The sequence below is a fragment of the Martes martes genome (genome assembly GCF_963455335.1).
Source record: "Martes martes genome assembly, chromosome: 16".
In the NCBI taxonomy this organism is placed as follows: Eukaryota; Metazoa; Chordata; class Mammalia; order Carnivora; family Mustelidae; genus Martes; species Martes martes.
The window spans coordinates 41558673-41695183 of NC_137904.1; the positions used below are offsets into that span (position 1 = coordinate 41558673).

Here is a 136511-nt window from a genome sequence, read left to right on the forward strand (position 1 = left end):
AGCAGAGCCACATGAGGGTATGGCCAAAAAATGAGGTCCAGAGAAGTTAGGCGATTTGCCTGGGATTACAGTCTGTTTGTATAAGGACAGAGACTCAAACTCAGAGCTTTTTGGACTTGAAGCTCAGCATGGTTTTCACTGCACCCCCATTCAGTTACCTGGTATCTGTCCCAGTGAATATGGTCTGGTTAAACCAAATCAGGATAAACCGAAAATAAATGTCTACAGTTGAGACAGTTAGCTATAGTTCAGCTGTGGCAGCTAAGCTAGCTATGAAATGCGTTCGGGCTCACTTGGTGGATGCAGTGTCAGTGTGGGAGTGTGGGAGGTTGGGCAAAGCGGGGACCCAAGCTCGGGAATCCCTTGCATAGGCACTGCCCTCACTGTCCTGGATATTCTCCTTCCCCGTGCTTGTTGGAGGTGGGGGAGGGGGATGGGTGGAGAGAGGTGGGTCTGCCTCACCTCGGCAGAAACCCAGCTTCTCCTGGCCATGGAGAGGTCCAGGAGCTGTGTCTGCCTTCAGGAAGAACGTGGAGAAGCGCTGGTTGCTGGAGAACATGGATGGGGCCTTCTTGGTGCTGGACGAGATTGTGGATGGCGGGTGAGGAGCCGGCGGGGAGAAGAGGGGCAGCTCCGGGACACTCACGGCGGGAGGTGCCTTTGAGGGTCATCAGCTCTAGATGATACCAAGCACATTGTTGGCTCTCTGGCCAACCCCTCCCACCTTTCTCCCACCCCGCTCATGAGGATGGAGGTTGATTTCAGCATGAGCCAAAATCAAGCAAACCAGAAAGTAATCTCAGGTCAAATGATGGCTAGTGGCTGAACAGGCAGGGTTTGGGGAATGGTTTGATCTCCGGTGCCCGGGAGAAAGGGGCAGCACAGGCCCCTGCCCCTTCCTGGGAGATCTCCATTCAGCTCCCTACTATATATATATATATATATATATATATATATATATATACACACACACACACACACACACACACACACACCCTACCCCTCCATCCCTAATTAGATCAGCCAGATGCATGACCTTTCACACGCACACACACACACACACGCACACACACACACGCACACACACACCCCTACCCCTCCATCCCTAATTAGATCAGCCAGATGCATGACCTTTCCTTATCTTTCCAGTGGGGTTAAGGGGACCACCTCAGCAGGTGTGGGGATGAAATGAGGCAAGGCAGGTGAAGCTCACAGCTCTTCTCCAATGATTCAAGTGACCTGTCTAAGGTCTCGTCTGCCAGGGGGCCGAGATCGAACACCAGGTGCATGGTTCCAGAAATTGTGCTCTTTCCACGACACTGTACACTCTGGGAGATGGGGCACCGCGTGCTCCTTCCCTCCTCCCCCTCTCCTCCCTCTCTTCTCTCTCCTTCCCTCCCCCCTCCCTCTTCCTTCCCACCCCCACTGCCTGTTGTGGCAAGGCTTTGTGCTAACTGCCTGAACCCCAAAGCCAGTGGGGTAAGACCAGCCTTGGTGGGACCCGAAGCGTATACAATTTTGTGGAACCTCATTAAGGAATGCGTGCGTACACACACACACACACACACACTATTATAAATACAAAATGAAGGCCTTGGAGGAGCCTGTACAAGGGTAGATGTAAGCTTTATGTGCCTCCAGGTCTCTGCCCCCGGGGGAGCTCAGTTTCCCTCTAAGGAAAATGGTGGCAGTGTCGGTTGAGACAGTGTCTGGACGGGAGCCCTGGCTTGGGATGTTCCTGTCTTTATGGACGAAGGCTCTCTGGTGAAGGGGTGCTGGGTGCCCCAGTGATGGAGCCTGGAAGAGGCTCTCAAGAGAGACCTGGTCACTCCCCTGGGACTGGCATGAAAGCAAAACTCGGTGTCTGCCCTAGAGGAGCCTCCTGGGGTGAAGAGGACCATCCAGTCAATCCCCCCCACCCTGGTCCCACCCGCAGTGACCAGCCCTCACACCCGCACCCCTGCTCATACCCACAGAAGCTCCCCTGCACCCCCACTGTGTGGTGAAAGACTGTGGGACAGCCAAGAAAAGCCTTGATCCTTGGGTCTATCAAAAGGGAAGATAGATTCTGATTTTAAGTGTCCTCTTCTCCTGTGCGGCGTGACCCCGTGGCATAGAATACTAGTGAAACCAGATGGGGTCCCCACGGGCCCTCCCTTCCTTTGCCACATCAGCATCCATCCCCAGATCCAGAAGGTGAAGGGCACTTTCAAGAACTCAGAGCGTTTCAGTCTCTGCTTTTGACACTCTGATCATTCTAGACTGGATTAACTCCACCCCATTTCAAAGCTTTTGACCAGGGACACCCCATTTCAAAGCTTTGTGACCATCAGGTTTGAGACCTAGAGGAATCAAAGCTGAGGAATGTCAGTGGGAAGGAACCTGGAAGGGGCAGCTGCAGGATAGAAAGGGAGGGAAGGGGGCCCGGCAGGGAGGGGCCTCAGAGCGGGGAGTCATGTCATTGATTGTCCTCCTGGTTTCTGTTTCATCCTGTAGCGTGATTCTGGAGAGCGACCCCCAGCAAGTGATCCAGAAAGTGAATTTTAGGGTAAGAGTCTTTAGGCGGGTCCCTGACTCCCGTGTCACTGGGCTGCCCTTTCCACCCTCCCTGCCTCCCGTCCTCCCCGTGCAGGCGATGCCAGGGCCAGGAGACTAGGAACCCGAGCTCCTCTAGCAGAAGCAAGTGCTGGGTCGATGCACCTGCGGGGGTGGCAGTTAGGAAAAGAGATCTTGTGACCTCTCTCCCCCTGTAGAATCACCAAGTGCCTCACCGTCCTCCCCAGGGGGAAGTACAGAGTGGGGAAAGAGAGAAATTCTCCAGGAGACATCAGGTCGCTGCCTTGGCCTTGAGTTTGGAGAGTGGGGGTACAGAGAGACCCTCTCTGCCTAGTTTGGGTTCTCATGTCTCGATGAAACCTTTTCTCCCATCTTTGTTCCCCTTCGTGCCTTTGTTCTCTGGGCTCCCAGAGAAGGGCCCCAGGGGCCTGGCTTCCAAGTGGCCAGCTGCAAGGCTCCCTCCCACTCAGCAGTCAGGTGTATTCGGGGTTCCCCCCCACCACTGCATCCCCTCACTCCCCCCTCAAAAGCCCCTTTCCTTCACCTTGCTTGCTTCGCCCGAACCCCTCCTCTGGCCTGACCGCCCTTGGACACTGCTTCCCTGCAGGCAGATGACAGCAGCCTGAGCGAACAGAGTGTGGCCCAGGTAAGGCCCCCTGCATCTGCCTTGGCCAGAAGTGGGCTAGAGGGAGGAGAGCAGAGCCTCCCAGAGGGACCAAGGGGAGCCGTCGAGGCTGAGAAGTCAGGGGTGCAGGAGGGAAGGGATGGGACAGCGACAGGCCATCTCCTGGAGAGTCATGGCACAGACTGGGTATTCGTAAGTGCTCGGTGCCTCACCAGCAGCCTGCCTCATCTCCTGGCTTGGCATAGTTGGATTGAAACCCCGGGGTGAGCTGCCACCCTGATGACTGGTGTCCCTTGTCCCCCAAAACATTCTGGGGAATGAGGCACCTGATGCTCCCCCAAACCCAGAAAGGGTACCAAATAGTTTTTCTCTAACCTCTCACCCCATGCTGCTTAGGGTTCCTGCTGGAGTTGTTAAGGGACCCCCTAACTGTCTCCACTCACCACTTGCCCCCTTGCCCCTGAATGACCTGGCTGTGGGGAAGCCCATCCCTGCCAGTCTCCTGCATGGTCCAGTCTGGGAGGCATGTGCAGCAGGGGTGGAGCTGGGGGCGGGGCAGGTTCCTGGACCTGTGGCCTGACTGGTTCCCCAGCTGTGCAAACTTCCTGCTTGTTAGGCCCACTGCTTGACCTCCATTCTGTCTGCCCACAGGTCTCTCTGCCCAGACTAATCCTGCTTTAATGGACCTTCCCGCCTCAGTGCACTAACTCCCTCCTGCTGTGACAGCTAAGGCAGGGGACGGGACCCAAGCCATCCCGCGTGGAGCCCCAGGTGTGGTGCCCACTTCCTTTCCTGCCCTTGCTGCTCACCCCGCTTCTCCCTCCTCCCAGTTCCCCCCCACCCTGTACCTCCTCAGACCTTGCTGGGGTGAAGGCAGCCATGTGGCAGTTTTCAGGTCAGAGAGAGGCTGGAGAACAATGAGCAGAACAGTTAGGAACACAGGTGCTGGTATGAGATGTCCCAGGATGTCTGTTCCACCCTACCGCCTGCAAGCTGTGTGACCTACAGCAAGTTACTCAACCTCTCTGGGCCTCGCATGAAGGGCAGGACACTCTTCACAGCATTACTAGGAGAATTAGGAGAGCTAATGCAGGGAAAGCTTTAGGCCAGCTCCTATTTTTTCCAAAGAGGGAATGAATTCTTGAGGAAGAACCAAGGAAGTTGTAGGTAGTGAACGGGAGATGAAAGGAAGGGAAAGTTAGGTTTCTGGCTGGGAAAAGCTGGAGAAACCCAGGGCCAGGCAGCCCTTGAGAGAGGAGGGAGACTGTGAATGAGTGAGAACTGTAATAGTGTGGGCTGGGACTTTGGGAGGGGAATGAGGCCTGATGGCCAGAGAGATGATCTGAGGGACAGACCTGGGGTCCCCACCATGTGGGTATTATGTGTGCACAGTTGTATGGATTTGTCTAAGTCCTCAGCAGAACTGGAGAATGAACGCATCTGAAAGCAGGTATCCTGTGGCAGCACTGGGCCAGCCCCCCTTGGTCAGCTGTGCCACATAAGCAGTGGGCTGGGGTGGGGTGTTGAGGACACGCTGTCAGCCCCGGCCACAGCTAGGGGGGTGCCGAGGTGGCTGGGCACAGGCAGTGACCGGCCTGGGCCTAGTCTCTGCCTAGACGTGGCACTGTGGGCGGACGCTCCAGTGGCACGGCCTGGCAGAGACCAGGCTTGCGGCCACACCCCTGGCTGCCGACGGGGGAACTGTGGCCGGTGGGGCAGGCTCGGGCCTGAGCTGGGAGCTGGCTGCAGCCAGTTTGGACTGCTGTTTTGCGGGCCGGCCCCACTCAAGCCAAGCACAGATGAGCTGCTGCCACCTAGTGACGGAACGTTGCAGGGACACTTAGAGAAGGGCTTGTAGACCTCCCCCTCACTACCGTGTTAGGGCAATTGATATTCACCCCCCCCCCCCGCCCCCGCCCCCAGTTTCTTTCTCTCAACCTTATTCCCTATCCCCCAGGTTCTTCAGTCTGCCAAGGAACAAATTAAATGGTCATTACTGAAATGAAGACTGTGCATTCAGGTCTCCCTGCCCCCAGAGCATTTCCCTAATCCTGGCAAAAGTTCAAAGACCCCAGGGAACAGGAGAGACCCTTCTGTATCCCTAAGCCCTCCCAGAACTGACTCCTGAGGTCTCTGGCCAGGGACTCTGAGATGCAAAGATTGGGCTTCAGCACTGACTCACCCCTTCTCACTGCCCTGGCCTGCCCCTTGGGCCATGAGAACCAGCTGAGCTGCCTTAACTCAGACCTTAGGCATCCCTGGCCCCAGAACCCTAATAAACCTGCTTTGTCTCCTGCCAATGGTCTCCTTCTCTGCTGGGAAGTGTTGTGTAAGTTCTGATAAGGGCTCCCGCACTGTCCACAGCTCATCTTCGGAAGGCCCAGGACCGAGGTGTCCAGGGCTAACCCTGCGGTCGCGTGATGGGGGAGGGGATCAAGAGAAGGGGACGATTTATCATCGTGAGGGGGGTGTGATACTGATACCACGGGGCCCCCTACGTGATGGGAAGGGCTAGGTATGATTGCGGGACATGGTAAAAAAGTAATAATGGCTGAAATGGCGCGCATTCGGGGAAAAGGAGACAAAAGAGTGTATTCCTAAGCGGCAGCGGCACAGACCTCCGGGGAAAAGAGAGGAAAAGATGGTACACACATGGTGACCCTACTGGGAATTCTTTGAGTCACTTTTTCCATTCCCAGCTTCCAAAACGGAAGGGCGGAAGGCTTCCTCTGGACAAACTGAGGAACAGCACGCCCGTTTTTCTTGGCATGGCCGGCGCCGCGGAATTCCTCTGCTAGCAGACGTCCTGGGCACCAGAGCCCTGCGAGCTTGCCATGGTTGGGCCCGATGCTGGCGGCGAGGAAGCATGGGCCAGCCCCACCGTGCATGTGTGTCCAGAGCACCCAGTGTGTTCCAGAGGGTGTGGGTGAAGAGTGGAGGTCTGCAGGGAGGGGAGAGAAGGGCAGGGGATGCCCGGGGCGAACGGGAAGGATGGAGCGACTTCCTCGGCGACGTAACTCCCCTTCTTTCTCCCTGTCCCAGAACCTCCCGTTTCTCCCTTTCTTTCCCCGACGCGTCCCCGCGACCCTGTACAGGAGTCCCCTAGAATGTGTAACGGTGGGTCCCGGAACAGCTCGTTTCCCTCGATACCCTTCCACGCTCCGCCCCGCTCCCGCCCCTCTCTGGCACAATTTTCCGCGGGGAGTCCCGCCCCAGGACCGCATCCGCGATCCTACAGCGCCACCTGGAGGGAAAGGAGGGAAACGCGCCCCCTCCGCGTCCTGCTCCCCTGACTAACTCCGCCTCCAGGGCGGAACCAAACCCTGTTCCCAAGATCCTCCCAGGCCCCCCGACGCTAATAACAGGGCGTTGCCCTAGCAACCAACACGCTTGACCCGCCTGCGAGTTCTGCGCCAGCGTGGACTGACGAGTTTCTGCCAGCTGCTACAGTAAGAGAGCAGCGAGCCTTGGATTTTAATGGACGCTGTCCCTGCGGGTTATCACGTCCTACATTATAAACTCTCTAAGATTGGTTATTTATAATGGGTATGACTACTGTAATTAGAGAAAATGATAAAGATATAGTTATGTAAACAAATGCATTGTAGGCGCTGCGTACATAACCCTTTCCAGTAAATAATGCAACAAGGCAACTCCGACAGAGACAAAAAGAATATGCAATTAACTGCTATAGAGTTCGGGGCCAGTGTAGCGACGGGAAACGAGAAGTTCTCCAGGAATACTTTGGCAAATATGCGGCTTCATCTAGTGCCCGGCACCATCCACTGCTTCTAAACGGACCGCAAGGTCGGAAGGGGCAAATTCGCTTCCTAGCAACCCGGTCGCGCCTGCGGAGGCCCTGCAATTCCAGTTATGCAGGGACTGGAACGGGAAGGCCCGACGCTGCACACAAACTGGTTCCCTGAATTCCTGCGGACCAGGCGATGCTATCCCTATTTTACCGAGGTTGCGCACCAAGGCTGTGAAAGTTAAACTGTGTGCAGCAGTTCCCGCAAAGCGCCCTGGGGAAGGAGAACTGCTGGGGAGAGGTGGCTTTCCTGCACCCCCTCTCCTAGGGCCGGGCAGGGACTGTACTGGGTTAAGAGGAACGAACGGAGAGGGCATTGCAACGCCGAGAGGCGACTGGAAAGGTGTCTGCTAAAGGACTACCGGGAAGGGGATCGCAGCAAAGCAGCCGACCCAGGCCCGCAGCGAGGGGAGGATAGCGCGGAGAGGGCACTGGAAGCCGAGGAATGGAGGGCTCTGGTTCTTCCCGGGGATCCCAAGTTTGCTGGCCCTGCTCTCTGCGGGCCGAGGCGGAGACTCCGCTGAGCCTCCGGGCCCCTCAGCGCCCGCAGCCCCGCGGAGCCGCGGGAAAGGCGGGCCTGGCCGTCTGCCTAGAGCTCTGCCCGCTGGCACCGGCTTTCCCGCAGACGGCCTCATTAGCGCGGCCCCAGGCCGGAGCCGGCGGGCGCAGAGCGGAGCACGCAGCACCCGGCAGGCGGGGGCGCCGTCTGCCCGGGACCGGGTTTCGGGAAGGGCAGTCGGCGGTTTCGGGGAGGGGGGGGCGGCGCGGGGAGCGGCCGCCGAGGCCTTGCCTTCCCGTCTGTTCTCATCCCCAGGGGCCCTCCTGCTCTTTCTACATTCTCCTCCCCCTCGCCCTCGTGGGCGACCCAGCGCGTCTCCAGTATCCATAGACAAGGGGACTTCAGGGCGCCTGCTCTTCTCCTACAGAATGGGCACCAGGGCAAGTCAGAAACCGAGACCCCAGGGGCTTAGGTCCAGGCAGAGGGCGCACACAGAAGCACTGGCTCCGGGACTCTGTTTGCCTCATCTAGACCGGACTAGGGACACCAAGTTAGCGCCGCCAGGCCCTCGGACCCCATTTAAACCACTCAGAGCCGGTCGCTCCCTCTCGCGCCCCGCGCGCCCCCTGCTTCCCGGCCATTGGCTGGCAGGAAGGCAGAGCTGGTCGGATTGGCTTGCATCCAGACAGAGATGGATGGCTCCCCACTGGCTGGACCGTGTCTTTGCTGGGAGGCACAGGTTGGCTAAGGCAGAGCCAGCCAGGCCTGGGGCTGGGGCGGGGGATGAGCCGGAGCCCTGCCTTAAGCACAAATTTTCTGTGCCCTAAAATCTACAGAGAAAAAAAAAAAAAAAACTTAGTAAATTCCCAGTAAATACCCTTTAACTCCAGAACCTCATGTAGGCAAAGTTGGAAAATTTACCCAAAACAGGTCTGGCACAACCCTACAGGTCTCCCTTTCCCTCTAAACTGGGTCTCTTTCATTTAACAATATTCGTGGATTATACTCATTCATTCATTCATTCATTCAAGTATTTGAGTGTTTGCCATGAGCCAGGAACTAGGGAAAGAAGAGAGACTTTGTTGCAAGTAATTGACTTGGCAGTGAGGTAGAAGTGGAGGGCTGAAAGGAGAAAATCTTTTGGGGAGATATTTCTAGGTGGAAATACATTGTAAAAGCAAATTATGTTTTGTTTTTTAAATGTGGGCTCCATGCCCAGTGTGGAGCTCAACGTGGGGCTTGAACTCACAACCCTGAGATCAAGACCTGAGCTGAAATCAGAGGTCAAGGGCTTAACCACCTGAGCCACCCAGGCACCCCTAAAACCCAACACTGTTCTATATCTCTATCTGAGCAGTGGCAAAAATTCAAAGATTATACTTAAGATGTGTGATCTTTCCTGTAGGCAATTCATACTTCACTAAAAAGGAAAAAGGGCGCCTGGGTGGCTCAGTGGGTTGAGCTTCTGCCTTTGGCTCAGGTCTTGATGTCAGGATCCTGGGATCAAGTCCTGCATCAGGCTCTTTGCTTGGCAGGGAGCCTGCTTCCTCCTCGCTCTCTCTTCTGCCTGCCTCTCTGCCTACTTGTGATCTCTCTCTGTCAAATAAATAAATAAAATCTTAAAAAAGAAAGAAATGAATTGAATGGCTGCCAAATTTTACTCTATCATTGACATTTGTATGGTCCTTACCTGTTTCCTAATCTCTTCTTCATCTCTGCCAACTAAAACTGGAAAACATCTTCGATGAGGATCCAAAGAAATGAGAGCCATTGTGAAGCCCACGTAGATTTTACCCGGCCCAGGTAGATGAGTGCCATCCTTTAGAGTGGATCCTTTGGTAAGGAAAGCAGTATTGATAAATAATAATAATAATAATAATAATAATAGTGCTAGTAAAATTCACTTTCGTTGGGAGTGAATTCCTCTATTTATTTACTTTTTAAGATTTTTATTTATCAGACAGAGAGAGACAGCACAAGCAGGGGGAGCAGCAGAGAGAGAGAGGGAGAAGCAGGCTCCTTGCTGAGGGATCCATGATGCGGGGCTCTATCCCAGGACCCTGGAATCAAGACCTGAGCCAAAGGCAGACAGCTTCATTGACTGAGGCACCCAGGCGCCCTGGAGTGAATTCTTTTAACAGACATTTATTAACTGTCTGTTCTGAGCCAATCACCTTGCTGAGAGTGGTGGGAGCATTTAAGATGAATTGGAAGACACAGTTTCTAATTTGACTGGGAACAAAGTCGCGTATGCAGAAATTATAAATATCTGACAGAAGAGATTGTGTGTCACATAGTAAAGGAAAGAAAGAAGGGAGCAACTGTATCAGCACAGCAAAAGGTAGAGAATCTCTGTTCAAGAAACCGCAGGTGGGCAAATGTAGCTGGAATGGAGGCTGTGTGTCTCTGTGGGGGAGGCTGGGGTGTGTTGAGACAGGAGGCTTCTCCCGAGACAGGTTGTTCCTGGATGGGGGTGAATGTTGAGTGCCTTGCTGGGGACTAACAGTCATGAACAGAGCGTACTACTCTGTACACCTTAAAATCATAACTGTCCTCCAAACAACCTAATGAGGTAGATGTTGTTAGCCTTGTTTGTACAACTCAGGGGACCTGTGGGTTTGGATCATTTGCCTCGTGGCACAGAGGTGAGGTTTAAGTGCATGCTGGTCTGATTCCATGGCCCGTTGCTTTCCGCCCCAACCGCAGAGCTAAGGAGTTTGGCTTATATTCTGGAGGCTTTAGGGAGCCACTGAAGACTTTTGAGCAGTTAGGGGATACTGACTCTGTATTTTGAGCAAGGAACTCTGCCAGCAATGTGGGATGTGGATGGAAGAGGGGAAGAAGAACGTGGGGTCAGTGTATGACCCACACAAGGCAATCCCTTTCATTACACTCCTTACCCTCTCTCTAAGATGGTGCCACCCAGCCTGATTGAGGATCGTGTCACCAAATAACCTGCAAAACTCAAGTTCCATTTAGCGCTTGAGTTCGTGCTTTTGAATCAATTCAGGTTATTCCAGGCAGTCAGTCCAAGGAGGGCTTCCAAAGGGAGCACTTTGGTAGGGACAATGACTTGGATATTAGGTCTTTTAAAAAATCCATTAAAAAATAATAAATTTACATTGTAGCTTATATATTTGGTACCCTCTTATCACCCTCACCTACCTCCAGTCTGAAAACACACACACAGAGCCACAATTCCTCTTTATCCAGACACCTGATTTTTAAGGCATTGAAAATATATATATATATATATATAAATATATATATATATATTTAAGATTTTATTTATTTGACACAGAGAGATCACAAGTAGGCAGAGAGGCAGGCAGAGAGAGAGGAGGAAGCAGGCTCCCTGCCGAGCAGAGAGCCCGATGCGGGGCTGGATCCCAGGACCCTGAGATCATGACCTGAGCCGAAGGCAGAGGTTTCAACTCACTGAGCCACCCAGGCGCCCCAAAAATATATATCTTTTTGAAAAGATTTTATTTATCTACTTATTTGAGAGAGAGAGCACAAGAGTGAGAAAGCACACAAGCAGGGGGAGGCAAAGGGGCAGAGGGAGAGGGAGAAGCAGACTCCCCACTGAGCAGGGAGCCCGACTTGGGGCTGGATCCCAGGACCCCGGGATCATGACCTGAGCTGGAGGTAGATACCTAACGGACTGAGCCACCCAGGTGCCCCTAAAAATATATATCTTATCCTCCTGCTGCAATGAATCCTCATTCAGGAAAACTTGAATAGAAGGAAACTCTGCAAATCATGGAGGCCATGCCCCTACCCCCAGGCAACAGCTCCTTAGTGACTGACCGGGGTTCCCGAGGTGGGTGTGTTGGGACATATGGGATAGATATGTGGAGACAAGGCTTCACTGACAGAAATGACTGGAAGGCACTGGCCTCAGCTGCTCTGGGTGAGAGACCATTCCTTTTGCCCCAGAGGGCCCAGCCCTGTGTTCAAAAGGTTGGACGGCTCCAGGAACATGCCCTCCTAAGAGATGGCTGGGAAAAGTCCAGAATGCAGAACTTGGTTATGGGGAAGCAGATGAGATTTTTAAAACTTCTGAGACCCAAAATTTTCTCCGCCTTCTCTGGATGGCAGCAAGAAGCATCGCCTCTCCCATGTCTGACCACAAGATGGTGCTGTAGGACAAGCCCCACTTCCAGCCTCCCTTGCAGGGCTGGGATCAGGCTAGGGCCGTGGAAAGCCTACAGGGACCAGATCTAGGGGGCTTCTCTACTACCTGCTGGCAGCGGTTACCCCACAGTGCTGAGCACTGAGCACTGATCCCTTCCTAGAGATCTCTAGATGAGCAAACAGTATCTTGCGGGTCGGGGGCATCCCCTCAGAGGGGATGGAAAGGATGGAAAGGATGTCTTGGTGGAAAGGATGGCGTGACGGACCTAGCAATCAGTGACAATTGTGCTGAGAAAAGAGGGCCCCCAAGAAATACACTGTCAAGAAGACCAGATATCCCTTTATCCCTTTCAACACTTGAGACTTGACCCCACTCCCCAGGGCAGCTGAAGGCCAGAGACGAGGGCTGAGAGGCTCGGGGCACAGAACACAGTTTATACTCGGAGGTAGAAAAAGGAAGTTGGGTGGTTGTGGGAGAGCAAGCTAGAGACCTCAGTGGAGGGAAGTGAAGCTCCACGGATGACTTTGTTGATGTCACAGAGCTAACAAGTGACCCCGGGGTCAGGAATGAGGGTTTCCTGAAATCCACTCACCTCCCTCTGCCCCACTGCCCCCTGCCTTCTGCAGAACACCAGAAGCTAACATTTACAAACAGAATTCCGTGACAAGGACTGCCTTCCTGGGCAATGGAAAAAGATAGGGCTCCTGACTCAGAATCCCAATTCACATTTTTCTTTGCACGTTTCTGATCAGATTTATTGAGGTGTGATTTCACACATTATAATTAATCCATTTCAAGACTACATTAAAAAAATTTTTTTTTCTCAAATGTAAGCCCCAATGTGGGGCTTAAACTCATGACCCTAAGATCAAAACCTGAGCTAAAATCAGAAGTCAGGGGCTTGGGGTGCCTGGCTATCTCAGTTGGTAGAACATGTGACTCTTGATCTCCGGGTTGTGAGTTCAAGCCCCATGTTGGGCTTAGGGATTGCTTAACTAATAAAATCCTTAGAAAAGAAAAAAGTTGGGGGCTTAACCAACTGAGCCACCCAGGCACCCCTTAAAACTACATTTTATTTTATTTTTTTTAATATTTTATTTATTTATTTATTTAACAGACGGAGATCACAAGTAGTCAGAGAAGCAGGCAGAGAGAAAGGAGGAAGCAGGCTCCCTGCTGAGCAGAGAGCCCGATGCGGGGCTCGATCCCAGGACCCTGAGATCATGACCTGAGCCGAAAGCAGAGGCTTTAAACCACTGAGCCACCCAGGTGCCCCTTAAAACTACATTTTAATTGACAATGGTATATAGGTAGTTTGTATGGTTTCTAGATACACCAGCTCCAATAGTGACTTCCAAATAATGAAATTAAGGAATGAGCACCACCAGCGGCATTTATTTTCAAACAGTGAAAGGAGAATATACATATGAAAGACAAAACAGTTTCTTGCATAGACTTCTTTTAACCAGACTTACAGAAAGAACCGCATTTGCAGGGCACCTGGGTGGCTCAGTGGGTTAAGCCTCTGCCTTTGGCTGGGTCATGATCTCAGGGTCCTGGGATCGAGCCCCTCATCGGGCTCTCTGCTCAGCAGGAAGCCTGCTTCCCCCTCCCTCTCTCCGCCTGCTGCTCTGCCTACTTGTGATCTCTCTCTCTGTGTCAAATAAATAAATAAAATCTTTTAAAAAAATAATAAAAGAGCCACATTTGCCATATTCTGTAAATGAATTCTGTCTCCTCCACACACGTAATTTTATTTGCACTCACTGACCAGTGAGGCAAGCAGGGACTGCCATCCCCACATGATGGGGAAACAGAAGTTACTCTGGACCTGGGAGCAGAGACAATGAGGTTTGAACCCAGGTGTGGGCTTCGCTTTGAAGAAAGTTCTCTCTTCTGTTAGGACATTGTCTGGGACCCAGTGGGCCTGCCCCTTCCTAGGCGTTCCCTGTGGACCCAGAATGTTTGCAGAAACCAACAAGGTGGAACACGGTGCCTGCCAAAGTGGCTGGGGTTGGGCTAATGGGTGGGTAGGTGGGTGTGTGAGTGGAGGAGGGAGATGGAGAATCGGACACCCTTCCCTAGGGCCCACTAGAAACTTTGGGGGCAATACTGAAATGAATCAGAGAAGGTAAGAATCCTGGGAAACCTCTCGGAATACTGTGCCCCACCCCACCCTCACTCTCTAGCCCCATCCCCCAACAAGGATTAGGACGCTGGAACAAGTGTTTACAAAGCATGCCAGGGTGTGAGTCCAGGCACAGAATGAATTTCCGGGGAGATGTGAGATTAGTGAGATTAGTGAGATTAGTATCATTCCCTGCCAAAAAAACCAAAAAAAAAAAAAAAAAACCAAAAAAAAAAAAAAAAGTGTGGGCTTCTAGCTCTGTACCTCTTTTGTTCTGAGGGGGTGCATTTGGGGTCTCCTTTAAGTTCTACCTGAAGACATTGGGGGAGCTAAGGTGAGGCAGGTAGGCAAGAGACAAAGAGGCTCGTGCGGAGGCAAAGCAGGGGAGAGAACAAGGCTTGGGAGGGCTCCTGCTTACCCCACTGTGGGGCACCCCCTCCAAGATAGGGCCCTCCTGGGGAGGCTAAACTTAAAGTTTGGATACTGGGCAGCAGCAGGAAGGAGGGAATTGGGGTGTCCCAGGGCAGATCAGCTCAAGGGGTCTGTTTGCGGAGTCACAGGCCCAGAGGCTGCCGTGTGCAAGCAGCTTGGGGCTCTAGGTCACTGGAGAAATAAGGAGCTTCCCTGAAGGCAGTCTTTCTCCTCCTTCTCTTCCTGACTCACCTCTTCCTTCCACTCTCCTTAAACCTGCTGAATCCCTTAGGCAGCTGGGATCAACATAAGCTAGAGGCTGATCCGTGTACAAGGGAAATAGGGGAGCCTGGAAACAGCAGAACCTGGGAGAGGTATCCGTGTACAGGGCAAATGAGGGGAGCCTGAAAACAGCTGAATCTGGGGAGATGGAACTGCCTAGTGAGAGAGCAAGGGGGTTCTGGAAACTGCCGAACCCGGGGAGGCCAATTTGTATACCGGGGAAACATGGGGGAACCTGGAAACAGCAGGGTCTGGGGAGACAGTTCGTGTACAGGGGGGCAGAGAGTGAGAAGCCTGAAAACTGTTGAGGCTGGGGAGGTAGATTCGTGTGCAGCGGGAGCAAGGGGAGACTGGAAACCGCACAATCTGGGGAGGTGTGCGGTGTACAGGAGAGGCTGGGCAGCCTGAAAACAGGGGCTCTCAGGGGATGAATTTGTGTGGGATTGCAGTGGGGGGACAGGGGAGCCTGGGGAATCTGATGAGGCAGGCGGGGCAGGGAGACAGCCAAGCCCAGGAGTGGAGTCAGAGCGGTGGCTAAGAGGAATGGGGGCGCGATGAAACCCCTTCCTCAGAGGTTGGAGTTGGACTTCGAAGCCCCTTCTTCTAGACAAGGCAGGGTAAGCGAACAGATCTCCAATGGCGACCGAAGATTTAATGGAACCCCATTCCAAGGAGGTTTGAGTTAGACTCCTTGGCAGCCTCTTCCAGGCAGGACTGAGGAAGGGAGTAGATCCCTAATGGAGATCCAGGATTTCACGTGGCAAGAAGAGAAGTATCTTTGTGGACAGTTGCTATCCTGGTCCTAAAATGAGCAAAGGCTGGAATTCCCTAGGGGAGCTGGGGAGTTGGAGGGAGGGGACATAAAGAGGTTGAAGAAGCAGCACCCTCCCCCCGGCCTTCTCTCCCACCCCTCACGGCCAGGGACAGGCCTCTTTCTCCCTTTCCACCAACCAGCCTGACCTCTCCCCCCCAGCGGTTCACTTCTGAGTGACAGACAGACAAAGACAGAGCTGCAGACAATCGACTGAGGGAGGCCCCACAAAAGCTCCTTCCCCACCCCACCACCCCTGAGAGAGGCCTTAGGCTGGCCGGGGCCAACGGGAGCTGTCACTCCAGTGGGGCTGCCTCCAGGTGACAGGTCTTCTGGAGACAGAGTGACGACGGGCTTAGAAAGGCCTGAGATTTTTGGGATTCTGCCTGTGCCTCTTGGAAACCAGTTTCCCAGACAGTTGCTTCTGAGAGAGGAAAGGGAGGGGCACCAGGGACCACCATGGCAGAGAGCAAAAGTGAGGTCCCACGATGAGCTGAGTATGGGGTCTCGAGCCAGTTAGGGTCCCTCTTGAGTCTCCAGTTTCTCATCCGTAAAATGAAGGATTGGTTTGGATCTGGAAAGGCCCTTGAGCTCTAACATGAGGCTTCTTAGTAGACTCGGGAGAAAGAGCCCAGAGTGTAGCATCTCTTCTCATTGGTTGATACAGCCTGGGACTTTGCAGGCAAACACTAGGAGGGGGCTGCCATCTTGGATGTAGTGGGACTGTTTAAGTAAGCTTTCTCTGGTGCCAAGGAGAACTTTTCTACTTCTCATCACTCCAGGGGTGGGGGTGCGGGTGGGTCCCTCACTTGAAAGAAAATTATTTTATTTTATATTTTTAAAGATTTTTATTTATTTATTTGATAGACAGAGAGAGATCACAAGTAGGCAGAGAGGCAGGCAGAGAGAGAGGGGGAAGCAGGCTCCCTGCTGAGCAGAGAGCCTGATGCGGCCTCAATCCCAGGACCCTGGGATCATGACCTGAGCCGAAGGCAGAGGCTTAACCCACTGAGCCACCCAGGTGCCCACAAAATTATTTTTTGCTCCAACCACCTTGGACTTCCAGGTTATGAATTAGCCTGGAAAGTGGAATGCACAACCACAGTCTCATATCCCCTCTTCCACATGTTTTGCTCTGCTTCCAGGCTGGCCTCACCCCTAGCTCCTCCGTCCTCTTTTGGCCTGCAGCCTCTGTTATCACCCTGTTCCTCCTGAAGCCAGAGATGTTTGGAAAGGGGTGTTTGGGTCTCCTAATGAAGCCTCCGAGGCTGAAGGAAAGGTTTCTCCTCTTGCAGGAGAAAGACCTCAAGGTACCCCAAAGCCCTGAGGCCTTCCAACTGCCTCTTGCCCACCACCAAACCTGGAGAGGAGACAGAATGCTTGGCTTGTGAGACTGTCTGCTGGGAGTGCACGAGAAGTCACCTATAAACCTCAGCCTGGGAGACTGAGAAGTGTATTGTGTTTGTGATGGCCATGAGGTCAAAGTCATCGTGGGCCAAACTCGAGCCAGGCTGCCCCATTTGATTACCAGAATCTGTGTGTCTGCACCCCTCCCTTAGTCTGAGAAAACACAGGTCTGGCACAAGAAGCAGAGCTTGGAGGAAGGTTCTGATGGCTCCAGGAGCTCACCTCACCTCCAGGCTGTGCAGAAGAAATTTCTAGCATGTTCAGAATCAGAATGGAAGAGCTCTGCCCAGGTGGAGGGGGATCTAGGGTTGCCTGCCTTACCTCTCTTGGGGACCTCAGGTGACCCGCCCCAACATAACCAAGAAGGGGGAATGGGGGGGCGGGAGTCTCCAGGGGACAGTACTGGGAGCTGGACCGCGGGGTGTGGGGGCGATGGGGGGAGTCCAGGGCCGCCAGAGATGGCTTCAGGTGCACAGAACCTCCGGGACACCGGAGCGCAGGCATCTCTGCCGGTGGGCGGTGGGGGCCAGAGGGGTAGTGCGCGGGGCCCGGGACGGTGGGCTCGGCCTGGCCACCGGAAAGGGGGAGGGGAGGGGAGGGGATCTGATTAGAAGCCTGGCCGTATGGCGAACGCTACGGAGATGGAGGTAATCACTGAGCGGGCGAGACAGCGTGCTCGGCGACAGCAGGCGGCCCGGCCGTAGCCATGACAACCGCGGCCTCCGGGGCGCGCGGCTCGGCGCAGCTCCGCGTCCGCGGCGGAACATCTGCTTTGCGCGGGGCTGCTGGGAGCCGGGGGGCGCGGGCGCGGCTGCTCCCCCCACCCCGCAAAAGAGAAACAAATTAGGCCAACTGTCCAATGAGGGGCCGCAAATGTATTTATTAATGCGAGGGAAAGGTTGTTCCGGAGCGCAGTTTGATTAATGTTTGAGTCTTCAGGTTGTCAGTCTGGTTTTGTCTCCCGCAAAAGGGGAAGGGGAGGGGTGGGGTGGGGGGCTGGAAGGGGAGTGGGGAGGAGAGAGACAACAAAGCGGGAGGGGATGTTAATAGCCAAATAGGCTCTTTTTCATGTTTCCCTCAGCCTGCCACCCTTGATGGATGGCTCAGACAGAGACCGGAGCGCATCGGGGAGACGCGAGCCCCTCCAGAGAGCTGGGGGAATGGAGGAGAGGGGGGTGGCTGGAGCCTGGCTGGGGTCTGCGGGAAGGGAGCTCCCTGAGGGCTGCAGGGAAAGGAATGGCCCCGGGAAACAGGCAGCTCCCCAGGAAACCGGAGGAAAATTGCACAAACTGTTTACAAGGCTCCCCAGTTTGCCACCGCTGGGCCTGGGGGGACAGCACCGGAAGTCGGAGGGTGAGGGTCTGGATCCCCTCTGGTTGACAGGGAGGGGCGAGAGGCCCTCACCCGTGGGTTTAAGGACAGGGGAAGGGAGGTGGGCAAAAAACGATGGGTTCCAATTGTCCCCCTTTCTGTCCTCCACTCTTCCCTTTGCTGTCACCCCTCTGCCACATTTCCCATCTTCACTTTTTGCTCCCCTTCCCTTCCTTCTCTTTGTCTCTTCTTCCATTGTTTCTTTCCTCCATCTTCCCCTCCTCTCTTGGTGACATCAGCTGGCTGTGCTAGGGTCTGTCTTGCTGAGATGTCTTCTGTGAACACGGGCTGAACACAGAATGCTTCCTGTCTTCTGTCTTCTTTTTTGGTATCATGGGGAACTGAGGCCCCTATTGGAACCCCAGACTTGACCTCCATAGGGAAAAAACACAACTCTACCCTTTATCTGCCATCCTCACCAAGTGCCCCTAAGCCCCAGCTCACTAGGAATTGGGAGAAGTGGTGGAGGCTGAAAATTACAGATTTCTGGCCAGGCCTGGGATTCAGAAACACAGGAGAGGGTCTATAAACTTAGACTGCTCTTCCTCATTACTCACCCTTGCCAAAACACAAAGTAAAAAGAAGAAAGTAGCCCTTTAAAGACCAGGCAAAATTCTAATGTTACTCTGCAGCTCATTTTATCTTCTCACACATAAAAGGATTGAATTCATATTTCCAAACAGCTTTGCGAGACTAAAGTCATTAAACACTGGAAAAGCTGCTTCAACAGATCAGAACCCTACTTTCCTTGGAAATTTTTCATTTATTATCATCAACATCATAATTATTATTATTTAAATTCTTGGGGATGGGAGGATTGTCCTCTTCATGGCCATCACACGGTGCTTAAGAGCAGGGGCTCTGGAATTAGACCATTTGGGTTGAATCCTGGTTTTTCTACTCACTAGCTGGATGATCATGGGCAAATTCCTTAGCTTTCCTCAGCCTCAGTTTCCTTACCAGTAAAATAAGGATTATAATTGTTCCTAGATCACTGGAAGGAACAAATGATATCATCCATACAAAGTGTATAGTGTTCTGTCTAAAGACTACGCGCTCGATACATGTTGTCTGTTATTATTTCTTGGTAATATACCCTTTTCAAACAAATCCCATGGTCACCAGCCCTGAACATGTATCGTGCTCCAACCATAGAGACGGCATTCCCTTAAATACAAGATGGGAAGAGAAATGAACATGATATCTGCTCCTGAAAGGTTTATAGTCTTTCACAAGTAGGCAGAGAAGCAGGCAGAGAGAGGAGGAAGCAGGCTCCATGCTGAGCAGAGAGCCCAATGCAGGGCTCGATCCCAGGACCCTGGGATCATGACCTGAGCCAAAGGTAGAGGCTTTAACCCACGAGCCACCCAGGCGCCCCTATAGTCTTTCTTATGAGAAAGAATAGACGCATGGACATTGGAAATTATCAAAGGAGTTATGTGCCAAGTACAAAATAAGTAATGGAGACATCAAATGCTTTCAACACTCAGCTAGAAGGGAGCGGCTGCAGGACTTGAAGCTAGCTGTCTCCCCAAAAGGAGCCATGGGGACCAGATCTCTCAGGAATTGAGGGATGGAGTGGGGTGGGTGGGGGAAGGGTTAGAACAAGAGCAAAGACCAAGAAGATGGCTTACTCATGGATGGGTGAGTTTGGCTGGATCTAAAATGGAAATTTAAAGAGAGTACTGAATACAGACATGGAGAGAGTAGATAGATAGATATAGATTTTTTTAAAGATTTTATTTATTTATTTATTTGACAGAGGTCACGAGTAGGCAGAAAGGCAGGCAGAGAGGTGGGGGAAAGCAGGCTCCCTGCTGAGCAGAGAGCCCAATGCAGGGCTTGATCCCAGGACCCTGAGACTGTGACCTGAGCCGAAGGCAGAAGCTTAACCCACTGAGTCACCCAGGTGCCCTGATATAGATGTTTTTTAAGGGAAACAAACCAGCGGTAGTACACAGAATGAATTGACAGGAAAGAGACTGGAGACCAGCGGGACAGTAAAGTAGGACCTGGACCAGTGTGAGAAGCATGAAAAGGTTTGGTGACTCACAGGTGTCGGGAAGACAGGGAGAAAGGGGAGCAATTAAACCTTGAGCTCCAAGGTAAGGCTTGGAACCTGGGGAGAGGGACGAGAGCTACAGAAATGTTGTCTGGTCATCACTAGCCTGAGTTCTGGTGGGAGTCTGAGTTGAGCAAATCACTGTGCCGCCTATTGCCATGTCCTTGTTGGTGGGCTTTCTTGCTCACTGTGCATCCATTATGGAGTGAGCATGGCCGGAAGTCAACGTTATCCGTCCTCCGTCAGCCTGACACGTGTTATGAGTTGTTGGGAATCGAGTGCCCCGTACATCTTTGTTCGCCCACCCCTCTCCCTCATGACTGATCTTAGAGGGGAAGGGCTCATTCCCTGGCAAGTAAAAATAGCCCTTTTGGGAGGGGAGGGCTAAACCTGGGGCTTAGCTCCAACAGCCCAATACCTCAACAAATGAACCGAGAAGGGTGTGCCTATCATACAGGCCTTGTTCTCCAGAAGCTGAAACTCTCGGACAGTGAGCAGTTTGGCTATCATGGAATGAGGCAAATTTAGAAGCAAATGTCCTGGGTGCCTGGGTGGCTCAGTGGGTTAAGCCTCTGCCTTCAGCTCAGGTCATGATCTCAGGGTCCTGGGATCAAGTCCCGCATCAGGCTCTCTGCTCAGCAGGGAGCCTGCTTCCTCTTCTCTCTCTCTCTGCCTGCCTCTCTGCCTACTTGTGATCTCTGTCTGTCAAATAAATAAAATCTTAAAAACAAAGAAAAAAGAGGCAAATTCCCTAGGAGTCCTAGCTCTCCTTGAGCAGATTCCCTCCACAGTGATCTCATCAGATGGTAACACTTGTTCTAGAGGTTTCCATGGCTCCAAAACATTGGCAAAGCCTTCATGGGAAGTACCTTTAAAGTCTGTGGCACATTTTGTTTTGCCGTCCTCAGGGGTTACCGGATCTTCGTCCCTGGAAGGTGGGATGGTTTCACTGTTTTTCGTGGGTTGGTGTTTTTCAAAAAAGTTTCCAAACTGCTTTTAGCAAAGTGCTGAAATAAAGCCATAGCCTCCCACGAAAGAGCTTGACTACTGAATGCCATGCATGGTTCTGGATCAGAGCCTGGACTGGGGGGAATAGCTATAAAGGACCTTTCTGGGAAAGCTGATGGAGTTTGAATAGGGACCACGAGTTACATAGCGGTCTTGCAGCAATGTTCAATTTCAGGATTTTGTTCATCATCCCGAGGTTGTTTGTGTAAGAGAGTGCCTTTGTTTCCCAGAACGGAATACTAAAGGGACACTCTGTCTCCAGCTTTCAAAGAGTTCAGGGAAAAAATACATATGTAAACATGTGGACAGAGAAGGATCAAGCGAATGGAGTTAAATGTAAACAGTGGTGAATCTGGGTGAAGGGCAGACGGGAGCTCTTCGTACTGCTTTCTGATCATCTTCTGTGGTAGAAATTTACCAAAAGAGAAAGTTCTTAAAAAACCAAAAATGCATGGGGCACCTGGGTGGCTAAGTGGGTTGAAGCCTCTGCCTTGGGCTAAAGTCATGGTCCCAGGGTCCTGGGATGGAGCCCCGCATCAGGCTCTCTGCTCAGCAGGGAGTCTACTTCCCCCTCTCTCTCTGCCTGCCTCTCTGCCTACTTGTGATCTCTGTCTGCCAAATAAATAAATAAACTCTTAAAAAAAAAAAAATGCGGGATGCCCGGGTGGCTCAGTGGGTTAAGCCGCTGCCTTTGGCTCTGGTCGCGATCCCAGGGTCCTGGGATCGAGTCCCCCATGGGGCTCCTTGCACAGCAGGGAGCCTGTTTCTCTCTCTGCCTCTGCCTGCAGCTCTGCCTGCTTGTGCTCTTTCTCTGACAAATAAATAAATAAAATCTTTAAAAAAAAACAAAAGCAAAACTCAAAAATGCAGCTAGGGCCTCCATTTGAAGAAGAGAGACTCATTTTGACCTCAGTTGTTTCAAAACAGTCCTCTCAGGAGACACCGTACTCTTCTACACTTGATGGATGGTTCGATGAGGGTGTCAGACCTGGGGAGGCTAGAGAGCTGGTTAGGGTTTGGGTGACGGGCTCAGGATCCAAGACCTTGGTAGGAGGGGAACATTGGCCCAAATAGAACATGGTGAAACACGGTAAGGTTCCATCAGTGTTAGTTAACTTGAGTTGAGTGAGATGAAATTTAAAAGGGTCAAGTGATATGTTTGATATTTATCACTAAGAGCATGAACTCAGGAGGAATGGGAACTCATACTCCTAGACAAGTAATTTGGTTGACCGAAACCTCAATATGCCAGTAAGATACAGAGGCTACTGTGGTCTGTGGTTGCCATAGAAAAGTGATACATTCTGAGCTGCGTTAATACAGATAATTAATAATTAATAGAGATAATACAGTCTGTATTATCTGTACAATAATAACTGTATACAGATAATACAATCTCTGGAACAGGGGAGGTGAGACTCTTTCCTCTGTCCTTTGCCCTTTGGACTTAATCTAAAGCATGCATTTTAGACCTGGGGCAGTATTTTCAAAGAAAGACCTTGCTCATGAAAAGAGGCACAAAGAAAGATATTAGTGAGATTTCGAAATGAGAGCATTTGAGGAATGGCTGAAGGAATGAAGGACGGTTCAATTTCTCCAGGACTCCTCCTGGCTGCCTTCTAGACACTGGATTCGCATCTGAAACTGGGGAGAAGATTTGCACATTCTCCGTCACTTCACAAGGTGAAAATAGGACGGAAGGTTGGAAATTACAGGGTGACAATATGAGAAATAATTTTCTAAATATTAAACCAGTCTGAAAATAGAAAGGGGATACCTAGTGGGATAGTGAGTTCCCTGTCACTGGAAGTATTCAAAGAAGGTATTTGCTAGGCTACTGTAATAAGAATTCTTTTTTTTTTTTTTAAGATTTTATTTATTTGAGAGAGAGAGTGAGAGAGAGAATGAGAGGGGAGAAGGTCAGAGGGAGAAGCAGACTCGCCATGGAGCTGGGAGCCTGATGTGAGACTCGATCCCAGGACTCCGGGATCATGACCCGAGCCGAGGCAATTGTTTAACCAACTGAGCCACCCAGGAGGCCCTGTAATAAAGATTCTTGCAGCAGGAAGGACCCTGGGTTGAAGAGATGTCTCTGGTCCCTTGAACTCTGAAATTCTGGGCAATCATGTGTCTGCTTGGAAAAAACAACAACCCACCAGCCTCATTACTCTGTGGTCCTTATTGTGTCACGTTTACTGCAACTGCCCACAAACCCACTGCTTTCATAAGGCTTCGGAAGCCTGAACAAGGAGCCTCCTTTTGAGTGTTCTCTGCCTCTCTGCCCTGCCTCTTTTCCAATCTCCCATTTGCCTCTTGATTGCCTCTGTCCAGAACTCTCCATATCTACTTCCACAATGGGGCTCCCCTTGAGAGAGTTCTGACGGTGAAAATTCTAGGATACGTACCAGACTCCCTATGCAGACTCAAGAGCGCACATTTGGCAATTCCTCCAGAGCACAATTCCTGCATTTGAGGAATGTAGTTGGGATCCCGGCACTCCCTGCTGAAGGCAGAAAGCAGGGATGGAGGTGTGTGGGTTCTAAACCCCAACTGAAACCAACCTCCGAGGAAGGACTTCAAATCTAGAAAACCAAAGGAAGGTAGAAAACAGAGAGAAGAAATAGGCTCCCCTTCTCTTCCCCCCAATTCTTTTCTGTTTTAATCAAAGGAAGAATGATTAGTCAGCCGAGGACGGACGGGGGAAGAAAGCAGATGAGTTTTATCTGGCTGGGGTCTGCCTGAGCCGCAGCCATGTGACTACCTGGCTGACCTGGGGTCTCCATCATGTCCCTGCCTGTCCACAAGACGGATCAGGCTGCCCTTCTCTCCAACCACCCCACCCCCGTCATTCCAGGGGAGGAGTGCTAGGATAATTATAGCCTACTTGTTTCTCTCCTTCTCTCCTACTCCTTGGGGTCCTAAAAAAAATTTCTTTAACTTTCTCAGGGGACTGAGGAACTTCTCTCACACAAACTAGAATCTGGAAATTTCCCTCCAGCAGAAATAGGGAGGTTCGATTCTCCAAAATCATCCCTAATTTCCATCCCCTGTTAACTGGGGGTTAGTTAGTTAGTTAGTTAGTTAGCCTGGCAGGTTAGTGCTCTGCCCTTCATCTCGGCAACACAGAGCCTTGCCCCATACACTCAGGCCCTCTCTAGCACCCGAAGGCTGCTCCCCGCCCCGCGATCTCCCGCAAGATGCAAAATCTCTCAGAGCGTCGATGAGCCCCCTGGTAAAATGGGGAGAATTATACCTACTTCACAGAATTTTTCTAAGGTTTAACGAAACAGAAGACATAAAGCTCTTAGCCAGCAACTGGCAAAGGACAGGCTCAAAACACAGAAGCCATTATTCCTGGGGCTCACATTCGTCTGTACTTTGTGGACAAAACACAAGGAGCTGATAAAGGTTAGGGAGACACCACAGGGAGGAGACTTAGAGAAGACAGGTTGAAGGCGTGAGTTCAGTTAAATGCAGGAGGGACACATGGGGAGCCCAGGGGGAGCTCAGTCGGCTGAGCGTCCAACTCCTGATCTTGGCTCAGGTCATGATCTCAGGGTCGTGAAATTGAGCCCCACTTGGGGCTCCGCGCTGGGCATGGAGCCTGCTTAACATTCTCCCTCTCTCCTCTCTCCCTTTGCCCCTCCCCCTTCTTCCCTCAAACAAACAAACTAACAAACAAATGCAGGAGGGATGCAGAGAAGGAGAAAGAAGACTAGAAGAAGAAAGGGAACAGGTAGGCTCTCTGGAGAATGGCCTGCAGAGGACAGAAAGTTGGAACGGACGGAACAAGACAGAGCAGGGGAAAGGGACAGACAGACAGCAGATGGGAAAGGAAGGTGGAATGACAAAGATGGGGGGGGGAGTGGAGAGAAACCCCAGCTGGTGTGAGACAGACAAGAGGTGCTGGAGAAGATAGACAGAAGGAAAGGAGCCCACTGAGGAGGGGGCGGTGGTCAAAAGGAAAGAGGGAAGCAGGGGCAGGACAGACAGACCGAGAGCGAGTGGGGAAGAGCATGAGATGGACAGACAGATGGCAGGGACAAGAGGGTGCCCCGGGTTGCCTGCATTCTGCTGTGTTTACCAGCTAATTGAGTTAAATTGTTGTCAGAGATGTAATTAAAGGGTAGAGAGAGCTCTCTGGCAGGCCCGAAACAGATGGAGGGGGCTTTAATTGGTAATTAAATTCTTCCCTGGCAGCTGAGGAAGGAGCTTGTGCTTCAGCCTCACAAGGCCACGGGTGGCCTTCCCCCCTCTCTTGGCCCCTCTCAGGGGCTCTTTGGGGAGGGGGCTGGGCTCCGCACACCAGCAGCCGGGCAGGCTGGGTAACTGCTGGAGAATCCCAAAGCAGCCTTCCCCCCTCCCCCCAGCCCGCCCCGCTGGCTCAGCTCCCTGGGGCTCACCCAGGCAAGCCCACCCCAGGCCTGCCCCTTCCCGACCTCTCCGCTCCCACCCACCCAGCTAGCATTGACCAGTGGATTCCTTCGTGGCCCTTCGCGCGTCACCTGGGATCCCAGGAAAGAATAATGGGCTCACGGGTCGGCTCGCGAAGGGTTAGCTGGTTCCGTCGGGGGGCCCCGGGCAGACCCATCTGTTGGCATGGCTCCCGTGAGCCTCTCAGCATCTGCCCCCCTCCCCGCTGCCCTCCCTGCCAGGAGCCACTGTGCTAGAGATGCCATTCTGCCTGGCACATCAGAGTCTGGCGCTGACTCGGCACCCGTCCTCGCTTCCCCCCACCCCTGCCCCCCTCCCCTACCCCGCTGCTCCCCAGCAGCGAATGAGACAGGATGGGATCAGCAGCCTTCATGGGCAGGTTGTTTCGACTCTCTGAGATGTGAGCATTTACACTAATCAGCTTTCAACTCCAAATCTCAGTCTGACCCGCGTTTCATTGGAGAAGGACCCTGGGGACAGCAGATTGCCCCGAACCCCGGATATTCTCGAATTGTTCCGCTTCAGAAAGAGATAAGTACCAAGACAGCCAAGAGGCCAGGCTTTTAAAAAGAAAGCTGAAAGGGAAGATGGAAGATCGGCAGAAAGCAAATCCAAGACAGACATTGTGGGGAGTTACTGTAAAACGCATGGCTGCCCGTGAGGCCAGAATCCGGGGCCGTTCTGAGAAGAGCCAGCTCCGCGCTGGAGGCCTTAGGAAGGGTCCTGGGGAATCGTTCTCTTATTATAGCTCAGCTGATCAGACAAAAGTTCTTTGTCTTGCTGTGGGCTCTGTGGGGCCCAGAGAGTCATGGAGGAGCTTAGAGGGGCTTCTGAGAACAGAAAGGTTCAGGAGGCACAAAGCCCCGCTGTGTGGATTTTCACTCGGTCCTTGGAGGCCCGCTCCGCTCTTCTTAATTCAGGCCCACATAGGCTGTTCTCTGGGCCAGGAACTGTGATCCCTGCCCTCCTGTCCTCCGTCCCTGGACTATCCTGAGGCCAGGGTCCTGCCCTCCTCTCTTCAGGACGCTAACCCTCACCCCACGGCCCCTGTGCCAGGATCCCCACGTGGCTAGCTCAATTCCGATGCCCTCCCAAGGCTGAAACGCAAAGGCCAAGGACCACGGCTGCTTCACTCACCCCGGTCTCCCCAACGCCGAATGGAGGACCTGGCACTTAGCAGGTGCTGAGTTCATTTTTGTAAGCTTAAAGAATAAGCCCAGAACAGTCAGCATGGAGGCAAGCTCTGAAAGCTGTCGGTAAAATTATGCAGGTGCGAGGGTTACGGATGCAGCAAGGATTGAGGTTAGCTGCAGGGAAGAACTTAAAAAAAAAAAAAAAAGTCTTTCTATATTTGCTAAGAGAGAATGAGGAAATCTCTTTTAGAAATAGAAAGAAGAAAAAAAAAAGAAAGAAAGAAATAGAAAGAAGAAAGAAAAAAAGAGAGAAGACAAAGTCAGGGGCACCTGGCTGGCTTAGTGGGTGGAGCCTGCATTTAACTTGACGTTGGGGGTTTGAGCCCCATGTTGGGCATGGAGATTAAATAGTAAAATAAATTAAATAGTAAAATAGATTGTAAAATAAATTAAAAAGAGGAAAATAGTAAAATAAAATTTAAAATAGTAAAATTTATTTATTTAGTTATTTAAGATTTTATTTATTTATTTGACAGACAGAGATCACAAGTAGGCAGAGAGGCAGGCAGAGAGAGGGGGAAGCAGGCTGCCCACTGAGCAGAGAGCCTGATGCGGGGCTTGATCCCAGGACCCTGGGATCATGCCCCCAGCCGAAGGCAAAGGCTTTAACTCACTGAGCCACACAGGCACCCCAGTAAAATAAATTAAAAAAAAATTTTTTTTTTTAAGAAAGGAGACAAAGTTGAGTTGATGGCTCCATTTCCACTGCAGGCAGCCAGGAGAGTTAATTTCATGGCTCCCAAGAGCCAGAACCCCTCCCCCAGCGGAGATTTTTAAATCGGTAAATTTAGGGGCAGGGGCAAGAAATTGTATTTTTTAAAAATCTTCCTAGTAATTCTAAAGATTGGCAGATTTAGAAACCACTAGATTAAGCGCCAGGCTTCTCTCAGCTACAAATATTTGTTTTTCTTTCCTTTTGCTTGCTGGTCCCCCCACCCCGCCCCCGCAAGAATGAATCAGCCCTACTGATTCTAATAAACCTGGAAGAGAGCCAGCCTTGGGAATACTGACTCCTGTATCTCACAGAACCTGGACAAACATAGGAGCGAAACATACTTTGCTGAGTGGGTTCTTTCAACCCAAGCCGAATGAGGTTATGATCCCCGGTGACCACCCTCTACTTTCCCTGTTGAAAAGACCAAACTGAAAATGGATATGATTTTAACCCTGGTTTAGCAGCCCTATCCCACAAAACGTTACTGAAATACAAAAAATGTCAAAGTCAGGGGGTGCCTGGCTGGCTCAGTCTGATGAACACATGACTCTTGATCTCGGGGTTGTGAGTTCACCGAGCCCCACGTTGGGTGTAGAGATTAAACAAATAAACAAATTAATTAATTAAAAAAATTGTCAGGGCATCTGGGTGACTCAGTCGGATGGGTGTCCGACTCTTGATCTCAGCTCGGGTCTGGATCTCAAGGTCATGATCTCTGGAGTCATAGGATCAAGCCCCATGTTGGGCTCCGCCGCTAGACAAGGGAGTCTGCTTGAGGGTTCTCTCTCTCCCTCTCGGGCCACCCCTCCCCTCTCCCCTTCTCCCTCTCTCTCTGGAAGATAAATAAGTCAATCTTTGAAAAAATATATTTAAGGGGCGCCTGGGTGGCTCAGTGGGTTAAGCCTCTGCCTTCGGCTCCAGCCATGATCTCAGGGTCCTGGGATCGAGTCCCGCATCAGGCTCTCTGCTTGGCAGGGAGCCTGCTTCCTCCTCTCTCTCTCTCTGCCTACTTGTGATCTCTCTCTGTCAAATAAATAAATAAAATCTTTAAAAAAGAAAAAATATATTTAAAACGAAATAAAACTTGTCAAAGTTTGGGGCGCCTAGGTGGCTCAGTCAGTTGAGCGTTTGCCTTCTGCTCAGGTCATAGTCTCAGGGTCTAGGGATCGAGCCCCGCATCGAGCCCCATGCTCAGGGGGAGTCTGCTTCTCCCTCTGCCTGCCACTCTCCCTGCTTGTGCGCTCTCTCTCTCTCTCTCAAGTAAATAAATAAAATCTTAAAAAAAAAATGGTCAAGGCCAGGGACCGCTGGAGTTGAGGGCTGAGCCCTGCATTTGATTTCCGGTGTCTGCCTCTCCTGTTGGGAATCTGCCCCACTACAGATGGATGAAGTCCACTGGGCTTCCCCCACATGGCTCCCCACATGGGCAGCTCTCTCTCTGCCCAAGTCACATCCCTTCCCCCAGGAGATCGGGGTGGGGGTGGGTGGGGGGGTGGGGGTGGGCAGTTGTGGCTGGGGAAGCCAGGAAAGGAAATCAGTGGCATTCCCCATTCCTCCACTCCCACCCTCCCCCACATGCAACCTCAGCCCTCTCCTGCCTCCTAGTGGGGAGACGTCCTGGGGTCAGAATATCCCTAAGGGCCTTGCCTTCAGAGGTCCCCAGGCCTCGGGGGCCCTTAGGGTCAAGGAACTCCCCCGGCCCCGGCCCCTCAAAGAGGACTTGCAGCAAGACAAGGCCGAATTCAGTGGTAAAGCCCGAGTCTTTATTGTTCTGCATTTCCCTTCTGTCTCCTCTTGTGGCCTGTTATTGAGAGCAGCAGAATTTAGAGCTGGAATAAATCTCAGCCTCTCTGCCTGCTTGTGATCTCTCTGTCAAATAAATACATAAAATCGGGGTGCCTGGGTGGCTCAGTGGGTTAAAGCCTCTGCCTTCAGCTCCAGTCATGATCCCAGGGTCCTGGGATCGAGCCCTGCATTGGGCTCTCTGCTCAGCAGGGAGCCTGCTTCCCTTCCTCTCTCTCTGCCTGCCTCTCTGCCTACTTGTGATCTCTGTCTGTCAAATAAATAAGTAAAAAAATCTTAAAAAAAAGAAAAAACATAAAATCTTAGAAAAAAAAAGTGCGGAGTCTGTTTGTCCCTCCCCTGCCACCCTGCCGCCACGTGTGTGTTCGCTCTCTCCCAAATAGATAAATAAATAAATAATCTGAAGTAAAAGGCAACTAAGGCCCAGAAAGCTAAAAAAATGGCTGAAGGTCCCACAACTAACCAGGACTAGACTCCTCCTGACCCCTGACCTCTAGATGCCACACTATGACTCCTGGTCGGTCTGGACGAGGCAGCTGGGGGCAGGGGGGAAACCAGAAATCATCACAGAGAGAGCCAAGGTCACGGCTCTGGGGATGGGTTGGCCACGGATAATGTTCAAATAAAGGGTCAAAGGGTCTTGCGGCCATTCCTTGCTGGGCACCCACTTCTCATGGGAGAAAACAACGACCCAAATTATAAGACTTCAGACTCAAACTCAAAGAGCCATCTTTTCTTTCTTTCTTTCTTTCTTTTTTTTTTTTAAGATTTTATTTATTTATTTGACAGAGAGAGAGAGAGAGATCACAAGCAGGCAGAGCAGCAGGCAGAGAGAGAGGGGGAAGCAGGCTCCCTGCTGAGCAGAGAGCATGATGCAGGGCTGGATCCCAGGACTCTGAGATCATCCTGAGTGGAAGGCAGAAGCTTAACCCACTAAGCCGTCCCACCTCTTTGGTGCCCCCAAAGCCGTCTTTTCAACCACCCTCATTCACATCGTCAGGGAGCGATGGCTCCCCATTCCCGGCTAGGATCTCAGGAGGCACCCTCTGCTGCCCCCACCACCACCCCCCGCCCCAAGTCTATCTCCCAGACCTGCTGGAAGACGGGGTGTGTGTGTGTGTGTGTGTGGTGGGGAGTGGGGGGATGCACTCTCCCTTGTGGGCGGGGGAGGGCAGGAAGGAGCTGGGAAAGAACAAGCCCTTTCAGAAGATTGCAAGAACGATGACTTCAGTGGTTGTTCTATTTTCTACCTGGGTAAGAAGCAAGGAGAGAATGAGGCAGGTGCCAAGTAAACTTTACTCAAGTAAAGCTTGATCTTCTAGAACCCAGGATCCTGGCTCTGGCTCTGCCACTGACTGGGTGGGCCTCTTCTCCTCCCTAGGCATCAGTTTCCCCATCTGTACAGTGAAAGTGAGAATTGATGCTTTCCAGCATCTCTTCCTTTTTTTAAAAAGTCCATAGATCACTAAGGGGGAATGTGTAGGTCACCGTCCAACAATGTTTCCCCCCAACACCTGCATCCCACTCTTTCCTGCTTCAGAAGGACCCTTTCCTTGTCCTTCTGAAGATGCTCCCCACTCTAGAGACAACACCCTCCCTCTGATTTCTCTGCACATGGAGAGGAGACATGAAGTCTCCCAGGACTGCTTTGGGGCTGCCCCGGGCCAGGCAGCTGGTCTCTTGTTTCCTAGCGATTCTTTGTGTCTGCGTTTCTTCCCAAGGAGCTGGGGTCACAGTGCCAGGGAGAAGGAATGAGCGTGGGGTGGGGAGGTCATCTTTTTTTCCCCTAGCCTCTGCCCATCTCTCCCTGCCCAGTCTCTCTCCAGGGAGGTGGCAGCCTAATCCCGTGGCCCCCAGACTGTCCCACAGTTTCTCACTCCACTGTCTTCCCCTCCCCAGAAGGAAAATGGGTCACGCTCAGCAAAGGGCCGTTATTGCCAACCTGGCCCGGCTGCTGCCTGATAGAGCCCAGGCCTCCCCCGCCAGATCTCATTAAGGGGTCGCCACTTATGCTTCCCAGCCGCCCCCCATCCATCTTTGGCTACGGATGACAGACTGGGCCCGGGGGCTGATGTCCGGCAGGTGACAGGGTTAATGGCAGAAGGGGGCAGAGGGCAGAGGCCAGCCGACTCACAGTGGCAGGAGGGCAGCCTGGGGAGGCCCTGGGTCCATTCCAGCTGGGCAGCCCCTCAAATTACAGCACCTGGGGGAGGGATGAGTCCTGGACCCATCCATCCCCGGGGAAGCAAGGTGGGCAGTATCGGTCATCTTGGGAGCAGATGGTAGGAGGAGAGAATGTTAGCCTGGGAAAAAGAGGAGTGAAGAAGCCTGGGGCGGCGGGTGGAGGGACAGGGCTGGAAAGAGAAGGAAAAAAAATCCCCATAGGATAAAGTAAATAGTCTATAAAAAGTCACTATGTATGTGGGCTCAGTGAAAACAATGACCTCTGGGATCCCTGGGTGCTCTTCGGCAAGAAACCCCATCTTGCTGATGTGTATGAAGCCAGGTGAGTGTTTTGGACCCGGTGCCCATTTTGTCTTCCCTCCCAGCTGCCTGTTACAGTAGCCCAACACTGCGGTTAGGAGCAAGGTTCCAGAGTTAAACAATGTGGGTCCAAATCCTATTCCGGTCCTCCCTCCCTGTGTGAGCCCAGGTAAGTTACTCAACCTCTCTGAGCCTGATTTTCTCCCTCTGTGCAATATTACTCTAGAACCACTGGCTCACAGGAGGAGGCAATTACATGATGCTGTGCCTGCGGTAAAGGCTAGGTTCTCCTGGGAGGAGTAGGGCCTGGGTGCTCCTGGGAGAAGCAGCCTCTTTGCACTATTGCATTAACTTTGCGGCTTCCCATCCAACCCCAGGCTTTTCCCAGGCCTTCTGCCTCAGGACCTCCCCTCGTTTGACCTCCAGCATGTTCATGATCACCCCCAGCCTGCTCTCCTCATTCCCAGAAAGCTGCTGAATGCTGCTGCTATGGGGGCAACCGCCCCCCTCACCGCTCCCAGATAGGAGGCCCCACAATAGCAAGGGTTTGTCCCTCTGGGCCTTTGAAGCCTGCAAAAGGGAGGGGTTGCCCTGTGCTCCTGACCTGGGGGACCACGCTCAGCCCCCCACCTCCCACCGTGGGAGGAGAGCAAGAAACAATGGGCAGTGGAGGGCTGGTTCCAACGCTGGCCAGCTGGCAGTCAGGCGAGGGGGTGGGGCAGAGGTGGGAGCATGCCCTCCCCAAAGCCGGCAGAAAGTCCTTCAAGAGATCTGACAGTGGCTGGGGTCTCCCCTCGGGGCCCCGGATATTGAGGGTATCCTCTGGAGAGGAAGAGAGGGGTCACTGCAATGTCCCCTCCTGGACAGAAGTTGTCCAGAGCCCTCCCAGAGGGATTGCAGGGAGCCCCTCCTCAGTTCCAAGGACCCCCCTCAAAGTGTACCCCAGTCTCACGGTGGGTAAAGGAGCCAAGGAGCACTGTTCTGCCCTCCTTCCAGAGCCTGGATGGAGTGGCTCCCCCGGGTGCTGATCGCCTCCATTAGGTCCTCAATCTTGCAAGGATAATGCATGGCCCAGGCTGGGCTAGGGGAGGAGGCCCCACCGGCAGGGCGCCGGGAGGCAGGACGCAGGAGCCTGAGCAGAATACCAAGCAGCCAGCCTGGGCCTGTGTCTGCCCCTGGTGGCCAGCAAACCCGGGCCGGGCCAGGAAAGACATGGCGGGGGTGGTGCCCCCCCCCCGCCCCCTCTGTGTCCTCTTGCCAACTCCACCACCTCCCTACCGTGGTTGAATTCCCAGAGCCTGTCTCTGGGGGATCTCGCCTCCCAAGGCCGTCGTCCCTGTGTGGTGCCAGGGTCCTGGGTGGCAGGAAGTCTTCATCTGACCCACCCAACTGGACCCGAGTCCTGCTCGGCTCACAGCCTCTGAGGATGACCTAGCAAGACCAAGAGAAAAAACCCCCTTCGTGGGGGTGGGAAGACTCAGAACATAAGAATGTTCTCCCTTTCATTATCTATCCACAATTGTCAAATGAAACCAACCCTGATGCGTTCTTTCAAAGTGAGTCTTGCTATGATGTGGCCATGCTCGTTGTTAAATTCAGTCCCCTTTGGGACGTTGCTGTCTTTGGCAGCTCTTCTTCTTCTTCTTCTTTTTTTTTTTTGCAAAGTTTACTGAGCGATAGTACAGAGCTCCCGAAGAGGGAGGGGACCCGAGAGGTTGCCCTGGCTTCTCAGTTCACCCCAGCCCAACCTCTTCTTTTGCCTTCCACTGGGAAAGCCCTTTATACTGCTATGTGCCTGAGAGCACTGTGTGGATGACAGAGCCCTTGCTCTCCTGGGGACACATCTGGCTGCCCTTCCCCTCAACCCCACCAGGCCAAGTAGGAGCGCAGGGGTTACTGACCCTGGAAGGCAGTGTAGCCTAACGGTTGTGGGTTGTGGATTCAGATGAATCCAGGTCGTAAACCGCATCCCTGCTTCCCAGCTGTGTGGCCTCTGGCAGGCTTCTGCATTTCCAGGAGCCTGAGTTTCCTTATCTACCAAGTGGGGATTAAACTAGTATTATCATACACATAGGTTAGGAGAACTTGTTAAAAGGAGAGAAGTGTTGAGTACAATGCCTGGCATACCATAAATACTTAAAAATGACAAAGGGGAAAAGAAATCTTAAGAATCTCTATTTTGGGGGTGCCTGGGTGGCTCAGTTGTTAAGTGTCTGCCTTCAGCTCGGGTGGTGATCCCAGGGTCCCGGGACCGGGATCGAGCCCCTCAACATGCTCCGTGCTCAGCAGGAGGCCTGCTTCTCCCTCTGCCACTCCCTCTGCTTGTGTTCCCTCTCTCACTGTCTCTCTGTCAAATACATAAACAAAATATTTTAAAAATAAATAAAAGAATCTCTATTTTGTAGGAGAAGAAGAGGAGGTCCCGGAAGGTAAGAGGTTGGGCCGGGTCATGGAACTAGAGGATATTCCAGCGCTTTCTTGACCCCCACACCCTACAGGCATCGCCCTACCCCACCCCCACTGTTCCTTCTCACTCTCCAGCCTCATCTCCCAGCCTCACCCCCCAGAGCTGGGGTAGCAGCCAGGGTTCCAGCCTTTGAGCTCTCCGGGCAGGTGAACGGCTGGTTCCTCCTTCCTGTGGGGACTGAGTGGAGATGTTTGCAGTTATGGGAGCAGCAGTCAGAATGAATCAGGATTCAAAGTTCATAATTCACCAGTGATCAGATGTAAGGGAGGTGCCTGGACAGTTATGTTAATAACTGTGCCGTTAAAAACTCGTAAGTGATGTTCTCATAAAGCCTGTGTTGTTTGGGGTGGTTGGCTTTGTTTATTTATTTATTTTTCCCTTCAGGAGCAAACTGGGCCACAGAGGAAGAACATTAAATTATCTCTTGAAATGATTCCGGTAATAAGTCAGGCAGGTTAGGAGAGCTCCCGCCAGACCTCCCTCAACCTTTCTGAACCCCTTTCACTTGGCCTTGTTTTATAGGAGGCCAACGACTCCCTTCTGGGTTAGCCGTGTCCCTTGTTTAGAGCTGCTGTCTATATGGGCAAAATGCGAGGTTTTTCATCAGCCAAGCAAGTAAGAGGGATCATATATTATTCCTTGCAAGAAATCAGAACATGCCGTGTGACATGGAAAAGAGAGGGGACTTGTAGGGACAAAGGCTTTGAATATTTGACATAAGTACTGTTCTGGAAATCAGGCCCACAGAGACCCGACGATCCCAACATCGATAATAATCACAGCTAAGGTTTATATTGCGTGAACACCGGGCCAGGTCCCCTTCGAGCCCCTTTTGTGTGTGAACATACTGGATCTTCCTCAGAACCTGGGCAGTGGCTACTAGCTTTATGCCCACTGAAGGGAGGAGGAAAAGGGGGTGTCCCTGCCGGTAGGTGGTGAAGCCAGGGTCCAGTCCCAGCCATTCCGACTTTCCTGCCTATGTTCCCACCTGCTACACTGCCTCGAATATTCTTCGCTGGGGGTGGTGCCTTCCCCATCTTGAACTCTTTGAGATGGGGAGACCCTGACCTGAGCTAAGGAGATGACAGCTGGAGCCTGGTTCTCCCTCCTGCCTGAGACAGTCCAGCTTTGGTATCCTGGGTACCTGCCAGGAGCCAGGTGCTCTGCTCAGAAACCTGTTCCCTGTTCCGTGCGTGATCGCACTTGCTGCGCTCCCCACCCGTGAGGCTAGTGCTATCTTCTGTCATTCCCACTCTGCAGATGAGCACAGCAAGGCCCAGAGGTATCTAGCAAGCAAGGACCCGAGTCTCACAACCAGGGCTGACTCGGCCTGCCCTGCCGCCCGCGAGCGGCTTCTCCCACTTCCCACGCCAGGATTTCTAGGATTCTAATACTCTGGGACCAGGTCTGAGAAAGCCCCGTTGTCAGGAGTTTAGCCCATTTCCAAGATGCTCAGATGTCCAGGGGGGTCCCAGGCCAGGCGACCCAGCCCAGCCAGAGACAGGACAGACAGGAAGGCGTAGGGAGTCTTTCAATTTTACATTAAAAGAGAAGATCCCCACCCCCTCCCCTCCCTCTTCTCCCCCTCCCCCTGCTTCAGTAACCTTCCAATCACATCAGAGACCTGAGAAGGAGCCTGACCTCTGTCCTCGGGGGAGGTCAGCCGGGGTGACCCTGCTTGTGTGCAAGGTCCCGTGGGAGAGGCCCAGCTGCAGGCCCCCGAGGGCTGGAAGCGCACCCGGAAACGGGCTCGGGGTCACCGAGGGCGGCCGGTCGGAGGGAGGGGCGTCCCTGGTCCTTTGTGAGCTGATGGGCAGGGGGAGATTAGTTCCACAGGCAGCCCCTGTGTCTCCAGAGAAAGGAGCTATTGTGGAGCGACTCAAAATACAGGGCACAGCCCCTCCCACCTCCCCTTTTATCGCCATGGAGATGGGGGGTGTTAAGAGAGCAAAAGACGGAGGGAAAATGCAAGGCAGGTGAAGCCGGGGGAGGAGTGAGCCAGAGGGGGTGGCCGTGGAAGGCAGCCAGAGCGCAGGGGACAGCTCTGTGCCTTTTTCACCCGGAGGGGCTCTCAGGTTCACATCTCTCCTCTCCACATCCTGCCCGAGGGCTACTAGCGCAAAGAAGGCCTGGCCCACTACCCGGCAGCTGGCCCTACGACCTTGGGGGGTGAGGGGTCTGACCATCTGGGAGTAAATTGCAAGATGGCCACATGGAAGGCAGCTGGTGAACAGCTGCTAGGCCTTGTCCTGCTTCTGGACGTACCGAAGGCCCCAAACCATTGAATCTCAGCGTCATGGACCCCGTGTCCCAGCCTCTGCAGTAACCCCGCCAGATACCAATCCAGTGTCCGCCCAAGGTCCTCAGTGGCGGTGACTTTCTCGCCAGGGCCCTGTGGGCACCTCTGGTTGTCAGAAAGGGCTTCCTTGCGTTAGGTAGAAACCTGTCTTCCTCTTAGCTCCACACACAGGCCTAGGTCTGCTCTCCGGGACGGCACCACAAAATAAGGTAGGCTTTTAGTAAATCCTGGGGAAAGAGAAGATAACAATCGGACACTTCTGGACTTGAGATATTTGGGAAAAGCTGCTGAGAAGGTAACTTTGTTGGAAACACAGTCCATAGTTTAAAAACTGTTCCAAGCTAAGGGGAACCGCTGGCAGGGAGGCGAATCCGGCCGTTGCACACTGGGTGGGCAGAAGACAGGGCATCTCAAGATGTCAAGGTCCTGGGCGTCGCCCTGATGCCAACACAGAAGGTCAGGGACAGGGCCTTCGGCGCGTTTCAGCAAACTAGGCATTTGGTGAATACCCAGCCCAACGGACAGAGATGAGGGCCAGAGTCAGAGCCTGGTCTTCGGCTGTTTGGCTCCACTCCAAGCTGGAGAAACCCCCTCCATCCAACAGGACCTTCTTAAGAAGAGAGGTCGTGTGCTCTTATCAACTACACAGAAAGGAAGAGGCCTCCCTGCTTGGGGCCAGCAGCCCCCAGGCAGAAAGAGTTGTGGTCCCAGAGTTTGGAGAGACCCAAGGATTCAGGACTGAACGGGGTCTTCCAATGAGCAGCCTGCACTCTGGGGAGCCCACCCCTGGAATGCCTCAGGTCCGCTTCTGGCCCCCCAACAAGGCTCTTCTTACCAAAGTGGGTCGGCCCCGAGGCTTCCCGGGACAGGGAAGGCAAAAGAGGGACAGGAGGCGACCTGCACCGTGGAGGGAGAACCTGGGCCTGTTTCATTACCTTTTCCTTCCTCCCCCGACCGCACTGCCTGGGAAGGCCTCGGGAACGGGCTGCACAGGTAGACACTGAGAACAGGGACGGGTCAAGCACACCAGGCACCAGAGAAAAGCTGAGGCCTGGGGTCACCCTAACAAAGGCCACAGCCCGTGCTCAGGAGCGGTTGTTTCAAAATACCGGGCTTCAGCAGATGCTGAAGACGGCCTTGCCGCTGCCCGGGAGAGAACAAGACTAGCCCGTGGCTGCCCGTTTGAACGGTGCCAGAGCCTCAGCTGTCAGGCAAGGCAGGCGTACCTGCTGTCGTCTCCTCCCTTCAGCACCGGGGCTCCTGCCCAAATGCTCCTGTCCAGATTGTATTTATGACTGTTTTAAGAAGGAGTGACAGAGCCTTTTAATATCCCTGACAGCCTGGGATGTTTTAATAGATGGCGGAGCTGGGCCGCAGGAGTTAAGGAAAAGGGGCCGAGTCGCTGGGCGAGCTGTCAGGCCTGGTTTCGATGACAGACCCACTGATCCACTCTCCGACAGAATAAAATACGGGGCCGCGTCTCTCCTCGGCCCCGTCAGGCTGACAGACAGTCTGTCACCGTTGTATGTCATCTTTCACCTCCTAATCACTCAGGGTTAGGGGGCCTGCATTTAACGGGGAGGCCCTGCAGGATTTCCACCCAGCCTGCCTCGGGAGCATTGGGCCTCTGCTGCAGCAGCCCCCGAGTTCCAGCTGGCCTTCTCCAATGATCTCCATTTCAAGCGCAACTTTCTTACTTACCGAGTTCCACCCCACTTGTTGCTGTTTCTTGGAGGTGATTATAGGTCTTATGGAATGGCTCAGTCATCACCTGTGAAAACAGATGGGCTGGGAGGTGGAGATGGTTCCACAACAGTGTGGAAGTATTGGGGATGCCTTGGGGGCTCAGTCGGTGGAGCGTCGGCTTTTGGCTCGGGTCGTGATCCTGGGGTCCTGGGATCGAGCCCTGCATTGGGCTCCTTGCTCAGTGCGGAGCCTGGTTCTCCCTCTGCCTGCCTCTCCCCCTGCTTGTGGGCTCTCTCTGACAAATAAATAAATAAGATCTTTAAAAAAACAAAAAAACAATGTGGAAGTATCTAGTGCCAATGAATTGTACACTCAAAAAGGGTTAATGTAGGGGCGCCTGGGTGGCTCAGTCATTAAGCGTCTGCCTTTGGCTCAGGTCATGATCCCAGGGTCCTGGGATCGAGCCCCACATCAGGCTCCCTGCTCAGTGGAGAGTCTGCTTCTCCCTCTGCCACTCACCCTGCTTGTGCTCTCTTTCAATCTCTCTCTCACTGTGTCTCTCTCTCTGTCAAATAAATAAGTAAAATCTTAAAAAATAAAGGTTAATGTGGTAAACTGGTAAACGGAGTGTTAGGAGCTGGGTCATGTTATCTAAACACACACACATACACACACACAGACAGAGTAAGAAACAAAGAGATTCTGTGGATTTCTGGGCCCTTCTAATTTGGGTGTCTCCCCGTGTGTGCCTATAACCTGTATAACCTGTTGTCAGACTATTCCCAGGTTCCCATGAAAACACTCTGCCCCCACCTCCTGCTTCTTGACCTCTTTCCCCATTCCCTGAGCTAATCAGCCTCAAGGTCAGTTTTGGAGTCGAACATCTAGAGGTTCCTTATACAGGTGTTTCTGGGACAGGATTTGGAGATGGAAATGTTTGTGGCTAAAGCCTCTTTGGTCCTATCAGTGAGGCTTAAGGGATGCTCTCGCCTTTTTGGGGGGTGGGGGTGGGGGAAGAAGGGCAGGAAATCCCAAGGTCACGACATGCTCTTTCTGGAGTGGCTGAAAAAACCCCAAAGAGACCACGCGGTCCTCCTCCCCACACATTAAGTTTATCTGCCCCCCCCAACCCCAGCCATTGGGGCTTCCTCCTTCTTCCGGACCCCACTGACAATGCCAACCGCGCCGATGGTTAAGGGGCCGCACTCATGCCCCTCCGTCCCAGTCCCTAGAGCCTCCGGAGCAGACCAGAGCCTCCCTCCACCCTCCCCCGGCCCAGGGCTCTGCGTTCGAGTCCTCTGCCAGGAGAGAGTTAAGGGCTTGGGTTTAATTTGCCCGTTAATCACAGTTAAAAGAAGTAATGAGCGTCTCCCCAAAGCCTGGGTGTTTCTCTGCAGATTAAGCAGCAATTTGCATACCCCTTTATTCATTCCCACCTTCCCCTGTGGGCGCCTTGTCCTTTCCGACACAGCCAAGCGCAGCCCGCAGCGGGAGCGCTTTGACAAATGGCTTTGCCGCACGTGGTCTGGGTGAGCGGGAGGGAGGGGCAGGCTGGGAGGAAGAGGGCAGCTCCCGACAGTAATGGATAGCTGGGCCGTTAAATAGTGCAGAACTTTTTATTAGACACACAGGAGAAGTTTAAATATTCAAACTGGTTTTCTTTGAAGCCTGGGGAATGAGAGGAGGGTGGCAGGCAGGAGAAGTAAGAGTTTACTCAGGGCTAATATACAGGGGTGTGGGGGGCGGGCTGCTCATCAGCTGAGAGGAAGGGCACCTGGAGGACAGGCGGGTGTGCGGTCAGCTGGCACCCCGGCTTCCACAGTCCTGCAGCGGGCCTGACACCCTCCTGACACCCTCCTTACACCCTCCTGCTGGGCTCCCGGATCTGCCAGGCAGGACAGCCGCAGGGGGCCTGATCCCGCAGTGGGCAGAGCAGCTTGCTCCAAGCCCGAGCCCGGCCTCTGAGCAGCCTTCAGTAGTGGGAGCTGACCTTGGCTTCAGAGCAGACCGGGGCCTGGGAAGCAACGGTGTCTGTAGGAGGATGGGTCCACAGCCCTCTGACTAAGCAGGGAGAGAGGAGGGAGGGAGACCAGGAGAAGCTCAGGGCAGCTGCTCTCCCTGGAAAGTGTGTAAGAGGGATTTAGGTTTGACCGCCAGCCCATTTTAAAAGCCTTCTTAAACCTAATTTTCTTCCCAACTTCTAGTGCTTTGTAGGACTCTTCCTTTTTGCTAACCCGTGAGCCCCAGGACCATAATATTTTAGAGGTCAAAGTCGTTTTAGAGATCACCGAGGCAATTGAAGTTCAGAGAAGTTAATTTTGGGATTCCAGAGGGGACACAGAAGTGAGCAAGTCCTGGTCCCTATCCTTAGGCAGCTCAGTCTGGAGCACAGCTGCAGGACCACACTGTGACCCGGTGACAGGGGAAGGGCGTCTCCGCACGGCCTCAGGGATGCTAAGGAGCGGGTCCTTCTGTTGAGGCCTGGAAATGACCACAGAGATGTATTGGGGCCTTATCTGAGCAGGGGCAGGAAGGCTAAGAGGGAACCAAGAAGAGGACTGGGGACCCATGTGGGTTTGGTGTCATGGGTGGATGCCCAGGCTGGAAAGGAAGGAGATCTGGTTACGGAGGGCTGGCCTCCTACTCCAGGAGCTTAGGGAGCTAAGGGGGCAGGGGAATGAATGATGAGGAGAACAAAGCAAGGGCTGGGAGCCTGCCGGTGGATAGAGGTAGGAGATATCAGAGAGGCATGAAGAGTGGAATGGAGAAGACAATGCATTTGGTTCGGGACATCTGGCACACACAGAGCCAGGACCCAAACACAAGTTTCTGACTTCAGTCCCGGTGATTTCCAGTCCATCCCCTCATAACAGCTAACATCGGGATCTGACTGGGCCGGGGGCATCTGGGTGCTGTACACAATGGCCGCGGCTCCCCACCCCGAGCCTCGTAGCATCTCTGTCCTCATCTTACAGGTGAAGGAAATGAGGCACGGAGAGGTCCAGGGACTTGGCCAAGATCACATGGTGGCAAGAACAGAGTCAGGACGTGACCCAGGCCATCCAGATCTTTGCCGACTTCCTTCCTAACCTACTACCATGACCAATTTTTTTTTTTTAAAGATTTTATTTATTTATTTGACAGAGATCACAAGTAGGCAGAGAGGCAGGCAGAGAGAGAGGAGGAAACAGGCTCCCTGCTGAGCAGAGAGCCTGATGTGGGGCTTGATCCCAGGACCCTGGGATCATGACCTAAGCCCAAGGCAGAGGCTTAACCCACTGAGCCACCCAGGCGCCCCCATGATCAGATTTTGTATGTGTGTGTAAAGGAGTGCAGAGAGAATGGGCAGCAATTAAAAGAAATAAAGAAATAAGGATTAGTGATAGGGCAAGCAGTGCTGATGAGGAGGCAGGGAAGAGGCACAGGACCTGTGTTTCTTGCAGGGAAACCGAAGAAGCAATGTCTGGGAATTAATGAGGGAGAGAGAATGGGGAGTGGGGAGGTGCACGCAGGGGAGCGGGCAGGACTCCGTGGGCTTGGCCACAATTAGCTACCACTCCTAGGGGCCTGGGATGTGTTCTCCTTTGGTCCCCAGCTCTAGACTAGATCTCCGAAGCAGGTAATTCTTTCAGTGGGTGAGGTCTCCCGTCTGGATGACACAGATAATTCCTGCTCACACCAGCCAGAGGAAACTAGTTCTAGAATCATAGGACCCCCCCATCTCCTCAGCAAGCCCTCAGTGGGTGGCCAGAAGCCAGAGGGACAGTTGTCAGCACTCCATGTAGCTCATGGTCATGGCCAGCCATCAGGGGCTGTGGAGCCAAGGGATCCTGCTTTTGTTGATGACAAGAAGAGCCACACTTTGAGAGGCCATGGGGGTCTGCATGGGAAGAAAGCCTTCACGTGAGCAGAGAGATGGTGAGGGCGCTTGGGCAGCTGGAGTTAGCAGCAGGGCGGGGGAGGGTCTGGAAAAACAGACTCAGCCTCTTTGTCTGAACCAGGGTGACCGGTCAGGTGAGTGGTGAGAGCCTGAAATCTTCTTCTCTGGAGAAAGGTGGCCTAAAAGTGAACGTGAGAGTCGGGTGCGCTCTTGGCAAAACAAGCCACATCGAACCAAGGGTGAATCTCGGCCCACCTCCTCCCACTGTTCCAGAACACTATTCTGCACCCCCAGAAACCTGATGGCTCAGGACTTGGTCTTCAAGCTTCACAAAGAGCCTCTCGCCATTCCCTTCCAGGAAGGCAAGTCAGACCGGGATGAAGGGTCCTTAACCACTGCTTCCCAAACCCAAACTAAGAGCTCCCGTTTGTCCAGGAGCACTGACTCTGGGCTGGGCACCATCCCGAGACCTCTGTGTTCGTTCATCCTCACAACGGATTCTGTCAGGCCATCCAGAGAACGGCAAGCAGGACCCCAACTGCAGTCAGAGCGACACGAGGGGAAATCTGGGAGCCCATCTGTGAGACACAGTGCTGTCCTCCCACGGGGTCCAAGTGACAGGGTTGGCGGGGGAGGGATCTTCAGCGTCTCGGCATGGTCGAGAGAGTGGGCCCCGGGAAGTGAAGGCCAGGCCAAAGGCAACTGCAGCTCAAGGTTCTGAACAATGAGCCTCGCGTTACGGGTTGAGGCTTTTAGGAAACAATGGTCATCAGGGTAGGGTAGGCCTTCGTTTTACCACGTAAGCAGTGGACCAGGCCTAATCCCTCGGAGAGACAACAGTCCCCTAACCACAGCATGTAGCAAGGTGCCCCAAACCTGAGAAAACCCTCTGAACCCACAGCCCCTCCTGCGAAGACGGCCAAACCTTGGTCTGTAGGACTTCCAGCCCTCACCCCGGGCAGAGCAGAGCGGGCAGGAGAGAAGCTCCTCTGGAGGGGCAGGAGTGGGAACTTTGAGGCCTGAACTCAGCCGGCCGTGGTCACACAGTCTACAGGGCTTCTCCCCCGGCTCGGCACCTGGAAGCATCTGCCTGTGTAGCAACTGGCGACTGGACGGGGACCTGGAGCGGGTGAGGGTAGCCAGCCTCGGTGAGCTGACGGCTGCTGCGAGAGGCGGGCCAGGAGGCCAGTGGGGCCATCAGCTGAGCAGGTGGGGCGAGAGGCAGCAGCCGTCCTCTCACAGAGACAGGGACTAAGAGACTCGGATGGCTCCCAAGGCCACGCCGCTTCAAAGCAATGGAGGGCCGGCCGCAGCCCACCCGGTCCCCTTTATGTTCTCTGATGCTAAGGACAGTTTTACCTCGACATTCTGTACCCATGTTTCTCCTTTTCTAATTCCTAGACTAATTTCAGCCCCCAATACCTCCAAAAGGAGGTGAACAGGCAAAGATTGGGGGGAAGCGATGGGCTGACATTAATTGATAGGAGCGGCTCCGAGCAGTTCATGCTGCCTTATCTCTCTCTCCTCCGGATAGCGTGTGTCCGCCGGAGTCCGCGGGGTCGGTGATTAATAGGGGCGATCACTCACTGTCCGGGACGGCTGAAAGGCAGCAGGGAGGGGGCGGCCCTCCCCAGAACTGAGATAACAAGCAGCAGGAATAATGAGTGGTGTCACTCCACTTTTCATTTTGATGGAAAGTCATTACGGGAGTCAACGCCAGCGACAAAGAACCATGAATCAACTGCTCTGCTATGAAATTAAAATCGAATTGCCGGCCACCCCCAGCCCCTACCTTCCTGGGAAATGGGGATGGGTAGGTGGCTTGGGAGAGGGGTGCTGTCCTGGGCGGGGCTCTGCCCAATCACCACGCAGGCAGTTATGGGTAGCGAGTAGACAGGCGGCTGGTGAAGGTGACAACTCCTGTCTCCACCTTGTTTATCAGACCCTTCCTCCCCAAACCACATTTTCCCTCTGCCTGGAGGTAAGCTGTGATTAAAAGGAAAATACAGCTTTGCAGGCTCCAACAAGGCTGCCACTTGACGGGTCCCCTTGGGCTTCTGGCCTGAGTGGGGCTGTCTCACCTGGCCATGGAGAGAAAGGGGCCCAGCCGTCTCAGCTACCCCAGCCCCCCCTTGCTGAGCCACTTTAGATACTCAACTGGGGCCCTTCCTGTCACCAGAAGGCAAGGGGGACGTCCTGACCCTGGGGCTCCATAGGAAAAGCCAATGGCCTTGGGAGCCCACTGGATCACGGACCCCTAGCAAACAGGTGCACAGCCCTGACTCAAGGCCCCGAGCAGCAGAAACTGTCAGCAGTGAAGCAAGAGTCTCTTCCTTTTTTATTGAGTCCAACTAGATGATGAGCGGGCCCAAAACTATGGTTCCAGGCTGACGGGCCATAGGGCCCATCAAGACAGCTCCTTGCCAGACAGTGCAGTGGGTGTCAAGGTCACCATCTAGGGATGGCTCCCTCCTGTGGCTTCCTGGCCTCCAGTCGCCTGGTCTCTGGCCAGGAAGGGCCCTGCCCCATCGGCCCTGGCTTCCCACCCTCCTTCCTGAAGGCTGGGAAGATGGGCCAGTAGAAACGTCGAGAATGTCACAGAGAGGTTCCCATCAGGTTCACGGGGCGCCCATTGTACCTCTTGGAAATGTCAGCTTCAATCTGAAAGACAAGGGACACCCCATGGGCAGGATGCAAAGGCAAACGTGCCTCCTTCTGTAGAGATGGGGTGGGGGGGGTCCTCCCCCTCGGCAGGTTTAGCCTCCCCATCTCACCAGCTTCTGCAGCTCCCTGGTCTTCTCCAGCAGCAGGTCTAGCTTGGGCTCCAGGGCCGCCTGCTCCTGAAGTGCTTCCTGCTGCTTCTGCACCATCAGCTCCTTCTTCAAAGCCAGCAGCTGGGACTGCTTCAGCTTCTGCTGCAGAAACTCAGTCACACGGTCCACATACCTGCGCAGGGCACCCAGGTAAATGCATGGTGCAGTGGATGAACCTGGGCAGCCCCACTCAGCTGCTGGGAAAGGGGAGGCTGAGGAAACCAGATCCTAACAGGCCTCTCAGCCACCACGCCCTTCGCTCCCTCTCTGCAAGGCATGTGGCCCCTAGGTCCCCTGTCCTATTTGGGAAGCAGAGCCTGCCCGCACACCTCAGACCACCTCGTCCTGCCCCAAGAGGACCCTTGATCCCAACTGTGACAGAGATGCTAGGGGAGGCAGAGAAGAGCTCTGAGGGGTTGTGGAGAAGCGGAACACAAGGAGTCAGGGCTGCTCAAGATGGCGGCACCCCACCTCATGCTCCCAAACAGCCCCACATCAACAGGAAAGCCAGACCTTGGTGAAGCCAGGATCATAAACAGATGCTGCATTCGAAGACTGGTGAGCCGGCCAATCAGATCCTGCAGCGCCGACACCATGGTGAGCATCTTCTCTTTGGTCTGGCCCTGCAAGATGGCGGGAGCCAGCTGGAACTGGCTCATGGACAAGATGTCCGCCTCCTCACTCATCTCCACGGCTCTCTGGGACAAGAAGATCTCGAGCTGAGGGCAGAAGAGGATCTGGTTGAAACCCAAGAAGAGAATTCAGAGCATGAGCCCTCAGACTGCTCCAAATATAAGAATGAGATGGGAGGGTTGGATGCCGGGTGATGAGAGATTATTTCCTCTGAATACTTTTACTGCTAGAGATTTACCAACTACAACATGAGAACCCGAGGCAGCCTCCACTGCCACTCTTCTGTCCCTTCCCGCTATCTCAGCCCCCCACGTCCAGCCCTGATTGATACCTCTCCTTCCCCTCTGCGTGCGGCTCAGATAAACTAAGAGCACAGAAACTTGATGGGTTCTCTCTGCCCCAGTGAAGGTGTTTTCTCTCTGTGAGAGGAATGATTCAGTGAACAGGAACCCATGTCTGAGCTGGATTCCTGGATTAAGAAAAGGCTAGAAGAATCTGGGAACCAGCCACACATCTTGTCACTCTTATTCTACCAGAGAAACGTGATCCCTTTGTCCTCCTCTGCTCTGGAGGCTAAGAGGGGCTTCCCTGGACAGAGAGAGAAGGAACAGGTGAGGACTATGAATTCTACTCCATGAGATCCTCACCAACCAGCAGGGCCCTGGGAAGGGAATAGACGGAGATGAACACAAACGGGAAGGGTTCTCCCAGAGGATGAAGGTACCTCCATGAGCTCATCAATGAACTGATTGCGGGTCTCAGGGTATTCAAGAAGTGTTAGGGCATCTGGGCCCCTAGCAACACCTTCTGGAGCTGCCAGGAAGAGAGACGGAGATGTGATAAAGTTGCTGGGGACCAGAAAAAAAAAGAACCTCAAGTTTGAGAGGTTCTGATGGGTTCCTCTGGACACAAACTCAATGCACTAAAGCTACCTGCTGTCTCATCCCAGAGGGCCAGGGCGGAAGGGTTACCCTCTCCCATAGGTCCAGCCTGAATCAGACAATAGGACCAAAGGCCAGTCTGGGAGGACCACTGAGCTGGCGTCAAGGCCTGGAGGGGTCCCCTCTGCTCCAGGAGGCCACGAAGTTTCATCCTGCACCGCCCTCTAGTGGCTCAGATCGCTGCTACAGCCTCTTTGCTGTTGGGCAGGGGAGTCAGGTCAGACCTCCAAGGCCACTGGCCCTCCTGGAACCTCCCACCAGAAAAGATGACCCGTTTTCGCTATCTCAAAAGTTGTGAGCTTCTAGACTTGACTTTAAGAACTTCTCTCCATCCCCCTACTCTCACACCATCATCATGATTTTGAGAAAACAGCTGGATGTGTGGGCAGCCCAATCTTGGCAATGCATTGTTTATTTCTGGAGACACGGGGACCTCTGAGCACCCGCTTGGGCCAGGACTGCAGGGACGTGCGCTTACCCTGGGTTCCAGCTTCCAGCACCGTGATCTGCAAAGTGGCGTCATCTCCCCAGTCTATCCCATCACCCCCAGCTTCCTGCGTGGAAAGCAAAGAACCCCAGCAGAGTTGTAAAAATCTGCCCCATCAAAGGCAGCCAGAATAAACCAAAGCCCTAGGTAAGTTCAATGCCTGCACATTTCAACCGTGTGATGGACGTGCTGCCCTGAGGTTGGCGGCAAAGATGGCAGCAGGGACCATGTGTGCTGCTACTCTCATCCCTGCTTGGAGGGTAACCACCGGCCTTTCCCCTCAACACCTTGCCCCTAGATACCAGGAGAAAAGGGGTCAAACCTCTGATTCGTCCCTGTGGGAGCTCTGTCTCCCCTTGGACTTCACCTCGTCTGAGGGCTATGGACTTTGAGTCACATCTTTAAAGACAGACACCACTTCTCTCACCCCCAAAGCAGAGATCACAGAAAGTCCTCAGAGAGGAAGGCGTCCTAACCTTTGAGTCTGATTCCAGGGAGATGCCCCAGTCAATTCCAGCAGCCTGGGCAGAGATGCCAGAGTCGGTCCCTTCAGAAGCCACCTCTACTCCAAAGTCACCCCAGTCGATCTAGAAGGGAAAAAAAGTGTTAGTTCCCAGAAAGTGGGTGAAAGAAAAGGGGCGTGCCTCCCCAGAGGCCTCAGCCGCCCCTCTAGGGGGCACCAGCACACTGTTTCAGGGGCACCCCAAAGGACAGCCTATCTTCAGAGAGTTCACAGAACTGCAGGATTCCTAGTTCCAAGCCAAGCTCTTCCATACTCTGGGCTCCAGAAGGCTGGAAAAAAGGAGAACCCTCTGGGCCCTTCTAGCTCTGGGCTCTCTCACCAGAATCCCTCTTTCTTCCTTCTGGGGCTCTGCACTCAGGCGGAGGGGGAGCGGGGTGCGGGGGCCAAGGCAGTGGCTCTTGCCAGACTTGTCTTACCGCGTCTTCTTCTACCGGCTCAGGTGGCTCCTCGAGGTGCGGCCGCTCGACCACGGAGGGCTCGGTCCCTGTCCTCCACTCGTACACCGTGGAGTTCCCCCGCCTCTGCACGTAGCGCAGCATGGGCAACACCTGCTCCTCGGGGCTGCAACGGAGCGGCCGACTGAGCCTCCCACCGGGCCCGTGGGAAGCCCATGCCAGGCTCCCCTCCAGACAGATGCCCGAGGCTCCCGCAGGTGCACACGTGTGAACTCAAACTCAAATGGGATGTGGGAAAAACACAATCATAGAAGACAGAACAGCCAAGGAACACAGGTCAGCTGTCCCCTCCCCACTGGAGAGACACTGAGGTCCCTTACCTTTCACACACAAAGCCCACACAGGCCTGGTACAGGTCTATGGCTTCGCCCAGGGCCTGAGCCCCTGCCCCGATCTCGGCCAGCTGACTCGGCAGCTCCTTCACCAGGGCCAGCAGTTCTCTTCGGACATTGTCTCCCTGGCAAGGGGGAAAAGAGGAGGTCTGAGACGAGACAAGTGGGAGGCAGAGAAACTGGGCTTGGGGCCCCCCATGAGGCTCACCGTGACACCATACTGCTTGCACGAGTGGTAGAACTGCTCCCGCATCTCGGCTGCCCCCGCCTGGCCCTCCTCCTCCTTGCGGCTGTACTCTTGCTGCAGCTGCTGGCACCTGGCGATCTGCTTCTTCAGCGAGGGGATCTCATAGCTGACATTCCGAACGAGGAGGCTGGAGAGTTCCACTGAGGAGGGCCCAGGAAACTCACCCCAGACACCCAGGCCTCGAGGCAAGCATGCCCCTGGGACACGCTTGGCCTCCCAGCTCCTCCCCTCCAAGCCAGGGCACCTCACACAGTCATTTAACCTCTCTGATCCAGTCCTCCTCTCTAACATTGGGGTAAAAATATTTATCATGAGGATTAAGAGAGAGAATGCACATAAAACATGAGTAGAATTCCTTGCATTTAGTAGATGCTCGGTGAGTATGAACTATATTATTAGGACTTTTAGGAAACATACCCCAAAATACAATGCACCCTGTAATTACTCTCTTGGGCACCCGATGTGGACACCGGGTGACCCACGCCTCTTCTGCAGACAGAATCAGTCACGAAGAGGTTGGTGGGGGAGGACCAAAACACATGCCTACTGCCTGCCTGGTCTTCCTCCTCCTCCCAACACCCTCTGGGGAATTTCTTTGCCAACCTGGCAAACATTTATACCCCAGTCTCTTTCCCCACATGGACTGTGCTTCCTGGAAGCCTAGCGTCTCAGAACTTGGGGAGTGGGCTGCCCCACGGATGCCGGGCCTCCCAGGCTGGGCAATTTTACCTAGGTAGGTGTTGTCCTTCTCATACAGGGCTACGATCTCCTGCCAATCCTGGGTAAGGACAGAAACAGAAGTGAGCTGGAGTAGCGCTCAGCAACCACATCTCAGCTCAAGCCACAAACAGGGGAAGCTCCCCCAGCCTTCACATCACATGAGACCCAGAGCCCTTGTCCTCCTCCATCGCACTGGCTGGACCACCCATGTCATTTTAAGAATGTGGCACAAATGAGCGCTCCCAGAAGTAGCAGGCCTGAAAATGTAAACCCAGGGGTAGGGTCTATTTTTGCTCTAAACTTTGGGGATGGCGAGAAAGCTCAGGAAATAGTCTACGGAAGCCTCTGCGGTGGACCCTTAATGAGACCAGAGGCTCAGACCCTGGAGACAGGATATTTCCAGGTGTAACTCACGAGCTTGACCCACACTTGCCTTCATTCGCTGTGAAGAGTACCGGCCAAAAATATTTTTTGTGGAAGCTTCAGTGCCTTTGAGAAGGTCTACGATCCTCAGGCAGTGAAAGTAGTGAATGTCTGGAAAGGAAGGAAGAGCAAAGAATTTGGGAATTATAGTATCTTCCCCACCTACCTTGGGCACATGGCTGACTGGTGAATAGAGAATTTTAGCATGTACAGCTCTCCCCTTCAGCATGCTGTGCTGGGAGAAGCCAGCATCTGTACCCTCAAGAGAAATCTCTAGGGGTCAGCCCTACGGCTAAACAACAAGGGAGCAGCTCGGCTGATATACGGCGCTTCAGGGAAAAGGGGGCTCCAGCAGAGTGGCCCAGGGGCACTCACAGGATCCAGAGAGCAGCTGGGCGATCTCCTCGCTCTCTGGCATGTCCTGGATGGCAGCGTTGATCTTCTCTCGGATGCTCAACACCAGGTTCTGCCATTTCAGACTGCAGTGCCTTCTATCGACCAGCCAGTCTATGTGAGAAACCCCCAAATCACAGCATTTCCATTCACACAGCCGGAAGTCCATCACTAACTCAAGGGAAATGGGCTAAGACACTGGCTGAAAGCTGTACGCCTATTGGTTAAGGTGTGGGGATTGTGGGAATAAAGAGGGGCTCAAAGGGACCGCTGGGGTTAAATGGACTCCGTCACAGTGTGACTTTTACAGAGCAACTGCTTCCGTGCAGGGATAAAGAAAAACTTTAAATTTGGTCCTGACATCAAAGCGCCACTTTTGACCACTCTAAATTCTTCATAATATTTTTGCTTCCACGGGTAATTATATCTTTCGTACTGACAGGGGATGCTTTTCAACTTCTACTTCCTCGGGGCTGGGATTAACCATGACAATGGAAAATACAAGATGATTATGCCAAGTATCAGATGAATGAACAACGGCAAAGCCCCTAATACCCACAGCGCCCTAAGGACGAGATACCACTGGTCGACTCTCAACAGTGAAGTACCACCTACCACGAGAATACCAGCGCGACTGACCTCCTGGTCTCTGGGCCCAGATCTGTGTTTGTAGCAGAGGGTGTGGGCAGATGAGAGCCATGCACATTTCCTCAGTAGGAAGGAGCTAAGAGCTAGGCTTTGTGTTCAGATGGTCCTGCCTTCTAATTATCAATTTTTAAAAAAGATTTATTTGTGGGGTGGGGGGGCAGAGGGAGAGAACTTCAAGCAGACTCCCCACTGAGCACAGAGCCCATCATGGGGCTCAATCCCACAACCCTGAGATCATGACCCCGGCCCAAATCAAGAGTTGGACCTTTAACCAACTGGGCCACCCAGGTGCCCCTAATTAACAACTTTCTTAGGCAAGTTTCTCAGCCATACTGTGCATCAGTTTCCCCACATATAAAATGGGGAAAATAAGATACTGAATACAAGAGGGAATGAAGGTAAAACAAGGAGCACTGTGTCTGGCACATGGCAAGGATTCCATAAATACCAGTAAAAATCTTCGTTTTTACAATGTCGAGTGCCCAAAACAACACCTGGGAGAGCAAACACTAACAAATGGTATGGTCCTTTCCATAACAAATGATCAGCTCATACACCAGGAGTGCGCCTGTGCTGAAGAACTGGGACAAATCCAAAATGACATTGAAGCACCATTTAGTGGCCACTGCACAGGACTGGCTACATGGCCCACGGTGGTGAATTCAGAACCTTGTCCTTGTTTGACCTGCCAACTGGTCAAACACAGGGATCCCACCGTAGTTATCGGTTACACTCCCTCTGCTGTATTCCTTTAAAAATCTTCAGAAAGAAAAGTTCTGTACATGTCCCAGAACTAAAAGGGGATGAGGTAGTCAAACAGATGTCATCTTAATGACCAAACTGGCATCAAACTGATCAGTGCAATGAGTATTTTAAAATCCACAAGTTGTCCACTTGCCCTGGAAGGGTCATGATGAAGAGGTCCTTGCCTGGCTCTGAACTGAGGAGGTATTTAGATCAGATACAGACAGCAGGGAGATGGCCTGGCCACTCATTCCCAACTGGGCCTATGTCCCTCTTCCTCCTAAAATCAAAGGAAGATGGAAGGTTTTCAAAAGAAAGGAGAGGAAGTTTTTTTTTCATACAAAAAGCGTAGAAACTGGAACCTGACTCAAGCTCCAATTTCCTATCTGCCACGTAGTAGCTGCCCATCTTTAAAATAAGCCATTACTCTGCACCTGAATGATTTGACAACACGTGCCACGACTGTTATACAGTCGAGGACGCAGGTCAAGTACAGACTCTATGTATGGTTCCTTCCTGCTCCTTCAAGCGTGGCAGGTAACCACGGCTGGGAGCATAGGTCACGGCGAATGGTCAGCACCTCAACAGGGGCCTTGGGGTGTCAGGGCTCCCAGCTGTTGGTGACAGAGGGCAAAGGGCAGGTCCTCCCCCACAGCTGGGAGAGCGGGGCGTCCCCTCCTACCGAGCAGCTTGCTGGTCTGGATGTCGATGGGGACGTGCTGATGGTCCTGGAGGGAAACACGGCGGGGAACGGGGCGTGAGCGCGGGAAGGGGGTGTGCCACCCGCGCGCTCATTTCAGGGGCCCAACCGCCACCCTGTGGGGCCAGAATGATGGGCCGGAGAGATGGTCGCGCCCGGGAGGGAGGCCGGGGATGCGGGCCAATAGCCGACGGGCTGAATCAGTCCAGGGACCCCTGACCAGTCCCCCATTTCCCCCAGCTCCTGGCCCCACACCTGCATCTTTCCTCCACTTCCGCTTCCGGCCGGCGACTCAGGCCCGCCCCACCTACAACCAATCCGGCGCTGGTCTGGTTGAGCCTCAGTTTAGGCACGAACCGGCCTCCTCCGGCCACGTCGCCACCTTTCTCCGAGCCAATCGGGATGCGCGCTCCACCCCTGGCCCCACCCCTGGGCTCCGAATGGCTGAGCCCGGGAGGGGCGGGAGAATGGGAGACAGCCAATGGGAGACGCGAGGCGGGCTCAGGGCCGAAGAGGGGCGGGGACGCAGAGAAAAGGCTGCAGGGGCGGCGAGGTGGCGGCTGGCGGCGCCCGAGAGCTGGTCCCTGTCGCTTCCGGCCAGGTGGGCGCGGAGCCTTCGGTACAGGGATTACCCGTCCCGCAGAAGGGTCCTAGCGCCGACTCTGGCCACCTGGAGGCCGTTGGAAATGCCTCCTTCTGGCCTTGCCTCACTTTACCGTCTGTCGTAGTTTGTAGGTCTCTTGTGGGACTTGTCACACTTTGCCTTCCCGTTCAGTTTATCTGATAGACGTGTATTGAGCACTGCCTCACTTTACCGTCTGTCGTAGTTTGTAGGTCTCTTGTGGGACTTGTCACACTTTGCCTTCCCGTTCAGTTTATCTGATAGACGTGTATTGAGCACTTGCTCCATGGTGGGTGATTAGGGAAGGAGAAGGAGGCATCCCAAAGATAACCCCTAAATTGAGCCTCAAAGGAAGAGCTGCAGAAAAAGGGGTATGCGGGGAAGGGTGTCCCAGGTGGAGGAAACTGCACAAAGCTTTGGAGGCCACAAACAGCAAGAAGGGTGCAAGGAACAGGCAGCCAGGACTGGAAAGTAATTGGTGGGGCCCTGCGCAAAATGAAAGTGCAGGGCCCTTTTTAAATTTTTTATTATTTATTTTTTAAAATTTTTAAAAAAATTTTTTTAAAGATTTTTATTTATTTATTTGACAGACAGAGATCACAAGTAGGCAGAGAGGCAGGCAGAGAGAGGAGAGGAAGCAGGCCCCCAGCTGAGCAGAGAGCCCGATGCGGGGCTCGATCCCAGGACCCAGGGATCATGACCTGAGCCAAAGGCAGAGGCTTTAACCCACTGAGCCACCCATGTGCCCCATAGGGCCCTTTTTAAAAAAAAATGGAAGAATTTCAAGAGGGCACTTGCACAAGTCTCACACTGCTGATGCCAGCGGCGGTGACAGCTAGCCAGCTTATGTGCAGTAAAGGTTTGAGGCAAGGAATGGCCAGTGGGGAGACTGTAAAGGTGAAAAAGTGCTATCATAGGGAGGAGCCTCATTAAGTAACGTGGACTTCACTCCTGCAGACGGAGAGGAAGGAGGTTTGCAGGGCTTGAAACAGGGAGGGCCCTATTCCGACTGACTGCAAGGAGAGTGGATTCATGGGTGATAAGACTGGAGACGGGAAGACTGTCAGGAGGTTATTATGCAGAGGTTAGGGCTCGACCTGGGACAAGACCTGAGGAAGAGGGGAAGGCTAGACTTGATTTTAGAGGGAAACTGACAGAACTTGGCCATCAAATGGCCATGTGGATGGGGGAGATAGACAGCAGTGATGAAACGTAGGTGGTTGGATTGGGAGGGCCACCGCCTGCGACAGGGATGCAGGCATTGGGAGGAGGGCATCTTGGCTTTGAACTCACGTGCTGGGAGGCCCCCACGTGAAAAGTAGGCAGGAGACACTTGGGTCTATAGCTTTGGAGTTCAGGGGAGCGCTGGGGCTAGGGATACAGCTTTGGAGAGCCACAGGCTGACAGATCTGTAATCCGAGCAGTAGCTGAAGCTTCAGGAGGATGTGAGACTGGGCAAGAAATGGCTAGAGGGGGGAGACTGGGTGGGCCAAGGAGACCCAGGGCTGAGTGTGCCATTTGGGGCCCCTCCCTTTCCAGGATATTAGCTCCTCCCTGAGGCCCCACCTGGTTTTTTCTAAAGGACCACACCCCCACCCTAGCCCCCCTCCCCCCCTCACCCCCCACCCTCCGCCCGGGGCCCCAGCACAGCACTTGGGACCCAGTAACTTTATTATTGAGCTGCATGGTGTGGTACAGCAGTGAGAAGACCTAGATTTCTGCCCAGTGTGATCTTGGACTATTTCCATAACCTCTCTGCCAGCCAGTTTCCTCAATGTGGAGATAGCATCCATCCCAATTATCTTTGTATTTCTGTGTATAGGCTTAAATAAATAAACTAGATGTATGTAACTCTTTACAGTTTGCAACATGCTTTAATATATCTCTCATTCTTTGTAGACTCGTGTGTGTGTGTGAGAGAGAGAGAGAGAAACATTAGTCATCATTATTATAAAATGGGTTGAAAGATTTCCCTGGAAATGGCTCATAGGGCAGAACCAGGGGCCTCTTCAGGGCTCTCTCAGGGGAATTTGGCTCCCATCTCAGAGGCCTGACTCAGGCTGAAAGAATTTCTGGGGCTCCCCTGCGATTAAACGCACACTTGCTGGGCTCCAGCTCTGTGTTTCTGGCTCCCTGGGACATCCCAAGAAGCATGGCCCTGCCCCACCCTCAAGGTGCATCCTTCCTCCTTGAACCAACTGGTGGGGCAGGGCAGGGCAGGGTGAGTTGGTGGAGGCAGGGACCACCAGTACGTCACCCCACCCACAGTGCTCCGGGGGGTGACTCATGTGGAACAGAAGGAGGTTTGACAAGCGCTGTGCCTTGCTGCTGACCTCAGCTCAGGGTGGATGCCCCAGACAGCATACACTGTGGACTCTGGGCAGCAATCTGCAGTGTTTGTCCTTTTCCAAGGCCAGAGGGAACCTCAGGGGGCCTATGGGCAAAGAAGCACGTAAGTGGTCTGCTCTCCAGGGTGTCCGGTCCTTGGGACTGCCAGCTGTTGGAAGGTGGTGTGTGGGGTGCTTCTGCCTATGAGTCTCACAATTCTCTGTGGATTTAGCAGATGAGACACTGGGGAAAGGGCAGTACGTTGAGGGAAGTGCAGAAGGACACAGCAGGCCTGCCCAGGGGTGCATGTGGGCTGCCTGACTGTCCTTTGTTGTTGTTGTTGTTGTTAGCTTCCTTGGGAAGTGACAACCGTGTGCCACATGCCTTACAAGCCTTATCTCATTTGATCCTTCCAACAACCGTATAATGTGGATACTACTGTGAGCCAGAATTTAATTTTTTTATTTTTTTTAAGATTTTATTTATTTATTTGATAGAGAGAGATCACAAGTAGGCAGAGAGGCAGGCAGAGAGAGAGGGGGAAGCAGACTCCCGAAGCGGGGCTCGATCCCAGGACCCTGAGATCACGACCTGAGCTGAAGGCAGAGGCTTAACCCACTGAGCCACCCAGGCGCCCCATGTGAGCCAGAATTTAAAAGGTAAGGGAGCCAAAGCTAAGTTCAGTGACTTGCCCAAGGTCATACAGCTGGCATTTGGTGGGGCTGGGATTCAAACCCAGGCCTGTTTCGCTTCCCAGCCTGCCTCGTTGTTCTCTGTGGGATGTGGCTTCTCCCTCAGCCCTACCCACCCCCTTCACTGGGCTCAGCCACCTCAGCACTCAGTGTTGGGTCTCTCCTCCTTCACCTTCAGCCTGATTCCCACTTTCTCCCGTCGTTGTGCCAGATACTTGGATCTCCCCACCCCCAACCACAGTCCCTGTTCGTTCCAAAGTTCTTTCTCACCAACCCTCACTCTGGGCAAAAACACCCATTACTTATCGTCCTACAATAGCCATAAAAAGGCTTACTTACCCTTGACATTCAAATAATCCATTTCTTTTATCCAACATCAGTTATTACTTTATGGTCTGTGTTTCCGTGTGTTTGCTCACAACCATACTGACTGGGGTGTGTACGTGTATGTGTGTGTGTGTGTGGTGCATCTGCCTGCTGGGCTGAGACCCTGGAAACTCAGCAGCCTCAGCTGGGCTTCTTGGTGTTTGTAGTGTGGTTTCCGGGTGGTTTTTCTTCACTCTGTCTCCGTGTCTAGTCTGTGAGGACCTTGCAGGCAGGGAGCACCGGTGTGCGCATGCCCACAACGCCAGCACCTGTAGTGTCGGGTGACACTGAACGCCAGGTGCTTTAATGGGTCCTCGTGAAGGAAGGAATAAGAGGTGTGGCGTGTGCAGGCAGGCAGTTAGTAATGAGTGGGACCCTCGGGGTCACTCGGTCTGGGGGGAGGGCTGCACCTTCCCCAGCTCTTTTCTGCATCCCTTCTTCGACAGCTCAGGACCCAGAACCAGCCCCCATGAACTGCTCGAAACTGTAATCCAATGGGGCCCTGGGTTTCCGTGCCACAGTAGGGCACCAAGGCCCTCCGGGCTCCCGAGGTGTATTTTACTTGCTTCACTCAATGAGGACAACTTTCTGAAGATAGGCACGTTGCATGCTTGTACGTGAAATATCATGCTTGAGCCTGGTTTTAGGGAGGTGCATTTGTTTTATTTATTTATTTTTAAAGATTTTATCTATTTAGTTTAGAGAGAGCATGTGCACGTGAGGGCACGCCGGGGGAAGGGGAGGGCAGGAGGAGAGGGAAGGAGAGAGAATCTCAAGCAGACCCTGCGCAGAGCGTGGAGTCCAACACGGCGCCCGATCCCACGACTCCGAGACCACGACCTGAGCTGAAATCAGAAGTCGGCAGCTCAACTGACAGAGCCACCCAGGCGCCCCAAAGGAGGTGCATTTAAACGTTAACAAAATTATAAAGCAATAAAGCGGCCTGCTTAAAAGACATTCACAGTTTATAGCCTTATCTCACACTGCGCTCCCAACACCGCTCTTCCCAAGAAATAAATCTGCCGAGGGCCAAGGTTGGGCGGGACTTCCTAGGCTGGTCGCTCTCAGCGGGGGTGGGCCCGAGCCTCCACATCCCACACCTGTTTCCGGTGACCTTCTCCAGTGGCAGGCCACAGGTGGGTATCCACCGAGTCCTGCCCACTACAGTTCGCACTGGGATGCCTTCTCCACGGTAGGGGTCGGAGAACAGGATTCTGGCTCCTCTGGGTCCCGGGCAGCAGAAAGGCCTAGATTTGGGGGTGAAGGGGAAAGGGAATGACTGCCTCTAGTAGGAGCCCTTCTAGTACACATGGAATTGGGGCTATGACCCTTGTTTACTGCACCCCAGGTTGGGGCCCATCCCACCATCCCTCCAGTCTCACAGGGAGTGTGAGATAAGGCTAAACTGTGAATAAGGCTGGGATGAATGTTTAACCTCTTCTGGTGTCTTCTAACTGGGCATCTGCTCTCAAAGAGATGCGGCTTTCAGAGAAAGTGGCAGATCTAGAAATCTGTGGGCACCTTCCTGGGACAACCACGTATACTTATTTATTTATTTTAAGATTTTTTTTTTTTTTAAATAATCTTCACATCCAGTGTGGGACTCCAGCCCACAACCCCGAGATGAAGAGTTGCATGTTCCACCGACTGAGCCAGCGAGGAGCTCCAGCTGTGCACGCTTCATACTGGAGGCAGGAGAACCTTGCAAAATCATATCCGCAATTCACATAAATCCCCGAGAAGATGAGCATGAGCAGCAAGCCTGCCGTAGCTGAAATCACAAGTAAAATAAATGGGTTTTCTCTCACCTGACCTCCAGGAAGTTTGGTGGGAAGAGTGGGACATGGGCAACAGGCTAGATTAAGAATTTCTTAGTGTATGGGGCGCCTGGGTAGCTCAGTGGGTTAAGCCTTTGCCTTCAGCTCAGGTCATGATCTCAGGGTCCTGGGATCAACCTCTGCATTGGGCTCTCTGCTCAGCAGGGAGCCTGCTTCTCCCTCTCTCTCTCTGCCTGCTGCTCCGCCTGCTTGTGATCTTGCTCTCTCTGTCAAATAAATAAATAAAATCTTTATTAAAAAAACTCTTTAAAAAAAGAATTTCTTAGGGTAAAGACAGGACTTCTGGGGTGCCTGGGTGGCTCAGTGGGTTAAAGCCTCTGCCTTCGGCTCGGGTCATGATCCCAGGGTCCTGGGATCCAGCCCCGCATTGGGCTCTCTGCTCGGCTGGGAGCCTGCTTCCTCCTCTCCCTCTCTCTCTGCCTGCCTCTCTGCCTACTTGTGATCTCTGCCTCTCAAAGAAATAAATAAAATCTTTAACAACAACAACAACAAAAAAGACAGGACTTCTGTTTCTCATTTGTGTTGTGTTGTAAAGCTTGAATCAAATCCCTGTTACATCAGTGGTAGATAATTCTTGGCTCAAGGAGCTAAAATTCTCTAACAGAGCCAAATATATGACTAGATCATTACAATACTATATATGTATATATGTGTGCACATACACATATATAATCAATTCTGGTGAGTATCATGTTAATTAGAAGCATATGAGCAAATTCTGTAGGACCAAAACAATTTCTGGTGGCATAGGAGGCATTGTAATCAATTTGGGTCTTGAGGGATGAATAGGAGTTTGTCTTGGTTTACCCAGGAGGCTGTTGCTGACCAAGGGAGCAGCATGCACTCCTCATCTTACCCTCCTGGGCAGGTTCTGCGCCCAGGAAGGTAGGCAGAGAAAAGGACTAATGAGAGTATTCATGGAGCGGTGGGAGAGGCCCATCCTAAGAGGGCCAGGCCCCAGAGGTTCCGCTGTGGGCCATGGGGGAGGGTGCCTTGAAGGACTGTCCACTCGAGGCAGGGGGGCTGTTTTGGAAGGAGGGGAATACGAACTCACAAGGCCATGAAAAGCTGAACCGAGTAGAAGCAGGGTTGGAAATGATAGGGCAGGTTTGCTAGTTGGTTAGTTTGGGAGTTGATTGCTGGGAGGAGGAGCCCAAGGAAACGGAGAATCGTCTGCCTTTCCTCTACCCAGTGACCCGCTCAGAGCCTGGCATATACCTACTCAGTCCTTGGAGGAAGGTAGCTGCGCAGGTGGATTGAGCATCGAAGCTGGGCAGCCCCAGGACAGGCAGCTACAGGGCCCCTGATCGTGCAGCAGATTTTCCCAGTCTCCAGGGGTGTAGGCACAGAGTGAGCTGCAAAGGCAGCCCGGGCCGGTGGTCAGTGATCAGGAGGGTGTGTGCACACACTCTGCATTCTTACCTTACCCTCTCTCACCACCTCACAAATACAAATGCCCCCTTACCCCTCTGCCCATGTTCGAGGGTGGTTGGGTCTGAAGAGGCTGGCAAGGCAGGGCCAGTGACCCACCTCACCCCCCCTCTTGATAAGGGGCACTTCAGGTCAGGAGGGAACCGCAGCCCCCCACCCTGTGCCCGCCTGAGGAGCATTGAGCTTTGGGGTGGAGCGGACAGCCTGGGAACCGGTCTGCCAACCAGTTTAACCAGGGACTGGTTTCGACTCGGGAGTTCAAAGGAGCTGGGGTGTACCCGGTCCCGCCTGGCCAAAGGGAACAGCGGCGCTTAACCCTTTCCCGGTTGTGCCTGGGGCAACATCCAGGCACAGTCCGTGCTGGAGAGGGTCTGAGCTTCTTGGAGACATGAAAGGGGTGAGGGTGACCTTGGCTATGGTTGGGGGGGCGTGCAGCCAGGCCCACGAGAATGGGGAAACAGGAGAGAGAGGCTCCCTTGTTTCTCCTGCCCCAGACTTCCCTTGGGGTTTCCTTTTCCCGTCGAGGTGATCCCTGGAGGACCCTGGCTTCTGGGTGGGTGCAGGGGCACTGGGATTGGATTTCTGGGGTAATGAATATTCATCAGCCAGATCCGGCCTCTGCTTCTGTTTACTTAGCCGGGAGGGGCTGGGTTTCAGGTTCACCTTGACTCCCGGAGCCGCAGTGGGGCAGGTACCCGCCGCTGCACCTGTTTCTCTGGCACCTGACGCACAGCTGCTCCCATCCAGATCTCCTCTCCGGAGCCTTGCCTGGCGTGGAACCCTGGGGGCACCCCTACCTCTCCCAGCCTCCCGCCCGGGCAGCTGCCACACTCAGCTGCTTCTCTAAGGAAGGTCTCACCTCCAGCCCGGAGCAGTCAGGATTACAGGTACAGGCAGAGGGAGAGCGGGTGGGGAAACCAAGGCACAGAGCACAGTCAGGGCACCCAGTTCTGCCTCCGTGGCTGACAAGCCTAACTGGGAAGGAAAACCCAGGCAGGCCGGCTCCCATCTCTCCCTAGGTGGGCAGGCAGAAGTCAGACTCATCCCACTGGCTCTTGGAGTCATTCCAGGCCTCCAGCAGAGCTCTTTCTGGGAAAGTTTTAGTCCCGAGCAGTTCTCCGTTAACGCTTGCTAAGCAGGAGCCCAGCCCCCAGCCTGGAGGATGTTTCTGGCTATCTGGTGGGGATCTCCCTGTTCCCCTCCAGGGTACCCCAGTCTTATCCAGAATGGAGAAGTGCCATCAGGGCCCCTGTGGAGGGATATGGGGGGGGGTTCTGGGTGTGGTCTTAAAGCCCCGAGTGCCTCCTCAACTCCCCTCCACCCCTCCACCTCCCACAGTCAATGGTTAACTTGTTCCAGCTCAGAGGGGGCCTGGGCCAGTCTGAGCAAGGTCCTTAGAGCAGTTCACAGAACTCAGTCAGGGCGGTGGGGCCTGTCCTAGGCTGGCCACATGCATGCCAGGGGGCTGGCAGTCCTAGGGGAGGGGGGCAGGCTGTCCCGCAGGCGGTCTGTGGGCTCTGAAGCCTTGTAAATGGCAGAAGTGTAGCCAGCACCCTCTGGGCTGATTTCTATCATCCCCTGGATTGCAGGGCCCCAGGGCAAGGGCCCAGCCCTCAGCTTGGTCAGCTAAGGGCCCTGCACGCAGGCTGATTGCGGGGGCCACCACATGTCACTAAATGCTGGATCCGCTTGAGATCCCAAGTACACCTCCAGCCCCCAGCCCCCTCCGGCCTTCTGTGAATCAGCACAGCCATGCAGCAGTAGCTGTATTGCTCTTTCTAACTTTCCACAGCTTTTGATATCACAGCACTTTTTTGATGTAAAGCAAATCAGATGTTATACTGCTTTGGGGTGGCTCACTACTGAAAAGGGTCTTATGGTTTGGTTATTTTGTAAAACAAAGAATGGTTCTCCAATTGATCTGTTCTGTTCAGGCTTCCATTGTCAGTCCTGCTGAAAAGGGGCAGATACTCTTTTCCGGTGCTTGTCTGTCCTCTCGGGCAGAAGGGACCGCAAACGGCATCTTAGACCAGAGATCAAGGCCAACAGATGCCTTTGTGCCGTGGTGGAAACCCCAGGGCAGGGTCTGAGGGCTATTCCAGTTTCTCCAAGGTTTATTGCTAAGTTCCCGGTGATCTGTCACTTGCTTCATTCCAACGAGAGAGAGTTAAGCCCCATGGGAGCTGATTGGCAGGAACTGCTAGAGCAGGTGTGTTTTAGCCGCAGGGGCAGAAGCGCTGCCCCCCAAGGGGGTGGGCAGTCAGAGGGTTACTGTCTGGCTCACCAGCTGGATCCTCCACTCCCTGAGTTCCTCCCATCCAACCTGGGATGGGCGGTGGTGGGGTCACGAGCCCTGCCCCAGACCAGGCAGCAACTGAGGCACCCACAGGCCAAGCAAGTGCCCCCCCCCCCCGAGCTCCTTCCAGAAACCCATTCTGGAACACCAAGTTCTGTGCAAGGTTGTGCTAAGCCCAGGTGGGGCAAGCTGCCAAAGCAAACCTCTCAGGCCGTCCCCTTCATGCGCTCGCCTCCCCAAGGTGCCCTGGAAGTGTTTACCCAGCCACTCTCACCCCCCTCCTTCACTTTCTAAGTGGGAGCTGCACAAGATCTCCCCTGGGCTTCTCCGGCTACTTGAACTCAGCCAGAGGGACAGAGCAATGTAGGATCTGCTTCCCAGATGAAGAGGCAGGAAGGAGTCCATCAGGCATGCGCCCTGGGCATGGGGCTGAGTATATGGGAGGAAAGGGGACAACAGCAACAAGGGGCCCACAGAGGCAGACATTCAACCCATTCCAAGCCTAGGTCAGCATCTTGTTTCCATTTTCCCCCAAATTTGATTTGCTCTCCCTCTTAAAAAAAGAAAAGAAAAGAAAAGAAAAGAAAAGAAAAGAAAAGAAAAACAAAACAAAACAAAAACCACGCTTATTATGGAATATCTAGAAATCAGAAATAAACCGGGAGAAAACATCCTCTATTCCTTCTTCATAAAGAAGACCACTGTTCATCATTTGTCATATTTCTTTCTGGTCTTCTCAGAAAATGTAGTTAAGAACATCAGTTTCTAAAAGGAGGTAATCTATTCATCTGTGCTCGGCCCACCTGACTATCTAGCTTTCTGGAGTATGGTGGCTACTGCTCCACCCCAGGACCCTTCTCAGCTGCATGCAGGATCCTGAGAACCAGCCCACCACCCTCTCCAGGCCCAGAGATGCCTCGATTTCTCATCCCTCTGCCTGCCCTTCCTCTGTTCGGAGCTCCTCCAATCTGCTGTCTCCTTCCTCCGTCTTAAACGACCCCCCTGGCAATCATGTCCAGGCAGCCTTGTCTCCCAGAACTCCCACTAACTCAGACAGCAACTTTGTGGAAATGAGTAAAAGATGAGGCCATCTCCGTGTCAGGCCTCTTCACGGCAGGGCACATGGCTTGTCAGTGGAGAAGCCTGGATGTCAGCCCCCAAGCCCCATCCCTGCTGGGTTCCTTGTGAAGAGTCAGCCTGTGATAAGTATATCTCACGGGCACCTTGTGACCCCAAAAACCTCCCTCCAATTTTCAGCTCTTCTGCAGACTCCTGTGCTCATGGAAGCTAGGTGGGGAAAGGAGCTGTCCCTCAGTGATTATTACCGTTACCATGTATTATTTTGCAGAGCACGCCTCCCTCAGAGGGCGGGGATTCACATTAGAGCTAAAGGTTAGCACTGGAAGGGACAGGTGAGGACCCTGAGGTCCAGAGAAGCACCTTGCCAGAGGTCACAAGGCTGGTGCAGTCCCAGGACTCCCCTCCCCACCCCCAACCCTGCCCTGAGGCTCCTCCCACTTAGAAAAAAAAAACTGACAAGACTCCACTCCCGTCAGTCCCCACTAGGAAGTCCAAATTACTCTCCAAATCATAAATCCTATTTATTTTGTAATGAATTCTAAGCAGAATGCACAGGGTGTTTCAGTCCATCCAATGTCAGCCTCCCATTCCCCAGATCGCTCTTTCTTCTCGTATTGTAGTGCTTATCTGAACCCTGGGATCGTTGGGCCCCACCTTCAATCCTTTCAGACCTGGACTCTTTTTTTTTTTTTTTAAAGATTTTATTTATTTATTTGACAGACAAAGATCACAAGTAGGCAGAGAGAGGAGGAAGCAGTCTCCCTGCTGAGCAGAGAGCCTGATGCGGGGCTCGATCCCAGGACTCTGGGATCATGACCCGAGCGGGAGGCAGAGGCTTTAACCCACTGAGCCACCCAGGTGCCCCTCCGTCAGGCCTGGACTCTTAAAACAGCCCATGATTAGGAGCTAGAGACAGTTGTTCTAAGGCACCTCCCTTCTCCCCACTGACCCCTTTCACTGTCCCATCGTGTTCCTGCAGAAAGCCCCACCCTCGGCTCCGGGGACGGCCATGACCGAAGTCGGCTGGTGGAAGCTGACCTTCCTCCGGAAAAAGAAATCTGCTCCGAAGGTGCTGTATGAGATCCCCGACACCTATGCTCCAACGGAGGGCAGCGCCGAGCCCCCTCGGCCTGAGGGGGGGGACCCCAATGTCAACTATAACACCCGCCTGGAGAAGATCGTGGACAAGAACACAAAGGGCAAGCACGTCAAAGTCTCCAATTCAGGCCGCTTCAAGGAGAAGAAGAAAGTTCGGGCCACGTTGGCAGAGAACCCCAACCTCTTTGATGACAGGGATGGCAAAGGACAGTGAAGGAGGCCAAGGAAGACCCTAATACCTCCCTACTCCTGCCGTCAGCCGGACCTGCGACAGGAGCTGGCCACGCTGGCCTCCTTGGCCACAGCTGACTCCGTGGGGCCCTTGATGCCTGCTGGCAGGCAGGGTCTGGTTTTAGGTTTGTATTTATGTGCCCCAGCTTTCTGGAAGGTCTGGGTTCTCCCAGGGTCGTCCCACGTCCCCAGCACATACAAAGGCACTCCAGTCTAAGGATGAGAAGTCCCACGCAGAAGGACAGCCCTCCTCAGAGCCGTGGCAGTGCCGGCAGGGAGGTGGGCATGGCCAGGGGTGGAGAGAGGGGGCGGACAGACTTCACCTCCTCCGGTGGCACAGGGTCAAGGGTGAGTTTCGATTGCTGCTCCCTCTACTTTCTCTACCCACAGCTGTTCCCTGGACCAATTCTAAGCGTGACTTTTCCAGAAGCCACATGATGGGGTGGTTTCCTGGAGCTGGAGGAGGGGGAGACCCTGAACTTGAGCTTACCTCCTCCCACATGAGGGAAACTTCCTGGAACTTTGCCCCTAGGTGTGCAAGGAGAGGAGGACACTGGCACTCTCCGGGGGCTGGGTGTGTGTGTGTGCTGCAGAAGACCAGGTGAGGGACCCCACAGGTTCCTGCACACATCCTCAAAGGGACAGTGCACTGGCTCATGGGTCCAAATTCAGGGAGTGGCTAGGGAGGCTCTGACGGGACCTAAAAGCAGCCAGCTCTCTTTTCCCCTCCTACTGGTATTTAAGAAGGACGAGCCCCAGAGATGAGTCCTGGAGCCTTGAATTTTGTTTAAAAAAACAATTGTAGGTTTCTGTCTTTGTAATAAACAATGCTGCAAAAGCAGAGAACCTATTTATGCTTTGTCTTACATTTCCTGAGGACTGTTTCTCATGCCTTTACTCCCTGCATTTGAGTGAAGTGCTTAGCGTTCCTTTCAAGCGTCAGGAAGGGTCTCCAGGGGGCGCCTGGCTGGATCAGTCGACAGAGCACGTGACTCTTGGTCTGGGGGTTTTAAGTTCGAGCCCCATGTTGGGTCTATAGAATACTTAAAAATAAGATCTTTTTTTTATAAAGATAAAGGGGTCCTCAGTATGAAAATATAGCAAAGGTAGGGGCTAGTTTCAGCTAAGTGGTCAACAGAGAGAACATCAGGGACTCCACGAGAGTAGAGGAGACTTTGGTGACTAACCCCACAGTTGCGGGGGTTTGGTTTAGGGTCAGGACTCAAATTCTCGTTCCACCGATTAGTCACTGGGCATTTGGGGAATACTTTTTTTTTTTTTTTTAAGATTTTATTTATTTGTCAGAGAGAGTGAGCACAGGCAGACAGAGAGGCAGGCAGAGGCAGAGGGAGAAGGAGGCTCCCTGCTGAGCAAGGAGCCCGATGTGGGACTCGATCCCAGGACTCTGGGATCATGACCTGAGCTAAAGGCAGCTGCTCAACCAACTGCGCCACCCAGGCGTCCCTGGGGAATACTTTTTAAAAAATGCTCTCTAAACCTCAGGTTCCTCTCCTGTAATCATATCTTTTTTGGGGGAATGGTCAATATTAAATGCCCCGTAAGTAGTCCTATGCTCAGTGCTCAGTTAATATGGGTGTGCTCCCCCTTCCTTTATTAAGGAGCTCCACCATAGCCCACAGCTTCTGGTTAAGGAAGAGGAAAGAGTGTGCTCCCTGTGCTGTTAGATCCAGATCTTTCTCAGGCCCCAGGAGCTGGGAGCTAGAAAAAATTGGACACATCTCTGGAGTTCTTGGTGGGAACAGGGAGAAACCAAGGTGGCCACTAAACAATGTGGTCATGCAGCTTCCAGGTCAGTTTCTTGCAGGCTGTCGGGCCACTCCACCCCAGGGAGTGTTGCTCAGGAAATTTATTACCAAAACAAACAGAACCATACAAGGGGGCCTTTGTTGGGTGGCCTCACCCAGGCTAGGGGGAACTGTAAGGATGAGTGAGGGACACCAGGAGCTGGAGGGAGGGAAGGTGGGCTGGTTCAGGTAAGCTGCCGTTCCCCAGGCCTCTTTCCCTATCCCTCCCATCTCGTAGAACTTTTAGGGTCCTTCCAATTACCCAGTCCGTGAAGTGTCCCATGGAGGACCCAACTTCCCCCTATTCCAGTCCCGTCCATGGCGAATAGCCAGTGTTTACTAAGAGTTTATAGTGGACCAGGCCCTGCGGCAAGTACTCTGTGAGGTTCTCGGTCAGTCCCCTCATCACCTTGAGACAGGTGCTGTCATCCCCATTTTCCAGCTGAGTTAGTTGAGGCGGAGAAGTGAAGGCACTTGCTTGCCATGGTGGAGCAAGCAAGTCCGAGCTGGTGTGTGCCCATGACTGCGGCCCACGGCCCCCCCCCACACTTGATCTGCCTCTGCTCGGGGGATGGGAAACTGAGGTTCAGAGCAAAGAAAGGAGTCCAGTCACCTTCCGAAGAAGGGGAGGTAGGGTGGCAGAGGGTAATGGCCTGGGGCTTAGAATCCTGATTCTGGGACCAGAGGGGGAAAGCTAACCAGCTCAGAGGCTGAGTGTTCTCTGAGACACCAGACCACTTCAGCCCATCCTGAGATTCCTTGGGGGGGGGGGTGCTGGGGATGAGCCCCCCGGCCCAGCTTCTATCCAATACTGGCACCACACAGCCACCATTACCAGGTGCGTGAGATCCAGCCTCTCAGTGATGTCCGCAGGAACCTTCCATGGAAACCCCAGTTGCCCCTAAGCTGGGGGGCAGGGGGTGAGTATGTACTAAAAGCCAAAGGGAAATCTGGCTGGCCAGGGAGTCAGAGGGAGGCAGCTGCAAACTTCCACAAGGCCAGAGGAGGAGGAACCGAGAGTGCAAATATGGGCAGGAGCTGTGAGAGGCTATGGGTTATCGACCACAGTTTCACTGGGACACGACCCAATGCGGGGAAGGGGGAGGCAGGAAGGGCCGGCTCCAACTGGCCTGCACTGCCTGGGAGGGGTCAACCCTGGGCGGTGGGCTCCCCCTGCTGGCCATCCAACCACTATGGAGAGGAGGAGCTGAGGGGGGAGGGGGGCCCTTAAGCCCCCAACTCCCTCCCTAGGCTGGTGGGGGATGCGAGGATGCGGCTGGGCCAGGTTGAACATTAATATCACACACGGCTGACGAAGTTTTATTACAGACTTGGCACAGTGATTGTCAAAGAACAGGAGAGGAACAGCTGAACCCAGGCTCAGATAGGGGGTGGGGGATACAGAGCTCCTACTAATGGGACAAGGCAGAGAAGGGCACCCCAGCACCATCTCCTTTGGTGGCCATAGGGTTAGCGTCGTGCCTTCCCGCACTCAGGGGGATCAACCCCCGACAGGGGCCCCCTGGGAGAAGCCCATGAACGGAAGACACGGAAGCAGCACACACGCCCACACAGAGGAATGAAACAGTTTACAGAGCTGGCAAGTTCCATGCCAACGCGCAAAATAACAGTTCTCAGATTCTGGCTTAGTCACAGCAAACATTTACCCAGCCTGGCTCCCCTCCACAGCCTGGAGGCCATTCGTTCAAGTTGTCCTTGGTCACCATCTTGTGCTCAAGAAGTGTGCAAACACAGTTCAGCGCGGGCCTCAGTCCAGGCCTGATGAGGAATCCCATGGTGAGGGTGGGAGGTCATTTGTTTGTGGAGGTGGGGGACATTGCAACCGGTCACCTGTGGGAGGGCTTATTAAATGCAGGACGGGATTCATGGGTGGGCTGAGGGTGGGCTCCTAAGTGGTGGTGCTGCTGGTCTGTGGACCACACGGAGTAGCGAGGATCTAAACTCGGGGGTCTCAACTTTTGGCTGCACAGAAGTCCCTGGGGAGCTTTTACGTTCCCCAAAATTCAGACCTCACTCAGATCAGTGAAACTGATGAGGGAGCGGGAGGCTGGCTGAGGACAAAGCAAAAGCTGGCACCTTGCACCCCCTCTCCATACGCTCCCCTCGGTGATGTGTGTGGCATTCCTCAGGTACCCCTGACTGCCAAAACAAATAGTTAACTTGCTGAGATCACAATCCCGCAAGACAGGAGTCTCCCTTGGTTTACAAATGTCCTAGAGATCTACGAACAAAGAAGTTACATTATCAATAGCACAATTTCCAGAGGCAAATGACTCAGTTCCTCAAGCCTTAATGTCACCCTCCCCTCCATAAACAAAACTGAAGGAGGCTGGGGTAGAAGGAAAGTTTCTTCTATACCTAAATCTCACTAACAAAGACGCTTGATAGCAGGATTGTGACATTCCACCAGGAATCTCCCAACCATCTTGATGTTAATGGCTTGCCAAAAGATAACATTGATCAAGCCTCTGGTATCCCTGCACCTTGGAGGCCTCCTTTACCATATGAAAGCTCCATTGAAACCTCCCTTTCCCTCACCTTCCCCCAACCGCAGGGTACATAACCTGCCATCCCTCACAATCCCTCACAATCCGGGGCAGCAGCTCTTCCTGCCCACGGGTCCTGTCCCCGTGCTTTAATAAACCACCATTTTGCACCAAAGATGTCTCAAGAATTCTTTCTTGGTCATCGGCTCCGGACCTCAGCCCACTGAACCTCACCTAGGTTCTAGAACTTCATCAAAACCATGTGTGATGAACGCTTCCTGGGTAATTCCGGCAGGGATGGAAACCCGTGTCTAGGAGTCAACCCCCGCAGAGGAGGGGAGCAGTTGAAGGGGATCCGTGAGTACTGAAACGTATCTCTGTAACAATTCTATACCTGGAAAATGAAACAGACATCTGTGTATGTGCACACACACACGTATGTTGTTTTCAGAAACAAACATGGAAAGTAAACCTTGACTGAAATCTGCCTGGCTTGTAGGTACAAGTCATGAAGCCCTTCTATAAAACTCCTGACTCCCCGGGATCGAATACTTCTAGACACACTTACTACCTAACTAGGTAGCCCACTCCTGCTTACTCAATCATGGTTGTCTCAAGACTCTCCCCCAACTGAGAAGAAACCTACGTCAGTGCAACTCCCACCTCTGGGTCCGGTGGAGCTCCAGAGCATACATTTAATCTCTTTTCCACGTCAGTTGTGCTTCAGATAAGGGGAAGCAGTTATCAGTAGGGCACCGGGCTATAAAAATATCCTATTAGTAAGTTAATGAAGTTTCCTTTGGTTGCAAGCAACAGAAATTGATTCTGGCTAGTTTAAGCCAAAAACTTCCTTTTAAAAAAAACAAAACAAAACGAAACAAACAACAAAAAGGGATAATGGGTGTTTTGAGGCAGGAGGAGTTAACACAGCCCAGACGTGGGGAGGAGGTATCCAAGGGGCACTCAGGGAATGACAAGAGAAGCGGCTGGAAGCTGTTGCTTCTTGGCTGCCATTAAGGACTTGCTAAAATGCCTCTCATGCTCTGGGTCTCTCTCTGTCAAATTTCAAACTGTTGACAAGAAAACAAACAAACAAACAAACAGATTGGCTACACTGCCTTGGGTGCTTAGGCTGGAATCAGTCTGCTCCAGGCGGTATGACCCAGTCACACCCTAACAGGGCAGCAGGGACCCACCCCAGGTCCCTGGAAAAGGGAACCACACCAGCTACCACCTCTAGAGGGAGCTATTCCAATAAATCATATTCAAGGTCAAGAAAATAATTATGGGATTCCCCCCCCCAATTTGTGATTCTCTCTGCCACTGTTTACGCTCCACTAGACTACCTACTTCAGAGCCAAATGAAGATACAGAATTTGGAGCTTGAACTCTGAAGAGCTTTAAATATAAGGGAGTGGGGAGGAAAATGGGTTGAGTCTAGAAGGTCGCGCCCACCATCCCACACCCTTAGCACCCTGCGCCAGCTCCAGCAGGCGCCAGCAGACTTCGAGTCAGGGTGCGAGCCTCTCATACAGCCAGTCTTCCTCCCCACGGTGGGTCATGGGCCCCAAAGGGGAGTCTCCTGTCGGCAGGCCCCGCCGGAAGAGGATCCGGTCATGCAGACGGTTGGTTTGGCCCTGCCAGAACTCCATCACTCGCGGGTACAGGATGTAGCCACCCCTTCAAGGAGAAGCAGCGGGTTTGGTGCTCTGTGCAATTTTCCAGCAGGTCACTGCCCCCGCCCCCAGGGTCCCCATCCCAGCCCATCCCAGGGTCCCTCGATGGAAGTCAGAGGGATGAATCTGATGAGGTTTGGGTGGTGGGGAGGTGGGGAGTAGGTCTGTAATGCCACAGATAGAGCGCTTCTGAGTAAACATGAAGGTTCTGTGCCCCGGTCTGGACGGCCACCAGCTATCACTCACCAGTACTTCGGCTTTGGCACCTCTTGCTCTTGGTAGAGCTGCTCCAGTTCCTCATTCTTCTTTCTCAGATACTGTCCAGGGGAAGGAAACACAGGAAGGCCGGGACCGAGTCAGTGATTCACTTACTGTTTACTAAGCACGTGCCGTGGCCCAGGGGACGCAGGTAAGCAAGAGAGGCTGGCCTCTCTCCTCTCGGAGCACAGTCCAACCAGAGGGTCAGACAAAGGAAGTCCATTTCCCCCACCCCCCCAAGGAGACCACCCCTTCATTTTGCTGGAGAGAGAGGGCCCTGGTACTCCTAGTGGACAGCCGCTGGGGGATGAGCTAAGGCCCCTGCCACCCAGAGAACCAAGGAGGAACCCAACTCACCTCCCGATCGGGGATCACAGAACTCTGGTTACTGACCACAGCCCCGATTTGGCTGCTCTTAGGGCGGGAGTGGAAGTAGCACTCAGCCTCCTCTTCGGGCAGCTTCTTCACGGAGCCCTCGACACGCACCTGCTCAGGGACGGCCCTGGCTAGATGGCATTCATCGCCATCTGCCCTCCCCACCAACACAGGTCCCCTTCCTCTCTTTCTTCCCTTCTCCACTGCCCCACCACTGCTGACTCCAACTAGGCCAGCTCATTAAGGGAGAGACAGGAGCTCTGCCTGGCCTGGTGCCCTCCACTGGGCTCCTCCGTAGTGAGCCCTCGGTTGTCCCGGGAATGCTCACTCACCTGACGGTTGAGGGGCTCCCAGTAGAAGACAAGGGAAGCAAAGGGATTGGAGTCCTGGAAATGAAAGAGAACTCACAGTCGGCCATCCGATCAGCAGGGAGAACACCTCCACCATGCTGAAGGGAGGCAGGAGGCCTGCACCGTGCAGGCTCACAGGGGAGGCATTCACTGTCACATCTCATCTAAACCCTCAAAGGTAGGCCTACTTTTCCAGGGGTGGAGACAGACTCAGACAGGTTAAGGAACCTGCCCAAGTTCACACAGGAAGTGCTAGAGCTGCACTGAGAACCTGAGCCCGATGGACTCCAGAGTGAGGCTCTGCCATTTCTCTCATCCATAGATGTGCAAGTCCGCAGAAATGCATCTACGGCCGCCATGGACTTGGGGAGTCCTTCGGATTCATGAGTCGAACGCACACAAAGGATCAGCTCTGGGCTTGACACCAGGAGAGGCGCAGAGGGGACACCAGGCGTACAATGAATGCAGCCTCTGCCCCCACAGAGCTTCCTGGGTGTTCAGTGGAGGAGACAAATCTCAATCACATAACCAAACAAGTAAAGTTACAAGTTACCACAAAGGTGAACTGCTGATGTGGCACCGGGATCGAGGACTTTCCCGAGGAGGTTACATGGGAGCTGAGAGCCAAAGGGACAGGAGCTACTTAGGGAAGCAAATGACAGAGATGGGGTGGTCAGAGAGAGCACTCCTCCACAGCAGAGAGAAGGGCAAGTGCCAAGGCCCGCAGGCAGGACGGCGCCTGAGCACAGCCAGCAAGTGGGATGTGGCGGGGGTGGCACCGGAGGGTGATGAAGGAAGCCAGGGCTGGCCCCTGCGGGCCCCTCACCAGCTCTTTTCCCTTCCGACTCTCGAAGTTAGTGAAGAAGCGGAAGCCATCCTTGCCAAAGCCCTTCAGCAGCACCATGCGGGCAGAGGGTTTTCCATCTCTGGGCAAAGACCAAAGTGTATGGTCAGAGCCCATGTCGTTGTCCTTGCTACCACCCCTCTCCCTAGGTGCTCCCCTGTGCTCCCATGCCTGTGCCCTCTTATTCTGCACTGTCAGGGGGTGCCAGCTACCCACGGCCACCCCACCCCCACTCTGGCCACCCCACCCCCACCCTGAGGATCTGTCCTAGAGGTACGGGCAGGACACTGCTGCCTGGGACTTGTCATAGACTGAACTGTGTCTCCCTAAAATTCTATGTTGAAGCCCCCAAAGTGGCTCTATTTGGAGACAGAGCTTTTAGAGAGATAATTAAGATTAAATGAGGCCATAAAGGTAAGACTCTAATCCAATAGGCCTGGTGTCCAGAAAGATCTGTCTCTCTTTCTCATTCTCTCTCCTTCTCCCTCCCTCTCTCCCTCCCACCCCCTGCATGCACCATGGAAAGGCCATGCGAGGACACAGTAAAAAGGTGGCCATCTACAAGTCAGAAAGAGAGGCCTCACAAGGAACCCATCCTGACAGCACCTTGATCTTGGACTTCTAGCTTTCAGAGCTGTGAGCAAATCAATCTCTGCTGGTTACACGTACCAGTCTGTGGTATTTTATTATCTAGCAGGCTAACAAGGCTCTTGGGGCAGTGACCAACAATAACACAATCAGCCAGAGCTTAGTGATCACAGAAAGGGCAGTTACATTAGGACCTCTGCTCAGACTCTGGGGAATATCCTGGGGCACAGTACCAGAGCCCTGCCTTTAAGGCCTTCCACTTTTTTTTTTTTTTTTTTTAAGATTTTATATATTTGAGAGAGAGAGAGAGAGAGTACGAGCTGGGGGGTTGGGGAAGAGCAGAGGGAAAGGGAGAAGCAGACTCCCCACTGAGCAGCAAGCCTGACGGCTCAATCCCAGAACCCTGAGATCATGACCTGAGCTGAAACCAAGAGTCAGATGCTTACCCCAATGAAGCACCCAGGCGCCCCAAGACCTTACACTTTTTTATTGTATTTTATTTTTTATTTTTTAAAAGATTTTTATTTATTTATTTGACAGACAGAGATCACAAGTAGGCAGAGAGGCAGGCAGAGAGAGAGGAAGGGAAGCAGGCTCCCTGCTGATCAGAGAGCCCGATGTGGGGCTCGATCCCAGGACCCTGGGATCACGACCCAAGCCGAAAGCAGAGGCTTTAACCCACTGAGCCACCCAGACGCCCCCAGGAGATGTAGCTTTTAAAGGACAGGTGGGAATTGGGTAAATGGGGAGATAAGGGAGACATGGGTGTTGGGGGTGAGAGCATCAGGGGCAAAGATGAATGAGGGACTACATTTTTATTACTGAAACGGAATTAAGTAAAGTCTGATCTTTGGTTTACAGGTAAGGACATGGAGGCCCAGAGAGGACAAGTAACCTGCCTGAGGTCCCACAGCATGTTAGTAACACAGCTATAACCATAAATTTGCATTCCACCAAGTTGAGAACTTCCTAGTTTCTTACTTCACCTGTACCCACCTACAGATGGGCCCACAGCTATGCCCACCTGGTGCAGGTAGCCAGACACATGGCATTGGCCTCCCCTATGTCAGGACACTGAACGGCCTCCTCAAACCAGGCAGCAAACTGCTTCATGGGGTCCAGGGAAGTCAGCTGAGTTTCCTCAAATGCCTGGGAAAGGAGAGTTTTATTTAATGAACACATGTAACTCTTACTGTGTATGTGGTACTGTGCCAGGCACTTTTCATAACAAAAAACAGTACCCAGGAAATAGGTTCTGCTAGCTCCATTTTACAGGTGAGGACAGAGGCATAAAAAACGTGGTATAACTCGCCAGGCCCCACAGCAGTGATGGATGAATCAGAGCGTCAAACCTATCACCTGGGGAGCATAAAAGAAAAAAGCCATATTCCTGGGCTCCACCCCCCACAAATTCTCCGTAGGTCTGAGGTTCGGTGAAAAAATGCATGTTTAACAGCTATTTCTGGAAATGCTCACACACAACTAGATTTAGAAACTGCAGCTCCGGGCCTCAAATCTAAAACAGTTGGTTTCTCCTCCAGGGAGAAGGAAAAGAACTTCTCCAAAAGGGAAGGAAAGGTACTGACGGCTGTGAGATCTAGGCGCGCTCCCCTCCCCTCCGTCGGTGAGTCAGTACCCCTCCCCCATGTGTTACTTATCAAATATTTAGAAGCTGATTATCAGTGTTCTAAGCACTTTGCAAATATCAAAGTCCACAACATCCCTGCGAGTTAGGTACTCACATCCCAGGTGAGGAAACTGAGGCCCAGAGGGGTTGTCAGTGGCGCACCCGTGAGTGGCAGGATCCCACCCCGGGGCCTCTCCAGAGCTAGCGTTCTCACCCGCTGCAACCCGCAGCCTCTCTTCATCCTTGTTCCCCAGAGCCCCTTCCCCCACTGGTTGTTTTGGAACCCCCTTCTCCTACGGGGGTGACCCCAATCCCACCCCGTGGAGCTCCTCCCCCGCCCTGCGGGAGGTCGTGGCCGCACCTCTCGGTCCCCGCGGTAACTCTTGCGCATCGGGCCCAGGTCCATGCTGACACCGCCACCGTACAGGTGGTGGAGGTAGCGGGGCCACTCGGCAGGTCGCCCGATCTTCACGGTGACGCCTCGCAATCCGCACGTCATGAGGCCGCCAGCCACGTGACCCGCCGTCGCCCAGCGCTGGGTTCCGTTGGATTCGGAACCAATTTCTCAGCCGGGAGTTTACCCGGGGGACGGAAGAATTCCCCAGCTAACAGGTCCTAAGTCCTTGGAGCCAATGGGAGCTCGGGGTCGGAGGAGGGAGACAGGCGCGGAGAGGCCATTGGTTGGAATTTTCCGGGAGCGAGGCCAATTAGAGCGAGAACAGAGGAACCCAGCGGCCAATGGGCGGCGCCTCCGGGGGCGGGAGCAGAGAGACAAGGAAATGCTGTCACCGCCGTTAACACGCACGTGGAGGTTTGTTAAAGGTATAGGGACTGCAGCCGCCCAGGTGGGGGGCGGGGAATGAGTCGCTGGGGGCTTGAGGGGAGTGGTCAATGTTAAGTAGCTGGCCCCTAGCAGGTGCCTGGAGGAGAGCCTAGTGCAGGAAGTAGCCCCCTGTGGGGAGAAGCCGGTGGGCTGGGAAAGGACAAATGGAAAACGGAATTAGGGGCCAGGCTCTGAGGCAAGGTGATGGGGAGACACGTTAGAACGAGGGGCAGTCCGGTTGGGGGAAGAAATTGGGGCTGGAGAGTGGGAGAGGTTGAAGTGAGTTGTGGATCACACAGGAATAGGGGCTGTGTATTGTGCGTAAGGGTATGGGGGGGGGTTCTCTGGGGTCGGGGCGAGATGCAGCAGGGTCAGGAAGAGACTGGGGGGTGGGAAGAAAGCCTGCTGAGTAGAAAGGGGAAAAGGGAAATTTGAGATCAAGCCATCCCAGACCAGAGCCGTCTTCCTTGTCCAGCTCTGAACTCCCTCTCTCTGCCTCATTTCTTTAACCCCGGGTCAGAGCATGCTGCTCCCTTTGCTCATGATTTCTCCTTTCCTGGTGCAGCAGAGTTCATGCTAGCCAGTGTTCTGGTAGATGGAAAGGTTGCCCCACCTCTCCCGGGCCTCCCTCATCTTAGCCGGGTTCCCCCCTCCTTCACGTTTTGCCCCTCCTAGGTACTTGGAGTCTAGTTCCTAGGTAATGCCAGTCATAGCTGCAGGCCAGGGGAGCAGGTGGCTGTGCAAAGCCACTTCCAGCCTGTGGACAAAGGGCTGAGACATGGAAAATCTACCAGTGCCCATTCCGGCTTTGGCCTGGCTGGGGCAGCCTTGGGTCGAGTCCTCTCTGTAGTCCCGGTTTCCACCAACATCAGGAAGGGGAGCCGCAAGAACCATCTAGGCAGGCGCCCGGGGACTGTGTCAGGTAAGGGGAACGTCCTGCCCTACCCAGGTCTTTGCATTACCAGGTGGTAAGCTTCATAAAGCCCTACATTAGATACCTATCATCTTTTATTATATAGATGTAGCTTGAGCCAAATGGAATCTGGAAGACCAATTTGCTACAATGAAATAATACATGTCTCAAGGCTTAACAATTCCACTGGTTTGATTTTTTTTTGCTGCATCGTTTTCCTCCATCTACATGACTGAGAGAGTTGACTGGACTGAGTTTCTTGTCTTTCCACATGGGAGCGTTGCTGTTCTCGGCTCCTCCCAAGCCCCTGCACTTGGACCTGTGTAAGCGTGATTAGTGCCCTTCAATACAGATGATTTGTTCACGGGGCCACACTCTTAGCACTCCTGGGCTATGCTACCCTGGACTTGGGAGACTAGGGCACCAGACTAGGATTATTTGAATAGTTTAAATAGCTTAAAGGCCAAGAGCTCAGTTAGGTATTTATTCATTCCATAGACATTTGTTAAAGACTTTTTTTTTTTTTTAGGATTTTATTTATTTGTCAGAGAGAGAGAGAGAGCACAAGCAGGGGGAGCAGCAGGCAAAGGGAAAAGCAGGCTCTGTGCTGAGCAGGGAGCCTGATGGGGGACTCTATCCTAGGATTCTGGGATCATGACCTGAGCTGAAGGCAGACACTTAACTGACTCAGCCACCCAGGCGTCCCTGTTAAAGACGACGACAATGACGACGCCTACTACTACTACTTCTCCTCCTCCTCCTCCTCCTTCTTTTTCTTCTTCTTCTTCTTCTTTTATCAGGCACTGAGCTAGGTCTGAGAATACTAAGATGAAGAAGGTGACATGCTTCCTGCCCACAAGGGGTTTGTAGTCTACAGGGGAAACAGATCTGAAGGCTGGTGGGTGACAGGTACTTAAAACAGATGCTTCTGTGAGGAAAAGGGGAGCAGAGAGGAAAGGTGTCTCCAGGAGTCGGGCAGGAAGCCTTCATAAAGGAAGGAGATATTTGATTTGTCTTATTGAGTAAGTGTTTGCCGGACGGACAATGGAACGGGCATGCCAGGAAGAGGGAACAGTGCGAATAAAGGCACGGTGTGTTGGAAATGTGGAACAAACAGCTGGGCTCTCCTAGAGCAAGATAGTGAGGTGGGCAGCAGGCCCGACTAACAGGCAGGGCTGGTGATCCGACAGGGAGAAAGGGCCAGGCTTTTAGACAACAATTCTGGCTTTTTTTTTTTTTTTTTTTTAAATCCTTCTTGCTGTTGTCAAACCAGAGTATCTAATTTCTGTTTTTTTTAAGACCAGATGGACAGAAAAAGTACTAGATTCCAACAGCCTCTCCCATCCTCGGCGATTAGCAAGGAAGTTTGCCATTCATTGCCTTTCTAGATTTTTCCCTTCTGCCTTGAAAATAATAAGTAGGCTTGTGTTGTGCTTTTCTGCCTAGTGGGATTTGGTGTCTGGATCACAAAGCAGCCCCACAGCTTGAAAGAGAGAGGGGACGGCTATGCTGCTACCGCTGAAACCCCAGCAGGGGTTTTGTCTGGGTGGGAGAAATGAATGTTTTATTGTTCCTGCTTTTTCTTAAACACTTTGCCACCCTCCTCCTTCCCCCAACTTTGTAAAATTATTAACCTTTTCTCGAGAGAGTCTTAAGTATATAGAAAATAAGTGGTAATGCTTCATCGTACAGAAGAGGCACCCTGGTTTCTCAGTATGAAACGAAAGGGCCGTGTTGTGGGGTTGGGGACTGTGCCTTGCCTGTCTTCTTCCCATGTTTTTGCCTTTATGTTTTTTTTTCTTTTTTAAAGATTTTATTTATTTATTCGAAAGATAGAGATCACAAGTAGATGGAGAGGCAGGCAGAGAGAGAGAGAGGAGGAAGCAGGCTCCCCACTGAGCAGAGAGGCCGATGTGGGGCTCGATCCCAGGACGCTGGGAACATGACCTGAGCCGAAGGCAGAGGCTTTAACCCACTGAGCCACCCAGGCGCCCCTTGCTTTTATGTTCTTAAGTCACCTTTTTGTCTAATTGTTTGGGTGAATTCTGTATTTCACTTGGATCTTAGTGACTGTGTCTGGGGACCTGGCTCTGGGGACCGAGTGGCTGGTGGGTCAGGGAGGGAAAGGCAGGGACACAGAGACGTCGAGCAACACTGCAGAAGTTGGGAGCCGGGAGCCTGGTGTGGGAGTCTGGGATGGGGCCCCAGGCGAGGGTATCACTCACGGGGATAAGCTGAGGCGCCATGGGTGGGACTGTTTGTTGAAGTGGGGCATGTTGGAGGAGGAGGTTTGGGGGAAAGGGGAAGCCGATCAGACCTGCTGAGTGTGAGGGTTTATGGGACATGCCTGTTTGGCCAGGTTTGATCATCGGGTCTGGAGCTTAGGGGAGAGGTCTAGGTTGATGAGACTGGGTTGGGCGTCGCAAGCTCCCGAGGTGGCACCCAAAGCCACGGGGGAGGATGAGAATGTCTGAGAAGAGGGCCTGGGAGAATTAGGGAGGATTGGGGGGCAGGGAGGGAAGAGGCCCAGGAAGATGGCAGTGATGCCAGTGAAACGCAACCTTTCAGGAGGCCAGTGGCAGGCCAGAGGGGTGTGCTGGGGGCCCGAGGCTCAGGCACTCTTGAGCCCCGCCTTGGGGTGCACTCAGGACACACAGAAGGGGGTACTTGGTGCTCTGCCAGCAGCTACCTGAGCCCCGAGTAGTATGGTTGTTGGGGGGCCCAGAAGGGAGCCGGGTCCTCAGAGGCTTGCGGTGGGATCTAGAGGAGGCTGACCCTTCCCCAAGCGGCCTGCTTGTGGTTGTGTGGTTAGCCCCTCTCACGACCCCTGTGTGTGCTCACGGATCACTTCCCAAATGCTTCCTTTCGTCCTTTCGTTTTCCGCCCCAGCCCTCATTAGAAGCGTCTTCCTGGGAGGGACCACATCCCTCACTGTCTCTGGCTCCTTCTCAAAATCCCTGCCAGGAAACGCTATTCTGTAATGTTTATGCATAAACTGCCTTCATTAAGCTTCTCTGTACCTGGGTGCCAGGCCTGGTGAGTGGGCCTGGGGGCCCGGTGGGGGCCGGGCTGAGTGTTTCCGTGGGCTGGAGGGATGTAACGCTTTCCAAGGCTGAGTGAGGCATTAGGGCATCAGTCCAGTCCCAGCCCTGGCTGCGTTGGTAACTGGGGCCACAGGCAGAGGGAGGGGGCCTCATGGTAGTTTCCTAGGCAGGACCCAAGGAATATGACCTGGAGGCTCCTTAGCCTTCCTTTGAGAAATCCTGGTCAGTCCTGGCTTTTGGCCTGACCCCTGGTCACTTTGCCTTTCCTCTCACTGGGGCCTGCGATGAGGCAGCGTTTGACTCCCCTGATTCAAGCCCTGATTCTCGGCCCTGTCCCACTGTGCTTTGCTTTCTTTTCAGCCACCCCTGTCCTGTAGGCCATTTTCCCAGGCTCACTTCCTGCCCCTTCCTCTCCCTCTTCCACTCTTCCACTAGGAGATCCAGCTGCCTGCCACCTGTCCCAGCAGGACTGCAGGCCCTGTAGGGACTACATCCCAGCCCCAAAGACCTTGGTCAGGTCACAGGAGGTCTCCCAAGGCAGTGAATCACCGTGTGAGGGTCCCTGGAATCCTCCGCCACGTAGACCTCAGCCACGCTCCGTTAGCCACGGGCCCCTCCTGTGTCCAGGGACCTGAGAGGCTGCGTGTGGCTCCCGGTCAGACTCAAGTGTAGGGCCTCAAAGGGCTCTGGGAAGGTGATTGTAAAGACGGACTGAGGAGTTTGAAAGAAGCCTGAGCTCTATTTGCTGCCTTACTTGTTTGTTGGTTTTTTAAAGGTGTTTTGTCTGGAATGGCCTTCAGGAGGGAGGAGCTCAGAAAGGAGGGACCCGGCCCCCTTTCCTTCCAGGCTTGAAATGCTAGTATCTGCGGTCAAAGAGCCATAGTGCTGGGATACCTGGGTGGCTCAGTTGGTTGAGCGGCTGCCTTTGGCTTGGGTCATGATCCCAGCGTCCTGGGATTGAGTCCCACATCGGGCTCCTTGCTTGGCGGGGAGCCTGCTTCTCCCTCTGCCTACCTGTTTTCTCTCTCTCTCTTTCTCTCTCTGACAAATAAATAAATAAATAAATAAAATCTTTAAAAAATTAAAAAAAAAAAAAGAGCCACAGGGCTGAGCATCATTGAGCAGACAAGAGGGAGTGGTGAGGGGTGGCCTTGGGGCAGACGACCCTGAGGAGGGAAGGGGGCAAAGGACGGTATTGGGCAGGCCAGCCCCCACTCTTGAGCTGCTGGGGGTGGCCTGCTCCCAGATTTTCAACCAGGGCCTATCGGGTGTCCTGGGGACGCCTCTGGCCTGGGGTGAGCTGGGGCTGCATGATACCATCAACAGCCCCCCCACTCCCCCCTGCCCAGCAATTCTCCAGTAAACCAGGGCTGGAGTAAGGCAGAGGAGGTGACTTGCCGCCAGTGTCCCTTCTTCCCCCGTGCCATCACCCACGCCGGGCAGAATGCGCTCTCCCACTCCCTGTCTGCCTCTGGCACCCCACGGGAGGCAGAGATAGGGCTAAGTTTTGAACCTGAGTATCTCACTGAAGAGGGGAAATCCCGAGTGCCAACAGGCATTTCTGCACGTTGGGGCCTGGCACCCTCATCACCCAAGGTTGCCCAGGAGTCGGGGAGTTTCCGCACAGGAAGCATAAAAGCATGTGACTTGGAAAAAAGTGCGCTCTTAGGAAAGGATCATTCTTTGTGCAGAAGAGCAAAGCTAAGGGGGCTATGGGGCAAAAAGTGGGCAATGTGTTAATATTCCCCTTCCTTCCACCAAATCCATCTCAGAACACAGCAACACACTTTTCCAGGAGGGAGAGACATTCCTCACGTCTCCCCCCTGCCTGTGCAGCAATGAGACGGAGGGTGGATGGAAGCTGGTCGCGGTGCCACGGTGCCAGGGGCCAGGTGTTGGGGCTGGGTCTTCCAAAGGGCTTGTGTGCGATGATCAGGGGCAGAGAACCTGTGATCTGAGGTCATAACCTTTTTACTTCTGTAGACATGAGGGTGGACTGGCTCCGAGGAAAAGCTCTTTGATTGCCAAGGCAGGCGGCCAGTGACGGAGGACAAGCAGGGAGGGAGTGGAGAGCTCAGCACCCAGCCTGGCAGGGCCCGGCACAGAGCCGCGACCCTCTCTGTATCCCCTTGAGGTGAAGAGGAGCGATTGTTAGGAGAAAGCACACACTGTTCTGTGTGACTCACTTCTCCCTTCAGCCCAGATGCTCTTCTGGCCCCGCTGGGTTTAAACACGTGCACCGATGTTCTTCTCAGAGCTCTGTGCACCACCACCGTACCCCACCCCACCCCACCCCAAAACCCCACCAAAATCGCAGAGCTGTGGCACTTGTGCTGCCCTGTCTGAGGTGGGAGACGGAAGGAAAACACAATCCGTGGCTGGGGTCCTCTCCTGGGTAAGGCTGGGTGCCCAGCCCTCCACCCTGGGAACGGAACTGCCTTTCCTCCAGACTCTCCAGCCTCCTGGAGGTGACGAAGCTGAGAGCCCTCTGGCCCTCTCTCCCCCACAGTTCTCCCTACCAGGTTCGGAGGCTGAAGCCTTCCTCCCGGGACCGGGGAGCTGAGCAGAGGAACTCACTTGCCCCGAAGGCAGGCAGTGCTGGGGCTTGGGTCTGTCGGCAGAGCGGGCGCCCACTCCCATTCCCGCAAAATGGGCTTGCAGAGCGGGAACGCCAGCCCCGGACCCTGCCCCAAGGTCCGATCCGGATGCTCTAGGGGCTCGTGCCAATGCCTGGGGTGGGGGGTCCGTGTGGCCGCTGCCCTTTTTGGGCTGTGGCCTGCATCTGCTGAGGTCAGGAGGGCCAGGTCCTTTCTTGGTCCCCGTGCGGATTGCTGGGGGAGACCGGGACTCCCTCTTCTGGAGTCCCCCTCTCCAAGCTCTCCCAGGGGAGGGGTAAAGGAAGCTGCACTGCCAGTTTGCAGATTTTGCCTCAGGCAACTAAATTTATTAGCAAGAAAAAATTTTTGTCAGCCCAGTGCTGACCAACAAAGTACATCGTTAATAAAGGATAACAAATCTGTCACTTAATTCATAAAACATACCTCAAGCAGTTACAACTAAAAATAAAGTTGGATTTTTGTTTAATTTAAAAGCCTCAAAAATAACAAGCAATATGTTTTTAAACATGTAGTAGACACAATTGTCCATTATACAATATACACTGTACACAAGGAGGGCTGGGGCCGGCAGGGTTGGGATGAGGGGGAGAGGGAAGAGGATCAGGAGGTGAAGGTGTTTTTATCTGAATCCAGATTCGAGTTGAAATGCTGTGTCATTTAGAAAAGAGAATTGCTAGAGTGAGAAAAAAATCCGTATGCTCTTCATTGCCCCCCAAACCCTAAACTGAAGCAGGCGTGGGGGAGGTGAGTAACGAGGACAGGAAGAAGGGAGCAATTAAATAAAACTTTAAAGCACACACAATACACAGTGTTCATCATCTGAAGTAGAGTATAAGGCAACGTTCTCCATAGAAAAAGAGGGCATCGGTGGGTAGCTTGACTTTTTAAATAGAAAGTTGGAATGTGCTGGAGGAGAGCTGTGGCAGGGCTGGGCATGTGGAGTGGAGGCAGCCCCGTGAGCCTCTCCGGGGGAGGGGGAGTGCCAGTGGTGCCTTGGGTGCAGGATCCCAGGGCATCCGAGGTGGTTGGCGGGGCTGGGGAGGGATAGGGGCGGGGAGAGAGACATGGCACAATGCGACTCCGGCAGTGTTGGGGGGAGAGGACTGGGGGGCTCACTTTGCTCCTCGACGGAGTGAAATTCATGTTTTTCCTTTGGAAATAAGGGTTCCCACTCGTCCTGGTTTAGAACGTCTCATTGGGCACGGCCAACGTCCACGGTCTGGGCAGGCCGGGAGCTCGAGGTGAGAGGGGAGGGCCAGGGTGGAGCCAAGGGGCTTGAGAGGGAGGCGAGTGCGGGGCAGCGGAGCCCCTTCCTGGGGGGGACAGTCGCAGAACAGAAGGGAGGGGCCCAGGGCAGCCCGGGGACCTCCTTTCCACCAGGGGCCCAGGCAGGACGCAGATGAGGGACTGAATCCCAGCTAGGTTGGCCTTACAAGTTCTTCGTGACCAGGTGGGTCTTGTAATGCTTGGTGAGATGGTCACTTCTCATGAAGCGCTTCTGACACTGGGCACACTCGAAACGTTTGTCCCCTGGGAAGACAAGACGCACGTCACTCAGAGCCCACGTGCAGACACGGTCCCAGCAGACAAGGGAGTCCGTGTGCGGTGTGAGGGGCACCCTGTAAAGTTGGCCTTGACACCCTGTTCCACCCGCCTCCTGCTTACGCAGCTGCTCCCTAGGGTCTACTCCCCCAAACCCTTTGGCAGTTCTCATATCTCTGTGCCCCCGAGTGATGTCACTTCCGCATCTCCTTTGACGTCACTTTCCGCATCACCCCTCCTCCCCTGCCTGAAACCGCTGGTCCCTGCACCTAGGGAAGGCTGTCATCTGCTTCCTTCTGATCTCCATCCCTGTGACTAACCCCGGCTCCCTGTCTTCCCCTCCTAGGAAAGCCCCATTCCTCGCTGATCTGCCAGCTGCTGTTCTGAGTGTTGACTCTTTGGCCCCTGTGGGGGGTTGGATCCCCCCCGCATCGGCCAGAGGCTGTAGTTTTGGGTCGTGTGCCCCATCCCCAGGACAGCAGTCCCAGGACAAGGGTCTGCTCACGGAGGCCCTCGCTCTAGCAGTGGTTCTCAAAGTGTGTGCTGGGGGCCACCGGAGATACCAGCAGTGGTGTTTGGTGGGAGATGGACAAACATTTTTCTGTTTTATAGGCCTGTATTTATTTGCCAGTGCATTAAAACATGTGACTATGATATCAAGCCCACAGGGTCAAACACATGGCACTGGACACAGATGAGTAAAAATGGTGAAACAATGCGCAGGAAATCATTTGGTAAATAACAGAGGAAAGGCAGTGTGGAAAAGTGACCAGAAGTGTGGCCTGGGAACCAGAGGGCCTGGGTTGAACCCAGCTCCATCAGTCACTGGCTGGGTGATGCGGCCACCTCTCTAGGCCTCAGTAGAATGGGTGCACTCAAAGAGCCCTCCCCACAGAGTCATTCTGAGGGTTAAATGAGTTCTTGGGTTATAAGCACCATACAATGCTGGCCCTCTACGTCAGAGCTTGTTGAGTAACTATGTGGTGAAGTCGGGGCCGCTGGGGCAGGTAAATGGCCTCCGCTTGGGAAATACTGCCATAGAGGGCTGGCTTGAAAGAATTTCCTGGGTCATCCTGCCCCCCCCCCCCCCGAGAAGAGTCTGCAGGTCGCGCTCAGTGGGGCAGCCCGTCGGCAAGGCCAGGAGCCGGGGTGCTGCTGAGGGCAGCGAGGGGGTGCGGGCGGCTCACCTGTGTGCGTGCGGGCGTGCCGCTGCAGCTCATCGCTCCTGGTGAACCTCTTCCCACAGAAGAACCAGTTGCAGACAAAGGGCCGCTCGCCGGTGTGCAGGCGCACGTGGGCCCGCAGCAAGGATGTCTTCCGGAAAGTCTTGCCACAGTCGGGGATATGGCACACGTGCTTCTTCTTGCCCTGTTCTCCAGACCTGGGAATTGGGTTGAGGGGAGGGGCCGGAGGGAGCGGGAAGCCGAGAAAGGGAGGAGGTAGAAGATGGAGCCAGGACAGGACGGAGAACAGATGCAGAGGTCAGGTTCAAGGGCACAGGAAGGGTGAGGAGGACAGCCCTTTCCCATCTGTGTCCCAGAGGAGGGCTGGGGGATCGGGGCACGTGCCAGGCTGGTGGTCTGGACCACCCCCGCCCCCACGTTACCTCTTGTCCCCGTCCTTGCAGTTGGGACACGTGCAGGCCATGCGGCGCCGCTTCTCCCCGGGCTGGGCCTCCCCCGCCAGGGCCTGCTCCATCTGCAGCTGGATCTGCGTGGGGCTCAGCCCGCTGATGGTCAGGTTGTTCCCGGAGACGTTCTGCACCGTCAGCTGCTGCTGCCCTGTTGGGGGGGTGGGGGGCATGGAGTTGAGGGTACGGAAGCCAGACACCCGTCTGCCCACGATAAAGGGCATCGTGGGGGCAACTCCTATTTCTGTGAGGCTCTACTGTGCCACATATGGTTTTCGAGGCTTCAGATGTATTAACTTGCTTAACCTTACCAACTCCGTAAATCAGACACCATTATCCCTCGTTTACAGCTGAGGAACCTGAGGCTCAATAACATATCAAGGCCAGAGCTAATCATTGGTAGGACTTGGATCTGAACCCAGGCGTTTGATGTCAGTTGGTGTCCTGAGTGACTACCCTGCCTGGGTGACTTCAGTGCGGAAAGCTCCTGTCTTGGCTTGGCTTGGAGTGTTTCTTGGGAAACTCCTCCAAGCTCAGGCCCTCTTCAGACACCAACTCTGCTCCCAGGAAGGTGTCCAGGGATTTTTGGTACTAAGAGTGAGAAACCAGGACAAAATCAAGTCCTCTCCGACTTGCATAAGGCCATTCCCAAGCAGGGGGAGTGTGACTGACCTAACACTGGTGTCTTTCCGAGTGGAGGCATCCCATGCCCCAACCCAGACGCACAACGTATAAGTGCACACACTTACACAATGGGTAAGTAAACGCATTTGTAAGGATGGAGAGAGGAGATGCAGAGAGCTCCCACTACCTTGAAAAGTGCTCTTTGCCCAGTTAAAGAACACCCAGCTAAAGCGCAAGGAACCATTTTTGCTCCGTAGCTACAATGTTCCCTTGCTTATGTGCAAGGCGCTTCCGCATTGTAAACACTATCAAGTGTTACTACCAAACCGAAGTGCAGCACAAGCCATTCCCACTGCCGAAGACTCCATCCTCTCCTTCCCACCTTAACTCAAGGCTGTCTCCTTCTAGAAGCCTTCTTTCAAGTTCCTTTATCTGGAACCTCCCCTGAACCTCTCTCTCAGGTCTGTACCAAACCAATCTGCATGGGCAGGTTAGCTGGAGAGCTTTCCTGAGTACATCTTACTTCTCCATTATACTCAAGACCTTCAGCTGTCGGGTGGGGCCAACGCGTCTTAAATGATCTCACTGGGATCCTTACGGTTTTAAGGACCAAGCAGACATACTCTTAAGCTAGAAGGGGCCAGGCAAATGATGGGCAGTGTCCTTGCTATGGTGACTGGGAACCCCAGGCTGGCCCACCGTTCTCATGGGTGGAAAACACGAGCCAGCTGCCCACACCCTGGCTCAGGGGCCCCCCCCTCACCGCCGGTGTTGGTGATGGTGACAGGCACGCCCTGGACCTGGACCCCGTTGATGTTGATGGTCTGCATGGCCTGGGCTGCTGCTGCCAGCTGTGCTGCATTCAGGCTGATGATGCTCCCAGCGGGGGCGATCTTTGGCAGGGGGCGCTCTTTCCGGAGAATTGCGGCTGAGTGCTTTTTGCTGGTCCCGCTCAGATGGGGAGCACGGGATGCCGGGCTGCTACAGGTGGTGGCAGAGGTGGCTGCAGCTGTTGTCGGGGTGCTGTCCTGGACAAGGACTGTCTGCACCTCACCGGAAGGCGTACGGATGTAGACCTGGAAGGGCGGGAGCAAAAGGGTCAGTGCCCCAGGATAGACCGGGCCTCCCACTCCCCCGGTACCTTTGAATGCAGTGTCAACCCCCCCCCCCAGCACCACCCAAGAGAGAAGTGGGGGAGCCTCTCGGTCCACCCAAGTCTCTTCTGACTGGCCCAGACCTACATTCACGCTGCTGATGGCATCCCCATACTGAGGTAGCAAATGCTGATTGTTGACTGGAAACCAAACGTTGAATTTTTTTTTTTTTTTCCCAAACGCTGAATTTACTTAGCATGGAAAGATACAATGCCAGCCCTCAGAATTAGAGAATTAGAAGGCACTGAAATGGTAATGTTACAAAAGATGCACCGTGAATGACCATCAAATGAAAACAGCTCTTAGGGGGCACGATCAATGAGAAACAGTTGTCCTCCACCTCAGACTGGCAAAGATGGAAAAAGAAAATATAATGCTCACTGTTGGTGAGACAGCAGGGAAACAGGCACTCACTCTTCCATCAGGAGCAGGAGTGTGAGGTGGTCTGGGCTCGCTGGAGGGAAATTTGGGAATGTGTCTCAAAAGGCGTCAAGATATGCATGTTAGAGCCTGAATGGGACGAAGAGGGCTTGTGTGGGGCAGTGATGACAGCGGCGAGGAACGAGTGGGCCGAGGACATGTCCATGTGGGAGAGCTGAGATCCAGAAAGGAATATATTGAGGCTAAAGGAAGCAAGGTTTCTAACCATCAGAGAAGAAGTTTCCAGATATGGAAAGGGAGAAACTAGAATGAAGTGTGTGGCACTAGACAAGTATTAGAGGTACTGTGGAAACTCATGGGTTTCAATATGAAGAGAGAGATATGTGTGTGTATATGTATATATGTATATGTATGTATATGTGTATATGTAGGTGTACATGTATGTGTCCACACCTGTATCTACCCACCCAGGTACACTTATGGGTGTACACTTATGTGTGTACATATATGTGCATGTGTATTTGTATTAGTTCTTGGCTGTGTCCGGTGAGAAGGGCTGGGAGCAACAACACCCCAGGGGCAATGAGCTCGCCCAGCACTTGGGTCTTTGCTTCTAAATATCATGCTCCACTAAAGGGAACCAAGGCTTCTTGGAGAAAAGAGCTCATGCCAGGTTTGGGGGCAGAGAGAGTACAAGAAAAGCTTGGAACACCTGTGGTACCAGCAAGTAAGAAGGTCCTCAAGGAACGGGGGTAACACGGGAAAAGGACACAAGAGCCAGCTTGAGGGGGCGCCCACTAGTGGGTCAAATGGGGATAACCTGAACATCAAAACCATAATACTAACAGATTACAACCCACCGCATAAAATGGAAACCTAACACTCCCTGTTCACCTAAATAAACAAATGGAGAAGAGAAAGACAGACTTAAACGACTGTCATCCCACTCTCCAAGAAGAACGGTCGATCCCAAGGCTGGGGCTGAGAAATACAAAGAGCGAAGCACTGACGCCTGCCACAACAGGGATGAACCCTGAAAACACTATTACTAAGTGAAAGAAGTCAGTTGCAGCAGATCACCTACTGTCAGATTCCGTTTAAACGAAATGTCCAGAATAGGCATATGCACAGAGACCAAAAAATGGATCCGTGGGTGCCAGGGGAGCTGGGGGGGGGGGAGGAGGAGGGACTACTAAAGGTACAGGATCTCTTCTAGGGTGATGAAAATGTTCTCAAATTAGACAGCAGGGATGGGTTTATAACTCTATGAATATACTAAAACCCACTGAGTTGTACACTTTAAAAGGGCAAATTTCATAGCATGTGAGTATCTCAAAGCTGATTTAACGAACAATGACAAAAAAAGGTGGGAGTAAGCCAGGGGATACAGAGGCCAACCTCGAAGCCCTCCAAATGGCTGAAGCCGGAACAATGTGAGCAATAAAGTGAATAACATGGTCCTGGATTATAACCCAGGGTATAAAATAAATACACATGAGCCCCTACTGCTATAAATAAATGACCAAAAAAGTAAACTGAGCAAGGAAGAAAAAACCTTCTCATGATAGAAGAATTCCAAGTAATATAATGTACTTTCTCTTTCAGGATGGAGAGTTCAATCCCCACCCCAGAAGATGGGAGACTTAGCAACGCCCTTCCGAAGAACAGAGAAAGGGAAAAATACAACTTTCAAATAAGATCAACCTGGCAAACACGGCCTTAACCAGCGCTGAAGGTTAACATCAGGGACGGGGTGTCACCAGGACATCGTGGATAGCACGTGCCCCTCATATAATGTGGGAGGGCCATCTCACCTCTGTAGTATACTTTCCGAAAGCCCATAACCCCGGAGTGGGGGACAGTCTGTAGGATACTTGACCAATACACCGCAGGACTGTCAAAATCATGGAAAACAAAAGCTATCACCTGAGGTAACTGGGGAGACATGCCCACTGAGTGCAATGTGGTATGTGGACCAGGTCCTGGACCAGAAAGAGGACATAAATGGAAAAGCTGGTGATGTCTAAATCGAGCGTGGAGCAGGTTAACAGTCATGTGCCAATGTCAGCATCTTCATTTTGACAAAGGTACCTGGTCACATACAATTATTAACAATGGGGAAACCAAGAGAGAGGGAAACACACGGTCTGCACTACCTTTGCACCCTTTCTGTAAACAGAAAGTTCTTCTAAAACGAAACATTAACTTTAAGAAAATATCATAAGAAAAGATACTAAAACAAGTGGGAAAAAGTCTGATGAGGAATGGGATATTCACATCATGTCAAAGTACCTCCCTACAAAACACTAGTTAATTACAAAGAAAAAAAGGTGCAGAAATCTGGCGAACATCACTCTGTCACCAGTACTGAGACAAACCGAAATCACGCACCCCTTTGGGTACAGTGAGAACGCAGTATCCTGTCTGCAATATTTCTGAAAAACAAAACAAGACAAAACAAAACAACCACAACCCACATGTCATGAGGAAACATCATATAACCTAAACTGAGGAACATATTCCAAATAACTGGCCTGTAGCCTTCAAAAGTGTCAAGGTTGTGCCCATCAAGTGAAGACTGGGCAACGAAAGACACTGGCATGTTTCATTGCCAGTTTCCTAGGTCTGATGGTTGTACTGTTGTCATGGAGAATGTCCTTGCATGTAATGATGAGACACGTTCTATTAACATTTGCAAGTCACAGGGATTATGGTGGTAACTTACACTCCGATGACCCAGGAGCAAAGTTATTTGTTAAAAAAAAAACAAAAACCCTGCTGTGATTTCAATTAGGGTTATTTTTAATTCCTGGGTTGTCTGGGACTGTGTTTCTCAGTTAAAAGCAAAGAAACAAACGTCCTGTTATCTCTTAATTAATAGATCAATCTCATTGTGCCTTTTTTGCATATCACTGCTATTTTCTGTGTATCTGAAGTTTTTGTCACTAGAACATTTTTTGTTCATAATATAGAGCAGGGGTCAGCAGACTTTTTCTATGAAGGGCAGGCAGTAAATATTTTAAACTCTGTGGGTCACGATGAGGTCTCTGCCTTGTAGTGCGAAGGCAGCACACGCGGGCATTCCAACGTCTGCATTCCAGTTTAGCTTTATTTACAAAAGCAGAAGAGTGGGCCAGGTCTGACCTCAGGCTGTGGACTGCCCATCTCTGATACAGCATATAATGCCTTTCTAAAACATGTGCATAAGCTTTGCCCCACTCTGAGGAATTTAGTTAGCTGTAAGATTATTAACTGTAGTATCATTTGTGTGATATGCAGCACTTCAGGATATTAGAAAACTGTGTCATCTTTACAAAATAATGTCGTAGGTAAAACTTTCTGTGTATGTATGATTATTTCCTTAGGAAGACCTGGGTTTAAGCCCTGCCTCCATCAATCTCAAGATGAGGGCCGACCCCAGGGAAGGGAGGAGAGGTACCACCAAGGATATGCACAGAAGCCGCCATCACCTGAGTTCCTCATCTGTAAGGTAGGCCTGGTAATGGAACCTCATAGGAATTCTAGTAAGTAAATTAAACAATTTAAAGAAAAACACTTGGCAATACAGAATATGCCAGGAGGGAGGAGGCATTACAGGGCAGGCCTCAGATTTTCCTCCTCTGTGACTTCCTTGTCCACAGCTCAATCTCATTTCCACCCCGAAGAGGACACAACTCCCCACTGTCACTCACTGTGATGCTTCAGTTCTCTCTCCAAACAACTGGATTATAAATTCCTCAACGGCAGGAGCTATGTCCTTATATTTTAAAAGATCCTTAACAACCACCACCACCACCACTACCACCACCTTGAAACAGTAGGTCAACGTGAAAAGTGGAAAAGAGCGTGGGGTTTGAAGTCAGAAATTTGAGTTGAATCCTGGCTTTTGTCATCCGTGCCTCATAAGCTCTTGGATACTTCCTGAGTTCCAGGTTCTTCATCCGCAACATGGGCATCATCTCTGCCATTTACTAGGCATACACAAGGAATAAAACTGCCTCACAGAGCCAGATAGGTTCTAGAGTAATCCAGCACCTTCATCTAAGCCCCCAATAAGAATATTCTTACTGAATTATTAACATCCCAGATGAATCTAGTGTCAGTGCTCCTGCCATCAAGCTGGGCTGTGTCTTCCTATTTTTTTCCTTGCCATTAACAATGACCGGAAATTGTCTCCTTTGTTTTCTTGCTTTAAATCAAATTCTACAGTTTTGACTGAGATTTGTTTCATTCTTGCTACTTGCTGAGTCTGTAGTCCTATCGTAAAAAGCAGATTTTATTATTAAAAAGTCTATATCTGCCCCCACCCACCCTCCAAAAAAGACTTCCCCCCAAAAAGAAAAAGCGGACCACGGTACAGGTGTATAGGGACGTCTCATCTGATTTTTAAGGATGCACTGTCTAGAACCGTCTGAACCCAAGAGACCCCGTGTGTCGGTGGAAATGGCCCCTCACTGCCCACCCCAGACATCACGGACTCCTAGCACTCAGGTCAGCCCGGATGCATCTGCAACCTGTTCCGAGCAAGCCCAGGGGGAACAGAGTGTGAGCAGGAGGCAGGCGCAGAGGGTGCGAGTGGTACCTGAGTAGGCGTGGGCTCAGCCGCCTGGATCTGAAAGTTCTGGGAGGGCTTCTGGGGGACGGTGGGAAGGGTGGCAGATGCCGCCTGCACCACCCGCAGGGCCTGCTGGGGGATCTGCACCACCTGCTGCTGCTCGGCCTTGGGGGGCACCACCTGCACCTGCTGGACCACAGCTGGCTGGCCGCCCCCGGGGCTCTGAACAATGAGCAGATTGTTTCCCGCCTGGATGATGTTGTCCGCGGTAGTCTCGATCAGCACCGTCTCCACCTGCTCGGCCACGGCCACGGGGGGCTGGGAGGCAGGGAGACTCTTCTTCCTGGCTTTCTTGTTAGTCTTAGACAGCGGGGTGGGGGGGCTCTCCGTGAGGAGCTGAGTGGTGGCCCCGGAGTCGCTGGTGTTCACAAGGCTGTTGACGGGGAGAGTGAGGGTCACGTTGCCGCTGCCGCCCGTCAGCTTCACCACGTTGGCCCCGCTCTGCACAGGGGCAGTGGTCGTACTCGACTTCTGGACGGGGGCTGGCTTGATGGGGACGGGCTTGTGACTGGATGGTGAGGGGGTGATGATGGCTTGGCTAGTGCCGGGGATGATCTGGATCTGGCTGGTGAGACCAGGCTGGACCTGGATGGTCTGGGAGTTGCTCGCCTGTATCTGCGGGACAGCCTGGTACTGGATATTGGCACTCGATCGGGTCCCTTTGTTGATCACAGTGGGGTTCTGGATAGCGAACACCAGCTGCCCCCCAGGGTAGGACGCACTCAGTTGTGACCCCTGAATCTGAAGGATGTTTCCTTTGGAGGACAAGATTCCAAAGCTATTCTTGCCAGGACTGAGAGGGAGAGGGGCAGGTTTGATGGGGACGAGTTTCCGTGGTGTGGGCTGGGGGGGAGCAGGAGGCGTCACCGCAGCTTCCACAGCCGGAGGGCCGATTTTGCTACATGTTGCGGCCAGCAGGGCTAGAGGAGATGGCTGGGAATCCTGCGGGAGAACAAGCGGAGGAGAGGTGAGCCGGGAACCTGCTGCCCAGCCACCCCCTCTGCCCTTTGCGGTCCTCTCCTCTCGGCAGGCTCTCTGCCACCTCTGTGGCAGGCACAGTGCCGACATCATTCCCTTCCCTGCTGGCTCCTCTTTCTCTGCAGGAGAGAGGGTAGGCAATGTCTTTCTCAGGAAGGAACTCTCCAGAAGGCCCCATGACAGGGTGAATGAACACCCTTACTTCCCACCAGCCTTGTGTCTCAGGGGGTCACGGAATTAACCTCAGCTCTCAGGCAGAGGTCCGCTGGCCCATCACAGGGGTTAAGGGGCCCCCGATTCCTCAGCTGAGGAAGGACTGAACGGGGACAGAGGGAAAGAGGAAGGAAGACAGGTCACGGGAAGAATAAACACTTTGGTAAAGTGGGGAGGGCTGCTCTTTCGAGGCGACCAGGACAGAGCCTCTGGAGTGTAGGGACACAGCCTCTTTTATGGTCAGTGGGTGTGGTGGAAGGGACCTTGAGTTTAATCCTGCTTTGCCCCCCGACTCAGCCGTGCCACCTCCAGTAAGTGGCCCTGGCTTCTCAGTTCAGAAACAACCGAGCCTTCCCGGTTCAGCAAGCCGGGACAGAGTTTCCAGCTGTGGTTTGCTGTCACCTTCAGCGAGTGCCCCCAGCCCTCAGCGCCCGCTGCCCGCTCACCTGGGTGGTGGAGGCGGCAGGCTGCAGGTAGTCACTGGGACTGACAGCGGCAGTGGCAGCCATGCTGGTCTGTGGATCTGTTGGAAGAAAAGACAGACTAATGCACACGATGCACCCACGGAACCCAGGCCCCCTGGCCTCAGATCCTCTCTGTGCCTCTCTCTGATGCTGCTTCTCTGAGAGGTTAACCTTTCCTCACACCTCCCTACTCAGGGTTAGCAACCCTACATCTTGTTCAGTGGATGACCTCTGCTCTCCAATGACCTGTCCGACCCGGGCTGTGAGGGCAGCTGGTCCCGTCCCAGCCATCACAAAGCCTGGGAGAACGCAAACATCCCAGACTTTGCCAAGGCCAGCTTCAGTGACCTAATGGAGCTGTCTCTGCGGGGTACTGCTGACTCTCTCTAGCTAGGTCGGAATCCTTATTTGGTGGGCAGCAACGCAGGTTAATCCTCTAGTTCTAACCCAAGCTTCTTGCTCACTCCTGCTCTAGCCGGAAGCCAAGTCAGCCTGGGAAGGAAGCGTCTCTCAGCCGGGATCCCTGACAAGGACCCGCCTGCTCCATGGGGAAATCTTAGGTACTATACGCTTGGCCTTCACCACAAAAGCCCCGCCGCCCAGGTAATGGTCTTCAGCACATGGGTAACCACTTTAAGTGAACTTCTGTAGGATAACAGGTACAGCCCCAAAGGCTTCACCAAGACTAGAACTGAATATAATGAGAAGAATGAAAATAGAGTAAATTCTATTTTTGTTAAATGTGTACATATTTCTAGATGTGAATACAGCAGGAAAAGTCTTTGAAAATGCTGAACTGCTAAAACCCATTATTTTGGGGGGGGGGTAGAATTTTGCTTGACTTAAAGAATTTTTTATCCTGGTTTTTCTGGATTTTCTCATTTCCCCACCACCAATATACTCTATTCTGCCTTTTTTTTTTTTAATAAAGAAAAATAAAGAAGGTTGAGGAAGTAATGAAGGGAATCTCTACTCTGAACTTAAATCTGATACAAGAGAAATAGAAGTAAAATGGAAATCCTGAGAATTTGGGGGCAGAATCTATGCCATCTTGTAGTTCATCAATCATCAGGCACTGAGACTTGCATCCGAAACCTTCGGAAGGTAGCTTTTGGGAAGTACAGAAAACAAGGTTATTATTTCAGAGAAATAAACTGTGTAAGAAGCCAAAGGGTAGCTCTGGACAAAATCGTATAGGGAAGATCCTGAAATATGACAGACACTGATCCTTGGCAAAATCCGAGAACACATGAGCAAACAGCACACTACAATTCCTGGAGGAAACAGTGACCGTAAGGAATAACCACGGGGCTGCAAAAGTGGAGTCACGCTGTGTCATGGGGTTTCGCGTGGATATGTCAAGGGGAAAGTACAGACTGTGGTCTTTATTTCAACAAGGTATCTGACTGACATCTTCATAATATTCTTAAAAGAATGTGAAGGGGAAAAAACTGCAGGCAGGATGGTCTCATTTGGGGGCTAAGCCCGATGTGCCTCCCCCTCAAAGGGCTGGGATCTGTGCATCTTAAGGGATCTGCTGCTGCCAGGGCAGCCAGGGCGTCTCAGACTGCGGGGGGCATCCCAGGGCGAGGGTCTGCAGGTTCTCCTTGGAGCCGTGTGCTTTTTCTGCCAGAATGTTTTTTTCTTGTGTTATCACAAGAAAACGAACATCTTTTGAAAACGAACATCCGCTGGGTGACTGCTCTTTACCAAGTTTTGTGTGTTTTGGGGCCGGGGTGTGTGTGTGTGTGTGTGTGTGTGTGTGTGTGTGTGTGTGTGTTTACAACTGTACCGGTGCCCAGTGGCACCATGGACTGCGTGGGCTAATTAAGACAACTTAATTCTGCATGTTTAACTCATGCTATATTTGTGCAAAGTGAGGGATGACGGCTCTCAAGGAGCGTGGCAGGAGTGTGCCGCTTGGCACGGGACACTGCAGGGTAGGCGTGCGAGAAACTCAAGCAGCCTGAGTGTCAAGTTGGCAGTGCTTATGCTGACAACAGTGATACGGATTCATTCATTCAAATGTCATCCGCCCAGAATGGGGCTGTTGCTGGGACTTTTCCTGGCTTATCTGGTAGTTCCTTAATTTTATAGGAGCTGGATCAATGAGCTGATAAACAGATTTGCGTGCATAATTAAGTAAAGTTGCAGCATTATAATGGAAACGATCTAAGTTGACTCAAAAATAGTTTTCCTTTAGAGCCCTGGCATTCCAACCATGTAGACCACGAACCACAGTTATAAAAACAGTTTACATGAGGACCCAGTATGTGCACACCCACACGCTTCCCTGTCCTGTGCTCACGCGGTGAGTCTCCTGAAATACAATCTGCCCTTACTATGTGTGATAGGCTCGGGTATTTTTCTACTCTACTTCGTTTTTTTAAATGCTAGTAGTGACTCACTCAATTGGTTCTGTGCCCTAGAGAATGGAAAATGTGGCTTTAGAGTAGCCGATCCACTACCCAAGCTTGGAAAACCAGGCGAAGACCAAGCAAAGTTCAACTCGCAGATGTCACACAACAGAGAAGGATGATAATAAGAGCACTGTCGGTGTGAGGGTTCAGAGAGATCTTTAAAAACTAGTAGGTGCAGTGCTTTGGAGCACAAAGCTCCAGACCTAAATGAGAGTTGGGGCCATGCCGTCATCCGTCGGGTGGCTGGGGCACCCCTCTCAGGCTGTGCCATCTACAGGACACAGGGAACAGCACCCTCCTGGGATCCTGGCAGGCGTCAATAATTACTACAGAGGCAGCGAGCACACAGTGGGTAATCACTAAATAGTGGTTTAAACTTTGAAGTTGAGTACATCCTGCACTTGGGGTAAAAAAAAAAAAAAAAAAAACCTCGCATGCATATAGGACAGAACAACAGAGCTTAATAGTGGTTCTGTGAAAAAGCCCCAGTGGGTTTGACTCAAAGCTAAACACGAGACAAGAGAATCTAGATGTGGCTGCCAAAACTCTACTGCAATTTTGGGATTGCATTCCCAGAAAGTTCAATCATGGAGGAATAAAAAAATCGTCCTAGTGTGTTCTGCACATTTGGGTCACATCTGGAGTGTCAGGTTTCGTTCTGAGGGATATTTTGAAAGGGGCATTTTCAGTTGGAGCTTGTTCAGAGGACAGCAGCAATGGTGTGCCAGGACTAGTGAGACCCACGAGGGCATTCATCCCATCCGTGGTTCAAAGACTTCATGAAGGGTGGAGACGTCAAGAAGGCAGACTCTGAGGTGCCTGGCTGGCCCAGCAGATAGTGGGTGTGACTTCTGATCTCGGGGCTGTGAGTCTGAGCCCCATGTTGGATGCAGAGTCTGCTTTAAAAAGGCAGACTGCAGACTAACAGAAGGGAAAACTTTGAAAAAATGGCATCAGTTGCCTTTTGAGGTCATGTTCTCCCTTTTCTGTATCGTTTAGACAGAGGCAGGATGTGTGTCTCTGCTGGAGATGGGAGGTCTAGATGGGGTGGGAAGCAGAACTAGATGATCTTTAAGATTTTTTAAAAATTCTCAGACCATGTTGCTGTTAAAAGCACAAGCTGAGTTAGTTGCGGCCAAGTCTGGGAAGGGAAGCCAGGGGCTCTCCCAGGAGGCGCCCCTGGACTCAGGTTCCCTTAGCTAAAATGGGGGACTGACCCTCCTGCAGATACCTTCCGCTAAGGAAATAGAAGGGCACAGAGCAGGGTGCAATGAAATGAAAACGGGCCTCATGGTTTTTCACTCAACTCCCTTTCCCATCTTCCTTTCTCCTCCTGCAGGCGTCCTTACCCTGGACTCAAACAGTTTAGAGATGGGGCTGGGATCAGAGCGATTCTTCAGTTAGAAGTTACAGCAACATTTACTGAAGCAAGCGGCCAGAACTGCTGGGGCTGACATTGTACCTTTTCTGTTTGGTTTCATTTTCCTCCCCATCTGGCTCCTGAAATAACTCTCTAGCTCTCAAACCAATGTTTGTAAGTATCTCTCCGAGTGTCCCTCTGAGCTTTGCGGCCCCTGGGTCTCCCTGTCATTGCAGAATTATATCCGGGGATTAACCATGAAAGGGAAAAAAGCAGCATTTCCAGTTGGGTGTTTGAAAATGAAAAGTGGTTAGAAGGAGCATAGATACATAACTGCAAGACTGTGATCAAAGGCACTTTGAACCTCATTAATTTGGAACTTTGTATTTAAGCGTGTAATTTGGACATAAATCGTGCTTAAATTTTTCTTCGTCCTATTCACAGCGAGGCTAACTAGTGTATGAAGACTGCAAAGGGACCCCTGGGCATCATCACGTAATTGTTTTATGCCACTTCTACCATTTTAACTGTTACTGTATTTGCTTTTAACAGTTTACACCCGGTCACTGAAACCTACATTTAGCAACACGGTAAGTGGGATTTACTGAGTAATCTTGAAAGAAAAGCTGCACTCCTTTCAGAGCTCAGTCATTCGGACTTTTCATTAATTCAGAGTGGCTAAAACTTTCCCAACAGTCCCTTGGCTGGTGAAGATTTACCATGACTTATTACACAAGCAAGAGGAGCTCTCTTTGGCTCCAAGGAAACTTCCAGGGGCATCAAGCAAGGCTTCCAGACTGGGGGTTTGGGGGTGGGGCCTAGGGTCTGATGGCACCACCTGCCTTTCCTTCCCCAATACTGGAAGCCAGTTTAGTTCCAATACCGGCAGAAGAGGCATCCTCCCCACCGCCCCAAGTCTGGGGCTTTTTGTGGACAGATCTCCATCTCCACCACCATCCCCCCCTCCAGCTACAGCCTGTTCTTCCCCTCCCTCCCTGGCCAACTTGGTGGAAAAGCTGCCAGCACTTTACCACTGCCCTCCTTCCTCACTTGCTCATTTCCCAGAGCAGCAGCTCTCTGCCGACCCGGCTCCTGCCCAGGTCACTGAGACCCAACAGACCCTCTTTACCAGTTCTTGACCCTTTGACTATTTCCTCCTCAAAATTCCCACGGTCTTCTCCTACCTCTCCAGCCTCCTCCTCCCCTTGTGGGCTCGTCTTCCTTCTGCCATCCTTCAATACTGCTGTTCCTCAACACCCCTCCTTCTCACCCAATACCTGTTCCACGGGTAACCATGCCCACTCACAAGGCTTCAGGTACTGTCCACAGACTGACGACTCCCGGGTCTGTGTGTGGCCCCGGTCTCCTGAGTGGCAGACAGGGACATCCAGCCCTCTGGGGGCCTTCCGCTGGGGTGCCACAGGACTGCCCCCCTGGGCCGCCACCTTGGCCCATTCTCTCCCCTGCTCTCTCATCCCCAGCCTCCACAGGCCCTCTTCCAGATCCCTGCAGTTGGCATTTCCGCTGCTGTCCTTTCCTTTCTCTAACGAACACCTACCCACCCTTCGGGTCTCAGGCTGGTTTGTTCCCAGCGAAATCTGAGAACCCACTGGGGATGCACTTTGTCATTTACTCAGACCCCTGAGGGGAGGTTAAGCCCTCTGATAACCCTCCACACCCTTTAAATAATCACGGGCTTAATGTCTATCGATGTTCACAGGAGGGTGCCCAAGGTGGGCCCCGGCCAGTTTTCCAGCACGCGACCCAGCAGCTATTCAGCGCCGACAGGTTGGATGAGCCTTTGGTTCAACCAGCCTCTCTCTGGTATTTCTAATCACAAGGAAACCTGAACGTCATCCTCATCGCCAGTGACTCATCAAGTCCTCATGACTCTACCTCCTAAATATAAACCTCTTTCCAATCCACTCACAGCTCTCCATCCCCTTTGCCATGACCCTGGCACTAACCAGGTTCCCAGGCTCAGGCCTTGCCCACTATAATCCAGCCTCCAATAGCAGTGTCAGAAGAAATCTTTAAAATGCAAATCCCATCCAGCCACTCCCCTGATTATACCCTTCAATAGCTTCCAGAAGATCTTATGATAAGCTTGTAAAGCCAAAACAATCTGCCCTTCCCCCCTCTACCTCTCCTTTTTCTTGTGCTCTTCCAACTCTCCCCACAAGCACGTCAGTGTTTTCTATCTCTGGAACTGTAACATGCCCTCTCTCACTTGGAGCCCAAGTCTGCGCTCTCCCATTTATCTGGCCGTCTGTGGTCCTTACAACTTGGTGTATAACTCAGGTAAAACCTTTCCTGACCTCTTCCCTCCCAGCCCCCAAGTCTGGGTCAGGTGCCCCTGGTTCTATGCCAGTGTATAGGCCTCACAGCCCCCTTCACAGCACTCACCCCAATCACAGAGCAGGGAGTGGTATCTGTCCTACAGATCTTCCCCTGGGCTGGCTCGGTGCACCAGTAACAGGAAGACGCCTCAGACAGGATGCTGAAGCCCTGGCCATCAGACTGGGGGCCATTCCAGTGGCCTTTCACTTGGGAGCACTACTCCTGAGATGCAGGGAATGAGAGAAGGGGTCCTAAGAAATACCACAATAGGCTTTAGGAAGCTCTTTTCCCTCTGGAGAGAACTCCGGTCAAACGCCATAGCCAGAACTTGGGGGTACTTGGCCTTTTTTTTTTTTTTTTTTTCCTTTGCCTCATGGGTTCCTACCATGGCTTTCTTGGCCATACACTATGGTATTTCCCCTGGAGGAATTTCACTCTGCACAAACAGCCCTTCTGCTGGCTATTTTGGTCAGCTCAGCTGGGCCGGAAGCCAACAGAAGAGTTTCTAAGCCCAGTCTCTCCCAGTTGCCTGGCCTGGAAGAATTCAGAGCCGGTAAGGGAAAAGCAAGCCGAGGCTGGTTTAAGAGAACAAAGTTGGAGCTCCAAAGGCGTTTCTAAATGAGCTAAGAGAACTGGCCTCCTAGAGGGAGCAGCGCTGGTAGTTAAAGACTCCAAAGTGCTGAGAAGCAAGTCTGCAGCATAATAACCACACAGAAGAGCTCAGTAAGGGTAAAAGGAACTTCACTGACTTCCAATTCAGGAGGACAGCTGTGAGTGGCCGCTTGCTAATGCCTCAGGCCAGAGGAAGGTGGAGAAGATCTTGTCACTACCCAGACACCTCAGGAGCCATAGTGTCTTCCCTGTGCCCAACTTTGACCCCAGCCTCAGCACAGGACCCTTATGGGGGCCCACAAGCTAAAATTCTGGGGCGCCTGGGTGGCTCAGTGGGTTGAGGCCTCTGCCTTTGGCTTGGGTCGTGATCACGGGTCCTGGGATCAAGCCCCGCGTTGGGCGCTCTGCTTAGCGGGGAGCCTGCCTCCTCCTCTCTCTCTCTCTGCCTGCCTCTCTGCCTACTTGTGATCTCTGTCTGTCAAATAAATGAATAAAATCTTAAAAAAAAAAAAAGAAGCTAAAATTCCCTACATCAGCTAAGTTCCATTATTTCTCTCCTTTTCAGGGAAAACCCCTTGCCAGTTACCCATAATTGCTGTCCCTAATTCTTCTCCTGCCACTCCTGGAACTGCTCCAAGTTTCGCCACAGAAACGGCTCATGCTACCAGTGGCCTCACGTTGCTAAGTCTAACAGTTAATTCTTGGGCCTCATTCTATGTGTTGATCTGACCGCGGACCCCTCTTTTTGAAACACTTTCTTCACTTGGCTTCTAGGACACACTTGCCAGGTTGGCTCTCTAGCTACTTCTTCAAAGATTCCTTTGCTGGGTCCTCCTCGCAAATTCTAATTGGTTGCGTGGCCCCAGGGTGCCATCTCAGCATTTACTTTTCTTCTGTCTACACCTGTTTCCTAGGTGATTTCATCTAGCTTCACAGCTTTAAAAAACCAACAATACATAGGTTCTATATAGTGATGACTTCCAAATTTATACCTGCAGACTTGTAAATCCAACTGCCTACTGACATCTCCACCTGGATATGTTAACAAGCATCTCAAATCTAACTAGCCCCTGATACCGTCCTAATTCCGTGTCTCCTTCAAACTTCCCCACGTGGTGGCTGGAATTCCGACCTTTCAGCGGCTTGGTGCTAAAAACCCTGAAAGTCATCCCTGCCCCTTCTTTTTTTTTTTCCACACACTACATCTGACAGTCAGCAGACCCTTTTGGTTCTACCTTCAAAATATATTCAGAATCTGACTGCTCTCGCCACCACCTCTTGTTATTACCCAGATTCAGGTCTTTGCATCATGTCTCCCCTGGTTAAGGGCAAAACCCTCCTAGCTAGGCTTCTGACCTTGTCCCCATCAGCCTATTCTTGACATGCAATCAGAATGAGACCCATCCACACTTCATGGTACTCTTCTGCTCAGAGCTCCCCCAACAGCATCCCCTCTCCCATTCAAAGTAAGAACCGAAGTCCCCACCGTGACACGTAACGGCCCTACGTGACCTGTCTCTTGTCACCCCTCTGAACTATCCCGTCACTCCCCTTCACTGCTTCGGCCATGCTCGCCTCCCTGAGGTTTCCCAACATGCCGGGTCTGGCCCCTTCTCAGGGCCTTTGCACCTGCTATTCCCCTTCACCCTCTGCCCCCTAGCCTGGACTGAGCATGGCTGACTCTCTCCCTTCTGTCTGCTTTTACTCACATGTCACCTCTTCACTGAAACTTTCCCTGACCACCCTATGTAAATCGCGCCCTTTCACATTCTTCTGTCCTCTGTTCTGTTCTCCTTAGCACCTCCCATCATCTCATACCGACTTCGTGGCCCACTGAGATGTCGGCATCCCAAAGCCAGGGATTTCCCTTTGCTTTACCCACTGATGTATCCCTCCCACCCAGCACACAGTCGGTGCTTAGTATATTCTCTCTGAATGGATTAATGAATGAAACCTCGAGGCTGCAGAGTGGGACAGCCTCAGTGGAGTTTAAGAACCACGGGAGAAAACCCACAGATGTGCGTGTCCTGGCACAAGGCTGGGATCCACCTGCCAGCTCGGCTCAGCTGACGCAGGCCCAGATGAAACTCTCAAGCTGCCAGTCACCTCACAAGGGGATAAGTGCCTGTGTGCAGACAAGCACCGGCCAGTCCTGCTCCTGGACAAATATCTCCAAGCCCACACCTCCTCACCACACACCAGGCACCACATTTCAATGCTTCTTTTGATTAAAATACACGGCGGGGGGGGGGGGGGTATTCTTTTCTGAATGAGTTCAGATAATGAGAGCACCTGCTCTATGAAATCCTCTCCTCCAAACGTGACTGTCATTTGCTGGTTTGCATCCTGCCTGGGTCACACCCAGCGGTCCTAGAAGGGGCTCTGGAGAAGTGAGTGTGGGGACCCAGGGCAGCGAGGTCAGTGGTGGAAAGTCCACTCTGACAGAGCAGCCCCAGGAAATGGTACAAAGAATACTGACCTCACAACTGTCTTGGGGAAGGGGAAAAAAAAGAAAGCAAGATACAGTTTTTCCCCCTAGAAGTGCATTCTGTACAAACACGTTTTCTCTGCTTTGGCACATTTATTTGAGTCACTCCTGAATTCATCCCGGGCGCGGACTGGTTCTGAGTTGAGTGCTGACTTCATTTCCCTGGGGAAGAGAGGGCCGCCTTACCATTTACTGTTCTGAAGGCTCGGAAAGGTTTCAGTCTGTGTTGAGGCCAATCTGAGAAGACTTCGGTTAGACACGGACCAGGGGCAAAAATATTCCCCTTCCAATCACTTGGCCCTGCCTGCTGTCTCTGAGAAGCCACTTTGTGATTCCACTGAGCCTCAGAGGAGAGGTAACAAATACCCCGAAGAGGAAGTTCTAGAAAGAGGACATATGGCAGGGTGCAGGCCAGTGCCTGCTGCTGGCTCCTGGGCCGCATCCACCCCAGGGCTGAGATGAAAGAGGCCACCTAACGGCCTAAAGCATGGCACAACAACAAACCGGCAACTCAAGAGCCCTCAGAATCAAAACACCAGTCATCCAAGCTACACCAAGGCACCGCGATGCAGTGAGGCTCCTGGCCAGGTACAGTACGCGATTCTGAAGCTGAAATAAACTGCAGCGAAGGGAATGAGGTGTCCAGAGGAAGCATTCAAACAGGGGGGCCTGCGCGCAGGCTCTTCCCATGACACAAACAGCCGTGACATCTCAGCACTACTCAGAGCGGTTCATGGGCACAGACTGAGCGACCTCTAAACTGGGCACTCAGCCTCTTCCCTCTCTCTTGCTCCTGAGCAGAGCTCGTCTCCCAAGAGCCCGCCCTGATGAGAAGCACAGTAATCCCCCCGTGTCCGTGGTGGCCTGGGAGCACTCAGAAAGCGCACTTCCTACACACGTGGTCGACGCCGTGGCTCCCCCCAGCAGCAGAGTACAGGCTGCCTTGCTCCTGGGTTCTCTTTCCAGCATCTCGTGAGGCAACAGAAAAATCAGTTTTCCATTCTGGAATCCTGTCAACTAGAACAAATCTACCACCTAGAGGCATCTCTTCTAGGGCGATCTCTAATCCTTTCCCTACTTAGGCTGACAATGCCTTTGAGTTGGTAATGTCACAGGTTTTTACCTTCTTAATTCATAGCAAAAAACAACCAACCAAAAACATCAACAAATGCATTCCATCATGAGGTCCATTTCTCAGTCCAGCTTGTATTAATTTGGTCCAACATGTAGGCCCACTTTTCCTAGCTTAGAACTTACTAGAAGTTCCCTAATCCAGTTAAGCTACCCAAAGGAACTGATGTATCACCCAATAAACTCGTAAGAAAGTACTGGAGTTTCTCCAAATAGATTTTACTTCAAGTCTTCAGCCCTCAAGGTTTCAGCTGGACCACATATAATGATTTAAACTCAAAAGTGTTCACGTCTCTACACTTTCTAATACTCTATAAGTGCTTTAAAGCAGTGTTTCTCTGTATCTTTCATTCTATGGCCATTGCCCATCCCCTCCAAAATAATTACATTTTTCAATCCTTGGAAGCAAGGCTTCCAATATGTGTGTAAACAGAGAATGGAGGGAGCGAAGATTAGTCAATAAAAGAACATGCTACATGTCCATCATAGAAATGGGGTGACAAGGTCTAGAAGATTGCTGAACTCAAGCCAATACCAGGCTCTACTGATTGGCAGCAACAAGTTTAGAATGTCTTCCTAAGGGTCCTGGATGGGCAATACTTGCTTAAAGCAGACTCGAATTACCACATGCCTACGGCAAAGGACAGTTCAGGCTACAGGGACTCTCCAGCTTCTCCAGAGGGCTGCTACTAATCAACAGAAGGAGGAAGTTGAGGCCAAGATATCCAAATGAACACCCTATCTGCTGTTTATGCCCTGAAGCTCCTTGACCCAGATAATTGCCAAAATCTTTTCACAGCTTCCTCTCTCCTCTGACAGGCCTCCAGAGGCCCAAACTAATAGAAAAACCAACCAACCAACCAACCAACCAACCAAGCAACCTGGCCAGTCCCATGTGCTGTCAACACTGATGCAAACTCTTCCTCCAGGGGCTAGTTCTCCCTACTGGGCAGTCAGCTGAGGATCTGATTATGAACTAACTCCACTTGGGTCTCCTTGGCAAAGACACTGTGTCTTTAGCTCAGGGGGTTCATAATTATGTCAGACCAGCTTTTTTTTTCTCCTTGTTGTTGCTTTCAAATGAAGAGGTTAAGCCTCTGTACAACCAAGTGGAAGAACCAGAATTAGAAAACTTACCAATTGCCCCAGCCAATGAGAATCCATTTCCAACAGGTATTAATGCCTGTTAGAAGCCACTGGAACATTGACATCATCAGCCCAACTGCTAGGTTGTCTGACAGATTCGCCCCCTTCATCACACACAAGAATTTAAAACAAAACAAGACACTGCAGTTACATTCATTATTGCATACAACACGTATCTTTGTGTTATTAATCAAAATGACTTCTACGGTGTGGACACTACCACTGTTCCTCTAACAGCCTCTCTCTGAACTGACCAACACCCTAAACTTTCTAGCCCTAAAAATCTTACCCAAAACACCAACACCTAGTCCTCTATTATGATACTGAATGCCTTCTGGATTAGAGCATGCAAGTTTTAGATAGTGCATGCTAGCTTTGCGCAGTGGCAGTATCGTAGCCAATGAGGTTTATCCGAGGCGCGATTATTGCTAATAGATAGTGCATGCTAGTGTACCTCGAAACACTCATCACTTGTAAACCATCCCTTAAAATCAGTGTAATGGGGGACCAGGAGCCAATTCATTGCTTAAAGCTGATCTCTAGCTCCTCCCTCCTTTTCTCTAGGAATCAACAAGTGAACAAGAAGTAAACTCAAGAAAAACAAACTTTGGGAGAATGTGCACTGAGAAAAGCCAGAGGGAGTCCCTCTGGACCAAGTTAATTAAGAAACAAACAGGATATACTGGAATAAAAAAAAACAAGGAATGCACTGAAGACAGGCTTCTCAATTGCCCAGAAAAGACACAGTTCTTTTTGAACTAATTAGAAAGCCACTGGGAACATAAGCCAAGAAGCAGGATAGGAGGCTGAAAACCATTAAGTCAGCAATGGGGATGGAGGTAGGGTGGAAGAAGACAGTGGGTATCTGTTTTATTTTATTTCTCTTGTCATCCCTTAGGTTTGCACCTGGCTTTTGGAAATCAGCAGTCCCCCCCTACGGAGCATCAGCTAACAGGCTGGGAACTCTTTGTCAACAAGTTCCTAAACGGCCCACAATTTGGCTAAGAGCTTGCATGTATCTAGCTGGTGCTCAAAGACCCAAGTAAAAACATTAAACGGAGGTTTCTGCCCACTCCGCAATCTAAGGCGAGAAGTGATCTGTCCTAGGGGGTGCTCTCGTGTCCTGACACCATCTCTCCATTGGTGCACATCGGGAACCAAGTTGGGTTCTATGCCCAGGAGTGCCCATGTGGTTGGCGCCGTCTGCATTTCAAGCATTCCCTTGCCTCTCTCTGCACTCGGAAGGGCCCTGATCGCTGGCGGGCACCCGGAGTCAGAGTGCAGAAGGGTCCCCCCAACACACGGCAAGGACGACAAGCGTCGGCCACCTCCTCGGGGCGGACCCAGGCTACGTCCACGGGCCGGGCAGCACTGAGGCGGGTCGGCAACCGGGCGGAGGGGATGCCAGGCCCGCCCGGTTGCCCGCACCTCTCGCCAGCCCCCGGAAGAGCCACCCTCCCGCCCAGCGGGCTCCGAGGGGGCGGGGAGTCGAACGCCCCCTTCCGGGTGCCTCCGCCCGGCTGGCCAGCCCCGCTCCTCCTCCGGGCGGGAATCCTCCCTCCCCCGCCCCTCCCGGAGCCGGGCCCCGGCGCCAGGCCCGGCCCCAGGGGGGAACCCCCAGCCCCGGCTCCCCGTCCCTGCGGCCTCTGCCCGTCTTCCCGACCCTTGGGGGCCGGGAAGACCCCGCCGGCAGCGGCCAGGACCCACCGCTCATTACGACATCTTCCTCCCTGGCCTCCGCCGCCTCCGCCGCCACCGAGAGCCTGACACCGCCCGCCCAGCACCCGCCAATCCCGGAGCCCGCCACCGCCCGAGCGACGGCAGCGTTCGCCAATAAGAGTTCAGTACATTGGGGACCGACAGCAACAATAACCAATCAAAGAGGGGCGTCTAGAGCGACGTTGGTTTAGCCAATCGACCTGTGAAATGTCACTGATGGACGGTAGAAGGCACTAACCGGAAACCTACTGAAGAGTGAACGACATGTTCGCCAGCCAATTGGCGTGAGGCAAAGTCCCGCCCACCAGGTGGTTGATGGACAGCAACAGGAAGCTAGATGAGGAGGGGCTTAGCCGAGGAGTGGTTTTGTATTGGTCGTGGTTGACCTTCCACCCACCTCGAACCCAAAAGATGAGTGATAGATCTCCCCTAAAGCCAATCAGAAGTCCTTAGGGTGAGGCCCAGAAATGCCCTATAAATAGTACATACGTTATAGCTCAGTCCAGTGTCCCCCTGGTGTGGCAGGGGCCTGCTGCGCTTCGGCCGCTCAAGCCCCGTGCCTGGTGAGTGGAAAGCCACCAGTCATTTATTTAGTCCCTCGCCTTTCAGCGCCTCGGGGGAGGGAACTGAGCCCCAGGCGACTTTGTGCGGCCGGGCATCGGAGTCCAACAAAAGCGGGAGTTGGTGCTATGTGACACTTCTGAGAGAAGGGATTATTTCGCCGTCTCGGTTCAAGCCCCTGGTTATCCTCACCTGGTTCCTGCAGCGACCCGCCCCCCACAACGGGCTGTCTCCCCAAATCTCCTGAAGCTTTTAAAAGGGAGATTCCCGGGGCTGCCTCTGACAATCCGATTCTGCGCGCCTGGGGCAGGAATCTGCGCTCGGACCAGCGCCTCGGGGGGACTGAATTGGTCCCATCCCACTTAACGCCCTTGAACGAGGTGCTGTGTGAGTACACACAGCGCTTGGACGGCGCTGCCTGGCATCATCGAGAAGGAATCCACTCCGGCTTCAGACCAGCCCTGGGTTCGAAATTTACACCTGCCGGAGGGGCAGGGTGCTGAAACTCCCCGCGCCTTCTGTCCTCATCCGTACAATGAGGCTCATCGCACCTACACCTCAGAGCAGCGGCTTCTCTCTCTCTCTCTCTCTCTTTAAAATCATAAGCCACAGCGAGAAATACATTTGAATCCTGATACAGTACTCTTACACTCCTGCGAGAATGTATAACAAAGTTTCTGCAAACAATACTAAACCTTCTACCGGTGGTACGCTGATATTTTCTATCCTGTTGCTCTTCCCTTCCTCTCTCCTTCCCTTTTCTGCCTGCCCGCTTTTTCTTGATCATGACGAGCAGTTTGAAAAACGCTGTCATTAAGAGTTGGAGTGATAAAATAAAATAGAGAGCCAATGTCCTGTACATCAGGATTGGTGAATAAATGTTAATATTCTCTTCCAGTCTACTCCTCCCAGCCTTAGCCTTTGAAAAACAAGGCTCTAGAAGCTATCACTCCTCTACTTAAAATCCTTCATTGGCTCCCTATGCCTTTGTTTTTTAAGGATTTTTATTCATTTATTGAGAGAGAGAGAGAGCACAATCAGAGAGGAGAGAGAGAAGCAGACACCCTGCTGAGCATGGAGCCATCCCTGGGGCTCAATCCCAAACCCTAGAATCATGACCTGGGCGGAAGGCGGATGCTTACCCGACTGAGCAGCCCAGGTGCTCCTCCCTATGCCTTTCTGGATAAAAAGCCCAAACTCCTTTCTGGGAGGCAAACCAAATCTTTTCACACTCATTTTTGGATCTTTCCTCCCCCTCCCTATTACTCCCTTTCTACAAATCCTATCCTTTTGCCTCAAGGAAAAATTCCACATTTCTTCAACACTTCTTCTATTCCCCTTCCTACTTTATCCTTCCTTTCTCCTGGTAAACTCCTATACATCCTTCAAGACCCTGCTCAAACTCTGAGCACCTAACTCCTGCTGAGCCATAGCAGAGGGCCTCACTTGCTAACCCTGTACTTCCGCCTTCACTTCTGACTTCCCTGCTACACTGTGAGCTGCAGTGGAAGGTTTGAAGCCTGTACAAGAGGACTGGCAGGAAATGTATGTGGAGTTAAAGAATGAATATTTGCATACAATTACATCTACCTAGGACTTGTTTATGTAGACCATACAGTATGTTCCCATGTCATTTTTCAAGTTAAGATTGCTTCACTCTCAGGCCAAGGACTCCACCCCCGTTCAGTGACTCAGCTATGTTAGGATGCAGGGAGTGTGTGTGGGGGGGGGGGGGGTGAGATTGAATATCCTGCTGGGCCACTGCCAAACCTTTTGTGGGAGGAAAGCTGGGGCAGCTGTGCTTCTCACCCCAGAGGCCCCATCATGAAGACAGCAGAAGTGGGCGGGGGGGGGGGGGAGGGTGCAAAAACAGAGAACTTGGCAGCCGTTTTGAGTTACTTGAATTGTTCTTCCCTTTTAAAGACCGCCATTGCCTTGGGTTTTTCTTTCTTTCTAGGCTCTCTTCCTCCTTTCTTACCAGAGGCACAGCTGAGGAAGGGGGCACTTTCTAAGGACAGAAACCCCTTTTACTTTTGTCAGGATCGTCAAGAGTCTTTGAGCCTCACTTACAAACCCCTAAAACCACCATACAACTTCTCTTCCCACGGGTCGCTGCTTTCAAGATGGCGCCCGTCCTCATGAGCGGAAGGGGACCTGGCGGGCAGCCTCCAATGTCCACTTTCTCCCTGGCCGCACTTCGACTCACTTGAGAGCTAGTCATAAATTTTGAAGTCCAGGACATCATCCCAGAATCAGAATCTCCAGGGGGTGGGACCCCAGTAACCATATGGAGTAGTTAGTTCCTCAGGTGACTCCAGTAGGCAGCCAATGTCTCCGCAGCCCAAAGCCATCTTTCCACTGTGGGCACCCAAGTGAAAAATTATGAACAGTCTCACCTCCCCCCTCCTCCACCTCTCTGTCCCCCCCTCCCCCAGCGTCCTGAATTTCTCCCCTGCCCCCCCTACCTGCCTTGGTCTTCAGGGAGCCAGGGCTCACCGGTGGTTCCGTTTGTGTCTCACCCACCATGGGCCTGGGGGCAGGTTCTCTCTCTCTCTCTCTGATGTTTCCTTTCTTGTTTCCAGCTACTCTCAGCCTCTTCTTGTTCTCTTCCTTTCTCATTTATGCCAGTCCTTAAAGCCCTACGCTTGTCTTGTTCACCCCACACCTCACCCCACCCTGCAGCACACTGCTTGCTGTAGGGTAGGGGCGCAGTAGATGGTTGTTGACCGACTAAATGACTGCATCCTTTTAATACTTTCTTGCAGACTTCCCATCTCTGCCAGGTCCAGCTTCCTCCACCTCCATTTCACTTCTCCTTCCCTGTCTCCCTTGTCAGCGCCTTCCCTCTTGTTTCTTCCCTGCTGTTCCTGCTTCCTGAAACCCTCCTTGGCCTTCTCTTTTGCATGTAGTTGCCCCCATCTCATTCATTAGGGCACCCATCCCCAAGGATGGGCAAGAGCACCAGAGGAAGGGGGGGGAGGCAGAACTGCAGTTTCTGCCCTTAGGAAGCTCTAGATTCCTTCTGGGGCCTTCTGTGAAAGGAATGGTGCAGCAGGTGTTGGATGTCCAGAAGCTAGAAGAACGTCAGTGTCCCGCCCTTGACTGACGGTTGGTCCTTACTCGTTGCTACAATCCAAGCTTTATTGTTGTTTATTTTTGAACGATTGCAGCCAGTTCAGCCTTCGAAAGCTGGCTCGTTCTCCCTTAAGGATCTTCCCAGTAGCCTCTGCGTCTCCTGTTTCCCTCGTCTGGTTTTCTACATTCTTGTCCTTTCTCTCTCTACCTACAGAGAAATCAAAGTTGCAGGCTTGTCGAACCATCCCTGCCACTCCTATTTGCCCGAGAAATGTGGGACGAACAATGAATTCTCATTACTTGGTTTTTTTCTCCCCAGCCCATCTATGATTTCAATGACCAACGTTTCCTTAGTCTTCTGTGAGCACAAAACATTGACAGAGGCTGTAAAGTGTTATCTCCCTATTACAGTGTGGCGGCTACCCCATCCCGTACCCCAGGGGCACGCACACAGCCATCCCTTTCTCCACTGCCCAGGGATGCCACTCCTGACCCATGCCCTGACTTGTCATCTCCCTCTGTCCCCTTGTTCCCCTGCCAGACCTGATGGCTGTCCACCAACTGCCATGGAATCTTCTAGCAAGAACATTCCACCCATCCTTCCCCACAGAGTTCTTCCTTCTTACCTGGTTCTTTCTAACTCCTAATCCCCTCAGGATGAGGTCTGTGGAGCCTCAGAAAGGTCAGTTCCCTCCCTCCCCCCTCCTCCCCACTCCCTTCCCAGGGAGCAGCCCTTTAGGGTAGAAGGCACCTGCGCCCTCTCAACCATCGTTTGTGGCCACTAGGGGGCATCCAAGGCATTTCTAGAAGCAGATGCTGGTGTTTTGTTTTGTTTTGCTTTGTGTTAACCTTATTGGAAGGGAAAGGCAAGCATAGAAATTGAGTTCAGCAAGCATGCATTGAGTGCCTACTGTTTGCCTGGCCCACGCCTTGCTTCACCTGGAAAGAGTATATGTTCTAGCCTCCACAAAGACTCCTCACAGAGCCATTTGCCTCTTCAAGGAATCAGTTTCTACCAACCAGCTCATCTTCCAATGACTGGTAACATTCTCCTATCTCTGCCTCAGCCTCTCGCGTGCGCTCAGCCCCTCTCCACCCCTCCTGATGCAACGACCACCGCTCCTTGTCTGCTTCTCGGAGTCCAGGCTTCCCGTGGCAGACTGGAGACTTTCCTAGGCACAAAGTCAATTTCCCCAGGTGTGCCCTGTCTCCCTCTCTCTTCTGGGTCCTTGACCCCCTCCTGTCAAAGACCCATCTCTCTGGCCATCACTAGCTGCCTCTGGGTTCTCCAGATGCCCTGAGTGGGGAGTATGTGGGTTCAGGGAGGCCGTTGGCTGGGATGCTGGGCTCAGGAGCATCACTTCTTCACCTGGAAGCGCCGCCCCAGCCAGCAGAGACTCAGGAAGTGGGCGATGGTGGTGGCGATGACAGTAACAATGATAATAGTAATAATACATTGGGACCCACAAAATGGCTGCAAAATACCCTCTAATGATCACTTGTATTTATAGATCTCCTTCCCTTCCTAGACACTTCAGAGCCATTGCCCAATTAACCCTCCTAGCTTCCCTGGGAGGGACAATTAACCCCATATTTTATGGCCAGGGGAAACCGAGGCTCTAAGAAGGTGGTAGAGTTGGCTGAGGTCACACAGTGCATCAGCGGGAGCAGAATTTGTGGAGTGGCACTCTCTCCTTGCTTCCCTCTAGATCCCGACCCACCTAGGTGTGTGTGCCCACCTACATACTCCCAAGCACGCGTGCATGCACGCACACATGCGCACCCGCTCACCATCCATCCCTCCGCCTTGGGAGAAGCTGGACCTGGGACAAAGGATTGCTGCCCCTGGGTGACAGGGAGGGAGTCCGGGTAACCACGGAGGAGGGCTTCTCCCGGCCAGCCAAGGCGCTGGGGAAATCCCTGTTCTGTTGGTTACACCCCAGGTCTGCCAGGGTGCCGGTCAAGAAGCCAGGCTCCCCAGACTTCAGGACACGTGAGGGAAGAAATGGTGGGTTTCTGAGTGCCTACACATGTCCCCAGGAATAGTGCCAGACACACATTCACCCTGTGAACCCCACTCACCCCTTCCAGCCGCGGTATTGGGGATGGCAGTGTGATTCCAGAAAGGAGAAGAGACTCAGCCACCCTGGAGGAGGGAGGCCCCCCAAAACCGGAATGGCACTTATATGGCCTACAGAAGAAGACTGTGCCGACAGGAGCAAGGAGATGGTGGTGGGCGCAGGACTGACTCTCCGTTTCAAGTTCTCACCAAGGAGGTATAAAAGAAATAAGGAGGGGGCACCTGGGTGGCTCAGTCGGTTAAGTGGCCCCCTTCTGCTCGGGTCATGATCCCAGGGTCCTGGGATCAAGTCCTGCATCCGGCTTCCTGCTCAGTGGGAAACTGGCTTCTACCTTTCCCTCTGCCTACTTGTGCTCTCTATCTCTCTGTCAAATAAATCTTTTTAAAAAAATTTTTTAAGGGACGCCTGGGTGGCTCAGTTGGTTAAGCAGCTGCCTTCGGCTCAGGTCATGATCCCAGAGTCCTGGGATCGAGTCCCACATCGGGCTCCTTGCTTGGCAGGGAGCCTGCTTCTCCCTCTGCCTCTGCCTATGCTCGCTCACTCTCTCTCCCCCTCTCTCTCTCTGACAAATAAATAAATTAAATCTTTAAAAAAATTTTTTTTAAAATAAATAAATAAATAAATAAATAAATAAAAGAAATAAGGAGTTGCTTGCTTTCTAGTCTGAACTCAGACATGGAAGGGAGAATGTGCTTTTTTTTTTTTTTCTCCCACAGCAGGAGGGAACGTGGTTATCTAAACTAAAAGCTTCCCAGCTACACAAAATAGTGTCCCAGAGCAGGTGTCAATGAAGTAAAAGTGGGATGATGTTTGGCTGATCTCTGCACCGTTCCAGTTGGGTTGGACACTGGGATGGGGAGTCATACCTCTGTGGGTGGGTCCCTGCTTAGGGAGAGCCGCTGTGGAAACCACACTGACCACAGCCATGGCCTTGCCTGGATCCTTCATGTCCCTGATCCTTGACTGGGCACCCCCCTCCCAGCTCCACTCCTGACTCTCGGCTAGCCCCTGACCCCAGCCACCAGGGCCTGGGCCCGGCCCTCCCACATCTCCTGCTTTCCGGGCTCCACACTGCTGAGCCTTTACCAGGGCTCCCAGCTGGGTCCCACCTTTGATCTGGCTTCAAAAAATAAAAAGCAGAACCAGGAGAGTAATTTTCCCCGACCTGCTGGGGAGGAAGGCAGGCTGGAGGCAGGTCCTGACCAGCCCGGCCCACTCCTCCTTGAGCCTGGAGTCTGAAGCTGGTGGCAGGAGGGGGATGGGGAGAGGGTTGGGGACCCAGGGAGCAAAGCCATTTTCCTCTCTGACTTCTTCTCCCTCCCTACTGGAACACTGACCTCAAGTGAGTCTTTCTCCCCTTCCCCGCTTGCCAATCAGCAGAAGGAAGGAGAAAGGAGAGTATAGCTGCGCTCCCAACCCACCAGCCACCCAGCACTGGGCTCCCCACCCCAACCCCTTCCCTGCTGGGCTGTGTTAGAGCAGAGCCTGGCCTGGAAGGGCAGTTCTTCTGTCCTCTTCCCCACTTGTGCCCCTGGCCTGTTCCCTGGGGGAGTGCTGACCGACCACTCAGGGTGGGGCCTGGCCATGGGCAAGTCTGTGCCCACCCGGCTGGGCACCCGAGACATGACTCAGTTGGCTGTCTCAGCACCAGCTCTGGTCTTGGGAGGCTGGACTGGGGAGTGGGGAGGGGAAGGCTAGACTGGAGAGAGGGTGGGTCAGCCTTTTATGGAGTTTCCTCCCCATCCCTCTGCCTCTAGTACTGTAAGCAGCTGGCCCAGGATTTCCATCTTCCGGCAACCCCCACCCTGCCGCCCAGTTCAAAGACTCCAGCTCCTCACTTGTCCTGGGATGCTTCCCCGGGGCCCTTTTAAGTGGTTAGCGGCGCACCCCTCCTCCACCTCGCTGAGGTTCAGGGCTGCTCCATGAAGGTGTAGGAGACATGGGGGGACTTAGGGTGATGGGGTGCAGAGTCCAGAGTCTGGGAGGACGCGGAAACATACCCTTAAACCCGTTGAGCTGTCCCCAGTGATGTCAAGCCCTGGACACAGGGCCATTGACTACTAGATAATTCTTTCCTGGACGGGGAGAGGAGCCTGGGGTCAGGCCCAAGGGAAACTCTGCAGCTGAGTTTGGTGGGTAAGGGCTGAGGGCAGGGACTGGGCTGGTCACCACCTGCTCCTGAGATTTCCCAGCTCAGCCTCTGGCGCAGGGGCATGGAGCTCTCTGTGTTCTCCCTTCCTAATTGTGCCATTCCTGTCTCCCTTCCCGGAAGACTCCTACCCCACAAACATACTCTGAAAGTGTTCCTGAAATCTTGGGACTCTTCCAGAATTGGCCAGAACCCACCCTCCCCTCCTGCCCCCACTTCGTGGGAAAAGGGGCTGTGGGACCATGAGCCAGCGTCTCTACCTCCAGAAGGAGGACCATTCTGGAAGCCCCCCCTCCCAACTCCCCACCTGGCCCCAGGCACCTCTCCCTGACCTGGGGGCAGAAAGGAGAGTCTGGGGTGGGGGAGGAAGTTGGGAGTCACCTAGTCTCCAGGTGGGCGGGGTCCCCACGGCGATAACTATCTTTCTGGCAGCTCCAACCTGTTCTATCGGTGAGTAATATTTTTTTCCTAGAGGAGAAAGGTGAAGGCCTCGGTGGGGAGTTATTCTGGCTCTGAAGTGTCCTTGCAGCTCCCCAGGCCCCCTCCAGGCCTTGTGCAAGAGCCGTAAATCTCTCACCACCCACAGGCCTGGGGGTGCCTGCCGCTCAGCTTTCAAGTCGGGAGGTTTTTATGCGTTTGCTCCTCTGTTGGGCTCCACAGCTCCTGCCTGGGGCCTCTCCCCAGCCTGTAAAAATCCAGTCCCATAAATCTCAGCTGCCCCCCTAGGGGCCAAGCAGCGTTCCTCCCACTCCACCCCCATCCATAAGCATCTCATTCCCCGCCTCCCCCCCCCCCCCCCCCCCCCGTCCCGTAAGAGATGGCAGCCAGCAGAGCAGGGACAGGAAAAAGAGGCAAAAGGAGTTCTGTGGGCAGCAGTTAGGTGAGGGGTTTTCTGGAGAGTTCCACTTGGCCCCACAGCATTTGCCTTGCCTGGCTGGGTTTGGACCTTGTAACTGAATGGGGTGTTTCGACAGCATCCAGCACCGGAAGGGGGTTTTTGCAGGTCTCTGGTGGGGAGGCCTCTTGGCCTCCTCTGCCTGCCGGCATCCACCTGAGCCTCCTGAGACAGGTGGCTGTCTGTCTGCCAAGCCCCTGGGGGCTGTCGGAGGTGGCAGGCAGCCCAGGGACTGTGCCGCTTTCCTGGATCAAAATGGGGAGTTGAAGAATGGGCAAGGGGGTAATGGTGCCCGAGACACGGAGGGCCACACACGACTTGCACGGTCCAGTAGCTTCAGTAATAAAACACAATTCTTAACCTCCCAGTCTGATGGGGGGCAATGGGACAGAGCCGATGGGACAGAGAAGAGGGCCTTAGGTGGCAGGATCTGGGGTGTCTCAGGGCTCGGGCAGGCAGGGGAGGGATGGGCTTGTGCCTGGGAATTGGTGTCTGGGGAAAGATGACAAGGGGAGAGCTGCAGGAAGCAGGGCGGCTGGTTACACTGGAGGGAACAGTCTGCTGGAAGGTTCCCCTGGGGGGACTGGATGCCGGGGACAGAGCAGGTTTGCCAGGAAAGTGAGGATCCCGTGCGGGGCTCTGCCCTTCTGGGAATGAGCGCTGGGAAGGGAAGAGCCCCCCTCCTCCAAGCACTTCACGTGCACATAGCCCCACTTTACAGATAAGGAAGACAAGGCTTAGCAAGTTTAAGGAACTTGCCCAGGATCATCCACTGGATAATGGCACCATCAGTGCTGGATAATGGAGTTAATAGCTCCAGAGCCAACACTCTCCATATCGGCCTCCTAATGCAGAAGTAGACGGAGGGCACTGTCACCCAGGGCAGAGGGTATCCCCTGCACCACCTCCCAACTCCCGCAGAGGCCAGCAGGCTTGTTTGTCCTCTTTGCTCAGGGAAAGAGCAGTTCTGGTCCTCTCTGGGGGCCCTCTGCCTCCTGGGGCACACCCACCTTGGAAGCAGCATCAGGGACTAGCAACCCACAACCACTGGGTGCCCTGCTTCCGCTAGCACCAGCCACCACCAGGAAACTGGGCACTCGCAAAAAGTGAAACTGACTCGGCCGGTTTCCCGCCCCCGCGGAGGGAAATGGGGAGAAGCCTCGGCTGGACAACAACCAATTAGGCACTTTTTATTGCCCACACTGTCATAATCCTCCGAGCTTGGCCCCGATGAAGAGGAAATGGGATGGCAAGGAATTCCAAGATGCCTTCAGAGTTCACGTCAGCCATCCCCTTGCTTCTAGGTGGGGGCCCCCTCCCCATGCCATCAGGAGAATATTCCCTCCAAGTGAGGTCCTCAGTTCTGGAAGTCAGCATGGCTTTGTGTCCAACCGAGTCCTTCAGACTCTGAAAGGGGGTGTTCTCTTGTCCTTTGCTCCAGCAACTCAGGGAAGAGGAATTCCACACCTATTTCTTCCCAGGACAGGGGCAGCAGGAGCTCCTTTCTAGGATGTAGATGTGGTCATGGAGGCCTCTGGTGGGTGCCCCCCAGGATGCGGGCATCAGGGGTCAGGGGAATTGCTGATTTTTCCTTAGTACCCTCAGACTCCTCTCTCAGACTGGCAGCTCCCAGAGGACAGTGGACTTGTCTCTTCCATCAGATTGAAAATTCCTCAAGAAGCTATCTTTGCCAGGGGTGCCTGGGTGGCTCAGTGGGTTAAACCCTCTGCCTTCGGCTCAGGTCATGATCCCAGGGTCCTGGGATCGAGCCCCATATCGGGATCTCTGCTCAGCAGGGAGCCTGCTTCCTTCTCTCTCTCTGCCTGCCTCTCTGCCTACTTGTGATCTCTGTCTGTCAAATAAATAAATAAAATCTTTAAAAAAAAAAAAAAAGAAGCTATCTTTGCCAGAGAAAGCTTCGTTTGGACTCTGCCCTTTGCCTCAGTTGCCCAGAGCAGAGCTTTGTCCACAGTAGGTCACTCTTGCTGTCCATACAACGACTGTGGCTCTGGCCCACAGTGGGCAGCCTTCTGGATAGGAAGTGTAACCTCCGTCTGACACAGTCTTCATTTCCACATCTGTAAAATGGGGGTAATAATAGGACCCACCTCAGCTGTAGTTGTGAAGATCACAAAGAAAATGTTAGCAACTGGCCCATACTAAGCGCTCAGAAAATGAAAGCTCTTGTTAGCTTTGGGGACAGCTGGCACAAGGAAGACAGCAGCTTTCCGCCCGTCAGAAATCAGGATGGAATTCTAGCAGCCCAGGCTTAAATAGGGAAGGCCAGAAGCCAGCCAGCCTGGCAGCTCTGTGGGGATCTCTGGCTGAGACCCAGGTGGACAGGTCAGGTCCCTTCTCTCCAGGAGAGAGCAAGGAGAGCTGCCATCAGCATGGACCACCTCTGGGACCCGGAACAAAGAGGGCTGCCATGAAGGGGGATGTCAAGTTAGGACGCTGCTGTCAAGGCAAGTGGAGAGAAGGGTTGTGTGTTTCATTCCCTTAGAAGACCATGGCAGCCTCTTTGCCGGAGTCCTGGGGGTCTCAAACCCAATGGAGATGCTTATCCAGCACAGTGGAGGGTTGGGCATGGATGGACACAGTCACCTCTCCCAGACCCTGGGTCCCAAAATCACCTGAAGGAGAGGAGGGGACAGAAGGACGTGAAAAACATACTCAAGCTGAGCCATCTTCCCTTTCATGGGTAGACACATGCCTGGGTTCAGAGTGGACCACAAGCTGCCTTACATATCCATACTGCCTGTCCTCAAGGAGAAGTGGGTTTCAGGCTTAGCAGCTGCTTCGAGGAAGGAGAGACACTGCCTCCCCAGCTGATTCTGCCCTGAGGAAGGACCCTGGGTGGGGCTGAGCAGGCTGACACTGGCAAGGAACCAGGGCCCTCAGGCAGGCCGGACAGGCAAATGGGAGGAGGACGGAGCACCATGCCATTACAGAAGAGCTGGGACAGACTCTACCTTCCTTGGTCTTGGGCCTGGAGGGGAAGCAAGTAGAATAAGGAGCTGGGGCTGGAGGAAGGCTCTGAGGCTCTTGGGAGAAACTTGGGGTGGGGGGAGGGGCAGAACACTCTCTCTTCTTCCTTTCTTCTTTTCAGTTTCAACTGAAGAGTTTCCACAGTGGGAAGCTTTCCCCCTTCGCTCCCTGGGTTTACCTTTGCAGGGACTTGTTTACTGAGTAGAGAACTGAACGCCCTTCCCGTCCTCCCTCCTCACCCGCCAGTGGGCAGGGGGGGCCTGTGACCAGTACTGGAAGTGGGTCCAGAAGGCCACCGCTTCAGGGAGCTGTTGGTCAGATAGGGGAGACACAGTTCTTGACCACAAAGATTTCCCAGACTGACGGGGGAGATAGAGCACATCCCTGATTCATCAAGAGTCCAGAAACAAGGACGGGCAGCAGACAGATGGAATTCTTGAGGTGGGGCTCAGGGGCTGGGAAGACGCTCTGGGGAGCAGGCTGAGGGCAGTCAGTGGGGAGAAGCTCCTAGAAGAGAACGTGGAGAAGACTTAGGGGGAGGGTCCCATGAATGCCATTTATCCTTAAGCCAGGCCCGTTTATCCAAAAAGGAAACTGCCTGGGACTTCACAGGAAATCGTTCATCTGAGCCAGGATTCAAAGTTGTTCCTTTTCCCCAGGGGGAGGAGGGCGCTAGGAGAAGGTGGGAGGTGGGGAAGGCTGAGGGACAGACAGGGGACAGACTGAAAGGGGAGGGGGAGGGGAAGCATGCCATTTTGGTGAAGTTCCTCCCTGGCCCATGGATGAACCAAAGTCACTTAAATGAAAAAGAGAGAGAGAGAGGCGAGTTGAACAGGTCCCTGTCTGGCTGCTGTGAGTCAGGGAGCCGGTTCTCTGATCCTATGAACCAAATCCCTGAATCTCCGGGGCTTTCAAGGCTCCTTGGGTCCAGCCTCAAAGCCACCCCCAGGTAGGGATCTGCCCCCTGCCTGACCTCCCTCTTTTCCTGCCCTTTCGCTGCTCTCTGACCTCCGACCCTGGGGCCTCCCTGGAAGGCTGAGTTACTTCTCCCCCTACCCAGATTTGGGGTAGACCTGGACAAAAGGGACAGAACGAAGGGGCTGTGTAGCCGGGCACAAGACAGGGAGCTGGAGAAACCCATGTTTCTCAGCCGATGGGAGCCCTGGCTGCTGCTGGACCCCAATCTGGTAGCCACAGGGGAATTGGCCTATCAAAAAGGATGCTGGCATGCGTGCTTCAGGGTGGGAGGGGGAGAAGGAGGAACTAACGTGGGTCCCCGGAGCCCCCTCTGCATGGGTGCTAACTGCCTTTAGAGGGAATTCCTTAGAGGGGCACACTGCAGGGGCCCAGGAACCTTCGGCTCTGGGTCTGACCCTCTAGGGACCTCAGGGAACTCCCTGATCAGCCCCTGCTCTGGGGAGGTCCATGTGGGACCAACCCGGAGGTTTCCCTTCAGGCTCTTCCAAGTCAAGACACTTGAACTGTCCTACTTCTTGGTGGGAAGGACCCTCTGGGGGGCAACTAGCCCATCCTCCTGACCAAGGGGAACCTTCACGGGGGGTGGGTCTCCTTGCTGAGCCAATGGTTCCTGATGGCCCATGAAGACAGGGTGGGACGTTGGGGAAGGGCAAGGAGTGGGACGTGTATTCCCCGTATTGTTGGGGGAGAGTCCCCGGACACTGTCTTCCAGCCCCTGGGAGCTGGCACACGGGCCTGTGCCTGACTGGCTGGGGAAGGCTTGGAGCCTGGCTGAGCCCCAGTCTCAGGAGGGAGGGAAGAGGGTAGTGAGGGGGTGGGATGCCTCTTCCGCCCCGTAGATTAGGGACTCTGAGACAGGAGAGGGCCTGTCACTGGGCCCATAAATAAAGCAGCTGAGTCTCTCCCTCCATCTGTGTTTATCTGTCTGGCCTCGGGTTTCCGGGAGAGGAGATGTCTCAGCAGCCCCAGCAGCAAACCCTGGGCGCTGGTGGGGAGGAGGGCAGCTTCCTTGCCTTTGCCTGGCTCTCACCCTCTGTTTCTCTGTCTCAAACCCCTGCCTCATGGTCCCTCTCTCTGCAACCTGGACACTGAGTCCAGCAGCCCCTCTGAGACCAGGCAGGCAGGGTGGGGCTCTGACAGTTCTGCAGTCCCTCCCCATGGGTGTGCACCCTCTATGGGCTGTGGAGGAGGGCCCCTGGGCCCCCCAGGGAGGTGAGGGGCAGGAATTAACAGGGGGCGGGGGGGGGCGGGGGGCAGGGGTTTGAGTGTGTGAACTCCCAGTCTGTGAGGGGCAGCCTCAGAAGAGGGAGGCAGGCCTGATCCTTAGTGATGAGGGGAGACCCTGTTCTCCCCTTCCACACCCACAGACTCTCCTCTCAGCACTCTCCTCCCCTCCCTGCTTCCCTGGGGCTCTGTGAGAGCTCCAGGTCACTCCCACAACCCAGGACATGTCACCAGGGCTCTTCCAGTGTGGGTCCCCAGACCACCTGCACCAACGTCGCTGGCAAAGAGAAGGGAAAACCCTTCTCTAAATGCATGTTCCAGGGGCACCTGGGTTCCTCAGTCGTTAAGCATCTGCCTTCGGCTCGGGTCATGATCCCAGGGTCCTCGGATGGAGCCCCGAGTTGGGCTCTCTGCTCAGCCGGGAGACTGCTTCCTCCTCTCTCTCTCTGCCTGTCTCTCTGCCTGCTTGTGATCTCTGTCTGTCAAATAAATAAATAAAATATTTAAAAAATGCATGTTCCTGGGCCCCATAGACTTGCTGAACAGAGAGGGACCTTTCATTTTGTTCACTTTAAGGATTTCATTTATTTCACACACACACACACACACACACACACACACACACACAGAGCATGTGTGTGCACAAGCATGGGGAGCAGCGGGCAGAAGGAGAGGGAGAAGCAGGTTCCTCACTGAGGAGAGAGCCTGATGCTGGGTTTGATCCCAAGACCCAAGATCACGGCCTGAACTAAAGGCAGACGCTTAACTGACTGAGCCACCCAGGTATCCTGGGACCTTTCATTTTAATGAATGTCCCAGGTGATGAGCTTGAGAACTGCCCCCTCGTGGTGCTGTCTGAGGTCTGGCTCTCTTGTTCTCCACCACAACCACCAGCACCCAGCTTGGTGCCCAGAACAGAGTAAGTGCTCAATAAACATCTACCGATTGAATGCATTTCTAGATGGTGACTACCCCCTCCTTTCAGGTGGGGCCTTCTTCCCTGGCCTCTCCAAAGACCCCGAATCTCCCTGGAGGAGTGGGGGAGGGTCCCCAAGTTCCTGCTCTCAGAGGAGGTGGTGATACCAGAACATGTCAGCCAGACGCACACACCCCCATAGTGTCATAGGACTGTAAGCCGAACACATCTGTATATATCACTGGCTCACACAGAAATACTCTAATCACAGGGATTTTAGGCCACTGGAGAGCTCTCACTAGGGCAGGTGAGGCCTCCCAGCTCTCCTTGGAGTCCACAGGAGCCACAGCCTCCAGCACCCATCCTCGGGGAGCAAGAAGGGACAGGAGGCCGGGAAGGGGAAAATCGTAGAGAAGGGAAAGGACCAAAACTGTGAATGAAAAGCCACAGCTAAATGAGGTCTGGGGGGAGAGGAGAGCACACCTGTTGCACAATTCAGGCCAGCAGTTCCTGGAATTTTCCAAGGGATAAGGCATCCCAGCCAGGAATGCCTGAATAAGTCACTTCTCTTCTCTAAGCCTCAGTTTCCCTGAGCATCAAATGACCATCTCTGGAAAGGAAGGCAAGTCTCCTCCAGATGAAGGGTCCTCTCCCTTGGGGCAGGGCCACTCAGGTCGCTGCCTCTGCGCAGCTGGCTTACTCAGGTGCAGCAAATGAATTTGCACTCATTTGCTTCCTGGACCAAAAAAAAAAGTAGTCTGCAGATGAATAGAAAGTGGTAGGGTTCCAAGGTGAGGAGGCTCCCCAAGGTGGGAACTGGGATGTGGAGGAGGAAGCACGGGATGCCTCCTGCTGCTAGCAGGGGCCCCTCTGGCAGATTCCCAGAGCCTTTGAGCTCCAGAGTGGAGAGGGCACTCTAGGGCTTGAGGGGCTGCAGGGTTGCAGACGCCAGGCCGTCTGGCAGGGGAGAGAGCAAGGGACCCAGGCATTCTGGGGGGGAGGGGGAAGTGAGGGGGCCCTGAGGGTGAAGGGCAGCTGAGAAGGGCTCTCAGGCCTCCCAGGGAGCCTGGAGTCAGCCCCAGGAATGTACCAGTAAGGCAGATGGCAAATACTTGCCCTGAGGCCCTAGAGAGGGATGAGGAAGGCAGGAGGCTGAGAGAGGAGGAGGAGGAGGAGGAGGACAGGGATGAGGCAGAGTGCAAGGAGCCTAGTTTCCTGAGGAAGGAGGAGGCAGACCCACTCCCGGGCAGGAGAGGGTGATGGCGAAAGCGGCCACCATGGCTGTGGTCTAGGGTTGAAGGGGAAGCTGAGAAATGAGAAATCAGCCAGGGGAGACCTGGAAAAGGCAGGCTGGCTGGGTCCCTCCCCACTATCAAATGGCTCCAGCCAAATCCAGGAGGGGGGCAAATAGAAGAGGCAGCGTCCTCCACCCTAGGGAAAAGCCCTAATCTGATGGCAGAGACACAGTCCCACCCAGATGGGGCCTCTCTGTCCCACTGACACAACGCAGGTCCTTGGGAAGCCCTTGGTGTCATGGAGGGCACAAAATCCTTGTCTCATCCTGGGGTCAGGGGGCAGGGGGGATGCACAATGGGACACTACACATATCTTCAAATTACTTAGAAACTCAGCAACACAGCCGCAAGGGCACACATAGGGGACAGCTGTGAATGCTGAGCCTTTCCTAGACGGAGGGGACCCCAACATAAAGGAGCAATTAGTTTAGCAGAATTACTCAGAAGAGGCTCTCTCAAGTGGATTTTGAGTGAGATTTTGAAGATGCAGAAAGACAGGGGTTAGGGGTTCATCCTTGGTTGGCCTGGGACTGCAAGTGTAGAGCTGGTGAGGACAAAGAAGGGGACAGTTGGCTCAGGGGCCTCTGGCCAGCGACACTGGATGGCAGTGGTGCATAAAGAGGACTTCAGGTCTGGAAGAGCCTTTTTTTCCCCCCAGAGATGGTCATTTGACATTTAGGGAAACTGAGGCTTAGAGAAGAGAAGTGACAGGATTGGGGTGAGCTGGCAAGTTAGGGGCAGAGCTGAGACCAGAGAGCAGATTTTAGGGCTCCTAGTCCTGCCCTCTTTCTCCTCCCCCAGCTGCCATGCTGACACCCTGCAGCCGTTGGCAGAAGGTTCCAGGAGCCATCCTCCAGGTGTTTTGTTAGTAACAGGGGAAAGTACCTAAATCTCTTAAGGCCTCTTTTTCTCCATCTGTACTTTGGGCTCTCTCATCAAGGAGGGGGAAGTCCTTTGCAGGAAGCTTCCACAGAATTCCAGGGTATTGGTAGGACTTGCTAACAGTTTTCCTGAAGCAAACATGGGTGGCCAGAGAGGGAGGCCAGAGGCTGGGATACCCTCAGCTAATGGGGGCGTGCTCTGCTGCCACAGGGGCCTGATCTGATGATTTTTGAGGGGGGGGGGCGGGGAAGATGACCAATTTGCATTTGATTTGCATATCAATTGCGTGAATTCCAGGCCTGGCCACGTGCTCGGGAATCTCCCTGGCTCCGGCTCCCTCCGCTGTGGTTTCCCCACCTGCCTGAAAGCCTCCTGGTTGCCAGTTGTGTGGCCACAGCTGAGGAAGGGGCGGGGGGGGGGGGTTCGGACGTTGGCCACTGGCTTCCCCGGGACCAACAAAGCAGCGCCTTCCACGCCCCAAGCTGGCGCCCCGGGCCCTCCCGGCCTCACTCCTGTGGGGTGCCCAGGAGGCCTCCCCCGACGCCCTGCGGGAGGCTCCAGGCTGGCTGAGGGACGGCTCTAATCACGCCCAGGGCCTCCTAGCGCTCTGCCTTCCCAAACGTGGACCCCCCTCTGAGGGGGATCCAGCGGGAGTCCCTCGGGCCCTCCTCAGCTCACTGGGGAAAGCGGCCCCTGCACCCCCACCCCAGCGCCCTCAGCAGAGGCCGGGTGCTCAGCGGCAGTGGGCCGGCGAAGGGCTGTCCCCTCCCACTGGAGCCAAATAATTGCCTCCTGCTTTGTTGTGTGGTGTCTGGGGCCCGGGGCCTCTCATTTGTGGGGACGTGCTGTGGCGAGAGCCTCCCTGCGTAATTACCCCCTCCCCATCGCCGCCGCCGCCGCCACTGAGCCTCCTGCGTCCGCTGGGCCTTACTCACCCCGCCGGCCTGCAGCTCCCCCCACGGCCCAGACGCAGGGAACTCCCCTCCCGGGTCCCAAACTGTCCTCTTCCGGCAAGCCACCGCTTGGACTCTCCCTATGCGCCCCCCCCCAAAAAAAAAACCGGGATGGGCAGAAGTAGAGCCGGTGGGGGTCTCTCTCCCCGAAGGGACTTGAAAGAATCTTTCTGGTCTGAATACAACCCCCGCCCCCCGCCCCCGCCGACAACCCGGTCCTCAGCCCGGGAACCAGACCCAGGATTGGGCTCCGGGCACGCGCCTCTCGTTGCGCAACATCTGGACAGGAGTTGCACCTGTCGGGACTTGTTCCCAGTTCGGGTTGGAGCTACCTGCGACCCTGATACCTGGGAGAAAACACTCCACTCTAGCCACTCTAGCTGCTGCTGCTGCTGCTGCTGCTGCTGCTGCTTCTGCTGCTGCTTCTTCTTCTTGTTTTATTTCCTATCCCTACTTCTCTGTCACCTGTTTACCTATTTGTTATAAAGGAAACGAAGAAGAGAGAGCCACCCTTCGAGCTAGCATGGGAGCCTGAGACCCACCCACACACCAAGGAAGAAACAGAGACACTCCCCAAGATAAAGGGGGAAACTCTGGCAAAGAAGCTGAGACCCAGGCGGTGGAGAAGCCTGAGCCGCCAGCCAGAGGCTCACAGAGGCAAAAGGAGGGAGGAATGGAGAGGTTTCCATTTCTCTCAAGTGGAAACTCAAAAAGAAATAGAATGGACAAACAGATATAGCAAACCTCTGGTTTCTTGTTATATTTTATTAAATCTTGGGTAACTCTTGGAGACTAGACCACTGAAGTTGCGTAAAGGCTGGACTCCGAGGGGAGGCAGGAGGACAGACAGTAAGAAACCAAGATAAATTAGGAAGGGAGCAACTATCACAAAGGTTTGTACACAGCAAGCGCTCAATTATAATTGATGGCAAGGGGACCCCTCTCTTCTGAGGCCAGGACAATTGAAAATTTAAATGGCAACAATGCCCCCCCCACACACACACCTGGCTGGCTCAGTTGGAAGAACATGTCACTCTTGATCTCCCAGTGGTGACTTCAAGCCCCATGTTGGTGGAGATTACTTAAATAAATAAATAAAGTTTAAAAAAATAAATAAGTGGCAGCAACAGGGTTGTATGGCGGACTTTTCTGCAGGAGGGACTTTCCAAGCATAAGAACCATTCATGAAACAATAAATGTTTTTAGAGCCCCTACTATGTACCAGACACTGTTCTGGGTGCTTCAGAGGCAATCAGTGAACAAAATGAACAGAGATCCTTGGGAAGAGTTGAGGAGGTTATGGACGCTGCCTGACGGCAGGAAGGTCAGAAGAATACAAATCCCTCTTCTCTGCACGTTGTAGGGGAGTTACTTAGAAAAGATGAGTTCTGAGAGTTCTGGGATCTGCCAGAAAATTAGAGAAGGTGAGCTCTAGGTTTGATGACAGAGACAGCCAAATTGGTGGAGACCAAGTTGCCAGTGGAACACCCCCCCCAAGTTCAGAACAGGAAAGGGTGGGCCCCTCCTGAGTTCACATAAAACAGGCAGAGTTTCAGTATCTGGTATGACCGTCGCAGTGGAACACCATGGAGCCTAGGATGCTATAAGGAGATCTCATCTCTAGGCAGGTCAGTATTCAAAGCAACCTTCATCCTTCTCCTGGTTCTATTCTCACTCTCTCCAGGGATTTCTTCACATCCCTGTTATCAGGAAGCTGTCCCTGAAGGTCTAGCTCCAAGCCCTTTCCCTCAGTGGTAGTGGAGGCATGCAATGCTTTCTGCCCTTTTCAAGGGTAGAAGGACAAAGAAACAAGGATGTCATTTGATGAGGTGGGGACCAAAGGCTCCTTCACAAACACCCCTCCATCTCTCCCCAGCTGCCTCTTTTAGGCCCTGAAGCAGAGGAGGCAGATGAAAGGGACAGAGGTGACCATAGGTGGGGTGAGGGGGGGGAGGGTGGGACCTGGCTGGGAATGGATTTCAGGAGCAGATAGAGGGGGTGGGGCTGAGGCAAGCAGGGACTCTGGCAATCTCATTGGTTCCCTTGGCATCAAAGCATCCATTGGCTTTCTGCAAAGTAGAACTGATTAGAGTGCTTGTGTGAGTGTTGGGGAGGGGTGGTAGGGAGAGGGGTGCAGGATCCTGCACCAATGTGTTGACTCTGCAAAACTCCACACACCCCCCCACTTTTACCCGCACACACGTAGTCAAGAAATTCTCCAGGAATCCAGCCCCAGCCGGTCTTCATTCTGGAGTGACCCCTGTGATCTTCCAGCTGAAGAAGGAGACAGCCGGGAGGGCCCCTTCAGGGAATCATAAAACAAAATTTTGGTTTGATGTGTAAAAAATGTTTTGTAATGTGAACATTTATTGAACCATGACATGCAAATAGAAAAGTGTCCTAAGTAGGGCACCTGGGTGGCTCAGTGGGTTAAAGCCTCTGCTTTTGGCTCAGGTCATGATCCCAGGGTCCTGGGATCAAGGCCCACGGCGGGCTCTCTGCTCAGCGGGGAGCCTGCTTCCCTTCCTCTTTCTCTCTCTGCCTGCCTCTCTGCCTACTTGTGATCTCTGTCTGTCAAATAGATAAATAAATGATCTTAAAAAAAAAAAAAAAGAAAAGTGTCCTAAGTATATGACCTAAGTAAATAATAAGTAAAAATATGGGGTGAACTTTCACCAAATGAACACACCTGGGTGACGAGCGCTCAGCCCAAGGACCAGAAGGTTACCACTGTCCCAAAGCCCTCACTGTGCCCTCTTCTGAACTAACCCCCCCAAGGGTAATGGAATCCCTGACTTCAAAGAACATAGATTGGGTTGGTGTGTGTGTGTGTGTGTGTGTGTGTGTGTGTGTGTGTGTGTAGGTTTTTTGTTTTTTGTTTTTTACCTTCCTATAAATGGAGACATGTGCTATGCACCCTGTGTCTGGCCTCTATCTCTCCACATGGTTGTGAAAGTCACCTTTTGTTTGAGTTTGAAGCCATCTGTGAGGGGAGAGATGAGATATATCAGAGACTGTCCCCTTTGGGGCTCAAACTCAGGCTCCCTTTCAGAATTTCGCGTCAGTACCCCCCCTTTGCCAGTCCTCTAGACTCCCAAGTCCCAAACAGGATGAACATTCTGGGAGACCTTGTCCTCCCGGGGCTCCTATCCAAGCTGGGATCTGGGAACTGTTGGTCCCAGACCACACCTCTCCAAAGGGACTCCAGAGGAAGTCCCCGACCTGGGCGGGGTTAATTAGATGGCGCTTTGAGATCTCAGGATGAAAGGACTGCCTAGAGCCATTGTCCTTGGCCTCTTGTCCAGCTTGGCGGGGGACGGGAGGGAGTACCTTGTCCCCTCAGGCCCCAGAGATGGGGGCAGCAGCCCGCAGGACTGGCATTGCCAGGTTCTGAAGGATTCTCTGTTCTGAGAAGCTCCTGCTCAGGGAGACAGGGTGCTCAGGGCTGAGATATTGGGGAGTGGGGAGTCCAGGGCCCACACCCCTGGGGTCCGCCTCTCCGCCTCCCGGGCAGCACCCAGACAGCCCGGCTCTGGTGCCGTGTGTGGTTTCAGGATAAGCCTCCGATGCCACCCAGAGCGCCCTGCTGACAGACAAGGATCTCACCCGCTTTCAAAGACGCCCTTTCATCTGCCAGGGCTTAATTACACCTGCAGAGCGGAGGAGAGGGCACGGGAGCCAGCCCCCTCCCTCTTCCCCCGTCCCAGCGCCCAAGCCCCCTGCCTCAGGAACCCTTCTCCCTCCCTTCTGCCTGTCCTAAAGCTCTGGCGGCAGCCTCGGCACCTGCCAATTATGGCTTCCTCTAGGGACAAGTGGCCCTGTCTTCTGGGAGGGAGGGTGCCAGCGAGCAGAGGCTGGAAAGAAGGCCTGTGTGTGTACCTGAGGGTTGGGAGTCCGGGGGTCTGGGCAGCATTAGGAGGCTTGCTGGGAGGCACTAGGGAGTGGGTGAGGGCCTCGTGAAGGGGAAAGTTCAAATCTGGGATGGCAGAGGTTTAATGGCGGCCGTGAGCATGTGGGCTCTGACTCAGGCAGCTCTGGGTGGGAACCATGTTGCACTACTTTATCAGCTGCATGACTTTGCTTCTCACTTATTTAAGCCTCAGTTTCTTCTCCTGTAAAATGGGGATATGCCTGCCGACCTCATGGGGTGGTTGTGAAGAATAGATAAGACAATGCACGTAAAATACTTAGCCTCTGGCAGGGGTATATTTGAGCATGGGAAAGTTGTCACTTTGTGAAGGAAGGCTTTCAGATCCCCCAGGACTGAGTTGGTCTCCCCAGTTCCCCATGCTTATTCCTCTTCCAGCACTTGAGGCTCTGCTTTGCAACAATCTGTTTAATTAGTCCTGGTCTCCGGGGGCTCTCGGGTGGTACAGTCGGTTAAGCATCTGACTCTTGGTCAGGTCATGATCTGAGGGTCGTGATCTTGGGGTTGTAAGATCCAGCCCCTGGATGGGCTTTGCGCTCAGCGCAGAGTCTGCTTGGGACTCTCTCTCCCTCTGTCCACCCCCCCCTCCAAACTCTCTCTAGAGTCTCTCTCTCTCAAACAAATAAATCTTGGGACTCCTGGGTGGCTTAGTTGGTTAAGCATCTGTCTGCCTTTGGCTCAGGTCATGATCCCGGGGTCCTGGGATCCAGCCCCACCTGGGGCTCCCTGCTCAGAGGGGAGCCTACTTTTCCATCTGCCTCTGCTTGCCGCTCCCCCTACTTGTGCTCTCTCTCTCTGTCAAATAAATAAATAAAATCTTTAAAAAATAAATAAATAATCTTAAAAAAAAAAATCAGCCCCAGTCTCCTTTTGCCATGCAAGCAAATCCCTTGAAACACCATATCTATGTGTCTTCAGCCCCATGCCTGGAACATAGCAGGTGCCCACTACAGGGGCTGCAGTGTGGAAGTCGAGAGTGTGATAGACACTAAGGGCTCCTCTGGAATGGGGGAAGGCCTTATGTCAGCGTGAGCGTGCATGTGACCACCATGTGTCCGTCCCAGCAACACAACATAGGGGCTATGGGCGTGGGCTTGAGCGCGCGCACTGGCGGTTGCTGCGGGGTTGCCCATGGAGTGATTCTGCTGCACCTTGTCTGCCCTGGGGTCTGAATGAGCCTCTCAGTGAGGGATGACCTGGGAAGGTTTGTGGGTGAGTGAGGTGCATACGCTTGAGGGTGTGTGTGCGCACGTGTGTGTGTGCGTGATGTCAGGGAATCTACCTGTGTGATTCCATGCAGAACTCTGCGCAGGAGGAGTCCTAGCCACCTGTGTCTGCAGGTGTGGGGGCAGCAGGGAGGAACATGCCCGTGTGGCTTCTCCTGAGTGTCTGATTAGGGCTTCCCGTGAGGCTGAGCTCTTAGACGCAGACGAGGTCCCCAATCGGAGGGCTTCTCCCCTGCCAGGCCCCTGGCATCAAGGCTGGGAGAGAAATGGGGTAAGAGCCCATCCCTTCCCCAGAGTGGGGTGAGTGGGAAGAAGCCACCCCCCGAACATCACAGTCCTCCACATCCCTCCTGGTCCCGGGGACCAGCTGAGCTGCTGGGGATGGGTTTCTTTGGGAAGCCCAGGAAGCTGGGTGGGTCTGGGGAGCTTGGGTGGGAGAGTCAGAGCTCCCTGACTAGAGGGATGGGCAGGTGGCCCTCTGTCCTTGCACGGGACCCATGATTGCACACTTCCCATGTTGTCGGTGGAGTCCTGCACGCAGGGTCTTGGTGGTCCTATTACCCAAAAGCAAGAAAGTTCTTCTCAGTGTCTAACCCAAATCCTCCATATTCTAGGCCAAACCGGGCCCTGTCCTCCCATCATCAGAATCCTTACCTAGATGTGAACCTTTGATCATGGATACTCTGATCCTCAGGCCAAGGGGCCCTGCCATCGCGCTTCTCCACTTTTCCTTCTATCTTAGTCTTGTCATTTCTCTTCACTTCCCGCATCCCCTTCTCCGACCCTGTCCATCTCGTGGGAGAGGTCGTCCCCCAAGCTCATCTTGACAGCAGGTCCTTCTGGGAGCCTGACCGACTTCCCTGATGTTCTCAGGCCCTGTGAAGGGGCTGGGTACAGGGAGACCCCACTGGAACGGCGCGATGAGACGGGGTCTGACGGCCCGCTGAGGTCACAGGCGCTGATGTACGTCAACAGTGGGTGTGGATGTCCCAGCGGGCCACACAGCCTCCCTTTCATCCTTTGTTCCTGCCGGCCCGGCCCATTCCCACCGCGGATTCTCGGATTCCCAGCGTGGCGTGTCCGATGAGCCAGAGTCTTCGCCCTGACACGATCCTCTCCCAGCCCTGCCCTCTGCTCACCTCCTCCCTGTCTCTCTCCCCGCCAAGGGGAAACCACTGGTGGGGGGTGGGGGGAGGCAGTTGCCTGCAGTCTCCCTCCTGCCCCTCTCCTTGCCAAGCCCCCACTGGCCACCAGGGGAATTATGGTTGGACACAAGGAGAAACTTCTAGGGGTGTTATCAAGTGGAGAACTTGGGCAGGTGGTAGGCCCCACTTTCCCTGGGAGCAACAGAGTGCTGGGAGGAGGGTTGGGAGGGAAAGGAACAAACAGTGTGCCCCAGGGCAGAGAGGTGGGCCAGGTGACTTCTCCAGTCTCCCTTCCGCCCTCGGACGCCATCCCCAACGCTTTGCTCCCCACAGATGTCTGGCTGCTCCGGTCTGGCAGCCAGTCCCAAACATTTCTCCATCCACCCTGGCTTAAAACTGTTTCCACATCGCTGGAAATGGCTGCCTCTGTTGCACCCTCCCAGCTGCCTGCTTGTCTGGGCTCCCGGTCCCTTCCCGGGCACCATGAGGCCTCCCCAACCTGGGCCCATCTTTCCCCTCATCTCCAAGAGTTCTGCAGCTTGGATTTTCTACTCCAACACCTCCTCGCGTCTTCCTTCTGTCCTTCTCCAGGAAGCCCTCACCGGGCCTGGCTTCCCCCTTCCTGCCTTGGCCCATCTCCCCAGTCCTGACGCACCCCCACCCCCCCCCTTCAGTCAGAGTCTGCCAGTGTCTCTCCCGGACAGTGGCTCTGGCTGAGGGAAGTCAGCAGTTCTCAGAGGATGGGGCTTGGATCTCGCTCTGCCCCGATTAGAAACACCCCAGAAAAGTCCATGGGAGAGGGGCCTGAAGGGGCGAAAGGGGAGATGAAGGCGATTATCAGGGGAGGTGATGAGAAAGAAGTGGCGAGAGCGAAAGTAAGAAGTGCGTCTCCCCTGAGCTCGGGCCCAGGCTGGCGGGCAGCAAAGAGAGAGAAGTTATGAAAGGGTGGTTGGGGGTGGGGGGCGGGAGGAGAGAAGGTCCAACGGCTCCTCCAGTGGGTCTGACCAGAGGTTTCCCGGAAGAGTTTTCCAAAGCAAAGGCTTGCTGTGGGAGCCCGTTGTGGAGGGCGGAGGAAACCCGCTCTGCCTGCCGGTCCCCTCTTTCTACTCGACTAGCAGTAGGATTTGGATGCCGTGGCCTGACTGGAGCAGTCCAGAGCCATCAGAAGTGCCAACGAGGGGTGCCTGGGTGGCTCAGGTGTTAAGCGGCTGCCTTCAGCTCAGGTCATGATCCCAGTGTCCTGGGATTGAGCCCCACATAGGGCTCCCTGCTCTGCGGAAGCCTGCTTCTCCCTCTCCCACTCCCCTTGCTTGTGTTCCCTCTCTTGCTGTGTCTCTCTCTGTCAAATAAATAAAAATCTTAAAAAAAAAAAAAAAAAAAGAAGTGCCAACGAAAGTCCCCAGGCAGCCTCCAGTCTTGGCCTGGAAGAGAACCCTCTGGATTCTAATCCTGGATCTGCCATTAATTAATTTGCTGAGTGATCTCTGGCAAGTTCCTCAGCTTCTCTGGGCTTCCCCTTCCTGTCCCCGCCCCTCCACCCCACGAACAGGGAACAGGTGCCCGAGGGAGGAGGCGGGGCCTCTTCCAGGCTGGCTCTGAGGCCCCAGGATGGATGGGATGACCTCCCGGGTCCCTTTCAGCAATGGGCCTGGGCCCTTTCCTTGGCCAGTGGAGGACGTTGAGGAGGCGGATAGAGGGATGTTTCACTCCTGATGGGAACATTAATCTCTCCACACCTTCTTCCTACCCCTCCTCAGAGAGCCCCCCACCGAATCCCCTCCCATGCTCTGGGCCCCCTCCCTGACACTCCCCATCTTCCTGCCCACCTGGGGGCCTTGCCTGGGAGCAGGAGCAAACCCTGGGGAGAGAGACTAGCCCAGCACTCCTGATGAGCAATAATTTGTTTTATGACAGAAAAGGAAATTGTCTTCAGTTTCACAAGAGCGAAACGAATTCGTTTGAAGTAGTTTGCCCTGCGGCGGCCGGAGAAGGTTTCTCTCCGAGCTCGCCTTCGCTCTCCTCTCCCCTCTCTCTCTTCCCTTCTAATTACTGCAGCTTCCAAGCTGTTGGCCTGAGTCGATGCCAGCCTGTCAGATGCCAACTGCCCCAGGATCTCACCTCTTGGGTGTGGATGGGGGGGGGGATGGAGCCACAGGAACAAGGTGGGGTGGCTCTCGGTTCAGCCTCTGCCGTGCCCGAAGCCTCGCCTGGCACCATCACCGAGGGCGGAGGCGGGCTGGGGCAGAGGGCGGCTCGCCAGCACCCCGGAGAGCAGTCAGCTCCCAGGCCTTGGACGACCTCGAGGGAGCACCTTGATTCCCCAGGGAGGGGCCTGGTGGGCTTTCCCGCATGTGCTGCCCCTGTAACCCCACCAGCCCCCCTTCTTCGACCTCGGATTTCGGTCTAGAGGGAGAACTCCCCGATGGCATCCAAGTAAGAGAATGACGGACCATGGCTACCTCCCAGTGTCAAGACTCAAAGATTCATGTGGGGGCAGCCAGGATGGGGAGAAAAATATCTGTGGGCCATTAGTGCCCTCATGAAGAGTCCAGGGGACTGAAAAATCCCGGGATCCTACTGGACCCCCTCTAAGGGTTCCGTCCTGCATGCTTGCCTGTCTTCCACCTCTCCATTCTTCCTCCCATTCATCCACTCAACACACGTCCTAGAGTATCAGGCACCCACCCAAGCCCTGGGCAATGGTGGGACAGAAGCTCCCACTGCCCTGGAGCTTTCATTTGAGTGAGGGGTGTGTTAGAGACACAGGAAAAGGACTGTGCCCAGCACGTGCCTGGAACAGAGTAGGCGCTCGCAAATATTTGCTGAATGAGTGACTAAATGCCCAGGGCGAATCAGAGGTGACACTACCAAGAATTCAGCTGGTGAGGAGAAAACAGAATCACTTGTCTAACCCCTCTGCCTCCACGCCCGGCCTCCCTGCTCCCATCTTTTCCAGGGACCCCTCCCACCATGGGCCCCAGGGAGGGCGCGAAGGGGCCACTGGCTGCACGGAGAGCAGGTAGCTGCCGGGTTCCGGGGCTGCCGACCTGGCACCGCTGCTTGGCGCGGGGCGCCTCTGAAACAACAAACTTCATGTCTCTAATTCGGCTCTTCCTGTTTGTCTTGATATTATCTCCTGTCCTTGAAGCCCACAGGCCCAATCAGACACCGGGCAAAGGGCAGGAGCTTTGGGGACTCAGAGACAGGGAGAGGCAAGGCTTCTCCCCTGTAGGTTTCTAGCCTGTGCCTTAGGGCAACTGGCCTCAGGTCTGAGGTCTCATTAATGCTCCCGGGCATCAGTGGGGAGCACCCATGCTACAGGAAGTTCCTAGATCCTGGGTTCTGGCCATCACCGGTTCTTGGATCAATGACACTCTCGCTGCTCTAGGACTCTTGGCTTTCTGAACGCTTCAGTAGAGGGAGAATTTGGGGTGGAGATCATCAAGCTTCACTGCCCTCTCTTTCTTATTGACAGCATAGCTGGAAAGTTCTCCTCCTCCTCCTCCTCCTCCTTCTTCTTCTTTTTAAGATTTTTTTTTTGTTGGGGCACCTGGGTGGCTCAGTGGATTAAAGCCTCTGCCTTCAGCTCAGGTCATGATCCCAGGGTCCTGGGATTGAGGCCCGAACCGGGCTCTCTGCTCAGCAGGGAGCCTGCTTCCTCCTCTCTCTCTCTGCCTGCCTCTCTGCCTACTTGTGATCTCTGTCTGTCAAGTAAATAAATAAATAAATCTTTAAAAAAAAGATTTTTTATTTGTTTATTTGATACAGAGAGACAGTGAGAGAGGGAACAGAAGCAGGGGAAGTGGGAGAGGGAGAAGCAGATTCCCCACCCAGCAGGGAGCCTGATAACAGGGCTCCATCCCAGGACTCTGGGATCATGACCTGAGCCAAAGGCAGATGCTTAATGACTGAGCCACCCAGGTGCCCCAGGAAAGTTCTTCTTGATGTCTAACTTCAGTACCTTTCACTAGCCTTTGGGGAATAGCTCTGATTTGGGGTGAACTGTCTCAGGTTCCTGAATCAGTCCTGTAGGCGATTTACAGATGAACCTTCTTCCAGATTTTGAAGTCTCCCTGGGACCAGCTGTCTCCCAAATCAGCCCCTCACCTTGCGTGTGTCCACTATGCTAGGCATCGGGATGGCTATCCCGTGGGTGGTAGGATCAGGGCAAATTCCAGACAGGCCCCCACCTCGGCCAGAGGGGCAGCCTCTGCCACCCCCAGAACTCCAGGTAATAACCTAGGGGCCACGCCAGGCTCGCCAGCACCTGAGCCACCGGCAGCAGATAATGATGGGGGAGCTGGGCGGGCAGAGCCAACCCCTCAATCAGGAAGCAAATTAAAAAGGGGAGGAATCTCCCAGACAGACCACAACAATGAGACCGGCCCCCTTTCCAGGGCACTGCCCGCCCTCCCCACTACCCGCCTGATTTTGCCTGCCAGGTCCTGATACCAAGCCCTCCCCTCAAATTCCCCTCTCATGGGATCCTGCTGGAGGTTCTCCTGGCGCCCCTGGTTGCAGGTTGGTGGCAGTGCTCAGTGGGCCAGGACATGGGGTGCAGGACCTGGTAGTGCCTTGTTTGCCAGCCTGATCTTGGATTCCTGAAAGGGCATTTGGTACAATGGGGGGGGGGGTGGGCAGTGAATAAGGAAGGTCAAGGCACACTTTTCGAATGGCCTCTTTTTAAAAAATATCTTTATTTATTTATTTGAGGGAGAGAGAGTGAGCGAGAGAGGGAGCACAGAGGGAGAATGAGAAGGAGAGGCAGACTCCCCACTGAGCAGGGAGCCAGATGCAGGGCTCGATCCCAAGACCCTGGGATCATGACCTGAGCTGAAGGCAGATGCTTAACCGACTGAGCCACACAGGCACCCCTCAAGCAGCATCTTGATGACCACAAGGTAAACGATGGGTGGCTGTGACAAAGGGATTTATAGAGAAGCCACCAACTTCCTGCCTGGCGAGCCCCTTATCCTCTGCCAAGGAAGCATATCAGTCTAGTACAATATTTATTTACTCCGCTCCATACTGGTCCCTGTAAGAGACGCTGGGGCAGGGGTACAAAGATGACCACAGAATGACCAGAGAAAATTCCAGTCTCCCAAGGGGCTCACAGTTTGACACACACACAACTAACTCTATCACCCACTAATGTTAAGCCCTCTGTACTTTCGGACTCTGCGAGACAGAAAACAGTAAGCTGGAGTACTGCAGAAGGCTTCATAGAGGAGGGGGCATATGAGCTGGGCTTCACAGGATCAGTAGGAGCTCCCAGGCAGAGAAAGGAGGAAGAGCATTTCAGACAAGGAACAGGATGTGTCGTAAGAACGTGTGGACAGGGCGACCTGCGTGGCTCAGTCGATTAAGTGACCAACTCTTGATTTCGGCTCAGGTCTCGATCTCGGGGTCATGGGATTGAGCCCTGGGTCAGGCTCCGCACTCAACAGGGAGTCTGCCTGCAATTCTCTCTCTCCCTCTGCCCTACCTCCCCTTCTAAAGTAAATAAATAAATCTCAAAAAAAAAAAAAGTGGACAACAAGGATAGAATAGAAGCCTCCTGTGGCGGAGACCTGGGGAGGGAGAGGGGTGAGGCTGGAAAGTAGGCTGAGATCAGATGGGGAATGAGGCTTCCATTTCAGGCTGAAGGAATGGACTTTCTCCTGTAGGTAATGGGAAGCTAGTGAGTGGTTTTGAGCTGAGGCATGACATAATCAGCCACCCTAGCAAGGATTTTAAGTGCCCACAGAGGGATAAAGGGAATTCTGCTGTTTCTGCCTCTGCTCTTCTCCATGGCTGCCAGCCCACCAGCTCTTTCTCCCAGCTCCCGCTCACCGCCCTTGCTCCCTTTGCTCCAAACTTCAA

The 136511-nt window shown here is 53.3% G+C and overlaps 5 protein-coding genes and 1 long non-coding RNA gene across 9 annotated transcripts; 3 read left to right on the forward strand and 3 right to left on the reverse strand.

Annotated features, from left to right (window-relative positions):
- Window positions 1-11: 11 nt before the first annotated feature.
- Window positions 12-5481, forward strand: COPZ2 (COPI coat complex subunit zeta 2; the record flags this gene model as incomplete). Its single annotated transcript, XM_080826643.1, has 5 exons — window positions 12-17; window positions 471-601; window positions 2497-2548; window positions 3164-3202; window positions 5139-5481. The coding sequence occupies 5 exons, from the start codon at window positions 12-14 to the stop codon at window positions 5184-5186; spliced, it is 276 nt and encodes a 91-aa protein (XP_080682769.1). The 3' UTR covers window positions 5187-5481.
- Window positions 5482-43973: 38492 nt separating this feature from the next.
- CDK5RAP3 (CDK5 regulatory subunit associated protein 3) lies at window positions 43974-52471 on the reverse strand. Of its 3 annotated transcripts, XM_080827564.1 has the most exons (15): window positions 52382-52415; window positions 52109-52154; window positions 51581-51706; window positions 50017-50148; window positions 49652-49752; window positions 49228-49276; window positions 48460-48638; window positions 48240-48376; window positions 47881-48025; window positions 47418-47528; window positions 46933-47008; window positions 46238-46326; window positions 45394-45599; window positions 44842-45013; window positions 43974-44728 (listed from the first exon to the last, which is right to left on the reverse strand). In XM_080827564.1, the coding sequence occupies exons 4-15, from the start codon at window positions 50057-50059 to the stop codon at window positions 44663-44665; spliced, it is 1374 nt and encodes a 457-aa protein (XP_080683690.1). In that variant the 5' UTR covers window positions 50060-50148; window positions 51581-51706; window positions 52109-52154; window positions 52382-52415; the 3' UTR covers window positions 43974-44662. The 3 variants fall into 3 exon arrangements, with proteins under 3 accessions (XP_080683690.1, XP_080683689.1, XP_080683691.1); XM_080827563.1 differs by lacking the exon at window positions 51581-51706 and having other exon boundaries at window positions 52382-52471; XM_080827565.1 differs by lacking the exon at window positions 51581-51706 and having other exon boundaries at window positions 48460-48604; window positions 52382-52412.
- A 7617-nt stretch (window positions 52472-60088) lies between these two features.
- On the forward strand, window positions 60089-64957 carry PRR15L (proline rich 15 like). The gene is made up of 2 exons (XM_080826822.1): window positions 60089-60290; window positions 63759-64957. The coding sequence occupies exon 2, from the start codon at window positions 63789-63791 to the stop codon at window positions 64089-64091; it is 303 nt and encodes a 100-aa protein (XP_080682948.1). The 5' UTR covers window positions 60089-60290; window positions 63759-63788; the 3' UTR covers window positions 64092-64957.
- A 2260-nt stretch (window positions 64958-67217) lies between these two features.
- PNPO (pyridoxamine 5'-phosphate oxidase) lies at window positions 67218-74772 on the reverse strand. The gene is made up of 7 exons (XM_080825721.1): window positions 74500-74772; window positions 73536-73660; window positions 71906-72005; window positions 71062-71115; window positions 70712-70840; window positions 70343-70413; window positions 67218-70100 (listed from the first exon to the last, which is right to left on the reverse strand). The coding sequence occupies exons 1-7, from the start codon at window positions 74635-74637 to the stop codon at window positions 69932-69934; spliced, it is 786 nt and encodes a 261-aa protein (XP_080681847.1). The 5' UTR covers window positions 74638-74772; the 3' UTR covers window positions 67218-69931.
- Window positions 74773-74891: 119 nt separating this feature from the next.
- LOC308357422 lies at window positions 74892-95965 on the forward strand. The gene is made up of 4 exons (XR_013968198.1): window positions 74892-74960; window positions 88473-88954; window positions 90233-90357; window positions 93613-95965. It is a non-coding gene; the product is annotated as an uncharacterized lncRNA (long non-coding RNA).
- SP2 (Sp2 transcription factor) lies at window positions 81836-106407 on the reverse strand. 2 transcript variants are annotated; one of them, XM_080826982.1, is made up of 8 exons: window positions 106342-106388; window positions 104626-104738; window positions 93120-93196; window positions 91450-92424; window positions 86096-86408; window positions 84685-84859; window positions 84266-84459; window positions 81836-83066 (listed from the first exon to the last, which is right to left on the reverse strand). In XM_080826982.1, exons 3-8 carry the CDS (start codon window positions 93180-93182, stop codon window positions 82966-82968), a joined length of 1821 nt encoding a protein of 606 aa, XP_080683108.1. In that variant the 5' UTR covers window positions 93183-93196; window positions 104626-104738; window positions 106342-106388; the 3' UTR covers window positions 81836-82965. The 2 variants fall into 2 exon arrangements, with proteins under 2 accessions (XP_080683108.1, XP_080683107.1); XM_080826981.1 differs by lacking the exon at window positions 104626-104738 and having other exon boundaries at window positions 106342-106407.
- Window positions 106408-136511: the final 30104 nt, after the last annotated feature.

Coding starts and splice junctions, on each gene's coding strand:
- CDK5RAP3 (XM_080827563.1), bottom strand. Junction 47,529..47,880: donor AGCCGGTAGAAGAAGACGCG/GTAAGACAAGTC, acceptor TTTCCCTTCTAG/ATCGACTGGGGTGACTTTGG. Junction 45,600..46,237: donor TCATTGATGAGCTCATGGAG/GTACCTTCATCC, acceptor TTCTGCCCTCAG/CTCGAGATCTTCTTGTCCCA.
- PRR15L (XM_080826822.1), top strand. CDS start 63,789: ATGACCGAAGTCGGCTGGTGGAAGCTGACCTTCCTCCGGAAAAAGAAA.
- PNPO (XM_080825721.1), bottom strand. CDS start 74,637: ATGACGTGCGGATTGCGAGGCGTCACCGTGAAGATCGGGCGACCTGCC. Junction 73,661..74,499: donor GTTACCGCGGGGACCGAGAG/GTGCGGCCACGA, acceptor CTCCTTTCCCAG/GCATTTGAGGAAACTCAGCT. Junction 71,116..71,905: donor GTCGGAAGGGAAAAGAGCTG/GTGAGGGGCCCG, acceptor TTTCATTTCCAG/GACTCCAATCCCTTTGCTTC.
- SP2 (XM_080826981.1), bottom strand. Junction 92,425..93,119: donor CTGCCGCCTCCACCACCCAG/GTGAGCGGGCAG, acceptor GTTCTCCCGCAG/GATTCCCAGCCATCTCCTCT. Junction 86,409..91,449: donor CTGAGCCCACGCCTACTCAG/GTACCACTCGCA, acceptor CCGCCCTTCCAG/GTCTACATCCGTACGCCTTC.